Consider the following 103,294-nt stretch of genomic DNA (forward strand, 5'->3'; position numbering starts at 1 on the left):
TCATTAATACTTATAATTGTTTTCCACCTCTCCAATAATTCATTTATTCCATTACTTTTGATGTAATAATTTTTACTATTAAAGTGTATCAGAACTTTCCAAGTAATCTGAGGTGGATGTTGGATGAAGTGTCCAAGAAATACTCTTGCTGTTCAACAAAGAGGTTTATTTAACAATTAACAGTCAACAATCAACGATCAATAATTAACAATTACGCTTCTCGAATATATTTGCTTCGCTATTTCGCTAGATCCTTCGCACTTTACAAAGGATATAACCTAACAAACATGGTACCCCGCTGGGGGTAGCCACCCACACGATAATCAAACAGCTAAAAAATTTCACCAAATGTCCAAATTAGACAAATTGTGAATGTAAATTATTAAATAAAAAAAAAACCTTTTGCACTTCGCAGCTCGGAACGGAATGAATCTTTTCTTTCTTTTTTGTTGCCCCGCAATATCCCCATTATGCTATATTTTTTCTTTTTTATTATATTGTTTATTTTTAATTTTACAATTTGTCCAGTGGGACATTAGGTAAAATGTTATAACATATGATTGAATAGCATGTGGATGGTTACCCCCAGCGGGGTGCCATCTTCGCGTTTTTTAGTTTATATCCTTTATGAGATCAGCTGGGTGTTTCCTTTTTAGTCTTCTTTCTATTCTTGCGTTGATCGTTNTTCGCAGCCAGCCTGTTTGGGTGTGTTGATATTCTTTCTCTGTACCTTTCCGCGTATCTGGTGATCTCCTCCTTGACCGTTGGTATTCCCAAGTCCTTCCGTATATCCTCGTTTCTAACGTACCATGGGGCGTTTACTATTGTTCTCAGAATTTTTGATTGTAATGTCTCTATTTTGTTTATGCTATTATGCTATATGAAGCTATATTAAAACCTGTTTGGACCTATGCGATCCGACTATGGGGAACAGCGAGTAATTCCAACATAGAAATTCTCCAACGATTCCAATCAAAAACTCTAAGATCCTTAATGGATGCACCTTGGTATGTTACCAACGAAACAATACATCGCGACCTTAAGATATCCACAGTTAAAGAAGAAATATCCAAATTCAGTAACAAATGTAATATAAGAGTTAACAACGACCAAAGCCCATTAGTTACGCAATTACTTGACACGACGGATCAAATTCGCAGACTAAAAAGACAATACCTCTTAGATTTAAACATTAGATTCAACTAGAATCAAACATACTATAAACTCTTATAATCCAAGTTACAGTACCACGCCAAAACAATTTACTTATAATTCTCAATGAGAATTGATTGTAAAAAGTGTATGAAATAAAAAAAAAATATCCCCACTATCCACGCGTTTTTTACGCGTCCGCGACCGTTGCCACTGTGACATCAATCAAAATAAAAATTGTAACACGAAAATAGGAATATTCGATCTATTGAAGAAATGTTTACCAACGAAATTATGTATCCAACTACTATGCTGTAAATCCAGAAACAACATTGAAAACATTGCGACACCTCTAAATAATTATACAGAAGTACCACAGACACCACAGGCATCAAGAAGACTCAGAAGCATAAAATACCACGACGAAGAAGAAATAGACATCGAGCCAGCCAGAGTCCAATTTCAGCGCTCCGTACTGAAAGAACACTAAGATTTTGGTGGATCAAAATCAATCTAAGGAGGGGGGTATGTAACATCAACCAAATCTCAATCCACATCAGAGACCAAGCTGCACACCGAGGGCAAGATAGCCATCCAGATGTCTACACATCCTTACTGCGTATCCTCAATAGTCTTAAAGACCCACCATGGGTCTTGGCATTTTCATAGTTAAGGTCCTTCAGACCGAAAACAAGCATTTTCTATTTTCAATGTTCTTTACATTTTTGTTTACTACGGGAAGATACGAGAAAGTTAGTTTTCTCGCGTTCGATATTTTCCATTAGCAACTTTCTCTCAAGGGCGGCTAAGATCTTTCCTAGTCCACCAACCTTCTTATGATCCAATCGAAAGCAATGTCTATGGCCCTCACTTTCCTAGCCAAAATTGTCCTTAACGAATCAGCTCATCTCGTGGCCTTAGACACAACCACCCCTAGCTTTCCTCCGCCACAACATTATCACTAAAATTTACTTATTCTCTATCTTTAGAGTAATCAACATCTTTTTACCGAATTTCTACCTTTAGTCGCTTACTTAACGCATCAGTGTAACTAGGTTTTATATAAAGTTGTTGGAGTGAATTGTGATTTATGTGTGTTAATTCAGTGTGTATTCCATTGTGATTACTGAATTCATAATAAAGTTTGATGAAAGGGAAGTTAATAGCTGTGTTACGGCTCAACCTTCTTGTTTTATCATCTAACCCTCAAGTTTACGTAACAGTCGCGAAGCCGTCGGAAAATTCCGTCGTCGCATGCCGCCATAAATCTAATATAAATGGATTTGTGGATTTCTATGTACGTATGGGACATTAGTATCATCAATATCCAACGTACAGTAATCGCTATATTTATTATTTATTATTATTTAATCCGTGCCTTTCGGCTTTGGACGAACTTTCGGTTTTACATCTCTTACACTTATTTCTCTTCTTATATATCTACCTCCCCTCTTATCTACTCTATTGTATTGCACTCCCTTAAATTATTCTATCTCTAAAAGCTAAAAACTAATGACTAAAATTATTACAATTTGTGACTAAAGACTATTGCCACTTTTGGGCTTTTGCCTCCTTGCTGTGCTTCCTTCTTGTCGTTCCTCCCCCTCTTGTATTGCCCTTCTCTTCTCTATTATTGCTTTTAATTCTGTTAATCCTTCTCCAGTCTCATTCAGTGTTTTTTCCATGTCTTTTGGTCCTCCCGTTATTCCACATTCTTCTATTACATGTCTCAGGTCTTCTTTCCTTTTACATAGTCTGCATCTTTTTTCTCCCTCTTCTTTTCAGTATTCCCTTGCTTTTGTTTCGTTTCCACATCTGAATCTAGCTAAGATTTTTCTGTCCTTCCACTCCATCCTTCCTTCTAAGTACTTTGGTATCTCTTCTTTGGCTATTTTTCTGTAATGTCTGTTATATTTGGATTCCCTTATCCTTTTCCCCCTCTCTTCTGTTTCTCTCTTCCTTCTTTCTTCTATAATTTGGTCTGCTGTCATCCTTTCTTGCTCTTCTCTTGCTTCCATCTGTGTCCCTCCATTTTTCACCTCTTCTAGTTCCTTCTTTCTCTTTCTTGCTCTTTTCCCTTCTTGACCACTTCCCCAGTTTCTCCCTCTTTTCTTTATGCACTCCTTTACCAGCTCCCAGTAATCTATATATATTTATTAGTTAAACAATTTTTCCACTTAGGTTCCATTTTTGTAATTATATTTATAAAAATGTGAACATATATAAGTATGTTACAGATAAGTAAGAATACTCATACTCGAAAGTGACTGACTCTGTGCCACGGAGCGGATCATTTGAAAATAGAGCGCAAGCTCAAAAAGAAATCATGTTGCGTGAAGCCACTTATTGAAACATCGAGACTTTCGTCCGCGATTCCCTCTATGTCGGAATCCAATCGAAGAGGAGACGAGCGTGGAACAAAAGAGTGCATCGAGTGCACCGCGAACAAAGCACTTCGCTGTTCCGCCCTCACCATAAAATCTTATCAGTGAAAAGCTTCCCCTTCTGCATCTATGCGGCACGTATCGGCAATTCGAGCAAAAACCAACGCCATTCTGTTCGGCGCCCGCGATATGCAACATATCTCATCGTAAGAAACCGAGAGTAAGAGAAACTGCTTCCGGTCACCGTAAACTAAAAGATGGGCGTGATCAGAATACAACTATTTTAACCTGGAAAAATAGTCAGGGATGAAAGAAGAGAAGGAAAGATGATTGATTTTTATATAATATTGCCCATGAAGTTCCTCAATGATGGAAAGATTATCAGTAATAGAGTTTTAATATCCTTATATAAAACACACACATGATATCCTTGGATATGGTTCATCTCTCTTTCGCGTGTTCACGGAGGCATATATAGATATGCATATCTCTAGACTTGATACCGATACCTCTTTTAACCCTTTCGCTTCGGGTGCCACTTATAGGCGGCGCCGGCTAGATGACCTTGTGGTGCCGCTTATCCCGTTGACTGCCACGCCTGTTTTCAAAAAAATCTCCGTCAGGCCACGCGTGCAGCAGTACCAAGCGTTCTCTGCTCGGTGCTCCCATCGATATTTTCATAATGCGAGTCGCTCATCTGGTGGTCTTAGCTCTCGTTTCTTTTGTTTCCATTCCTTCGCATTTGTTTCTCATTTCTCCACTTTCTACAAAATCAGTTTGAATCTCGGCAGAGCAACGAACGGTATGACTTAAAATCTCTGCCCTAATTCGTTACAATGTGGAAAAGAAAAATTGAAAACTTATTTCTTAATAAGTCAGATAGCAGTGAAAAAGAAAGCTTTTACGATACTTATGATTCCAGAAGAAGCATTAGACGCGCATGCAAACTATGTTATGCAAATAAAAGACGTCGAATGGACCGAACAAAGACACGAAAGAATTTGAAGAAAACAACAACTTACTGACCAAATTGTCCCGACCAACCTCAGCTATGTATAGAATGCTTTAAAGTTCTACATGCTAAATAATTTTTTTAATAAACCATTTTCGTATTACTTTTATAACGATTCAACAGTTTTATTATTATGGAATATCTTTTCAAATACCTACGACGATCCTTCGCAAGTAGTCGAATAAGCGACACCCGAATATGGATTTCGTGGCCTGACCAGAAACTTTGCTGACACCCGAATACGGGTGTCGTGGCAGTCAACGTGTTATAGGCGGCGACCATGCGACGATCGGTACCCCATATATCAGGCATACACCAGTGCCATCTGTAGTAAATAATGTATATGTAATATATAACCTGTAATTTTGTAAGCCTTTTAATATTAAAGATGTAAATTATACTTATCATATTGGAGCAAAGGTTATTTTATTATTGTTTTATTCAGCACAGTTGTTATTTAAGACTTAGGAGAACATTCATACAGCAATCACGCCACTGTGCGCACTTGTGGCGCGCGCCTCCGTACAGGGAGAGCACTTAGGCGGACTGGACTGCCGAAGCGAAAGGGTTAAAAGTTAAACCCTAATCTTTCCTCATCCGAGTGCACACTAAATTAACTTACTCTTCTCTATCGTTGGTTGATTGAAAGTTTATGTTGTATCATCGTCAGGGAACTGAAATATAGATATGTTCGAATAAGTTCAATAGTTCTGATGAAATTTAATATTCGTGTTAAAATGCAGATTCAGCGATAATCGTTCACAACCACATTGTTTGCCGCAGAACACGTGTCGCTCAAACAAGAAGCTGAGCACACTTCGCCCTATTTAGGTCAGTCCTTACGTATCGAGCCCTTAAAAGGTGCCCCGAGTCTGCTTTGTTGCATATTTAGCACACTTGAAAGAGTCATGAGCATCGATCTTTTTCAGAAAATTGGTGCTAAGAGTATCACGAGAATTAGATATGTCGCTTGGTTAAGACCAAAAGGTATCTTTTCTACTTTGTTCTCTATGTATCTCATTCGATGAATAAAAATGTCATAGGTAAAAATATATTCTTTCATCTTTGAAAGAAAGAACGCAATAAAAGGACGAGTCTAAAATTGGACACTACTTAAACGGACGTTTAATTTAATTCTGTTCTTCAGAGTCGGCTAGATCGGCGGTCTTTTTACAAGAGCCTTTTCTGTGCACTGATACGTCGCATCCTGAATTTCTAGTCGCGACGACGGTATTGGATTTGATTGAGGTCTCAGCCTTTGATGTTCGCGAATCCTTTTCTTGATTACGAGTCGCGCGTGTGCCTGCACCATCCCCGTGTATTCTTCTCGATCGAACAATGTCCTAACGCAATAACGTCGCGATGAGAAATTGCTCGTGGCTGCATTCTCTGCCGTGTAATTTATCAAGAGGTAAGTATTAATCCCTTGTACATAGAATCGAAGAATTGTCCAAAAAATAAAGTGGAACACACGATTAAAACTATAATGACAGAAAATTGTCGAGAAATCAAGGGATACAAATGGTATTCTGGCAAGAATTCTAGGAAAACCATGTTCAAATTATGTAACGCGATCCTATTCACGATTTCTAACACGGAATTCTAGAGTGTTGGACGTTTTATTCTCGGTATGGTCGACGTTTGATGAAACGAGAGTGCGGCCAGCTCGATTCACGGAAATTTCCATCGCTCGGAAACACCTGCGGCGAATTTGGGAGACCATCGAACAGAACTAATGTTGCTGGGCAATTTGTAACGAGACCAGCTACGCGTGCACACCAATTCAGAATGTGAGACAGCGGATCCCAGCGTCAAAGCGCAGATAAATTACTTTGTTTTGGCGGTGAAGAACCACAGCCTGGGGCTCGCAGACATCAATATCAACGACTAATGAGTTATCCCTCGCAGCTTCCTATCGACGTGGAGAACCAGCCAGCTTCGAACCTGTCACTGAGTTCAAAATTACCGGAATCTGTTAAGCTACTTCGAAAAGGATCAGGGTAAATATTAGACATCGCTATATTAATCTATTAAGACCGACTCAGCGAAATTAATTTGCTCAAAGTCAACGGTACTGGGAGAACGTAAATATTCCGAATTTCATATTATTTTGACAAACTACAAAAAATACATTAGAATAGAAAAAGAAAAACATTTCCATATAATAATTTAAATATTTCAATTTTGTTAAACTGTTTAAAACTATATGGTCTACATAGAAAAGATATTAACTTTCATAACCACATTGTTAAAAACCGGAATTTAATAACGTAAATTGTATGAGAAGAAATTGCGAGTGAAATGTTATATTAATATAGCGTTAGTCTCTAGTGGGTTAACTAAATTAAACTATATAATAAATTAAATTTTTATTTCAAATTTCTTTAATTTAATATAGAAATGTAAAATTTGTGAATAAGAATTTTAAAATACCAATAAAAGGAAGCGGAAAGTTTTCAATGACTCTGATCTAAAAGTATCGAGAGTTAACTTACAAAAAGCAATTCCTCCGTGTACTTTTCGTCCAATTAATCACTCTTTTAGTCGAATAGATCTGAAATTTCATTGTTCAAAGATAACAGAAGACGCGAGTGGTTAATCTATGTGGAGTGTACATAGCAGCGTCGTTTTGTTTGCTCATACGAAGATTCTTGAACGCTGGAAATCGCCAAAAGTTCGAATTGCATCGCGGAAAATTGCGGTGAAACTCATTTCACGTTATTCAGACGGCGATGCTTGAGAGCACGGGTCGCGTCTTGAAGCGGTTTCAAGATCGAGTGCACTGAAACTTGCCGGCTCGACGAATCTAATCTCTTTCTGATCGATGTGAACATCTGCTTGCTATTTTGTAACTTGTACCAATTACATTTTCCTGCTTTGTTGAAGACTCGATAAGGATAGGAAAAATAAATAAAATGAAAGAAAAATTGAGGAAGATTTTATTTGAAGGCCACAGATGAAAAATATGATACTTCTTTAAGCTGTCGACCCATTCCACAAATGTTACTCATTTCTTCAATAATTTTATATTAAGAAAAAACTTCTTTTTGGCCACCAAATAATAAAAAGAATGAAACAAATAGTTACGATCGATCGTTGAGAGACGCGATCGCGAGGAAACGCGTCAGCAAGTGGCGTAAATTCTCGCTACGATTTTGATAATCGGCGCCGCGAATCAATCGTTCCCCTGTTTCGATTAGGATAACAGAGGTAGTTCAAATGATTGTAACACTGAATTAACAGGGTTAATATAAGCTTCTATTTTTAACAATATTTAAAATTATACTTAACACGTTACAAATGACTTAACGATGATACAACTAGTTTATTATTATAATTCCACTCGACTTTATAGTATTTCTCGACGTATTACTTTGACTAAGCAACCTTGATTTTATTTCTCCGAACCTCTCGATGCATTCGGTTTGACTCCTCGTATGACACTGATTGCCCTTCGATTTTGTCCTTTGTCTTCTCGGGTCTCGGGATCGTTCGCGCCTATGATCACGTACGCCACCTTTTCGTGTAGGTAAAATAACGGACCGAAGGCGAACCAATGTTTTTTAGAACTCGCTGCTTGACGACATCTATGCGTTTATCGCTACATTGTGTATATTTCGCCGGTCATGTAAGACGATCTGACTGCGACACTGTAGTATCAAGGGAGACGGTTAGAAACACGGCTTATAGTGAGTCTCGGGCGTAACACATATGAACAAAAATGATCGTATCATATCTTTCTTATGTGGTCTTCGCTAATCTTTATTTGGACATAAATTGAATTATCGACTGCTCGTAATCATAAATAATACAAAATGCAAGATATAAGATCACGATCGGATTTTTATAACCTTATTAATTGGATTTTTGCATTGCTAACCGGATTCCACAGAACACTTGGTCGCTCGATATCCCACAGCTGTGACCAAACATTATTACAATGCTGGATTCTTGATAACGACATTTTTCTTCGTGAACTCAGTAACGACGTCAAACCGATTTTTTTGACCCACCACCGCCACCAGAAGACATGATGTAATACATGTCCCGTTAATAACACTCGATGACTCGATCATAACACCTCGATCTTCTTAGATCATAATATCTCACTCCGCTTCTACACACTACTCTTCTTCTGGCGAACAGAAAATTTACACAAACTCTTTGAAACTATATTTTTCTCCAGATTTAAAGCGATTCGTTTCCCTGTTGGATACCCGACAACCCTCGATTTCAACGAATTGTTCTTGTGAATGTAAGATTTTTCGAATGTTAGAAACTCGCTGCTGTTCATAATTTCTAACACTGATAGTTTGGTCAATAGAACAGGAATTGTTAATATTTCGATAAAATTAGTTTTGCTTCTTGTAACTATATCACATGTTTATTTATTGATAGGATTCCAATACATAAATAGGAAACTCTTAGGAATCAAGCACATTTATTGAATGGCAAAACGAGCGAACACAGTGCAGAAACAGAAACACATCGAATGTATATTAGAAGCAAATACTATTTTCCTTAATTATTCATGACAGCCCTTGGATATGGAAAGAATTCATTCCAATAAATAGGATGTATAGCATTTTCGTGAGGAATTTCTTCTTCTAGTACCCCGAGAGATTTAAACGCTTCAGTGAGCCATAATATGATAAAATAAATCAGTTCTACGAAACTAATGATGCTGATGCCAACGTAAAGTCCATAGAGTCCTCCAACTTCACCTATAAAATAAATATTTTTTAGCAATTGCAGGTTTGCAAGTTATAAAATATTAAAGTATTACATTCGACTTAATTTCGAAATTTTCTAAACTCAAATATTTCAATCTTATAAATTCAATGTATGTATGTGCATATATAGATATATCAAAAATAGACAAAAATACAAATATTTCTAAATTTTGTGGAAATATATTTAAGTACATATCCAGATTTAGACAGACACAAGAAGAACTCCAGACTCTGAAGCTGACGCATGCGATAGCCTCAGGTATGTATATTCGACAGCTTAATGAAAACAAATGGCCCGAGTGCTATGCAGCCATCTAGACACTCTGTCTGTTACTATTCATTAGGATTAGACTGTCGAAATGCTAATAGGCTATTAAATCGGATTCAAGACAATTTATTTATTATGCATTTGTTTTACTACGCTCACTAATTATAATATATATTATAATAATATATATTAAATATATGTATGAAATATTTTAACATTTATTAAAGATATTTGACTGACGTAGTGATTCTTTCCGTCCATTACGTATTATTGACATTTCTAAATAGCGCGATAAAACGTTGGAATGCGTCGCGAGTGAACGTATTATATTTTTCAGTTTATTTTTACAATTATATGAGTGTTAGTATCAAAAAAATGTGTTCTGAAATGTGTATAAATTATGTTTATTTCGTTTATCGTTGTGGAATGTATACTGGTCAAAGAGGTAAAAAGAACAGTGTTGTCAGACTGAATGACTGGAAATGGACAAACAAGTAAGTGAAAATACTTCATACACTGTTATATTATAGCATCTAAGAACTTTCATCAAAGAAAATCACTTTAAATAAATAATTGAAATTTCATCACAGTACATTTATTTTCTTGTAATTCTTAGGTTAATCGATGAAATTGAACAAACAAAATTAAATGTTTTATTGCCATTCGTTACTAGATGAGAAGTAAAAAGGTTATTGTTTACAATGGTCGCAAATAATTTCATCTATGATGATTGTTAAAAATAAAAATAATCGATAAAGTTGCAGTAGGAATATTCTATAACCTATATCTTTTAAAATTACGATAATAAATCTTGAAACAGTGACAGCATGACATGCAATAGTTACTAGAAATATATTCATTGTATGTTTTAGTTGAAATATGGAGAAGATAAAATGTATAAATACTTACCCAAATACTCGTACCAACGGGTAGTCACGTCTTGTTTCAAAAACTCGGTTCCCGAGTTTGGAAAATACACGTGCAGAACACTATGATTCGTTACGTTCATGTCTGGACTAGGAAGTATTTAAAAAGAAGTTAGTAATAATATGTGTATTTAACAGAAATACGATAATATTTTAATATTCTCTTACAATAATTCCGTGTCAAAGTATCCAGGCTCTATGTTAGATATAGTACTTTGTACATAATATCTCATATCGTCACATTCAGGGTAACAATTTTTGCAATACATTGTTGCATTCTGATCATCGAGCGAGCTACTTAAATTATTGTCTTTATAAGGTACGATGTTAAACGCTACATCTGTTAATTAATTAATAAATAGATAATATAGATATAGATAGATAAAATTGATAAAAAATATCATATATAAATTTCTTGTTGAATTTGGTTGATTGTAAATATAAGATAGTTTCTCACCGTAATATTGCAATAAACAATGTATATTCTCCATATTGCAAGTTCTGTGGAAATCTGGAAACGATTGATAAAGCGAAAGTTTTGGTCGACATTAGAATATTACAGAAATATTTTATATTTTCTTAAATGCTAAAGGCAAGGTAGAATCAAAGTTCATTACTAATCGAGTTTCCATTATCTAATTCATACGTTAATATTTGTAATAAAAATAAATAAATTTATGTAATAGCTATCTTTATATTGTATTTCACATTGTGTTATGTTATATTGTTAAAAATTCTAATTTCTAATCTTTGAGGTTTTACCATTGCTCAACTGCAAATGAATACAAATCAAATTTAAAAAATTCATACAAAATATTAATATTTCTTATTAGTGAATATTTATTGTTAAGATATAATCTCAAATTAATAAATGATAGAATAGGGAAGTGTTTGGATACTTAAAGATTCATTTGCCTCTCTTACTTAGTTAAAGTATCATACGGTAGCTACAAGGAACGTGTAGTAAAATTACATATTGACTCAGATTTGATATTTAGAATGAACGCGTGAACATGTACATTGCTTTCTTGCAAAAACACAAATCTCCATCATCTGGGCATTACTTCAAATTCAAATTCTACAAATCACTATAATAACTCTTAAATTTTTTTTTTAAGTTTCAACTTAAAACAGACTATATTTTCTTTCTTTTTATAGAAACAGACGCGTCGTCTTAAAATAATATTACTTTAATTCCCCTAAGAATTTAAAACAAACGATGCCCTGAAAAGTGAACGAGTTCTACCGGGAAAAAAATCGAACGATAAAGTAATCTTCACCTTCGTGATATGGATAGAAAAACACTCTACATTTGCAATGGTTCCATACGTGCTCCACCTTGCAGGCGACTATGCAGTCATTATAGGTATAAGTGATGTGGTCCGAAACGTATTCGTCAGAGAAAATGCAGCCCCGTTTCTGCATCGAATATGGGCGAATATTGTCGGTACTGTACAACCCAACTGCCTTCAAACGTACGTACTTCTCTGTTAACGGGCCAAGCAGAATGTCTGAAACGCTGCCGCTGCCCGAGTCAGGGTAATCGTAAGGGTCGAATATCATCACCTGATAAATATGCATATCGGTATTATACTATTCGCTTGACAACTAAGTGAGATTTCTATGAAAAATTATGAATTGGTCGTTTTCGAGAATTCTAACATTAAAGAAGTTTCATGGATAGCTCACCTGTCTCTAATTGATCGTCATAACAAAACTGCAAACATTTATACAAATTCATATTTTTATTAATTTTTTAATCCGCAATCAATGGAATGTTACAATGCCGAGGACGAAAGAGTTGAACAAGCATTAGCTGGGGTTTCTGAAGATTTATGGCCAAATTACGGATGTCTGTATATTTATAAAAAATTTGAAGGATCAAGAAAGTATAATACACATAAATATATAATAAAAATATAAAAAAATATATAATATTCTAAGTATATTATAACACTTGATGAAGGAAACGGATCTCTAGTTAAGTTCCGGTTATGTTAATAAAAATATGAATTTGTATAAATGTTTGCAGTTTTGTTATGGCGATCAATTAGAGACAGGTGAGCTATCCATGAAACTTCTTTACTGTTAGAATTCTCGAAAACGACCAATTCATAATTTTTCATAGAAATTTCATAAATTTACGACGGTGCATTTTTGGATTTTGTCCAAAACAAAATGTCATGGGCGATTGTGATTTCTCGCAATGTATGTATACAGGAAAAAGCTTATTTATTCTTGTGCATTATATGTTTTCTCTTATATTTTTGCACTTTGATTTTTTCAGCACAAGTTTCATTCTTTGATTGTTGCTAGTTCTATTGGTTATTAGGTTATTGCATATTAAATGTCCTTTACGAATGGCTAAATTGATTTAAAAAGACTATTTTTAATTAAAACGAGAATCACTTCAAAGAATTGATTCGTTCCTTTCTACCATTGTAGACAAATTTATCGATTCTAGTTTTGTAAAACCTGGTGCTCTCAAATATTGAAAATTGCAAAATATTGAAAAATGAAACATAAAATATATTGTACTCGCTTTGAAGGTATCGTCCCAGTGCAGAAAAAATAGAAACAAGTTCTCTTATTGTTATTTTATATAAAAGGGAAATTCGAGAGTTCATAGTAGAAGATTAAAACAAATAACACTTTTGAAATACGCAGAAGGATTTTTTGCGTACATTTAAATGTCCGAAATATGGTTCGCTTGCTCTAAAAGAGAAGCAACGCGATCACACGAATAACCATCATACGCTCGTTGAGTTCCTTCGCGCAAAAGTTCCGCGTTCTGTATTTCCATCAGGTGCAATAAATCCGTTTGAATAGATTTCGTTTAAAAGAATTTGCCCCTCTCTAGTTTCTTCTTCAAATATTCCAACCAATCTATCACGTTTCCACATGACAACACAGTAAACCATTTTGCGTTTCATAATTCGTAATTGCTCGTGCTTTTCCCCACGAATAAATCTTAAATCGTTATAAATTTAAATAAACTAAATTATGCTTGAAGTAACATTTAGAGCATGAAACCAGTGTTTAGAAGTGTCATTAAATGGTACACAACGCAGGAAACGTGCATTGGACAGTGTGAATGGTCGCAATGCTGGACCAAGCTTTTTCGAACACGAAACGAAACGTTGCGTTGTGTTGTGTTGCTAATGACTTTCGCCGAGTTTTTGTCAACAGGCATTCGCACCACAATATAATCGTTGACGACCATGTTCGAACAAATAAAAAACAATTAGTAATGCGAAATGGCAAGATTTTCATGTTAGATACTTAAATAATTATTTGAAGTTAATAATATTTATAATTAACACTAAAGTGAAATTATCTTTCTGTCTCATCTACTAAACATTTGCTTGTTTTTAATAATTGCAAAAACGGGAAATGTGATAAATATGATAAATAGAAGTAGAAATATAAGAGTAACATAAAATAAAAAGACGATAAATAATTACCTTCCAACCAATAGTGGGTAGTATCGTGTAAAAATAATCGTCCAATAAGGGATCCATCGTCACAGTTAAACCGTTCTGTATACCTATGTCTCCGACATAATACAATTTAAATTCCTCCTGCTTAAAAAACCTGTTACAAATAGAATTGAAGAATGTTGAAGGATTATCAATATTATAATACTGGGAAAAAAATTGTGGAACACTTACTTAGGAGTATCACCAAAACTCTCGGCAATATAATTAAAAATGCAACAGAATCCATTTTTCGTTTTTCCGACACTGAATATATCAGAGCAATTCATTCTCTGATTGCGAAAATAACAGTTGAGTAACATAGACGAACACTGTGGTGTTAGCTGAAATTTCCTCTGCTTTATTAACTCTATAAAACTAGAATTTTTATGATCCAATAAATGAATTACGGTTTACCATAGAACATACATATATGTATGTACAATTACTGCTACTCACGCGTTCCATTATGTCGGTGATATCGTAATTATTCCCGTAAAACTTGGACATCAGCTGAATAATCTGAGCGTAATCACCAGCAGTGGCAAATGGCGAATCGTACAAATCACCGACTTTCCGTATTTCGTGAAGAATTTCATTCACGGTCAAATTACTGATTTTCGCTTCATACCTGACACTCCAACGAATGCAAATTAAAATCCTTTCAATTGATAAAATTTTGCTTAAAACGTAACATTTATTGGTGATTGAACACAAAACGCAAGCGTATCAACGAGAACGATAATCGAGCAGCATAATTCATTTTCAAGCGAATGATTCGAACTATTTGCGCCATTAGTATCCTTTGGTTACCCTTAAAACTTAGCAAACTATTCCTCCCGGAGTGTCATTGGATTCGGTGCATATTAATACTTGATTAAATTGGCGAAAGTTAATCGGACGCAAATTAGCGTTCATTAAATCGGCTGGCGCGAATCGATAACTATGTTAGAGCCGCTAGCCGGCGTGGCCCGACAATGAACACGTTCACGGTGATTATCACAGTGATTAGGTGGCGGCGGCTGACTGCCGGTGCTTCACGGTTCTTCAACGAGGTCACGCTTTTCGAGTGCAGTTATTGAAATTATCCGTGCCGGTGCAATTTTCTGCAGTGCGGCGAAACGACGTGCTATAACCCTCGACCAACTTATCCCCCCTACCAACCCCCTTTCTCCACCCTCTTTCTATTAAACCCCGTGGTTGCTACGCATTAAAAGCTACGATGCTTGCTCACACTCACTCCTCGCGAGAACACCGGTGTTTATTTAATACTCAACAGCTCCTCACATTTCAGTCGCGAGTTTCGTGGCGGATTGAAGACTTATTCTGTTAATGGTGCAAACAGACACGGCTAGAAAGACAGTAATCAGAGCTGGTGAAAAGGTTAGGTTTTCCTGTCGTGGTTTCGTCCATAAAATTTAAAGGCTGGTCCCACGCTACCCGTTCAAATCGCTTAATTAAAACGAGATCGCTGAGGGCTCCGGTTTTTAATCGAACTCAGACGTTCAGGTGGTAAAAGAACGAAATTGGACGATGATTTTCTTGTTTTCTTTTTCCCTTTTTTTTTTTAACGATGTAGTACCTCGTTTGCGCATAGCTTAGCGATTTTCTGCTTCGAATTTTCATTATATGTATCTTAACTTACCGGGGAATTTTATTTCATTAGTTGGAAAATACTCCGACTCTAACGTGGCTGTTACTGGTATATCTTTGTACGCCTGATAAATATTAACCATCTGGAGAAAGCCGCAAATTATGGAGATTATGTATACGAGAAGCCATAGGAACCTAAAAATATTCCAAATATTTAAATACTTATGTAGTCGTTCTTCTCTCGTACAATGTGTTTGGTTACACAGATTTTTACTTTTTAAATCAAATTTTCCATAAGATATAAAGTCTCGTGATAGGAAAGGTAATAGCTAACTGACGAATGAAAGGATTCTCGAGTTTTTAATGAACATGATACGCGTTTGATTGCCATTAAACACCCTTGATGCTACGAGAACTCCTATAAAAAAATAACACTTCAAACGCTCGTAAAACGATGGTTCACTGCTTTTTTCATAGAAAATGAGAATCTCGTTTATTACCGAATTCGTTTTATAAAAGTCGCGCACTATACGTAACTTTATGTTTAATTATTCGCCCTCCATGGCGTATCATTTTCCCTAGTGGAACGCTGAAATTTCCTTCGTTCATTTTTTTAGTCTCAGCTTTCCTGACTTTAATCCTTCATAAAATCTTCTATCGTCTTTTAAAATAACACATCGAACTATAAGATCTTCCTATACCCAAGATTTCATGCCTTGAATGTTGCCAAAGGAAAACATTTTTCCTTGACACAAATATTCGCGAAATTTTCTTCATGAAAATATTCAAAGTATAGTATTCTTTCCAGCATTTGATGCGTAAATATAAATTTGCATATATCCATACATCATTTTCAGATATTTTTTTGTTCGCCACTGTACAGTATATAAAAATACATCGAAATGTAATACTGATATTTACTGTGTAAAGCAAAAATCTCTCTTCTTAGCTTCCACTTCTCCACTTTATGTTAATAAAACTTATAAAATTATGAATCTTTATAAACATCTGTATTCTAATGAACGTATCTGCATTAAATTTTGCTAAGATCCTCGTGCTTCGCGATAAATTCACTACAATGGTAAAACTAACCAACCAGGTTCGATATCGTAAACTTGTAAGTAAAAAGGCATCTGCATTTTTCTTTATGACGATATTGCCCTGTTACGCGATACACTGGATACGCTATTTAGAGCAACGAAGCGATCAAGTATCCTTGGAAATTGTGCTTGGTGCATCGAAGGATATACTGAATATAGAATGAACATAATATCGTGTATTTAACAGGAAGCGTTTCGGCGAACGATCAAATTAGTCGAACAGATAATCGTTTGGTTACTCAAAACGCAACGTACTTTGCCGCGCATATGAAACGGAATAATTTCGTAATGCGATTATACGCGATTACCTGAAACACTGGGAATATCCATATTCCATGAATTTCACTTACTTCTCCAACCAGGTTACTTCGTCTTTCAAAAAATACTTCAGACCCACTAAAGTTGTGTGCTTGCAGTATAACCGCCAATATTTCGTGAATACTCTGCTGTATTTCAATACGACGATGTGTTTGCTTCGATTTGATATTGGACGTTCGTAAGGAACGTTGAACTTTCTTCTATCTTCTTCGTTCATGGTACTCGTATCGTCGTATCGTTGATCCAGAAAATTGCGAAGTATAATTCGAGCGAAAATGAACGAAAACGCGAAAAGATAATGAATCTTATTCAACGATACTCAACGTAAACTCTTGTTATCCTAGAAAAATTGTAGTTAATTATTAATCAGTTTATTACTTGTAGAGAATCGAACGTGGAATAAATGTGATACGTAGAACCAGAGTTCTCGTTGCGACGCGGATAGGATAAAACAAGCGTGAATGAAAAAATTTCGGATTTATATTGGTGAATATGATCCTTGACTAAGATGTACGTATGTTTGGGCAAAAATGGAAGAAAATAAACATAGGCGAATAAAATAAAGTTGAAACGAGTTAGATTTAGTTACGTTCGATTTGAATTGTACACAGTAGAATTTGGCGATATCGATTGAGTAAATTCATAATTAAGTCCATGGTTCAACTTTTTTACCTAGCCAAACCGGTTGTTTTTGTTTAAATATTGCAAGAAAAAGAAAAGAATGAAAAATATATTAAACAAAAGTCGGGCGAGATATATATGGCGATAAAATATTTCTGAAAAACGTGTATGTATACCGATAGATGGAGTGTGCATAACCAAAGTTTCAGCCGCAGTTATACTTCAAACGAATATATTGGGTGGTTGTGCGATGTTCCATTGGCAGAATTTCCATCGACGACTGGGCGCCACGTTGTTGCTCGATTAGAATCGTAAAACACCAGCGGCCTCGTTTCGCGTGTTGCACGTGTCGCATGGGTGACGGAACGATTCCACTTGGAAAAGATTGCATATCTTAAACCATTTAATTACTGATACGCTTCGCTTATCTCATGCACGGTCAGTCGCTCGTTGCCACTGGAAAGTTACGGATCGTGCTTCGTGACATACCTATTGTCCTAACGTTACGCTCTTCCGCACATTCTCATTAAACGTGTGTTTGGTTCCTAAATTGTATAAGATCGCTGCTGAATTTATCCACATCTGTTTTCTCTTATACATCACTTGTTGTATCATTCTTTAAACGGCAAATATCTTTCTTTTAAGATGAACGTTTAAATACCATAAATCCTTTTATCCTTTTAAGAAAAACAACTAAACATGAAAAATTTTGAAATTCTTTTAAGACGAACAATTGCGAAAGAACGTCTGTTAAGGATAGACGCAGTAGACGCTGCTACTATAATAATACCCGGCTAATTTTCCTCCATATTTTATTTTTCCTCGGAAAGATCCTTATTTTAAGTATTGGGTTGTAACATACGAAATGTGCACTTTCTTTATATCAGTCTTTAAATCTTCTTTCCGGTAGCTTTATCTTTATAGATTTATCGTTGTATACTATTTTAAAGTTGAACATTTTTTTTTATAACGTATGATTTAGTGATATATCAATTGATAAAAGCTTCATGTGTTCACCTAATAACAATGATTATTTTGATATTATATTTTCATGTTATATCGTTCCACTCGATTAGCTTCTAACAATCGTGCTAGCCAATGGAAGAAATGGTAAATCAATGCTCAACAAGCGACTGTAACAAATAACTGGAATTAGCCCTTTCGACAAGTTGTCCTTGAATTTACCCTGTAACTGGTTATTAAGGTCATAAAACTTCGGAACTTCATCAGGTGTCAGGTTCGTGACTGGAATGATCCAGCAAGGTGGATGGCAGTTTAGTCGCTAATCCAGCCTCGACTATCTCACGCTCTATCGTTTCAAGCGTGTCACAAGCCGCCTGATGTTGCGTACGTGTGCCGTTATGAAAATGCGTGGCTCGCCGGTCTACGCTCGTGAATATATTATAAAGAGGATGTACGTGTAACCGTGGGTTGCAATCTTGCAATCCTGACACAGGCTCAAAGAACGAGTTAGCTGTACGTAAAGTAGATCAAGTTTACACGACGTTAATCGAATCACTATACTCGACCGTCTTCCTCTCAGTCGCCCTAAATCTTTCCCTCGTCCCTTAGTATTGTCGATACGAGAACGTCTGTAGACAGGATGTGTCTCACCCTACCTCTGTAGAATTATTCCTCCGTGTTTCCTCGTGGAAACGTTTCGTGAATCTCTGCTGAAGTTCGCACGAGGATTCCGCCGAGGAACCATCTTGAGTTGAGAAATTTATTCGCAATTGTTTGCCGAGGTATTACCCGCCGTTTGAGTAACTCGCTTTCGTTTACTCGGTGTTTCATTTGGGTTTAGTATGGCTGTTTTATTGCGTAATTTAATTGCGCTGATATTCGATTAGGAGAGACGATTCTGTTGCGTTTTACTGCCCGGAGTCTGACTAATGGTTTACTTATACTATTTTATCGCCTATAGGGTAATAAAATTTACTTAAAAGGAAGGCTGTTTATATAATTTAGTAGCATAATAACGTGTAAATGCAGCTTAGAAATAAGAATAATAGATGAAATTTATTTTATTCATATCATAATTCATCCACATTTCAGTTATGATTATGAAGAATTGATACAAATCAAAGAATTTATTAAATTCTGCATTTTTCCTTTTTATTAGGTTGTCCGGAATGTCCTTTTTGTTTTTTTAAATAGGAGGTAAGTATAAAATATATTTCCTTCTGTGTAGCTTTCTTAAATAATGTATGGTCTTTTCTCTTCTGCCATTTTTTACCATCTCTCTGGGCGCCTCATAATGCCATTTTTCCGAAATTCTCTTGGCTTACTTTTAAAATATTCTTCGAGACCCTTTTCTACTTCGTTTACTGATTTGAATTTTCTATTGCGAAGAAAGGAACAAATAATAGTCCAATGGTGCAAGGTCTGGAGAGTATGATCTCCAGGATGCGGTAAAACATCCCAATCAAACTCTAGAAGTTTCGTTCGCACCGCTAAAGAAACGTGTAGTCTCGCGTTATCGTGGTGGAACACGACGCCACGTCTGTTCACCACTTCAGGACGTTTTGTGATAATGGCTCCCTTAAGTTTTTCGAGTTAGGTGCAATATTTTTCACTGTTGATCGTTTGCCCTTCCGGAAGTAATTCGTAGTAGAGGATACCCTTCCAGTCCCACCAAATTGAAAGCAGCACCTTCTTCGGGTGAAGTCCAGGTCTTGCTACCGTTGAAGGACACTTATCTCTACTCGACCAAGATCGCAGTGTTGTCGTAGAGAACCCAACTTTCATCCCCAGTAATCAACTGTTTTAAAAATGGCTCCCTTTGATTGTGTTGAATTACCAAATCGCATGTCGAGATTCGATTCAGGAGATTGCTCTTCGTCAGTTGATGGGGGACCCACACTTCGTAACGATTAACGTACCCAAGCTTTGTCAAATGCTCATGAATCGTTGTTCGCGGGATGTTTAAAGCATCTGTTATCTCACGAACACCAGACCTTGGGTTTTCATCGAGGTAGGCCTTGATAAGGTCAGTATCAGTGGTGGATGGACGTCCGCTGCGATCTTCATCTTTCAGATTAAAATTTCCGGCTCTAAACCTCCTAAACCAATTCCGGACTGTTTGAACAGTTATAGACCGATCACCATAAGCGTCACAAATCTCCTTTGCAGTGCTTTTAAGCGTGCTATCTTTTTTAACACGTTGACTGCCATGACACTCGTATTAGGGTGTCAGCAAAGTTTCTGGTCAGGCCACGAAATCTATATTCGAGTGTCGCTTATTCGTCTACTTGCGAAGGATCGTCGTAGGTATTTGAAAAGATATTCCATAATAATAAAACTGTTGAATCGTTATAAAAGTAATACGAAAATGGTTTATTAAAAAAATTATTTAGCATGTAGAACTTTAAAGCATTCTATACATAGCTGAGGTTGGTCGGGACAATTTGGACAATAAGTTGTTGTTTTCTTCAAATTCTTTCGTGCCTTTGTTCGGTCCATTCGACGTCTTTTATTTGCATAACATAGTTTGCATGCGCGTCTAATGCCTCTTCCGGAATCATAAGCCTCGTAAAAGCTTTCTTTTTCACTGCTATCTGACTCGCTAAGAAATAAGTTTTCAATTTTTCTTTTCGACATTGTAACGAATTAGGGCAGAGATTTTAAGTTATACCGTTCGTTGCTCTGCCGAGATTCAAACTGATTTTGTAGAAAGTGGAGAAATGAGAAACAAATGCGAAGGAATGGAAACAAAAGAAACGAGAGGTAAGACCACCGGATGAGCGATTCGCATTATGAAAATATCGACGGGAGTACCGAGCAGAGAACGCTTGGTATTGCTGCACGCGTGGCCTGACGGAGATTTTTTTGAAAACAGGCGTGGCAGTCAACGTGTTAAAGCAGTGAAACATAACGTGACGAAAATGCATCTTTTGGTATTCCATCTTTCACCACGCAAAAAACGCTCGATACATTTTCCACTAACGTCGAGAACCGTTCTCTTGCCTTACCAAAGGATAATTAATGGTCACGCGATTGATGGTAGAGTGATTTGGTGGTTTGTTTACTTAAGCAGAACGAGATAAGGCCGCGAGCGGCGAACGCAAAAAACTTTCCAGATGACCTAATGTTTACGTTTCCTTAGGTTAGCCTATGTTTACGTTTCTACGTTTATTCGTTTATTTTATTTGTTTTTCTTTGGTATCCAACTAGTGATATGTTACGTGGGAAATGATGTATTGCGGTATACCATTGATTAATAGACCTACTAATTCTATCAATACGCACATAAAGTTGAAACCTAGAATATGTAATCAAACGATGCTCATTTTATACTCAGTGGCACGAATCAAAGCAAAGCTCGTTTCAATAATTAATAATGCTTTGTTTTCTGTAACTGCGTTGCCTAGGTTTCGTGGCCTCACATTAGATCCGTGAAAGGCGATAATTCCTAGAACATGGAACTGCGTATTTCCACGATGAACCTTTGTGGTATCGTATTGCCTTTGTGAGATTCAATGTAACTGTACGTAGTTATCATCGTTGCTGCGCCTATCAAGCAATCACGACCCTTCGTGTATCCTCAGCGCTCCATCTCTTTGCTTGTTCATATTGTTTAGTTGGAAAATTCATTAGAGAACTAATTACACACGATATACGGTCGGTGAACAGGGATTGCAAAGCGGAAATAGGCAACGATTTAATTTATCCGTTCCTCATTCGCAATGAAACTGTAAGTATGCTGCAGGCTGAATGTTTGAAATCACTACGTCATTTCCTCGCTCCATTAAAACTCATAGAAATTTAAAAGAATATTAGTTTAGAATACTAAGGTCTTTTTGATAAAAAATAAAGATGATAAAGAGAACCTTTAATACAAAATTTATTTTGATAGTAGGGAATAGTAACCGATAAGAACCCCAGAATTTATTATCATTGCTAAATGGTTGATTAATTCATAATTTTATTTTATATTTTAATAACGATTTTCTAGAAAATGTACATTTTTTAATTGTGTCACTATTATAGCGGACCACAAGATTAAGAAAAGATCAGTTTAAAATTTTGTAATCTTAAAAAACTTTCGTAAAAGATATGACCGAAGTAAGGCGTATTAATATTAATATTTAGTGGATTAATTCCAAATTAATAATAAAATTGGAAAATGTTCATTCTAAATTCAATTTACATAGATACAGTTGAAAAAATGATCCTAAACTTCTTGGCCGATCTTGCGTCTTTATTTATCCGATTGTTATCGTTCAGAAACACGTTTTCAAAAAAGACATCGGAAGATCTTTAAATCATTAAATGATCAGGGAAATAATGCTAATTCGTGCAGTCGACTATGAAAAAAAAAAAAAACGGAATATAATCGACTTTTTTGCTGCCTGGAACGAAAACGTAATCGCGAGACGGATGCTCTTTGAACGAGCTACGATCTTTTTCTTCTTTTTGGATATGCCACGGACGCCGTTATAAAAATTCATCTGGCTGCCTACGAACGAATTTAATGACGATGCAGGTTTGTGTAATGGCTAAAATTGAATGCAAAACCGCGACACCAGATCGGTTCGTTAAAACCGTCGGTTCCTATGTGTACACCGGTGTAACGATAAAATCCCTGAATAAACAACTAGGAAACATCAATTTCTGCTTTGTCTCTAAATAACAGCCCGTGGCGCGCAACCACGATTAACCCTTTGCATTCGGAATTTTATTTCAATTTCGTTAGCAGCAGCTCCCAACGCTTCTAAGTGTTTTATTTGAAATTTACTTGAACTAAAAAATAAGACAATTTAAATAAATAAAGTAAGAAAGAAATTCACTTAAATACCAATTTTATTCACACTGTTGTTGTATTTTGTAACTTTTAAGCGTATGATATATCCTGAAACAATTTCCAAGATGCAATCCTGGTTTTCTTTTTCACGTTTCACAAAAAATCCTTAATAAATGCGCCTTGGTATGTCACCAACGAAACAATCCACCGCGACCTCAAGATACCCACAGTCAAAGAAGAAATATACAAGTTCAAAAGCAGATATAACACAAGAGTAAACAACCATCACAACTCATTAGTCAGCCAACTACTTGACACGACGGATCAGACCCGCAGACTAAAAAGAAAATACCCTTTAGATTGAAGCATTAGATTCAACTAGAATCAACATAATATAAATTATTATAATCCAAGTTACTGTACCAAATGAAGTTACTTAAAATTCTCCTTGTGAATTGCTTGTAAATTGACGACCAAATAAAAAAAAAAGTTTCACAAAAAGAGGTGGGGCTGAAAGAATGTCGAGTAGGACTCGACAAAGGAGCTCCTAAGATAAAAACTGATGTCGAGTCACACTCGACATAGGAGTGCAAAGGGTTATAGTTCAACAAATCTGTTACGAACTGGGACATTTCGTGGCGTTTTCCAATGTAAATGGTGTAAATCGCGGAAGGATAATCTGATATGAAACTGAGTTTATTCTCTGGGGAATTGTAATGACTGGCGTCTTTTCTGAAAACTCGCAATGGTGCATTACTGAAACAGGATAATCGAGTAACAGATGAAAACCGAGTGCTTATTCAGGAAAGTAAAACATAATTATTCGAGAAAGAGATTGGTTAGAACCATGAAAACGTTCAGATGTTTCCTTTCACGACGGTTTCTTGAAAGGAAATCTATTATGATAGTCGAGCAACAATTAAGGGATATCAATATCAATTCCCACAAAGGAGCAACCAGGCTTTTGGAACGCCGGCAATAATTCACTCGGCTGGATCGCTTATTCACGCTGAATTTCATCTTCGTCTGTGCTGGCCGATGCAAGTCGATCATCTCGAAACCTCAAGCACATTCGAATGATCGAGTTTCATAACGACGACTCGAATAAAGCTACCTGGAATAGTACAAATGACAGCATCGAACGTGTGTACAGTTTGATATTTTAACCTGCGAAATATATTGTTGTACAGGCTTTCATTGCAATCGAACACGATTAATTTTCGTTTTTTTAACGCGAACAAAGAATGGTCCTGATACGGCAAAATTGGTTACTAAATTATTAAATTATTTAATTGGTTATAAATTATTATTGTGTTATTTCTATTTTGAAATATGTTTCTGATTATTTCATTTTATATTTAATGAACAATATCTTGTCCATAATCCGATCTTGATCCCAATCCTGGTCTTAAAAATGTAATTTAATTCTTTCGATTATTATCCAATCCTCGAAAATGATTAATAGTAATGGTTGATACAAATTTAATTTATTTAATCAAAGAGGTAGCAATAAAGTTGTTTGAACAAAGTGCAGTGTATTGAATGAAACATTGTCCCGATCCCATTTATTGTCACAGACCATCCATCCACTTTTAACATTATCGACAAACAGTATTTTCACGTCATTTCGAATCATGAAATTATATCAATGGCGAATATCGTTGACGCTTGTTATAATAATAATATGCACCAATCGTAAAAACATCAATTTTATGTTTCGATCGCTTTAGTCATTTTTCACACAATTAATTGTATGATTTAAACATTAGGAATCATCGACAAACATGCATATGAGATATTCGTATTAATTTTACCGAACCATACTAGAAGCAGGGTATTGTGTTTGACCTTAATGTATGTACGTGTGTAGGTGTGTTTGTGCTACTGTAATTTGAAAACGGCTTAATCGATTCTAACTTTACAGATCTCAATCGATTCGTGTCCATCCCCGGAGTGTTGTACGTTATATATTGAAAAGATATTGAAAATATAAAATGACGGAAGATACAAGCTGGTAAAAATGTTCATGTACCTAAATCGTTGAATTCAGGAAGAGAATGCTGTGTCAGACAGCTATAGTATTTGTAGAGTTTAATCGTCATTGTGATAATTTTTAATCAGCGGCATTTTTAACCCTCTGCACTGCGACTTTTATTTCAATTTCGTTAGCAGCAGCTCCCAGTGCTTTTAAGTGTTTCATTTGAAATTTACTTTAACTAAAAAATAAGACAATTTAAATAAACAAAGGAAGAAAGAAATTCGCTTAAATACCAGTTTTATTCACACTGTTGTTGTATTTTGTAATTTTTAAATGTATGATATATCTTGAAACAATTTCCAGGATGCAATCCTGCTTTTCTTTCGCATGTTTCACAAAAAAGGGTGGGACTGAAAGAACGTCGAGTGGGACACGACAAGGCAGCTCCTGAGATAAAAACTGATGTCGAGTTACACTCAACATAGGAGTGCAAAGGGTAAAAGGTTACTTATCTAAATTCGGTAACTGTACCAGTTAACTGCTTAAAAATATCCGAATGTGTAATTATCTCATATTTCTGAGTGAGACATACATATTGTCTTCTTTTAATTTTTTTAATTTTGCACAGTCGGGTATCATTTTTTAAAAATATTAATTTTTTTATCTTATGCGTTGAATATTCTATTTGATATACTTTTTCTCACTGACTGATAGCATCACGCGTCTATTGTAATCGATGATAATTAATTTGATCGAATTTGTTTCTCTTCCTTGCCACTGCAATAAAATTAATAATGAGGAAACATTCGGAATTATATTGCACATATATTAATATTAGAAATTTTTTATGTGCGCGACTGAAACCTGTAGCGTATCTTTCATTCGTCTCTGCGCCACGTTTGATGAGATCAGCTTTAAGGTTTTAAACGAACCTCTAGCAAAGGCTCGTTAGAAAGCTTGCAAGCTTACAGCGCGCGGTATTCCCTTGTAGAGTGCTAGATTCCCCTTTGCTAAGTCCCGGGAGCAAGAAACCAGAAGAATCGCTAATTCCTCTAGGAAATACATGTCTTTATTTTAATTCTTCCCGGGGATGAAGGTGGATATATGAAGTAGCTTATAAAATATTTTCTGTTTTCGATAGTGTTGACGTTGACTGATAGAAGAACGAGTGGATGAATTTGTAATAGAAAAATATATTGAAATAAATAAAGGTAGAAGTATATTGTATAAGTTTATGCTAATCCAAATCCTCACTCTTATAGTGTTACAATACAATGGAATCGATAGGGAGAAGGTTCATATATTTATAGCAAAGAATATTACCAAAAAAGTTAGCCTTGTAGCTCTAACTAAAGGCTACAAGAAAGATAAATAGAAATCTATTTATTAGCTCTTTTGTTCCTAGACCTTGTAACCCAAAACATAGTTTATATTCAAGGGCACAATAATATGGACCTCTCCTTATTTAGAATACTTTTGTTTCACTAAATTCTATTTTCTGCGCAACAGCGGTCTCCAAGTCACAGATATACAAAAATAAAGACGTAGAGTTTTTCTTGAAGTAATTACTTCAACAGATAGTATTCCATCTTTGGTGATTTCTAGATGTGATACTAAGGAATTGTTAAATTAATGCAATGCTAAAGTACAAAGTTAATACCAAAAAAATTAAAATGAATGAAGTGCGAAAAAATATACAATGAAGGGGAGAAACAATATGTTTTTCATCAATATTTTTCATCAAAAATCATTGAAATCCTCAAAATTGTACCGTTATTAATCTATACAAATAAATTGTGGATTCTACTTCCTATTACACGCCACGTTGTTGGTTAATGAAAGATATCCACTAATAATTATTAATTTTCGTAAAAATTATTTTTTAACAATTGTCTGATTATTATAAAGTATTTATGAGACTACTGTGTTTCGTTTCAATTATTTCTGTGGCCAGTGCCTGTCTTTTATCAATAATAGAAAATAATCTCTCGCTCTATGGATTTCGCTTCGACGAAACTTTCCCAAAGTACACTGTTCTATCGTGATGGAATTGAGGCTTAGTGTAGGAATGTACATTCGGAGAAACAATGCTATCAGCCGAAAAGGAGAAGTCGAGTAGTGACGGAATCCAGTTGTCTAAGGAATGAAGAATTACTCCGATAAAATGTTCAGCGGAAGGCAGACGCTAAAAAGAATTTCAAGAGTAAAAGGAGTGGCACGGCAACATCGGAGGAGGAATTTCAGTGATGACAAAACAGGGTCAAGACACCGAAAGGGGAAGTTCTAGCAATTTACAAAGAACACTACGATTGTAGCAATCAGAAGTAACGATAACAATGAGGTCAGGAACGACACCACAAGGATTCACTCCAAGATACTACAATAATATACTGCTGTACTACATACCACAATAACTGTAATACTACAAGAACTAAAATGTAATGAAAACTAGCAAAATATTATACAAGAAAAAACAAAGTTTACAAAATTGAAGATACAATTAATTTTAACGAAGCTGATTTTGAGATTTCTATTATAAGATATCTTGTGATTTTAAGAAGCATAAATCCGAAATTTAAGAAGCAGAGGTACAAAAGTAAGGTGAAATTCAACTACATTATTCAAACGAACGTTGAAATCGTGAAACGTGCTAATATTTACGACGAGCTCAATCACGTTGATTCTTTGTCGTTCTCGCGTACGAATACAACTCGCCCCAATAAATTGACTGTATTGGCGTTTGTTCGCTCTCGGCCCATTTTCCATCGGTCGGAGTTGGTCCCTTTAAAAGCTCGAGTACGAACAGCCCGACAAAATAAGCGAACTCGACGACCACGATCAGGCTGAAACCGACGAAGATGCCGCAAATACCGCTAGCTTCACCTGTAAAACGTCGATCGAACGGTTAAATTACTTCCTCGACCACCTAGAACCGAATTAGGATACATTAAGAAGGGAAGACGGAAAAAAAGTGAAGAATATTTTCAGAAAGAGGCAGAGGTTCTGAGGTATATTTGCATCATTATCATCCCCATTATATCATGTAATAAATAAAGTATCAAGGCATATGCAAATTTATATTTTTATAAAGCAAATAAAGAAACAGAGCCTAAGAGATTTGTTTCATCTATCAATAATCCTTTAGGATTTCTATAAATGCAGAACTGTAAATAATTTAGCGACAAAATTCTCAATCCCTCGATATGTTTTGTTGAAGTGCAACTTAGTGTAACATACATGTGAATAGTGCACTCATGCCATCCAGTACAGTTATTTTTGTCACATTAGAGATTCACTGCTCCACATAGATTCACGGTAATTATTGGGGATAGAAGCAATCTTATCGTCATATTTCAATGATCTATGAAGTGTAGTATAACCCAGAAAGGAAAAGAAAATGATCAACATTCTGAACAACTTTTCCTTCTACATACGTACAACCGCCGTTTAGACTTATTTTCCAAGATATTCGCAAACAATTTAGTTAAGTTCAGTTATGATTACACTTCATCCTTGAATAGACGGCTACACATTTATGTAGACCAATGAGATAATCATTTTTAATACTGTGTTAATTTGGGCAGTCGCCAACGTTTGCGACAAATAATTTTCAATGAATCGATTGATATATGTAACGCATATGTAGTATCGTGACATAATCTGAACTTGCAAGGAGTACGAACTACAGTGCAGATAGAAAGTGCAAGTGCTGATGGGCCAGAAGGTATGGGAAATTTCCATATCACATTGGGCCCAGCGACATGTCCGTGGCCCTTCAGAAAAGTGGGTGCTTGAAAGGCGAATGTGACCATATTTGGTCGTCCACGACTTTAAAAACGTGTGTGTGGTGAGAGTACGAAAACAGTTAAAAAGGATCGCTTTGGTGGAAAAAGAGGTTGTTGTTGTCGTTGGTTGATGTAAGCTGTAAATTGTGAGTTATCGTTAGTCGTTAGGAGTTGATTAGTCGTATTGAGATATGTGTAATTTTGTATGCTACACTAGATTAGCCACGTAGTAGTGACACACATATATGAGTACGAGTGTGTTGGAGTATGTGCATCTCGTAAAACAGATGAATGCAACTGTTTCGTTGGTAGTGTGGTATAGAAGATGCTGAGACAAAGAGAGTGCTGAGACGCGTGCAAATGTGTATCGACGAAGATCTTGTAAATCACATATTAAATAAATCTGAAACTATTTTGATATCAANTTCTAAGTGTAATTTAAGTGTTCGTATACATTTATTTCGGCGTTTAAGATCCACAATTCTCAACAAATTACTCTAATTGTAATATATTAAAAAATAGTTTTAGTTAAATAATTATAGTTCTCTGTTATATCATTGTAAATAAATACGTAAAATAAAATCATTATACATATACTTACTGAAAAACCATAAGTCACGGAAAAATCGTTTACAGAGAGAAAAATGTCTAAAATAAATTGTTATATAACATATATAGCATAAAGCAGAAATTGCTTTATAACTTGAAAACTAAAGCCGAGCGACGATTGTGAGATCGCCCCTATTTCCAATAATTAATTACCAAAGCTATTTCAATTTTAAGTATTTTGTAATCTGTGATACAGCTGTAAACAAATGTAACCAATTTTCTGTGTACCACTCCAATAAAATTCATATCTTCATTGCTACAACTGAAGAAACGTAATAAGCAGGGATTTATTTCATAGCCATAATATCATTCTTTGAGTAATTCGTATGTTTTTATGTTTTACACCTTTTGCCTTTCTGTAAATGCGTTAATATCTACCGTCGAGTAATAAAATTCTCAGTCCCTTTGTGTATATACGTTTAACACTGAATTTCCATTAAACTTTTAATGCCGTTACTTTGTTACTTTGTTACACGTTACTTTGTGCAAAAGGTGTTTATATTTCCTCGTTACAGCTACGTAATATTATGTCATCGTGCATCACGGGACAAAAACGTTTCCTCTCCTATCCCGTTACGCAAAGGAAGAAAGCGAGTGAATTTTCCTAACGAAAAATGTATGTTCTTTATCCCGAGTGCATTATATTACTTGTAACCGGTACCACGAGCGTATGTACATAGCACAATGGATCAACTCGTAGCTGTTTCCCCGTTTTTATTTCCTTCTTTCGAGTCACTGGCCAACAGATTACACCCCCGTAGAAACCTCGCGTTACGAACCTTTCGTTACACAATGAAATCGTGTGTATTTTGTGATCTTCGCTTTTTCGCTTCTCGAATTTTGCCCTGGGAGTTTCCAGGGATGCTAGTGTCGCTAAACGAAGTCTCTTAACCTCGTTTTTTTTTTTTTTACCCTTGAATGTTTATTTTGCATCGAACACTTTGAGCTAAAAATTTAAATGCAAATGGAAAAGGGGAGATCTCCTGGAAATTTGATGAATTTGAAATGACCGATGCTCGAGCTTGGACAATACTCGAAACGATAAAAGATAAACGAAATAGAAATGTATATTATTAATCGTAAGAAAATATTAGCTCATTTTACTTAGAGAATTTATAGAGAAAGATTATATTGAAGATAAATTATAAAGGTAGAATCGGAAAAAGGTGCGAATAAGTCGAAAATATAGAATACAATTTTTCATATGAAGCTTTGTTTTCAAGAAAATTAATTTTAAATATTCCCCTGGTAAGGAATTCTTTTGAATTATAAGGGATTTGTGAACTAATAATCCACGCTTATGTTTGTGTTTATTATGGCGGAGAATTAAAAACACCGAGTGATACGAAATATTCATGCACGATGAACCTTATTATTTTAGAAATTGTTAAATTTCTCGTTCTACTCTAAATACACAATAACTATAATAAATAATAAATACAAATTCATTATGATAAATCATTCTGAAATTAAGTTTCTATTATTGTATACAATTTATTATATCATTATGTATATTGGCGTAAAATTTATGCATTCATTGTCTGTTCTCCACAACAATATGACAAACATAAGTATAAGTAGAACTATTAATTCACAGCGAGACGCGCTAACTCTCGTCAATAAAATATTTAATCTCCATTTTTTAAAATAAAGCTTCATCAAATTAAAGTAAGGACAAATTTTATTCTACGTTTTCAAGTTATTTCTTCATCTAGAATCAATCTTTTCCTGCTTGCTTTAAAAATACTTTAATTTTAATATAGAATTCACTTACCCATAACTTCGTACCAACGATAAATCACGTCTTGCTTCAATTTGATTGTACCAAAGTTGTTAAAATATATCGTCAACAGTGATTGATTCTTGATTTCCACGTCAGTTCTTCGAATTTAAAATCATACCGTTTATTACAAGATGATAGAACCCTTAAATAGATATTTACTTACAAAACTTCGGCAACGTGTTGATTAGACTCCAAACCAGACATAGCCATCCTCGCATTATATTTCACATGGCTGCATTCAGGATAACAATTATAGCAGTACAACGTCTCCGTTTTATCCATATTTTCATCGTTATTATATAGATTTTCATGTGGCACCACGGAAAACCATGTAGCTGTAATTTAAATACCAATCAATTTGTAGACTTAGTTTTATCCTTATAATATAATCAAATACATATCATCGTTGGAATACACAGGGAATGATGAATTTCGTAGCGTTACAATTAATCATGGAAAGTTCATTAATTAATCAATTTCGTGTAGAGACCATGGCACAATGATAACTCGGCCGGACAATTCAACGTTGTTACATGATTGACGTAACGAGAATTTCGACGGTGCTTACATTTATGCTGCGACAAGCATGGCACATCTTCCAAATTGCAGACCCTTCTAGATTCTGGAAATAAAGGAAACAAATATTAAAGGGAACTTTTTAATATTTTGAGAACACCAATAATTACCTACGTAAGATAGCTTTAATTAACTATAAATGAGAAAATTTCTAATCCTCACAAAGGCACTTGGGAGGAAATATTAGAATGAAAGGCGCTGAATATGCTTTTTTTTTTATTTATTATTAATTTACGATCAATTCTCGCATTGAGAATTTTCAGTAATTTTCTCTGGCGTGGCCCAGTGACATGGTTAATTATTTATAATAAGTTAATACTTATTATAGATAAGTATTATAAATAAGTAATTATTACTTAATATAAATATCTAATTAAATTTTATGCTTAGGTTTAACGGGTAGTATTTTTTTAGTCTGCGGATCTGGTCCGACATGTTAAGTAATTTAGTTATTAGGGGGTTCCCCCTATGTTTGTTGACTCTTTTGCTATATCTGTTGCTATATTTAGTTATTTCTTCTTCGACTGTGGGTATATTGAGGTCGCGATGTATTACTTCGTTGGTGACATACCAGGTTGCATTTATTAGGGATCTTAGCGTTTTCCATTGGAAGCGTTGAAGTATTTCAATGTTGGAACTGAATATGCTGAATCGGAAAATACAGCTATTCGTAGTGTGGAATTATTGAAGAAATACGATTAAAAGACATTTGCAAAAGAAAATTGTAAAAGACGAAGAATGATGAAAACTACACGCAACCCTGTTTGACGAAACTACTTTGAACAAAAGCATTTGCGAGTCGTGAATAATAATATAATATTAAAATATTATGGATAATAATATTAAAAAACGTTAATAAAAATATGAAAAATAAGTAAAATAAGAAGAATATTAATCATACTATTAAAAATACTAGAATGATTCGATCTGAATTATTCAAGAAACGCCGTGAATATCGTAGCGCGGAACCTAATGAAATGGTTTAAAACAAAGATAAGCTTAAAGTTCTCTCGCAGTGTGATATTAGAACTACCTGAACTTTGGGAATGCACATTCTGGTTGGTGAAATTGTAACAACTTTGAACCATCTCGGGAAGACCTCGTTAACGAGTCGGAAAACAAATGGTGCGAGACTTTAATTGAAATTAAATTGAAGCAGCGAAGCATTTAGAATACTTTCTAGCTTGCTCCATTCGTTCCAAGAGTATTATTATTTTAATAAGCGACATGGCAACATTAAGCGTTTTAAAGAACGAGAGGAACGATATGAAACTATTGTCGGATTTACGACAGAATTGTAGCAATCTTCTTTCGTTTCGTTTAATACCCCATTTCGTACGATCCGCTTTAATGCTTTAAGTCGTTGGGAAGCTCACCGGTAAAAAAGGTACCTCGGCAGATGGGCCGAGTCTCGTAGCTTCTAATCTCAGGAGAAAGAGCAGGGTGCTGTTAATGTCTTGCAAAGGCCTCAGCCAGTCTACGTCGTCGCGGTTCATTTCGACGCAGAGCGAAAGTGAAAATAGGAAATGGTGGAGGACCCTTTCAACGTTTCTCACGCTTCGCGGTGTCGACCTTGTCGCGCCTGTCTCTGCTTTTAAAACATTACGCGTTGAAATAACGGGGCTGCTGGGAAAGCACGATCCTGCGTTTGCCTTGCTTGTTTTCTCGGTTAAGGGATTAGAATTCTGGAACGCGCCAGTTTCATGGAATCTTGTGGGAAGAATTAGTAATAAGCATGTAACCACTCCTAATTTAAATAAATTAGAGAAACCCTAGTTTCATTAAATTAATATCCATAGTTCTATTTTGTGTATACATATATATATATATACATGTCGGATTATCGTTAGAATTGAGGGCGCGTAACAATTCTTCATTTGAATTAGCCATCGTTTTGTACAACAGAGATTATATTTACAGGTATACATGTAGCAATGTTATTTTATTAGTTTTTTTTTTATTATTTGTTTAAATTTTACAATTTGTCCAGTAGGACATTTGGTAAAATATTATAGCTTAAATATACATAGCATGTGGATGGTCATCCCCAGCGGGGTACCATCTTCGTGTTTGTTAAGTTATATCTTTTGTGAGATCAGCTGGGTGTTTCCTTCTCAGTCTTCTTTCTATGCTTGATGTGTTGATCGTTTCCGCAGCCAGCCGGTTCGGGTGTGTTGTTATTCTTTCTCTGTATCTTTCCGCGCATCTGGTAATCTCCTCCTTGACCGTTGGTATTCCTAGGTCCTTCCGAATATCCTCGTTTCTAACGTACCATGGGGCGTTTACTGTTGTTCTAAGAATTTTTGCTTGTAATGTCTCTATTTTGTTTATATGGCTCATTGCTGCTGTCCCCCATAGTGATATTCCGTATGTCCAGATTGGTTTTATGATCGTTTTGTATATGTTTAATTTATTTTCTATGCTTAGTTTGGATTTTCGACTTGTTAGCCAATGCGTGTGTCTCCTTGTTGTCTGTATTTTGTCTATTATTGATTTAATATGCTGTTTCCATGTGAGTTGTGTGTCTATGTGGAGTCCTAGGTATTTGACTTGTCTTGTTTGCGTTATGTGCATGCCGTTCAGTAGGACGTTTGGTGTCATCTGTTTTCGCAATGTGAATGTAATATGGTTGCATTTGTTGGGGTTTGCTTTCATTTGTTTAATTTGCAGCCACTTTTCTATTTTTGTGATGTGTTCTTGTAGTAATGTGACTGCTGCTTTTATTAGTTTGTTTGAGCATTTACCATGCTCATTTTTCCCTTAACATACCTTGGTAACGCTCACAACACTCCTTGACAACATTAACATATCTTGACAACGCTAAAAAACAATTACCCCTCACGCCACATTCTTCCCTGATGTCACAAACATCAAACCCTGATATCCCACAACTTTGGTCATTCTGACAAACACATCTGCCCTCAGATGTGCCCATCATTACTAATTTCACTTATGCTCCTGATTTCTTGGTATTCTGCATCGACTAACAACCTCAATGGATGACGATTATCCTTCGCTGTCTTCAAAATCGTCATCTTCTTCACTATCCTCGTCAAACTCTAATGGTTTAACCCATGGCTTCATATGATCAGCTGCGGAGCTTGTTTTCTGCGGTCCTTCTCATTCACCCACTTTGATGACTTCGTAACGGTCTTTGCCCTTTACCGATGTTACTTCGTATGGACCCAAAAACTTTGGTAGTAACTTTGTACCTGTTCCGAACTGAGACGTTTTATTGCTACTAAATCACCAATTTTATATTTCGTGGCAGTTTTACGACGTTTATTGCATGTTCTTTTGTTTTCTTCTTGGATTTTCGCAATATTTCCCTTGGCCACTAATCTCATCTTCTTCAAAAATATTCACCAGTTCTTCGTCTATCAGTTGCTTTAATTCTTGATCTCCTTTAAGTCTTATTTATTCCCCGATTAGTAATTCAAATGGTGTCTTCTTAACACTTCGGTTATGACTTGCATTTATAATTTGTTGCACTCTACCCACGTATTTCCACCATTCTGCTGGATTGCTTAAAGAAAGTTTCGTTAGAACAGGTATAATTGTTTCGTTCATTCTTTCCACCTGACCATTTCCACGCGGTATACCCGTAGTTGATATTTTCGTTATCTTCACCCGTAAAAGCTCCTAAGGTGTCTTGAACATCTTGAAAACTTAATGTTGTACGCCTACGTATTTTTCTACGGCATTTGTCACAATTCTAATGTACATTTTGCGCGCTCCTTCTGCGTTCTCTTTCATCGTCTTCCGTTTCACTTTCGTAGTCACTTTCTTCTTCCGACGACGCATCTTCTTCTTCCATGGCCACCTGTAGACGCTCACGTAATTCAGCTTTTCTTCCTCTCGTCTCTAGCCCCATACTAGCAAGACGTTCTCTTAATTCCTTTGTCCTAAGCCTCTCGAGATCTTCGCCTACATCTCGATCACACCTAGTTTTTGGTATAGTCCCCGAACCTCCGTGGATCCTTCACCTTTGAGATTTGGTTGTCTAGCATTACACGCTCGATTTAGCTTGGCCACCAACACTGACCTTGCACCAGATATCGGTAGATTTAACTGAGCAAGCTTGTTTCTTAATTCTTCCAGCGTTAGATTTTCCTCACTTGAAAATTGTTCCTCTTCACAATTTGCCATCTTAGTCTTTTCAATAATGTCTTTGAATACACACGATATTATTCTCAACGGCTAACGATCTCTTATCACACCGCTTCCCGAAATTTAGATTAGCACGGTCTAAAATCGTCGGCACGAGCCCCCAATTTGTAGGAATGTTATTTTATTAGTTTGTAGGAAACAGTATGATAAACACAATATCGTTTGCACTCACACAAAATCGAATATAATACCCCGTTTCACTGATGTCACACTATCCCACATAAATATGACTTTTTACGAAGTTTGACGAATAACCGTGGTATTTGGACACGCGAGATGCTATTGACAATGTTCTTGGGGTTTTTTACATTTTTTCGAAAAAAGTTTAACTGAATGTAAATTGATGAATGTAATTTTTATATAACTTTTTCAATGGCTAACTTGGTCCATTATCCCAGATTAATATAGGTATAAAAATTATCGATTCTAGAATTAATCAATTTTTTTAATGAAACAATTTCAGTTCCTTTATTTATAGTCTGTTTTAAGCTAATTTATATATTAAAAAATTGCCTAGATAAGATAGGGAATGTCGGTAAAATTTTTATTTGCAACAATTTTTATAGCACTTTTTCTAAATTTAAGCTCATGGCAGATAATCGTGCGAATATTCTGATTATTCGTGACAACGAATAACGAGGTATTGATATATTTATTATCAATCTTCTTAATAGTAAATATATGTCGGGTTATCGTTAGAATTGAGGGCGCGTAACAATTCTGCATTTGAATTAGCCATCGTTTTGTACAACAGAGATTATATTTACAGGTATAAATATGACTTTTTACAAAGTTTCACGAATAACCGTGGTGTTTAGACACGCGGGATGCTATTGACAATGTTCTTGGGTTCAATAACGAATCCACGGTCAACAGGATAACTCTTTACTAAACGTAGAATACTTTGAAGCACAAAATACGTTTGCTGGGACGCTCGGTATATACTGCTCGATATGTAACTTTCCAAGGCGATCGCACGAATCATAGACCGATGAAAATTTTCCTCTCTTTACGATCGCGTTCGTTTGTTATATACTGGTTGGAAACATCGAGAAAGTTGCAATCGCCGTTGCTAGGCAGTTTCTGCCTGGAGTTTGATTATTAATACAACGTGTGTCCCATTATATCGACACCTCCGAGGCAAAATCACAGGTGGCCAGGCCCGTTCTCGAGGCCGTATGCCGCCACAACCACATTTCTAGGGAGAACTATACGACCACTGCACACCTCCATCAGGCAAAACGTCCATCCCGTGACCGTGGCTACGCTCGGCGACCAGTTGTGTCATCTCGAGCCCAATCCCACTATCACAAATCTCGAACAAATGCAATCGGATGGAATGACAACAATTGCTTAATTACGGCTATGATAGAACCTAGGCCAAAGTATCAGAGGATTTTCCCAAAATTCCAAAGGAAAGGCTCCGGTGTCCTTTCATCTTCGACATATATATTCAAATGAAATTCTTTTTTTTTAATGAAATTTTAGTTTTATTTCTTAAAAATATGATATACTATGAAAATATTTTTGTAATCACACCTGTAAATAAAATAGTGTGCCAATATCTTTTATAGCCACTGCATTACCAACCGGAAATTAAAGAGCAAGGAATCTGCATGAATGAATAGTAGAGATCAATGATAATAAAAGATAAAAATCTAAAAGTGAGCTAGTTTAGCTATGTAGAATGGAAATATGTAGGACAATGGCCTGATAACATTATGATATTTAACTGTGTCGCAATTCAACATGGGTATTTTAATGTTTGTTTCAGTAGAAAACAATACACGAAGGTTTCCTTACTTGAACAATACTCTAATTCAAGCTTTGTATTTCAAAGAAATTTTCTGAAAAAATTGTCATTGTTAATTACATCGAGCTCTTATAGAAAACCAACGAAATTCTTATTTGTTATTTGAAAAAAAAAACGCTTTATTTTGGAATGAGACTTTCTTTCTTTTTAACCCAAATTGCCTTATAGGTTCGACCCTTTTTTATCTACAATATCACGTCTATTTACTAATTTCAGTGTATAGAGAGATAACGAATCTTACCTCGATTAGGTAAAAAGAAAGGTATACACCTGCAGATTTTCCACATATCTTGCGTTTTGCAATCAACGATGCAGTCGCTGTAAGTGTAAAACATTCGAAGGGAGGTCATTTCATCCTCGAATACACAATCGCGTTTCTCCAGAGCATACGACATAATACTTCTTATGCTGTAGAACATGATTGCCTCTAGCTCGACGCTCCGGTGCACCCTGGGCGAGACCAGAAAGTCGATCACGCCTCCACTTGTCATGTCCGGATAATCGTATGGATTAAAGATCGTCACCTGATAGCGTAAAATCTGCCCATTAGACTTTCAAAATAAAATAAAAATACCGCTATCTGTCCGTCACTCGTCGTAGAAAATTTCAACATTTATGAATAACTACAAAATAATCGCGTCAAACTGACCAGCGACGAGTGAAATATTCACACGGTATATTTACGTCGTAGGCGAATCGTTTCTAGCAAGAGAAAAAGGAAACTGTAATTTGCATAATGCACCTCGGCTGTTGCGCGAGATAATCCTCACAAGCTACCACGATCCACATTTCTGGCGGCGCGATCACGACCGAGACTTGTTTCTGCCTAATTTCTGGTTGAATTTTCGCCAAATTATTTCGGAACTGACGAAACCCGTCTTCGATCCGTCGAAAATTGTCGACTAGCACGTGATATTAATTCAGAATTCCGTGGAAGATCGTTGTACGATCTGACGCAAAAGACCGATCGACAAGCAATTGATCATTATGATCACCGTCAACCTAGTTTGATAATATTTGACTTTAATAATCCATTAAATGTCGCGCACGAATACATCGGCGATGATATTATTCGAAGCTTTTAGCTGAATGTTAAACAGCTTGTTTCGAAGAATATCTGAGCGAGACGAGCAGCACAAGGAAGGAACGCCACGTCCATAGAATTAAAAATTCCGTAAGCGTTCCGTGCAGGCGCTAGCTTCAACTCGGCTGATGAAAAATTACCTTCCAGCCGGCGCTCGGGAAAATAGGGTAGAAGTAATCGTCCAGAAACGGTTCCAGCAATACCGACAGCCCGCCGTTCTCGGTCAAATTTTGCACCTTCATCGATTTCACTCGGTGACTGACCTCGCGGTTCCTGCGAACACGATCGATGAAAATTCACAAAGACACAACGAAAAAATGGCGACTCGCGTGCACGAAACATAGTTCTTACTAGCGAAGTAATTTCCATGCAGCGAGAAAGGAATGGGAGGGAAATTGCACCAAGGTTAACGCTAGAACTACCACACCAGTCAAGTTGACTGGTTTTACAGTTTTATTTTAAAATTCCTACTTTATGTTATGATGACATGTTAATGACCTTCGGGTGAATATAATGAATTCTATTTTGCCTTTTATGTATTCAAACTGAAAATAATTTTGTATTAAGGCTACTTATACCGGGACACTTGGTTGACTTGATTGATTGGTTGATTTTGACAGAAAATGACTGCTACTTGTCAAAGTGTAAAAGGGTTTATCGAACCCCAATTGACCAGTTTCCTCGTTTTCTACAACTTGCCACACGTTTTTAAAATTTTTATTGATATCAGTTATCAGGAAAATTCCAGATCGATCGTTGGGTCGCTAGATGTTGACATTAGAAATACCACAGCAGTCAGAATGACTGGTTCTAGAATTTTATAAATGTGTCAAGCCTCGTTTAGAGATCATGGTCCCAGATGAATTAATAATACCAAAACTGTGCAACATAACATGGAATTCTTTCCGTAAGAAAGTAATAAATCAATAAATATAAAAATACTATTACGTATTTTTTAAAGACCAGTGTCATTTTGACTGATTTTGGTAGAAATAGCTTCGTGTTAACTATCGGTAGTTGTAGTGTTAAAACGCGTACGAGACACGAAACGAACAGAAATTTACACGCGGTCGAGAGTACTGAAAAATAAATTTCTCGCACGCGGTTTGCGACGCTGCGCTGTGCGAATAAATGATTCATTGACAGGTCGCAAAGGGAATTTAGGTGGTCTAGAAACTCACAAATGCGTGTCGTCCCCTTTAGTCGCGTAATTGAAGGTACAACAGAAGCCGTCCTGCGTCTTGCGGAACGCGAACAGCTCTGAACAGTTCCGTTCCTCGTCATGAAACCGACACTTCGACAGCATGGAGGAACATTGTGGCGTCAACTGAAACGTTTGTCACGTAGACATTGGTTAATGGCAGACAGAAATTTCATCAAAGATGAAAGCACTGTTAGAGAATATTACGGAAAGTATTAGGTTGTCCGAAAAGTGTCTTTCTTTTATAGACACGTCTTTTACAACGATGCGTCTTTATACAAACATGAAACCTAAACCTAATCTAACGTTGTGATCTTTGTTTTGATAGAACAAAATGGATCTTACGTAATTCGATAAAATAATACGAAAATATTGTGCATCCATTATTTCCTTATAAAACGAAAGAAACTTTTCGGACGACCTAATACAGTAGTTTACAACAGCTGAAGGAATAGATGACACGAAATATTTGAATTGATATGATATTAGATTATTCGATAGGATTTGTTTATAGTTTCTATCACATATTTTATGAATGCAGAACGATAAACAACAAAAATACCGATCTTAACAAAATTACGTTCGGTCTAGAAAAGGCACTCGAGATGAAAAAGCTGGCGAATAGCAAACATTCTGATTTTAGCTCACTCGTTTCATTATGTCGGTGATGCTGTAATAGCCATTGTAAAACACAGTGAGAAGTTGGTCGATTCGATAGAACCGGTTTTGCGGTTTGAACTCCGAGTCGTAAAGATCGCCCAGTTGCGAAATCATGTTGAGAATCTCGTCGACGGGTAAATCGGAGATATTCGCCGTGAAGCTGAATGTTAATTAAATGGAACTTTGAACAAAATTACAAGGAATACCGGTTTTGATAAAAAGTTTATGCAAAACTCTTGTAAAATATGCAGCACGCGGAAAGAAGATGTAGATGCAATTTTTTAAATTGATCAGGCAAATTTTCATGAATACGGTTGGTCAATTGCGCGAGATGAATGAGTAAACGATGTAATATAATAAAACGTATTCGTTAGAAGGCTGTCGGCGATCGATGTTCTCCGAAACGTTTCGGTCAAAAATTAAATTAAAAATTCTATCTCATGAAAATTAACGGCTCGACGTTCCATACGCGGACAACCGGCCAAAGTATCCATGGAAATTAGTCGCAAATTTACATCAGATAGAATTACACGTATCGGCTTAAATATTTATCCTCGTCGTTATAAATCATGATTAAGTGAAAGAACGTTAGTTGCGATTTCAGTATTAATTAGTCGTTCATCTCTCTCGTGCTTTAGAGAAGGAGAAATACGACGCTATACGTTGCATATTAATGGGAATTTTTTTCAATGTAAATTTAAAGTAATTCTCGCTAACTGAATATTAATGGCCAGTTTTTGCAAATTCGAAGCTAATTAGGGACACGTTTTTGCGTTCCCTTTTAATGAACGCTTCCTTCCATCAACGCGAGCAACTTTCTAAATACACCGGCGCGGCACGATATTATCGCGATGATCCGAAAACTACGGAATAATGTTACGTGCTCGAAAAAAATACATCACCGGTATCCTTTGTTTAAATTATGGTTGTAGAAGTATTGGAACGAAGCATAAGTTTAGATTGTAGAGTGGAAAATTTGAAATCTAATTCAGAGAGAAGCGAATCGCGACGTCCATATTTTGCACTGTCAATTATGAAAATAATTAATCCGACAGATTAATATATAAACTGATGAATAAAAATATTGATACCGACCAAATTATCCTTGTAAAATCCTGCATAAATCTTTGTCTAAATTGTTCAGCAAAACATTGTATTATTTTCGAAACTGAAATTTCAATATAGCGTATAATTCAATATCGTTAGGCAGCTGAGAAATAAAAGTAAATAATAAAAAGTAGATATTAGATAAGATTGCAATGAATGCGAAATCGATACGAGAATCAAATCTAGGAACCAATACAGACTTGGGAAATTAATTTAGGAGCGGTAGAAAAACCAATGTGGAATTTTTATAGCAGTTACTCAGAATAAAGATTTTATATGACACATTTAATAACCGAAATCGAACATTGGAAAGAGGAGGGAGAAAAAAGGTGCAGATTATGTGGAAGGGAAGAAGAGAACCTGAGACATGTAATAGAAAAATGTGAAATAACAGGAGGAGCAAAGGACACGGAAAAAATATTGAATGAGACTGGGGAAGGACTAATGGACTTAAGAGCAATAATAGAGAAAAGAAGGGCAAAGGCAATACAAGACGGGGTGGAAGGACAGGAAGGTAGCACAGCAAGGAGGCAAAAAGACCAAAGTGGCAATAGTGTGTAGGCATAACTTGCAATAGTTTATAGGCATAAGTTGCAATAGAGTGTAATCATTAGTTTTAGATTAGAGGTAAGAGTATTTGAAGTGCAATAATGTGTTGTAAAAATCGAAAGTTTGTCCAAAGCCGAGAGGCACGGACTAAAATAAATAATAATAAATAATAATAACCGAAATCAATAGCCTAATTGTTTTTAATCCTTGAAACTTACAATTGGATAAAGAGTGAGATTTTTTTCAAATTTGTACAGAATTTTACAAGGATATCTAGTCTATTTATAAGGATTCCCTATTTATTAAAATCTACATATAAATTTACATATGAAAAAGGGATATTAATATGCTGTAGATAATGTACTGTTGAAAATAATAAATACATCGCATCATATTTCTCCGACAGTGCTTATAGGTCATGCTTAAACAAGCACTTGACAAATATCCATTCTCGATATTTCATGATAAATAATAAATATGCAGAACTGGGCATATTACAAACTGCTCTGTACGTAGAATATGCTACATATTGTACGTACATCCCTGTACTTTTATATATGTAGTTCTATTGTATAAGCATCTGGTGCTACTTTAAACTTTATATCCTACAGAAATATTTTCTCTGTTTTCGTTTTACAACAAAGTTACAAATTCGAAAGTTGAAACTTGATTTTAGCTATTATAGAGTGAAACTCCTAACGTTTGCTCATAAGTTTCCTCATAACGCTGATGCTGAAACTCGTCGGTGAATTTTCCTCGTTTCGAACGAATACGTAACAGCGGCTTTGTACGAAATAGAATTTTCGGGAATGCAGGAAAATAGCGGTGGAATTCGTTTATGAACGAAAGGCAATTCTAAACGCGAAGCCGCAGCTTCGGCCGCAATTGAAATTATTCGCGCAGCGCCATTCGGTGCTACGGGGTGTCCAATGAACCTAACCGCCCTGCGCTCGATTGCATTCTACTTCCTCCGCGGCTGCGTTTCGACCCTTCGTCAATGCCACTTGTGTTTATTTAATGTTAGACGGTGCTCACATTTCGTTTGCCAACTCCATCGCCGATCGACGACTTATTCGATTGATGCTGCAGATCGCTATGCCTTAAAAAAAAAAAATTTTCATGAAATCGTTTTCAAAGAACCGACAATTTCGTTGAAAGTTCCTTGCTTTATGATTTTTTTAATTACTATTACTCAAGTAAGCGAGTGTTTATTATAATCCATGCTTATTATACATACATATATATGTATACACAAAATAAGACAAATTATAAATAAGGACCAAGTAATGAAAAAGAATATATAAAAATTTGACTAAATCAAACAACAATTTGCATGATTCCAAGAGAAGAAATTAGTTTAACAAAAACAGAATTCACTAACAGAATAAATAGAACCACAGAATAAACTGACTAATAAAATCGTTCTCAAAGAATCGACAATTTCGTTGAAGGTTCCTTGCTTTATGATTTTTTTAATTACTATTACTTAAGTAAGCGAGTGTTTATTATAATCCATGCTTATTATACATACATATATATGTATACACAAAATAAGACAAATTATAAATAAGGACCAAGTAATGAAAAAGAATATATAAAAATTTGACTAAATCAAATAACAATTTGCATGATTTCAAGAAAAGAAATTAGTTTAACAAAAACAGAATTCACTGATAGAATAAATAGAACCACAGAATAAACTGACTAATAAAATATTGACACGAAAATGGACTTTAGTAGAGTTAAATAAAGAGAAAATGCTCTTGCAGTAAGAGTAAAGGTTCCAAACAATTTCTGCCAGATAGTAACTTTGGAAAGCTTTCAGGCATTTTAGCTGGACGTTCATTTTACTTCTGAAGAAACTGCAGCAATTTTCGAAGTAGTTGGAATAAACGATCTTTCGATATTGAAGCATCCAGCTTGTCTCGTAAAAACATTACTCGGTCCCATTTTTAGACAATGGCACAGCTAGATGTACAAAGGAATGTTTAATTTACCTGGAAAATTTAATTTGTATGTGGGGAAATATTCCGTTTCGACGCTAGTGAATAGCGGATTCTCCATAAATTCGAGATACCCGTAATAAATCGTGCAAACCATAGCGGGCACCGTGACTGCGTATACCAGGAACCATAGCGTTCTGAAAATATCGTTCCGGAAAACTCGATCGGATGAATTTTTCCGCGTGCAACCGCGCGAATTTCAGTTAACAAGTTTTCTCTCCACCCCGTCGTAAATTCTAAATATTTACATCGTGGAATAGGCTTTCGTCCAACGTTACGATACGGCAGTACACAGGCTGTTTCAAAAAATGTAGCATGCGTACTCATTACGTGAAACAGATACGTTTGCATAAATATGGCTCTAAAAATTTGCCAGTCCTGAATTATTAGAACGGTGTCACCGGCGATAGCAGTAGTTTAGTTTAAATTTAAATCAGGTTAACATGAAGTTTATTTTAAGATTGAACGAATTAATCGAATAAGAGAATAAAGTAGTGCAATAAAGTGTTCCAAATGACAGTCTAAGACAAGAGATAGTTAATAAGTATTTAACAATAAGTAAAATTGAATATACCCAAACTGTCATGAAACAACTAACACTTTGACTGCCACGTCGAGACCACACGTTTCGCTTAGAATGGCACGGGAGTATTTTTATTATTCAAAGCATATAATTGCAAAATAATAATAAATTGATGATGCGAGACAACATTCTTCTCCAATGACCGTTTATCTTATTGGTGGTCACGGGTGACCACCGTGATAACAGTTGATGGCGACATATTATAACGAGGCTTCGTTTATTTTAACAAACCATTCGCATTTGTTATTTCATCGTAAGCAAAACGTGCAGAATATATTGTTGAAACGTGTACAAGATGTTAGTAAACAGTATTTACACATTCTATATATAATAGTAAAGGTGGAGAGACAAGCATGACATTTTTATCATTTCGACGAAACATTCGGCTGAAATAGTAGAGGTCCGCAAAAAATATGTTTGTGATAAACCAATGGCAGTGGTAGATCACAACAGAGGAAACTGTGCAGTAGATTTATCGGATCAAATGATAGCATATTCTACACTACATAGAAGAACCCTCAAGTGGTATATAAAATTAGCTCTAGAGTTATTGTTAAATACATCAATTTCAAACGCGATGATACTCTATAAACAAGCAACAATCACAAAAATCAAGGTATCAGATTTTAGAATGGCACTCGCGATGCACCTTACACAGTGCCATTTACCAGAGCCGTCAAATATACCTATTCGACAAAGATCGCGACACGAGATGCAGAAGAAAGAAGGGCAAGCGCACCTGGGGCGAAAAGTTTGCAGAGAGTGCTATAAAAAAAATGTTAAACAGTCAGGGTCAAAAATTGCTAAGAATCGGACCAAAAAGGTGACCACCTATCGTCCAGATTGTATCGATGAGCCACATTTATGTTTAAAGTGTTTCAACACAGTGCACTGTTAGATGCAACATTTGTTCTCTTTTTTTTTATTGATGTTCTAATAAAAATGTTTAATCGTTCAATGGGACACTTTTTATTTCAAAGTATCTTCTATTTATCGGTTATATTCAAAATGCCGTGACTGTCAATTTTCATTCAATTTTTACAATTGTAAGAAGTTCACCAATGACCACCGTGGCCGGTCATATATTACCAACGTAGCAGTCAAAGTGCTAAACGATTTAACAATACTAAACGAGTATTATTAACTATACTGTGACCGCAACCTTTGGAAACAGCTGTATACAGTATCTGTATAAGCGTCGAAATTGTTTCATCGTCAACACGGTTTATTTGAAATTCGTTGCGTTTCGCTTGGAAATCCATCGGTGCGTGCACCTGCGTCTAAATTACCTGTCGAACCACGTTGCTTCCGAATCCACGAAGTACCTGAATCCAGCCAACTTCGTGTACTTGCAGTACAGCTTAGAGTATTTCAACAGCGTTCGCGTGAAACGAGATCTGGACCGAGTCGTACGCGTCTCTAACAGCCAATCGAGTGGAACCTTCAATTCCTTCTTACATTTAGACTTATCCTCGTACCAAACTTTCATTTTGCTCTCGTCGTTACAGTTAATTCTGGAAAAACTGCCTGATCACGGATAACACTGTGCTCGTCGTATTTTTAATATTGCGTCGATCATCGTGGATTTATAAACGAAAACACGGCCAAGTGAAATTACGGATTCCAATGAACGAAATAATTCGAAACGCGCCAGTTGCTCTCCGTACTAATAATAACGTTTAACGAAAAATGAAATTTAACGAAATCCCATGAAAAGAGAGGCGAATAACCGTATACGAAAGGATCTGAAATAAAACGTATAAAGAGGTGTGGAATATGGAAATCCAAATTTTGTAATCAAGAGAAAAATGTTGAAACTCGAAATCACGTTACGTTCGATACAATTATACGTCTAGCCATTCGCTTTCGGTATTTGCATGGCGACTGTAGTTCGCAAACGTAAATTACTCGTCCCATCCTTCTCCTCTGTTTTCTGTCACGCGTATCGTTCTTCCGATACAAGTATGCAAGCAAAGCCGCGTATCTCTGGCATCGTTTCACCACCGATCGTCATCGCTTGTTTCACGCACATCCACGATAGAATCATCCGTATGCTCGTGGAATTTGTTACAACTTTTGGACTTGCCTTTGTAATGAAATTTTTAAATGCAGATATATAGCAGGCAATTGAAATAAATGTTACGTTGTCGTAAATAAAAGTACAGATTTATTATGAAAATAAGGAAGAACGTGGACGCTATTCTTGAATTTATATCGGTAGAAAAGCTATCTATAAATTTAATTATCTCCACGTTCCATCGTTTAAATACTTTCACCATTTTTTTTTTTTTTTTTTTTTTGTAATAAAAAATATTTAATCTCGCGTTTCTAGTTACACGATCAGCCATCGATCGTTTGATTAAAGAGGACGACGCGAAACTGATCGATGAGCGATAGTTGAATAAAAAGGGGAAGAAGGGGGAGAAACGAAGTTTCGTCCAAGTTTCCCGAGCGCTCGCGAGTCACTGATTTCGCAAACGTCTCTTCTATTAACGTCCTTAACTTTCACGAGAAAGTTGGAGCTGGTTGGAAATCGAAGAGACAGATTTTCGACTATCCGTGTCTTATCAAATGATCCGTAACCGAGGGTGTAACAGCCATCATCAATTTACCGCAGCGATCATCATCGTGACAACCGAATCGCGATACTGCCCAAATTAAATAGAACTCGAACGATGATTGATCGGTTAAGTTGTTTGCGGGTGAAATATTAATCAAAATTTCGATCCCATAAAGGATTTTTTGAATCGATAGTTGTAAATGGTTTGAATGGCTTAAGGGTTATTGGAAAGGTGACGTTTATATTTATCCAGAACTATTAATCTTATGAATATTATTGTTAGGACGGTAACATATTTGAAAAATTGTTAATTATGGGATATTTGCAAAAATTAAATCTAAAAATGAATATCATAATTAATAATAAAATTATACTATTTAGATAACAACAATGACATAATTTAAAGTAAACCTGTTTGAATAATTTAAACAATAGTACAATAATAAATAATAAAATAATATAGTAATTTAAACAATGGTAGTTTAATGTGTAGAAATAATATTATAATAAATTTATGTTTAAAATCGCACATAAATTCAGGATTGAAATATAGAAAAAAACGAATAACGAAGAATAGCGAAGTCATAATTTCGAAATCGTTGCGCCCTCTTTGCAACGGAAACGGAGTAACGGAGTGTCGCGATTGGAAATTGAATATTAATGACCACTTTATGGATTCCGATCGAGTGAAGCTAAAGCCGAATTAAATATTAATGAGGCCCTTTCACACGAAGAATTAATTATAACACTCGCGTGAAATCTGAACGAATTATACGTATTATGAATTTCAAATATTCGGCCTCAAAGAATTTGCTAGGTCCGCTTTTATCTATGTGAACTATGAAAAGTCAATCGATCGAACATATGCATTCATTCGAAATAACTTTACTTTCCTATCAAGTTCAATCGTTATGTATATAATTTCACATAACAAATCTTGATATGATATATTGAAAATCTTGAACATGAACGATAAAAGACAACGATATTGATTAGTCGAACACGGACTAAGTGAGAATAATTCTATTTACTCAATATTACTACTTATAATTGTCATTATTTATTATTATTTATTTTAGTCCGTGCCTTTCGGCTTTGGACGAACTTTCGGTTTTACATCTCTTGCACATATTTTGCTCCTTAGATGTCTACCTCCCCTCTTATCTACTCTATTGTATTGCACTCCCTTAAATTATTCTATCTCTGAAAGCTAAAAACTAATGACTAAAACTATTGCAACTTGTGACTAAAGACTATTGCCACTTTTGGGCTTTTGCCTCCTTGCTGTGCTACCTTCTTGTCGTTCCTCCCCCTCTTGCATTGCCCTTCTCTTCTCTATTATTACTTTTAATTCTGTTAGTCCTTCTCCAGTCTCATTCAGTGTTTTTCCATGTCCTTTGGTCCTCCCGTTATTTTACATTCTTCTATTACATGTCTCAGGTCTTCTTTCCTTTTACATAGTCTGCATCTTTTTTCTCCCTCCTCTTTCCAGTATTCCCTCGCTTTGGTCTCGTTTCCACATCTGAATCTGGCTAGAATTTTCCTGTCCTTCCACTTCATCCTCTACTTATAATTTTAACAACTATATATCGTATAATCCAAAATAGAAGATTCATAAAATAAAAAAAGAAAAAGAGAACAGTGGTGCTAATCTGCACTGTATGTAGTCTGCGACGAAAGATTAATAAGGAAGATATGCTGCGGACAAATACCAAAAATCTTGCATCAGCCACACCGGAAGTTGCTGTGCAACGTTTCATTAAATCACGATACAACGCGATGTATCGTTACACGAGCCTCACATTTTCTCGAACATTATGTCATTCTTTTCGCACTGTCTACCCTCTCTGTGATTTGCGACCGGCTTGATTTGCGGTTTCTCCTAAATTTAACCACCCTTCCTCTCATATTAATTTCTCTCATCTACCAAAATCATATTTCTCCGCATGCAAGACTATCGTGATAATTTCCGTTGCTACGGAACGGTCAAATGTTTCTAATGAAAGCTAATTACGTTCTCGAGTATTGAATTTGGAATTTAGTTTCTTCAGATGCAACATTTGAATAAATCTGTTAGAGTTTATCTAATTTATAAAGTTTGTGAATTTATGAGTTTAGAGGTTTTACAGTCTGGTCATCTACGTTCAGATAATATTTAATTTACCTCCTATAAATAATTGTTTATCTCAGATAGTAAATAATTTTAATTAAATAATATATAATTAATATAATAATGATTTAATACATTTTAAATATTATATATTTTCGTGCATCTGTATAACTGCGATATCTTTGTAATTTTCATCTCTGCCATGTCTCTATAATATATTACTCTGTTATAAATCTAATAGTTAGAGTTTATGCCAATGATCGAGCCTTGTGAAAATTTTTACGAAATTGAATAAAATTGTTGTCTAGCTTCATAATACACTCCTCGTAAAAAAGATAACCCAGGTGTGCTATCTAATTTAATTCCTCAATGACGCGTGTAAAGTTTTTCGTCTGTGACGTATAATATCAAAACATTATGAGCTCAGGGTATGCGGCTTGCTGGAAATAAGTCACAATATCGTAGATGTTTGTATACAACAAAGAAAAACTCTTCCATACTAAGGTCGAAATGATAACACACTCTGTTAATATGTTTAGAAATTGCTCAGTAGTTCATGATCTATCAACGAGTAAAGATTACAGTACGATATTATATAAATTTGTAAGTATGGGGCGCGGAAAAAAGATTAAACGAGTGTGAAAAAAGAAAACTCTTGAACTAAAACAGCAACGGTTATCAGTAGGAAAAATATCGAAAGTAATAAGAAGTCGTAGAGTAATACACAATTTCTTAAAAAATGTTGAAGATTATGGCAAAAAGAAAAGTACTGGTCGGTCGTCATCGTTATCCGATCGTGATAAGCGAGCAATTAACGAAGCAAATAATGGAAAAATCTAGTGTTAGTGTCAGTGTTTGAAATGTTCGTCGAGTTCTACTATCCTGCAAAGATATCAAGAGGCTAAGATTGTAAAAGAAACCTTCGTTAACAACGAAGCACAAAGTAGAACGTTTACGCTTTCAAAAGAAAGAATGCATTGGAAAAAGAAATGGAGAAGGGTACTATTTTCAGATGAAAAATATTCAACTTGGATGGTCCTGATGGGTTCCAATATTATTTTCATGACACAAGCAAAGAGACAATGTCGGCAATTCGACGACAAATGGGAGGAGGCAGTGTGATGGTTTGGGCCGGCATCGGTTATTTCGGCAAGACAAATATCAAGTTCATCGATGGGAGAATGAATAGCGTCCGATACATGAATTTAATCAAAGAACAAATAAATAATCATGCAGAACGCATTTCTGAACCTGATTAAATCTTTCAACAAGATAATGCACTTGTATACACATCAAGATTGGTCCAATCAGACTTTAATGAAAATAATATATCTATTTTGCCGTGGCCTGCACGTTCCTCGGACCTTAATATTATTGAAAATTGCTGGGCAGAACTTGTTCACGGCGTATACGCGAATGAAAAGCAGTATCAACACGTACAAAAATTAAAAAATGCAATTTTACGCGAATGGGATACATTAAGTCAAAATTATATCCAGAAACTATATAAATCGATACCAAATCGTACAATAGAAGTAATAGAAAATAAAGGGGGATGTACCCGTTATTAAATAAGTATGTACGTTTGATAAGTAATTATTGTTAGTTACAATTTGTGTTGATTATTTTCTTCTTATTGTACATGTGTTATCATTTCGTTCTTAAAATAAAACAATTTTTTTTGTTACACACCAAACCTCATAATATTTTTAATTATTTTCAACGAACCGCATATCCTGAGCTCATAATGTTTTGATATTATACGTTACAGACGAAAATCTTTACACGCGTCATTGAGAAATTAAGGACAGCACACCTGGGTTATCTTTTTGACGAGGAGTATAGGATGCTTTTGTTCCTATGATCTTAAAAACTCATAGAGCCGAAACACAGTTTCAAATAGACATACAGAAAATTCAAACAGTAGAGTATGAGAATTAGTATAAAAAAATACATAGAATAAAAAAATATGAAACAGGAAGTTAATACATAGTTAGAATACAAGTTAACGTATGTATCATACAAAAATCTCGTACAACAGAAACACGTGTTTCAATAAATGGCAATAATCTATTGATTTATACAAGTTCCAAATCCATTTACACTTTGATTCTTCTTCACTTCAATAATATTTTGTCAAACTAGAATCACTCAAGTCAGAAATTTAAAGTATAGAATATTTACGCTATAACAAGTAATTAGCATAATGGTGCAAACTAGAATCATTCAAGTCAGAAATTTAAAGTATAGAGTACTTACACTATAATAAGTAATTAGCATAATGGTGCAATATTCAGCGGCGATACAATAATCAACGGCCCTAATAACAAGATAATTTTAGATATCTTTGTCTTATTTATCATCTCGGCTACATATAAATTTCAATTATCTCAAGTTAGCCCTCTGATCCTCAACGAGACACACACGAAACGCAACGTACTTGTATGGCTTGAAATATTTTATTAATGTTCAGAAGCCGCAGATTTGGGCTTCAGCTAGGGATTTGCGTGTAACCCGTTGCATACGAAACTTCGATTTCTCGATGCCATAGCGTACCGTTTCGTAGTTCGCGAGAGATTTCATTTGTTTTCTGTGATCCTGGAACGATTGGAATTTACGATACGTCGAAGTGGATCAGTGGCAATGTGCAACGGATCCCTCTTTTCACGAGATAACTCTTAAAATCGTAGTTGTTTAAATCGGAGACAAATTGGAGAAAAACCACGGAAAACTGCAAACACGATACAGAATGAGATATGCAAATGTTATCTAAATACAAAATTTGAGTAAACCGAGTTGTATTATATCCACATAGCACAGTTATGTATTCGACGGTTGCATGACTGGCTCTCACCTTTGGGATTTCTGTGCCGGTTTCAGCCGGTTTCGTTTACATTAGGGATCATAAAAAGGTGCGAAGCGATGCTCTGTTTCTACTTGCGATGTGCCAACGATGGAGAATATAGTGAAAACTGGGTTATACGGTCGACATTCGATTCATTTATCGGCGAATACTGTTTGGTTTGAATGATTTATGTCGTTTGACCTATGACGGGGCTGTACTACTGTCGCACCCATAACTTCATCGTTTGTCTTGCATGTTTCAATTTTAGATAACATTTTCGTATTAGATTGAAAGATGTGATTTATTTATTATTTATTTATTATTTATTATTATTTAATCCGTGCCTTTCGGCTTTGGACGAACTTTCGGTTTTACATCCTTTGCACATATTTCGCTTCTTATATATCTACCTCCCCTCTTATCTACTCTATTGTATTGCACTCCCTTAAATTGTTCTATCTCTAAAAGCTAAAAACTAATGACTAAAACTATTGCAACTTGTGACTAAAGACTATTGCCACTTTTGGGCTTTTGCCTCCTTACTGTGCTACCTTCTTGTCGTTTCTCCCCCTCTTGCATTGCCCTTCTCTTCTTTATTATTACTTTTAATTCTGTTGATCCTTCTCCAGTCTCATTCAGTGTTTCTTCCATGTCCTTTGGTCCTCCCGTTATTTCACATTCTTCTATTACATGTCTCAGGTCTTCTTTCCTTTTACATAGTCTGCATCCTTTTTCTCCCTTTTCTTTCCAGTATTCCCTCGCTTTGATCTCGTTTCCACATTTGAATCTAACTAAAATTTTTCTGTCCTTCCCTTCATCCTCCCTTCTAAGTACTTTGGTAGCTCATCTTTGGCTATTTTTCTGTAACGTCTGTTATATTTGGATTCCCTTATCCTTTTCCCCCTCTCTTCTGTTCCTCTCTTCCTTCTTTCTTCTATAATTTGGTCTGCTGTCATCCTTCCTTGCTCTTCTCTTGCTTCCATCTGTGCCCCTCCATTTTTCACCTCCTCTAGTCCCTTCTTCCTCTTTCTTGCTCTTTTCCCTTCTTGGCCATTTCCCCAGTTTCTCTCTCTTTCCTTTATGCACTCCTTTACCAGTTCCTTTTTCGATTCTAAGGTTCTCTCTTCATACCTTGCCGCTCTTTTTAATGCTTTTTCCTTGGCTTGAAAGATATGATATTTATATTTATTTATTATTTTATATTTTATATTGTACTTTTAGTATATTCTTATGGTATATATTCGAGGCTTACTATAGACCGCGTTCCTAACCGTCTCCTTTGGTGCTACAATGTCGTAGACAGCTCGACCTTTGAGATATACACAATGTAGCTATAAGCGCATAGTTGTCGTCAAGCAGCGAGTTCTAAAAAACATTGATTCGCCTTCGGTCCGTTATTTTACCTACACAAAAAAGGTGGCATACATGATCATAGGTGCGAACGATCGCGAGACCCGAGCGTGGTGGGGGTCGTCTTCAAGAGAAGACAAAGAACAAAATCGAAGGGCAATCAGTGTCATACGAGGAGTCAAACCGAATGCATCGAGAGGTTCAGAGAAATAAAATCAAGGTCGCTTAGTCAAACGAATACGTCGAGAAATATTATAAAGTCGAGTCGAATTATAATAATAAACTAGTTGTATCATCGTAAAATCATTTGTAACGTGTTAAGTATAATTTTAAATATTATTAAAAACAGAAGCTTATATTAACCCTGTTAATTCAATGTTATAATCATTTGAATCATAAAATCGAGTGGAATTATAATAATAAACTAGTTGTATCATCGTTAAATCATTTGTAACGTGTTAAGTATAATTTTAAATATTGTTGAAAATAGAAGCTTATATTAACCCTGTTAATTGAGTGTTACAATCATTTGAACTACCTCTGTTATCCTAATCGAAACAGGGGAACTGGTACGCGGCGTCGACAATCAGAATCCTAACGAGAATTTACGCCTCTCGCTGACGCGTTTTTCTCGCGAACGGTCGTAACAATATTTATATTATTTTATATTAGAACAATAAATACTATCTGCTTTAGGTGATATAATATTAACCGCCTTTGCTACTATTTCACCATCGGAATAACTTTATCCTTCATCTTGTTGGGTGCTTCGATTTCAAAGATATTGTATTTTTATTTACGATAAGAAATATTGCCTACTCCAGATGATATTCTACTTTCGTAATCTCGTTGCGGTATCTGATTTATGACAGAATTATAATACGTATTCACGGTCTCTAGAATCTTTCATTTCACGTCCCTTATCTTGTAATAACATCTTTTTATTGAATTCAAAGTAAACATACTCTTAACAGTACTTTTTATTACATTTAATGCTACTTTATCTCCAATTTCCATTTTGAAATATTTTCGAAGGACTTCAAAGACGTTTCCTTCGAAACACAAAAATCGATAAAAAATGATTCCTAATCCTCGATATCGTGTAAATTTTAATAGAATTTTCATAAAGTTACTCGAGTTCCTACTATTAATATCAAATTGTATAGCTTTCACGTTATCGATTCAGCGAAAAATTATCATTCTAAAGCACACAATATTCTATTACAACGGCAATGCCGTTGATCGTATAACGATCACTTAAGTGTATATTCGCGAATTAATCTCGAGTATAATCCGCGTTCACCAACATACCGCGGACAATTCAATTTAAATAGCTCGGGGATCGGGCGCCGTGCTGTAAATTGCACACAACACGCTGGAATGGAAATTACGTTGACGAGATTTCTCTTCCACCGGAAGGATGACGCCCCTTTTACATACGGCGAATTTCCAGGTGAATCGCCAGCGAAACCGTGAACGTTATTTTCCCGTAACATAATCAAGGAGGCGCGTCGTCTTCTGAAAAAGGAGCTTGTTTCTCCAGTCTCGTTAAGATCGTTTAAAAAGGTAGACAGATGTGGGAGAATTTCAATCTTCACAGACTTTCGCTCATCTTTAAGGAAATAGAATCACTTTTAATTTTTCTTTTTTTCTTTTCAAAAAACCTGATAAAATCTAGACAAGAAGCTTTTATCGCATAAAAGTCACGCGATTAAGGTTTTATACAGGGACTTTTATTGTCCTGCTTTTTTCATTCTTCTCTTTTCACCTTTTTTTTCTTTTTTTTTTAATTCTCATAGTATTTAGAAAAACTACTTGAATTCGGTACGCATTAGATTCGTTATTTCCACGATGGCATGTAATTAAATAAAACGAGTCACTGTTTCTTTTCCGCGAGAGGAAAGGAGAATCTGGGTTAAAAATTAATCACGCTCCAAGTTCCCTGGAAATTCCCACGGCTGAATATGGAACAGTAGCGTTTTATAAATATGATAATTAGCGACATGTGCAGTGGAATTAGCGAAACAGAAGGTAGCGATCCGAATTATTCGTGTCTCTATACAACGCGTCTGATGACTTAGCCCCACATATATCTCGATAAAATAATACTAAACGTTGAATGCTGGACATTTCACGTAAACTTGAGGGTTAGATGATAAAAAAAAGAAGGTCGAGTCGTAACACAACTTTATTCACTAACACAGCACAGGTTTACAATAATCGTGACTGACGTTGACTATTCTAACGGTGAAGAATATCTGAACTTTTTACTGATGATACTGTGTCTGAGGAAAGTTAGGGGTGGGTGTGCCTAAGGACACGGGACCATCGGATTTGTTGATGACAATTTTGGCTAGGAAAGTGAGGGCAGTAGACATTGTTTCTGATTGGATAAAAGAAGCTTGGTAGACTAGGAAGAGTCTTAGCCGCCCTCGATAGATAGTTGCTAGTGTGAAGTATCATTCCTGAGAAAAACTAACTTTCCCGTGTCTCCCCGTAGTAAACAATAAGCTTTAGAAACGAGACAGTAAAGGAGTGTCGGTATGGTCCGAAGAACTTTAGTTAGAAAATGCCCGAGATTTATGATAGGTCCTTAAGACTATCGAGGGTATGCAGTAAGGATGTGCGGACACCTGGTTGCCATCTTACCCGCGGTGTGTGGTCTGGTCTAGGTAGAGTGTCTCCTGACGTAACAGTGGGTCATTGAAGTAATTGAGGGTACGCACATATCTGCCCTCTAATGTGGATTGGCGTCACAGACACGCAGATTAAATTCATCTGTCTCGCTTTTATGTTTGCTGTATCGCAAATTAATTATCTATAATTGTTTAACAAGCGTTGAGATGTAATTTCATTGAGTATATTTACGCCGTCGTAGAAAAGGCACCAAAGACAAATTAGAAACGAAATTCGATCTTCCCACGTATGAATATATATCGCCCTCGTGACAATTATTTTAAACAGCGTGCCACAATCGATTTCGTGGGACCGTTTTGGTACCGTCGTTATCCGCGTATTACGAATCACGGCATTAATCAACCGTACAAATAGTTTTGTCACCGCTATTAATTTATAATGCCCTAGTAATATCCCCCCTATAAATTCGTACCGGACTCATGCACGCTGCTCGCGCATTTCCATGGATTACCTAAATGACGCATCGAAACGGCTCGGTAACTGATATTGTCAGTCGAGAAGCCTTGCCCGCTAATTGAACAACGGCCAGGCATTAATTCGAACATAACAAAGACTATTGGAAATCAAAAACTGCAAAATTTAAAGAAATTATTTATATTCAATCGCTGAAGTCTACTTATATACATTTATCGATTTCGCGTATCTGACTTATTCAGAGAAATTGAAAACATATTTTGTCGCACAATCGAAAATATATTTTGGAACAGCAATTAACCCTTAGAGTGCTATGGATGCATGTATGCGTCTGACGATAGTCGGTGTGGACTAAGGACGCATATATGCGTCTGGCGAAAGCCATCGCTGTAGACTAAGGACGCATATATGCGTTTGTCAATTTTTCCGAGCACCTACGCAGAAGTAATACTATTACGTTTGTGTGAGATAAATATAAATGCATTTCAATGTTAATGCCGCGTCCGAAGAAACTGTCTTTTCTTTTTTTTTTTTATTTAATACTTTGCATTCACAATTTGTCCAATTTGGACATTTGGTAGAATAATCGTGCCGGCACAACACAATTATCAAGAAGAAAATGTGTTGTTTGTGCGAAAAATAAGAGAAGGAACGACAGAAAATGCGATGTCGGATTACGTATCGATGATTGTTTTGAAATTTTTCATGCACAATTGAATTATTAACTTGTGTTATATTTACTAAATTTAGTTTTCTAGTTTATTGTTTTCTAGTTTACCCAAATTCTAGTTTATTGTAAATTTCAATGTTTATAATAAATAATTAATACTAAAAAATAACGCTCTTGAATCATTTAATCTCGCGCAAAAGAATTACTATAACTTATTACGATTTGCGCTTTGAATAGTCAATCGACAGAGTTCAGTATAGCGAAAAAGTATGCAGTCCACAGCGATCGTCAGCGCTGGCAGCATGCCGTCCGTACGGATGGCATAGGCTCCGAGTATTCAGCACTCTAAGGGTCAAAAAACTATAAACGTTTAATTTTATCGTACCATCATTGAACTTTAGTTTTATCTGTAGTAAAAAAAAAAAATAGTATATGATACATACAAAAATAAAGATAAATAACGATATGTCATATCTTGATATTGTTGATATTGTTGATAAAAATTATTCGTTGTAGCACCTTTTGTTGTATTATATCTCAGTATGGTGCTGGAGCGAATCTAATATCGTTATTTATAATATTTCAAGTGTATAGAGTCTGTGTGTTAAGAATAAAATTACAAAACGAGAAAATCGCATCCCATGTTTTCACATCAAAGAGACGGTTAATTCCTCTGTGACTAAAAATGAAGATTACGGGCGATCTTCCGGCAGAATGTTGTGAAAAAACAAACGGGAAGAAAGCGAAGAATTCCATTTTACGCTGCGACTTTGGGCATAAAAGATTAAGTGGAGACTTAATTACGGTTCGTATAGCGAAATGCTTGAAGGAGAACGCATATATGTAGCCGGGTGGACGCGAAGATAAAGGAAAGGAAATGAAGGGAAACGCGGCAGCGTTTTCATGCGCGGGAAAAAGGGGTCGGCCCTTTTGTTTCGTCCTTAATTGCGTGACTAGTCGCGTTACGTGTTTTTGCGTCTTATCTCAACCTTTTGACCAGCTGCATTTCCCGCTGCTATCCTTTGTCTGCCGTGCTCTCGTGTTTAAAAAATCGTCTGCCCGCGATTTTAGGACCATAAATTTGCCCGTGATATACTTTGTCATGCTGTTTCACGAAACGCTTAAGAAACTTGCTGACGTTTATATTATTTGTACTTAGAACGAAACGTTTTCTTTACTTATTGAAACTCGTTAATTTTTCGAATATTGTTCTTCTATTCGGTTTGCCTCTTTCGAATGACATAGCTGTATGTTTCACCTGCAGAGGACTTGTGTAGGATGTTTGATCGTGAGATTTATTGAACGAGATTGCTCGTAATATTTCAAGTAATAAATTCGCTGAGACGCTCGTACAGTGTATAAGTCGTAAAATAGGCTCGCTAATGACTCGTTAATTAGGTCGATAATTCGTTGACAACTGATCGACAGCTGACTGTAACTCTTCCTTGCGACCGCGTCCGCTTATTTATACTGGTCGGGGAAGAGTCGGAAAATTCAAATGCGGTGACGTTTTGCTCGGAGATTATTTATTCTTACATTACGTGTATCCTAACGATCTTGATACTCCGAGGTAAAACAACAACATGATTTGGACTGTCCTCTAACTCATGTGCCGTTACAGACCTTCGTAACCTCAGACCGTCAGTTAAATACAATGTACGAGTTACAACAGTTAGTTACCGCTTAGCACTTGTAAACAGTGGACATTAGTTTAAGGGGGTGTCCTGAATTAGAATACTCTAAAACAGCGTCTTTTTGTGATTTTTTTTAGAAGGGAAAGCAAGAAATGAAGTTATTGAATTTTGAGCTATGGTTTTATATATATTTAACGAATACAAAAAAATTCGTTTAAAGTAAAAAAGAAAATTGTAACAAACTTCTAAGCCGATTTCATGGGCTGTAGTGTTCAGTAGGCGTGAAAGATCCACCTCGTAATTCTTGACCGAAACAAAAATCCAAAAAAGGATTAAATTATTATATATTTTCCTTCTCGATGAACTAAGTGCTTAAGTTGGAACGTCGACCAATGAGCCAGTAGAATTTGTTAAGTTTAGCCTTGAGTTGCTTCGATTTGTGTATGATGTGTTGTTTCCATGTCAATCTCCTGTCTAATGGTACCCCGCTGAGGGTAACCATCCACATGCTATTCAATCACATGTTACAACATTTTACCAAATGTCCCACTGGACAAATTGTAAAATTAAAAATAAACAGTAAAAAAAAAATCTCCTGTCTAGAATCATGCCCAGATATCTAACCGAATCCCCGTTAGGAATTGTAACACGGCAAAATAATATAAAAAAAAATCGTTGTGCGTCTATTATTTCCTCATAAAACGAAAGAAACTTTTCGAACAACCTAATAGAACGTATAAATGCATAGGAAACACAATTTGCGTAGATGAGAAAACACAAGGAGATGCAAGGACACAGAACAAATACGAGAAGACAGTTGGAAAGAACTTTTTTACTCTTATTACAAATTATTTCATCATTGAACAAAACATATTTCTGATTCTTCTTGATGAAAATTATTTGAATTTCCTTCACCAACGATAAAACCATGAAATTCGAATTATTAAACGATCATCATTTATTCGGAAGTCTGAAGCGATCAAATTATGCGTGACACTCGGTAATCCTCGAGCTTTCACGCCCACTATTTTCTGCGGATGGAAACGGAGTGACGAAAAGACGAGAATTAAGAGGAAAGTCGCTGCTTTTTCTTACACGAACGCAGTCGAGTCGCAAGCGGCTGTAAAAGAAGATAGGAAGGAAGGCTGGGGCTTTGTTAAGCGCAAATTGAATGGGTAGCCGCATCCTGCTTTTTCTACCACATCGTTTTGTAAAGGCAAGCAAGGTTGCTCCTTTTTAAGCGACGACGATCTCGCTTATAAAGATCGTTTCGATAACATACGTTCGCTGCGATTTATGCTTAAAGAAGAGATTGGGACGAATATACGGAGCTGATGTTGAAACCTGGAATTTTTTTCAAAGATAATCGTCTGAGATATTCGCTTGTACTTATTCCTAGCGTCAGTAATTTCTGCCACAACTTGTAAGATTTATCTTTATTCATTTTTATCACAATGATAGAAGACAAATGAAGAACAATTTGGCAAGTAGGCTCGCTGAGAAGCTACAATGATTATAAAAGGTGTTGGCACAGGAAGTATTTTTATTTTGCAAGAAGGTAAATACGTAAATGTTGTAATAAATACAATGGCGTGCCTATACTATTTGCAGTCATTGTATTGTAGGTTTATTAGCGTGACGCCTGCTACGGTGATAGATTACTATTGCAACAAACAGCTAGAAAACCAGCTGAGAAAAGCGATATTGGATAAAATGTATAGACCAATGTTCGTGATTCGAAGAAATATCGTGACGCTTGCAATTTATCTACAATGCGATCTTCTTAATTATTTAACCTATCAGATGCGCAAAATTAAAGAAAAATATACAACAGAATTTGAGAAAGAAATGGAAGAGAATTTATGATCGAAACGATTCTCCATGTTCTAATAGATATATTAATGTCTATCACTGGGACTAATAACCGGATGAACAGAGAAAAATCGCGTTGCACGCGCGGAATTAATAAATCATTATTATATCTAAACATTTGCGCATGTTCAGTTGATACGTATAAACAACATGCGGCGCTGTTTGCTGATTTCAATGCACGCAGACGCGTTAATTCGCTCAATAAATGAAAAGCAAATATTTAACGATATGGGTTGAAACTCTGCTATGGAAAGAAAAATTCTACTGAAACAGGCAGTTCGAATGAAAAAACAATGATCGCGGAGTAACCGAACGAATGTAAACTAAAAAATAAAAAAAAAAGAAACAAAAAAGAATCGTTTATAGATTATAAAAACAAAGTCAGTGAAGAATTGTAAACGATTCACAGGAGAGCGAAACCTGAACGAATTAACTTGAAAAAGTGGTAAGCTCCGGGAGATCGCAATGCAATTTTACATTTTGCAGTCCTTTTTAATTAATTCGCCATAGCTAGCATCACGTTGTTGCGTGAGTTAAGAACCAACCTCTAACGTATTCACGATTAAGCTTTGCGCGGTTCTTCCATGAACAACTAAAATATTCACAAAGAGTAAAAGGATCGGTTGTTATCTATCAAGTGTACTACGTAATAGCAGCAATTTAAAGCCTTTACGTGAGCTTGTGTGCTGGAGCACGGTCGCGTAGTCCGATGTACGGCTAGGAAAAGGGTCAAAAGAAATTATTTGTAACGCAAGAGATTCTCACGTGGCAGACGAGATGCGCCCGCGTTGCTTCGTAGCGTGGTACACGATGAGAAAAGGGACACACTTTGTTAAATTGCACGCAACGTATCTCGTTTCGTCTGGACGCTTTCTTTGTTCCTCGTCTGACAAAAGAAGTATCCTAGCGCAACCATCTTCCCCTGCCATCTGATAATTTTCAATGAAGAATCCAAGTTCCATAACGAGAAAAAGGAAGAAAATCGTCGATGAGCGCGGAAGGATCGTCCTGTTTTCGAAAACAGGATCCACTTAGCGTGATTGCGTGTATAAACGCGATATGATCGCAAAGAGACGAGCAGAATAGGGGAACAGAAGCGTGGAATCGTAAAACATAAATTACAAGGACCGTTAGCCATTGCTGTACCTCTCGTCCTGTCTTCCATTGTTCGTCAACTTCTCTTTGGTAGTTAAGCCATCGAACTGCTCATTTTTAATGCATTAAAGTACGCCACTACGAATAGGTCGACCAGGAAGACACGAATTTTACAAAAATTCATCAGCGATAGAAAGGGGACGAATGAGAAAGAAAAGAAGGAATCGATTCGTGTCGAATAAAGCTGGACCGATGCCGAAGGATGATCATAATAAAACCGTGGGACCGTGTACATTCCGCGGAATAAGAACCGTGAATATTCTCAACGTAAGAAAGGAAGGTGTTAGCAAATGCATGGAAAGATAAATCGACCCTCGTTCATATTTTACTTCTCGTCCCTGGCTGCTATGCTCGGTACTAGGCGACGATTTAAAAAATTGCAAAGTCAAAGATGTTAAACTGGGACGCGGTAAGGAAACATGGTAAATTAATTAAAATATCAACTGACGCTCAAAGAGACAACTTGGATAGGTAACAAGTTTTCGTCTCATTTAGATCGGTTTTCAAATTTTGTATATATATTTAATGCATCATGAAACAAAGAAAAAATCGGAGGTTGCATAAAAGGCTTAGGTATAATAGATATAGTACGATCGCAAGAGTAAAATCGATTCGAATGTCGGCTTGAGAAGAATGATCCTGCATCGACGATGTTATCGCAAATTCAATTACGGACGAGAGATATAACGAGGAGTATAATTATTACGGGTATCGTGTCTTACAATCTTGCCTAGTGGTTACGCGAATCGCAATTAACCTCGCGCGTTATTTCGAACAATGTGAGCCTCGCTGTGTAACTTAATCCCATTGCAAGAGTTCGGAATCCATGGGGAGTGTTTACGAGTACGCGGTTGGAACAACTCCCTGCCATTTGAAATTCTTATGATACCACGGAAATGAATCTCGCTGATGCATCAGAAACTATTGCACTCGAGTTACGCTTCACAGTATTTACTTTTTTTACGTTGTACTCATAGCATTTGTAGAAATTTTATTGCTCGATTTTAAGAATGTCGAATAGATGAAATTATAACAACATTTTTATATACTGATATAAAATTCTAAATAAATATATTAAAATGATTCTTTAATATAATTTATTGTAATAGTATAATTTGTATAATTTGACGAAAGTACTCAATGTTGAATTTGCATTCTCGGTATCACACAATAATTAATTTCAACTATAATCAAAATACATCTATAAAAATATCTATATTTATCGAAAATTCGTGCTTCGTATCTTGCTTCGTTGCAAACTAAACCGGAGTTAGATTTTGTTATATTTTTTATTAGATTTTGTTATATTTTTTATTAGATTTTGTACTCATAGCATTTGTAGAAATTTTATTGCTCGATTTTAAGAATGTCGAATAGATGAAATTGTAACAACATTTTTATATACTGATATAAAATTCTAAATAAATATATTAAAATGATTCTTTAATATAATTTATTGCAATTTAGTATAATTTGGCGATGTAGAAAATATCAATGTTGAACTTGCATTCTCGGTATCACTCAATAATTAATTTCAACTATAATCAAAATACATCTATAAAAATATCTATATTTATCGAAAATTCTTGCTTCGTTGCAAACTAAACCGGAGTTAGATTTTGTTATATTTTTTATTAGATTTTGTACTCATAGCATTTGTAGAAATTTTATTGCTCGATTTTAAGAACGTCGAGTAGATGAAATTGTAACAACATTTTTATATACTGATATAAAATTCTAAATAAATATATTAAAATGATTCTATAATATAATTTATTGTAATAGTATAATTTGGCGATGTAGAAAATATGACGAAAGTACTCAATGTTTAACTTGCATTCTCAGTATCGCTCAATAATTAATTTCAACTATAATCAAAATACATCTATAAAGATATCTATATTTATTAAAGAGAAAGATATAGTAAATTCTTGCTTCGTATCTTGTTTCGTTGCAAACTAAACCGGAGTTAGATTTTGTTATATTTTTTATTAGATTTTGTACTCATAGCATTTGTAGAAATTTTATTGCACGATTTCAAGAATGTCGAGTAGATGAAATTGTAACAACATTTTTATATTCTGATATAAAATTCTAAATAAATATATTAAAATGATTCTTTAATATAATTTATTACAATTTAGTATAATTTGGCGATGTAGAAAATATGACGAAAGTACTCAATGTTGAGTTTGCATTTTCAATATCGCTCAATAATTAATTTGGACTATAATCAAAATACATCTATAAAAATATCTATATTTATCGAAAATTCTTGCTTCGTATCTTGCTTCGTTGCAAACTAAACGGGAGTTAGATTTTGTTATATCAAAGAGTGGAGAAATATATTAAACTGACTAAAATGAAGCGTGGCAGTGTCGCGGTATTATATCACATATTTACATAAAATACTGGAAACGTTTAACTTAGCATGCCGCGTCTGCCTGTGACGGTAAAATTATTATGATCCTGGGAACGTTCAATCGACTGCGTTCATTCAAGCATACAGTCAGTTAGAATTTTACCGAAACGTCATACGATCTGAAGAAAAATTATTGAATTCTCTTTCATACTAAAATGATGGAATGTCTCTGACAAATACACAGGTACATATATTGTACCTTTTTATGCTCCATTTAAACGAGCCAATTTTAACAATATACATACTACATACATATTATGGTATTATACGTATAGGTATCTGTAATGTAAAGTTAAAAATTCATTTTACTAATAGAAAATTTGCCTTAAACAAATTCAGATTAATACTGAATAATTTTACTATTTTCATACTAGGAAATGAGCAAAAAATATAAATATCGAGCTAATTCTTAAAATATAAGAAAGAAAATATATGTAAAAATGATTACACAAAGACTGAACCGTAATAGAAAGCCGGTGACTAGCAATTTTTATTTGTTTAGAAAATTCACGAATTCTCTGAAATCCTACCTCAACAATTCAGAATTAATATAGTATTATAAAGGAAATAATCCAGAAAAACAATATACAATTTAAATTTCTTCAAAAATCACATCTAAAAGAAATCCATATTTCTCTTACGAATCATTCCATTTAAAAAGATAAATCTGATTCCACATTTCTTGTACATAACACAATACCATTAGAGATGATATCGCGAAGAATGAATGGAGGGCTGGAATCTCGATCGCTGCCAATCGTCGAACGATCTCCGTGCAAATGGAGGAAAATCATATTGGATCGGGCAACGATCGGCTATTCCTAATCGCCGGCTATTCCACCGCGACACCGAGCACGTGTATCTGATGCACCGAAATAGCGATTTGTGGACATCAGTCAAACAGTGCCACATGTTACCAGCGGACGTCATAAACGCGCGTCATATCGTTGTCGCCGGCTGCGTTTCGTGTTTCCCAAGTGCTTCTCGCTGGAACACTGCAATTCCAGCCATCGATTGTGCGAAATATCGCGAGAAGTTGCGAAATCTCATGCGATCTCGATAGACGAATCTGATTCGGCGACGATTTGGAATTAAAAAACGACTGGCAATCACTTTCCAACAATTCTGAATAGCAGAAAAGAAAAAAAGAGGGAAATAAAGGAGCAAAGGGAATCAGGTGGAAAATGAAGGCGACGCGTTTGCGAGCATTTTACTCAGTCTCGTCATCGAGCGGAAAAAGAGGCGAACTTACTGGGAAATTGAATGCAATCAAATGCAACGTTCGTACGGTCGGGCGTTCATGAGATCCCTGCGAGTTTTTGGAGATCGGTTCGTTCGTGGCAATCGTCTAGAAACTATGGCGATTCATAGGGCGAGCTTTTTTACCTCGTCTGGATTTTTCACGCGTAATGAACACCGCTGATCTATAAAGAATGGAAAAGAATGGGATCGATAACACTTTCTCCTGCGATGAAAATCTACCGAAGAATAAAAGTTTGGTGTTTCTTCTACATGTTGTAAAACTAGAACTCAATCTCTTCGAAGTAACGAGTTTTAGATTGTTAGTTTCTGAAATTAATGAAAACGTGCAGGTGCTCTCAACGAACTTTTTGAAATTTCATTAAAACTGTAATGAGATAAGATTATTAGATGGATAATGGATTGATATCAATTTGAAAATGTATATAGAAATTAGGAGATATTTATTGCCAGTAATTAACTGTCAAAATTTACTATTTAACAAATCCACCGCAAATAAGATACAAATGATTTTCAATCGTCAAAAGGCAATTTCATGAGAAGTCGCATGGGGAAAGACTGCCTTAACGCAAGAAAACGCTAATGCAATTGACAGCAAAGTTACACCAACGTTTCGTTCATTTCACGTGTAACAACGCATCCAGACGTAAATCTTCATCCTGGGAATTCTTTGGTGATGCAATTTATTTCACGAAACCTGTATACCGACATAAATATTTTCTCCTTTCATTCCGCAGTCTCTAATATTATAGGAGGATAATTTCATCCAGATTTGTTACATAAATTATTTTAATAAGTGTATTCAATAAATTACTAGTTCATTCATGCGCATACTATTTGTTTAATAAACGAATGCAATCACTGAAAATAGTAATTTGCATATAAGTATTACAAATATTAAATTAATTATGTTATGGATACTTTTACTCTCAATTTATAATCTACAGTCAATAACTTTGCTAAAATTGTACGTACATAAAGAATCCTTTTACTCTTTATAAGAAGATCAAGTTTATTTAAATAAAATATATTTAACATCATGCAATAACACATTTATTTTCTAATATACATTTTCGGTAACTTAGCATAGAATACGTTGGGTATAAATTAATTATAAATTACGTTGGATATAAAGTAAAATTCTTTTAGCATTTTATTTTAATAAAAATGACGTTTCTATAAGATTTCTATGAGTGACTATTGTACACTGACTAGTCAGTGTGAATATTTAATAATTTTAAAATATATACAATGTGACAATATCAGTTAAATTCTGGAATAGTTTTATTCGATATATAATCGATCAATAATATTCTGTAGAAAAGCTAAATCGTTAATCTTACGTGTTGATTGAAATAATGTAATATCTAATATCATAATTTTAAACGATAAATATGCGAACTTTAATGAATCAATAACACGCTTTTCATAAACAGTAAACATGAAAGGTACATTTTCAGATGCATTACGCATATCAACTATCTAAGAAATATTTATCTCGTAAGATCGACAAAAGATTCGATGCATTCCAAGGCTCGTGTGTATCGAGATCCGAGCAATTCCAGCTCTATCTGACAGCATATCGACGCTCCTTTCAACCGACAACTCTGATCTGTGATTCGATGCCGTTGATAAATCTTTGCACCACAAGAGGCTGGAGGATTTCTCCGCAGAAATATTTGAGTAGTTCGATAACGGGCAGGATTTACGCGCGACCCGTCAACGTCGATCCTTCCCAGGCTGTTCAGATCGAGCAACACACGCTACTGAGAATTCTGGGATCATCCTGTCGATATGCACACGATACGCCTTCATAGCTACATAGCGCGTTCTTCCAAACTCTTCCATCATCTCGCTTCCATCAGCTTGTAAGTGAAACTACCGTGAATAAGAATACACATCCCATTTATTCGATCATACTTCGCGAGTTTGTTAATAATGTCTGAAATACTTCGAATTCTTTGAAAAAGCCTTGATTTTTTGAAGAATTTTTTTGAAGAAAAATTGATTGAATTGAAAGAAACAAAATCTACAAAATTTAACGAGAAAAAAAAATTGAGAAATGAAACTTTTATTCGCCCTTTCGTTCGAAATTCCATCCGATTTCGCGATCATTGTATGCTGTAACACTGCGATATATTCTATATCCGAGTACGGTATATTCAGAGGGATCGACGAACTCGATCAGAAAGCGATGCATTATTCAGACCGCATTAATAAAACAATTTTTCGTTCCTGATTCCATACAAAGACAGTGTAATCTTGATAGAATAAGTTATCGCGTGTATTGTGGAGTCGCAGTGTCACATCAACTCGAATCTTGTTAAACGTTCATTCGCGGATACTGTCATTGGAACCAAGGTAAACGTCGAGAAGCGTACATTCTGCGAGAATCGACCGGATGTTATAACGTACGTGCGTGGAATACTCGGGACTAGACATCCAAGCGGCTTTACGCTACGCGATATTGGAATGAAAGCGGAATGACTTACGGGCAAAAGAGCTACTTTATCCACGCCATGTATCATTCGATGGGGTGGAGATATATCGAGTCGTTATTTTGGCAGTACACATTATGAAAATTGTATAAATTAATGGACGTTCTGTGCACGACAATTTATCGAGAATTTTGGGAATAAAAGTCGATAGAATTTTATTTTATTATACAGTCAACCCTCCTATAACACGCTTAATTCGTCCCGCGTTGGATCGAAACCGTGTTAAGCGAAATCAAAACAGCGTTATGGAAACATTCGTGTTATATGGAGGTTGTCCAACTTTATTAAGTCGTGTTATATGGAAGCTGTGTTATAAAAATATCGTGTTATAGGAAGACTGTATATGTTTCAATTCTTGCATCGTATTATATCGAAACCGTGTATTCGGAATACCATATTATAAGAGACCTCAGTGTATAAAATTTTATTTTGTTGATTTTTAATATTGTCAATTTGGAAATTTTTCAATCTTTTGTCTTGTGTCATTCAATGCAATAAAAATATATATAGAATCGTTATGTGAACGATAATTTGTCCACAATTTGCAAATAAAAGACTACTTTTTATTATTTATTTTTTAATATTGCAAGTTTCATGCTTTATACGCTTTAATATTTCTAATATGTTAACGAAGATTTTCCATTTATTCGATAGGATGAAAATATATTAAATCATTATTGTGATAAAAATTACATTATAGATTGATACACGCAATAAAAATGTTCTAATTCTTCGTCACATATGTATCGCAAGCTGCAAAATAATGAAATCGTTCTTTCGACAGTTCGTATTATAAAACTTATGTACTTAAATGTACGTTATGTAAACGATAATTTGTCGAGAATTTTTAAATAGAATGCTTCATTTTTTTTACTAGTTTTTAATATTACAAGTTTTAATATGTTTGCAAAGTAATGGGGATTTTCCAATTCATCGATAGAAACAATTCTCTCCTTACGTAATATTGGAAAAGTATCCTTTATATGCAAATTGTCTGGGTAAAAGGAAGACAAATACTTTACGTAACTTCGTCACAAACATCGTAAAGGAGTCTATGTACCTCCTCTCTCTCTGGATAATTCTTTTATAAAGAAAGTGTGTATTTCCAAGGATATCGAACAGTTTAATGCGCGCACCATGTGATTGTTAAAAATTAATGACATTAATTTTTAATCATCAAAGCAGTATTAAGATGTCAACTGTAAAGATAGCACGAACGGCGGTGATATTAAAGTAGATTTTCGTCATTAGGCTGTGGATGTTTATATAAATCCATATTTTTATAAATACAACTAACGGAATGGAGTGTAAGCGATGATTTGGATCGCATGCTACATAAGTCATTCAATAAGTGAGTTATTCTTGTCTCTAGAGAACATAATCACTAAAGAGAGTATAAATGAATAAAGAAAGTATTGGTGTTTCGACCACTCGCGGGGAGACGCGATCGTAAGAACACACGTCAACGGGAGTCGTAAATTCCCGTTACGATTAAATAATCGACGCCACGAAATGATCGATCCCCTGATTTCTGTTACGATAATAGGGGTGGTTTAACTGAAATTACACTGAATTAACAGATATAGAATAGTGTTTATTACAACAACGTTATATAAGNAAACTGAAAATACTTCTAGAATTACAGAATTCTCTAGGCATGCAATTAGACTGGCAAACATGTGTGAAGACAATGAAGCTGAAAGTTGACGTCTTATGGTGGGTCCGTGGGTCTATTGAGAATCGGGAAGACTGTAGGTTGGCTGTCGGCTGCCAGGTAGCGAGGGCTGGCGTGCAGATGTCCCGCGCGACGTAACAATTGGTAATATAAAATTATATATAATTAATACTTCTCGACATAATTCCCCTGCATCAGCAAAAATTTGTCATAAGCAGAAACTAATTTATGAATTGCATGTTGAAAGTACTCAAGTTTTCATTTTCCAATACCATTTTAATATTGATCGTATAACAGCGTGCATTTCAAATCTGGACGCATTTATTACATGACGCTCCATCTTTAACATACCATAACATGCGATTGACTGCGATCAAGTTGGTACTTACTATGCATCAATGTTATTAACTGACCTATGTATCAATGTAGATCAATGTACAATCAAATATATATTTACCCATCCGTAGGTAAATTCAGTTAATTCGTCCCGTGTTAAGTGAAACCAAAACAGCGTGATGGAAACATTTGTACTATATATATGTCGGATTCGCATTATGATTAGGGTTGGGGTTAAGGGCGTGAAACGAATCTTCGTTGTGGTTAGACTTTGTCGTTATGCAATAGAGAAGATATTGACTAATGCAAACATGATTGTTACAGATATCGACAAATAACCGTGGTAATTAGATACTCGAGACGCTAGTGAAAATGATTCTAGGTTCGATAACGAATCCACGGCCAATAGGATAACTCGTTAGTAAACGTAAAATACTTTAACACACAAACACGTTTGCTGGGACGCTCTGTATATACTGCTCGATGTGTAACTCTCCAAGGCGATCGCACGAATAATAGACCGATGGAAATTTTCCTTCCTTGACGATTGCGTTCGTTTGTTATATACTGGTCCGAATCTTCGAGAAGGTTCCAATCGCCGTTGCTAGGCAATCTCTGCTTGAAGTTTGATTATTAATACAACGTGTGTCCCATTATATTGACACCTCCAAGGCAAAATGTCCATCCCGTGACCGCGGCTACGTTCGGCGACCAGTTGTGTCACCTCGAACCCAAACCCACTATCACAAATCTCAAACAAATACAATCGGATTGAATGACAATTGTTTAATTACGGCTATAGTAGAATCTAGATTACAATCTATATTACGGGATTTTCCCACAGTTCCAAAGGGGAGGCTCCAGTGTCCTTCCATTCTCGACATATATATATATGACCAAGTTTATTAAGTCGTGCTGTATGGAAACCGTGTTATAAGAATGTTATGATATGGTATAGGAGAGTTATCGAAATTTTTGCACCGTGTTATATCGGAACCGTGTTTACAAAGTACCGTGCAATATGTGGATTGAGTATATTACGAGCAAGTATTATATTTTGGATATCTTACGAAATTTTGTATTCTGTGCATTTCTGCATTTTAAATTAGCCATAAATGCATAAACGTCTGTTACCCATTCATCACCGTACAATATGTCTCGTCAAGGAATTCTACCATTAACTTTTTCCGTAAGCATTCAAAAATCGCTTTTGCATATAAAAATCGTGCAGCGTCGTATGGAAGATTTTCGCCACGAAATGGAAAATAACAAGGAAGAGAAAAGAAAACGGCGAGGAATAGAGGGGGAGAAAAAAGAAAGGACAACAAAAGAAGCATCGCGATTGGCCAGAGGCGTCGAATCAAATAGTTCGAAAATTTCATTCCTCTGCGGCCGTGCAAACAACGATGAAGCACGCGAGCGCTTCCTTTTGCTAGCGAAACGCAATATGCCTAGCAGAGTGGTGCGAACAACTCGCTCGGAGCATGTTCGACAACAGAGATCCAATTTCGGGCGGCGACGTTAAGCGGCATACGCCGATTTCAAAGCCTATCGATCGTCGAAGGCTGTGGCGACGACGATTCAATTTTCTCCCCGGCGACACTTCACGACACGACCCGATAAAGCGGCAAGGTTAATCGCTGTAATACGGATTGCACGCGTTAACCTGGCACGCGCGTGTTAAACGAACCTTCGCTCGCGATACGCACACCTGCAGCACGCTTGTATTAAATTTTCACAAGCTTAACCGAGTAACGACTCTGCAAATGTTCTTCGTTAACGACCGAGTATATTTGTGTCGATTGTTTATTTTTTTTATTTACTAGTATTTTACAATCAATTCTCGCATTGAGAATTTTAAGTAATTTTCTCTAATTATTTATAATAAGTTAATACAACAGATGAATGTAACTGTTCCGTTGGCAGTCTGGTATGGAAGATGCTGAGACAAAGGAATTGCTGAGACGCGTGCAAATATATATCGACGAAGATCGTGGAAATCGTTTATTAAATGAAGTTATAACTATTTGAATTTGAATTCTAGGTGTAACCTTAGTGTTCCTTTAATTTTATTTCGGCAATTAACCTATTTGCATCATGGCTCTACTTAAGAGGACTTCAAGATCCGTATGTGCAGTAAATGACATCCGAATTCTTCATGGAGTTTATCGAAAATTTACTGTTCAAAACGATTGGTAGACGCATCCTACATTCTTTATAACAGAGGAAAAGAGAAAAAATTGTTTATTTAAATAAAATAAGAAATAAGAAATTAAATCATATTATTTCTCGTGGAATTCTTTAAAATGGTCAATACAATAAACTGATATAGGCGAGATGCTGCCAAACGGGTCAAACGTAAACTCTCACACCTGAAGAATACTTTTTTTTTTTATTTACTAGTATTTTACAATCAATTCTCGCATTGAGAATTTTAAGTAATTTTCTCTGGCGTGCCGCAGTGACATGGCTAATTATTTATAATAAGTTAATACTTATTATAGATAAGTCTAATTTATAAATAAGTATTACAAATAAGTAAATATTACTTAATATAAATATCTAGTTAAATCTTGTGCTTAGGTCTAACGGATAGTGTTTTTTTAGACTGCGGATCTAGTCCGACGTATTAAGTAATTTAGTAGTTAGGGGGTTTCGATGTTTGTTGACTCTTTTGCTATATCTTATTGCTATATTTAGCTATTTCTTCTTTAACTGTGGGTATCTTGAGGTCGTGATGTATTGCTTCGTTGGTGACATACCAGGGTGCATTTATTAGGGATCTTAGCGTTTTCGATTGGAAGCGTTGTAGTATTTCAATGTTGGAATCACTTGCTGTTCCCCATAGTTGGATTCTATTGCGGATTCTATTGGATTTTATTGCGGTCTTATAGAGCGTAATTTTGTTCTGCGTGCTTAGGTTGGAGCGTCGGCCAGTGAGCCAATAAAATTTGTTAAGTTTATCCTTGAGTTGCTTCGATATGTCTGTGAAGTGTTGTTTCCATGTTAATCTCCTGTCCAGAGTCATGCCCAGGTATCTGACTGTGTCCTTGTTAGGAATTGTTATATTGTTAATGGTGACCTGAGGGCAGGATTGTTTTCGCAGCATGAAGGTTACATGTGTCGATTGTTGTTGAGAGATTTTTCCGAAATTCTTCTTTTTATTTATTTTTAGGGGATCCATGGTTAATTGTGGCAATAGTTTTAAACGATCGTCGTTTGGCAGATTTTTTAGAAATTCTACAGTTTATGTATTTCTAGAGAATGAATAGAGATAAATACAGAATTGTTTAAATAATGGCTAAGTAATGATTGTTACTAAGAGACCTTTTCGAAAATTATTCATCCTTTAATGTCGATTGATAAATGGAGAATGTGAACAGATTAATAGATCAATATTGAGGAAATATATGTATTATGATAATAAATCATATTTAAATTTGAATGTTTAAATGCAAAAATAAAATTATCTCTTGCTACTATCATTGAATAAAACTGTTGGGTATTAACAATTGAAGGAAATAATGATTCATAAGAAGCAGTATACTTTCCATTATACAAGAATTAGATAATACAATTTTATTAATCAAATTATAATTGTGGCTAAAATTTGAACACTGAATGTCGAATTTCGAATTCTAAATTATTAATCTTAAATTTTTACTGTATAAACGTTAGAATACATAGAACCATAAATAGTTTCTCGTTTAGAACGTCAATTAAAATAGGCGAATAATACAATCAAACGATTTCATTGGAAAGGTAGCTAGCAATTGTAGCATTCCGGTCACGTGACGAATGAATTGCCTTGATATTCGCGTTCGTCTCGTAAACGACTTGATTTTAATTCGATTTCTCGAACAGCACGGCGACCGACATACACGATTTTAAATAATTTAAATATATAGGATATTTTATCATCTCCAAATATTTTTTTATTATTGGCACAACTTTTTCGATATTTCTTGATTAATCAACAAACACCGTTCAGGCTTGCAATTGTTATTAGACGATATTTAATTATCAAAATTGATGGTTGAAAAGGTTGAATACGTTTGAAAACCGTTCATCAAATATTTGTACGTCAATATATTCACGTGAAACATATTGACGTAGCAATGAAATCTGCTCCAGCCCGAGAATATTAACAAATAGAGCTCCGTGTTTCCCTCTGAAACCGTAGCTCCACGAATAAATACAACGAAATGTCCTGTTACATATTCATTAGCAAATTGACAAATACAATAGATACACGCTAATCGCGTTTTATATTTCTCTTTGAAATCTTCCGAAATTATTACCAAAATTTCTTACCTCGAACGCTTTTAGCCATTTTACACACAACGAGTTTAACATTTTACAAGAACATAGTCACATAATGCTATTGGAGAAGATTTTTTTCTTTTTTTTTTTTTTTTTTATTATATCGTTTATTTTTAATTTTACAATTTGTCCAGTGGGACATTAGGTAAAATGTTATAACATATGATTGAATAGCATGTGGATGGTTACCCCCAGCGGGGTGCCATCTTCGCGTGTTGGAGAAGATGGTCGAAAAAAGGTAAACCAGATTGTAGGAGTGTTTCAAGTTCAAACAACTCAAAGACAGCTCAAACGAAGCTCAACTTGGATATTTCAGGCATTGTTAGCGTGGCCCTTCTCCCTACGTGAGCCTCCTAGTAGCCGTTGCTAACGTCATAACGCGATGACGAAAATCGGTCAAAGAACAATTGGCACGTACCTCAATTGACTTTAACCCTTAGAGTGCTATGGATGCATATATGCGTCTGGCGAAAGTCATTGGTGTGGACTAAGGACGCATATATGCGTCTAGCGAAAGCCATCGCTGTGGACTAAGGACGCATATATGCGTTTGTCAATTTTTCCGAACACCTACGCAGAAGTAATACTATTACGTTTGTGCGAGATAAATATAAATGCATTTCAATGTTAATACCGCGTCCGAAGAACCTGTCTTTTTTTTTTATTTAATACTTTGCATTCACAATTTGTCCAATTTGGACATTTGGTAGAATAATCATGCCGGCACAACACAATTATCAAGAAGAAAATGTGTTGTTTGTGCGAAAAATAAGAGAAGGAACGACAGAAAATGCGATGTCGGATTACGTATCGATGATTGTTTTGAAATTTTTCATGCACAACTGAATTATTAACTTGTGTTATATTTGCTAAATTTAGTTTTCTAGTTTATTGTTTTCTAGTTTACTACCCAAATTCTAGTTTATTGTAAATTTCAATGTTTATAATAAATAATTAATACTAAAAAATAACGCTCTTGAATCATTTAATCTCGTGCAAAAGAATTACTATAACTTATTACGATTTACGCTTTAAATAGTCAATCAACAGATTTCAGTATAGCGAAAAAGTATTCAGTCCACAGCGATCGTCAGCGCTGGCAGCGTGCCGTCCGTACGGATGGCATAGGCTCGGAGTATTCAGCACTCTAAGGGTTAATACTTTGTCTGCCACGCCGAAATCACATGTTTCACATGCTTAGGACGCCACGGGAGTATTTTTATTATTCAAAGCATATAATGGAAAGATAATAATAAGTTGATGATGTAAGACAACATCCTTCCCCAATGGACCGTCGTTTATGTTATTGATGATCTCGGGTGACCACCCTGACGCTGTCACGACCGGCTCATTTCAAAACCGGAGATAAAGATGTGGCAGCACTCGGCAACAATGTATATCGCTGAAGCGAAGTACCAAATGAACCATCAATATCCCAACAGTCCTTCCGCCGAATGTTCGAGGAGAAGGCGTGCATGGCAACAGTCGCGGACGCCTAACAAACTCGAGGATAATGGGGATATTGAGGGGTGACGAAAGAAAAATAATCGAATCCGATCGGAAGTCGAGTTGTAAGAGTCAGTCTTGAAAAGTCACGCCTAGAGTTTGGAAGTAAATTGTAAACCAAGTGTCAGAAAAAAATAAAGTTTCTTTTTTTTTATTTTTCATCTTAAATTTCTTTTTTTATTTTTTTGTTATTTTACGTGGCAGTTTTCGCAGTTGTAAATAATCATCGTAGTCTACCTCTGGCTGGATGGACAACAAATCTACGAATAAGTAACTATGATTGTTATTAGCATAAAAAGAGGACATTTTAATTAATTTTAAACGCCTGTCTTTCAGTTCCGTTCCATTACCAATATATGTACCCTTTAGATACAGACACTTCAAATTATTTTCCTAGGAAATCAATGGAGTGTCGATGTATTAATTTTTAACAATCACGTTATTTGTTAGTAATTCTACATTACAGTTACGAAACTGCTGCTAAATAATTTTCTTTATTACATATTATGTTACTGCTAATGGGCGATTTTCTATAGATTTGGAAAATTTAAAACGAATCGCGAATATCATCCGACAGTACGACGAAGATTGAAACAGATTAACACTTTGACTGCCACGCCGAAATCACGTGTTTCGCTCAGGACGCCAGTATTTTTATTATTCAAAGTATATAATGGCAAAATAATAATAAATTGACGATGTAAGACAACATTCTTCCTCAATGGACCGTTTACCTTATTGGTGGTCACGGGTGACTACCGTGACGCCTTGGTAACAGTTGATAGCGACATATTATAATAAGGCTCCATTTATTTCAACAAACCATTCGCATTTGTTATTTCATCGTAAGCAAAACGCGCAGAATATATTGTTGAAACGTGTACAAGATATTAGTAAACAGTATTTGCTCATTCTATATGTCGAGTTATCATTAGGTTTAGGGGCGTGTAACGAATCTTCATTTGGGCTAGCCATCGTTGTTGTACAATAGAGTTTATATTTACTGGCATAAATATGATTTTTACAAAATTTGACAAATAACCGTGGCGATTAGACACTCGAGATGTTAATGACAATGATCTTAGATTCAATAACGAATCCACGGACAACGGGGTAACTCTTTGTTAAACGTAGAATATATTTTGAAGCACAAAATAACGTTCGTTGGGACGCTCGGTATATACTGCTCGTAAAGATGATGTTAAAACTCTCCAAGGAGATCGCACGAATAAAAGACTGATGAAAACTTCCCTCTCCTTACGATCGCGTTCGTTTTGTTGTGTACGGGTCGGGGATACCAACAAAATTCCAACCGTCTTTGCTAGGCAGTTTGTTTCTGCCCGGAGCTTGATTATTAATACAACGTGCGTCCCATAATATTGACACTTCTGAGGCAAAACCACACGTGGCTTGACTTGTCCTCCAGCTCTTGTGCCGCTACAACTATATTCTTTTAAGGAGAACTATACAACTACTCCATACCCCTGTTAGGTAAAAACGTCCATCCCGTGACCGTAGCTACGTTCAGCGACTAGTTGTGTCACATCGAGCCCAAGCCCACTGTCACAAATCTCGGGCAAACATAATCGGATCGAATTATAAACAATAACTTCTAAGTTTTATTATTTAAATACAGCTATAATAAATAGTCTAGACTAAAGTATTGGGGATCTTCCCAAAAATTCCAAAGGAAAGGCCCCGATGTCCTTTCATCTCCGACATATATATGTCGGAGATGAGGGAACACCGGAGCCTCCTTTTGGAACCTTGGGAAAAACCTATAATTAAAACAATTAGCATTCGACCCGATTGTACCGGTTCGAGATTCGTGACAATGAGCTTGGGCTCGGGGCGACAACCAATCTCCAACGTGGCCGCGGTCAAGGGACGAACGTTTGCCTACAAAGACCCTGTTCCCCGGGTAAGATGGCCACCAGGTGCCGATGCATCTTCGCTAGCCTGATGACCCGTTATAAATCCTAAGATTTAGTTAATTAAAGTCCGTCGAACAAACAAACAGCCTTTGTCTCAACTATGGGAAATTAGGGGAAACCTACCTCCTCACGAACGACTTTTCCCCAAGGCCGGTTAGCATTCCTTTTTACCACCGATATGGGAAATTGACCAATTAACAGCAACATCAATTTCCCTCACCTTCGGAACGAAGGCATCGTTCCACGAATTCGACGATCTCGTGCCCTTAGACACATAGTGCCCGCCATAGTTTTCCTCGGTGGCATCAGCGCGACGGAGGATTCATTCTTTCGTGCGATCTCATCGACGAGAAGGAATAACGTATTTGCGATCAGTGGATCTTTCACCAAGAGTCGGACTTAGAGCTTGTGAGAACATACACCTGTTATCCCGTTGACCGCGGATTCGTTATCGGACCCTAGACCATTGTCACCAGTGTCGAACTGCCGCGAGTGCTTAATAACTCTGTGAAAAAAGCCCTACTCGTGCGAATAAACGTCACTTCGATTGTACAAGAAGGATGCATAGTTCCAGTGAAGAATCATTGAGCGCCCAATACCTCTCCTCCGATGACGACTCGGCACCTCATCACGACGGTTCCCCGACATATATAATAGTAAGGTATGTTCACACCTCTAACTTCAATTATAAGATTATAAAGCAGCATTTATGGTTATTTTCTAAGGTGTGTTTATAATAATATTCGTAGTGCACCGTTAGATGCAAGATTTGTTCTCATTTTTTTTTATTGATGTTCCAATCAAAATGTTTAATCGTTCAATGGAGCACTTTTTATTTCAAAATATCTTCTATTTATCGGTTATATTCAAAATCCCCTAATTGTCAATTTTCATACAATTTTTACAATTGTAAGAAGTTCGAGCGCTCCGGTTACCAATGAACACCGTGGCGTCACAGGAGAAACCGTGGGTGGTTATATATGACTAACGTGGCAGTCAAAGTATCAAGGGCTTCGATAAAGGATTGTCTCAACCGAGGGAACATCTTACCAGGCTAACTTCAAGACGCGTGACTTTTGATTTGGATCTTCTGTGCCTTGTATATCTCTCGACGAACGATCAATCTTCTGGAAAATTGAGATTATCGCGGGTCGACCTGCTTCTTTGTAGACTTTGAACCCCTCTCCTTTTGCTGTAAGAGGCCGTGGAAGAACTCAGTGAGCTTTGATTACTGTAGGAGAAACATTGAAAAAAAGATGGGAAAAAATCTGCAGTCTGAAGTTTCTTCAGTGCAGTAGGTGCAAAAAAATGCAAAATTAGTTTTCATCTTAAAAATTAAACTTTATCCAATATTACACTTCTCTATAGTTTCTTATTTTATACGTGTAGGGTAAAAAATTTACATTAATCGTTTTCATTAATTCTTTTTCATAATTTCTATTATGATAACGAAGAAAGAGAAATTTTTCTGAAAACCTATTTTTTGGCAGTAAAACTCTTCTTCCATCCTATCAGATACTAATATGATTGTTTTTCACCAACAACTAGTCAAAATACAAAATGTTCATTTATAATTGCATCCTCGTTATATGATTGAATTTGAAATAAATCTAAAGGAACGTAGACAATATTAATATCATAAATTACAGTAGAATCTTTCTTATCGAGAAAGGAGGACGATTTCTGAAATGAATACCACATTTCGACGAGATATATCTTACATCTTCATCGTTCAATTCCGGGATATAAGCGTTGATCGAACGAGGGAACTTTTATTTGCTCAATCATATTACGTAGCCCTGAATGCCAGAGGAAGCCCCACGAGTCGAATAAGGTCAATTCTTTGTAATCGTTTTCCACGCAATGACAGCTTGATCTTTCAACTCTCGAAAAAACTTACGGACCCAATCATTTTCTGCGATAGATATAGAATTCCCTCAATGATACAATTGACCAGAAATCGTGGACGGAAAGCTTATCACTTTCTCATTTATAAAAAGACAAAATTCCTCGTCGATGTCAAAGGATAACAGATAACGAAATGATTAATTGCTTGAAGATCAGGGTTTTACTTAAACGACTTTAGTTGCAATTACAATATTGAAATAGTAGTTTCTCGCAGCGGGATATTACGTAAATCTCTGCTTCGAATTAACTAAAAGAACACGTTTGAAGATATTTACTCGAGAAGTGAAATCATTTTTCGTGGATAAAATAATTTCTCTTCAAGCTGAAACTCACTTCGCTATTTTCCGCACGTTCCCGCATCAACTTCTCTATCGACTCGCGAATACCACCTTTACTGTCCAGAGAGTATTTTTCGAACTCGAGGAATCCTCGAACGTGTCCAAAAAGTATCGAGGATTAATGTTTAAGGGAAAAACGGACAATCCTGTTTCATCAAAAATTTAAACTCGATGTTTTTAAATATTTCCATTGGGAAAAGTGCTTGGAAAATCGAAAGCTTCGAACGTGGATTAAAGCGAAGTGGGTTTACTTCGAGTTAAGGATATTAATCTACATATGGTTATCATACTTCCAAAAATATTTAGATTTATTTTGCGATTTCTTAGTTCTGTTCACGCAGCATACTATCCTTTTAAAATGATAAAAAATGTTAACAAATTTTAGAGAATTAAGTTAATAATCAAACATTTAATTAATATATTTCATTTATAGCATATATATTTGAAAAAATGTCTTGAAGAAAAAATCGTTGATATTTGCGGAAAATGTTCAACATGAAATTTAAGTGAACAATTGCGCGTATAAATAACGATTCTTTCATATTTCCTGAAATTGAAGAAATTTTCTAAAAAATACGATACAGTCAAATATGAAGAAACGTAGCGAGGTTAATATATTTAATTGCAAACTTGTTGATCTTATTTTGTAAAATTTCATCAAAAAATGCGAACGTTAATTAACTAACTCTCTGTTTAAATTAACGTAAGCTCTGCGAAATGAAGCTTATACAAACATCTCACTGGAATCAAGATTCCATCCAGGGAGTTAACATAACTTCCATCGCGCCCATACGCGATTTGAACATTCCACCGCAAGTTAATCGACGTTCTACACGAAATTCATCAGCTTTGTCGCGCGTACATACCAGAGCAAACGTTCAATTCTGGACCAATAGCCATTACGTCACGGGATAATCAAAATCTCAGCACGTACAGCACGTATTATATTCCTGATCGTAAGTTTGTCAAGGATTCTACCTTGAATTAATCAAACTTTATGTGAAAGTGCTTCGCAGGGTGAAGTTTGTCGAGGACTGTAAGAGATTCGTATGATATGAAATTTCTCGACCGATCGTTTGATAATAATTTTGCTTCTTTGGCCAATCCTCCTAATTACCAACGACGCGAGCTCTAAACGAGCCAAGAAGTTCTTAGTGCTTGGGTCAAAGAGAATCACGAAGAATGCCAAGTCTAAACTGGAATATTCTTAAGTCACTTTAGGAAAATCTTCGTTGATAATTAACACAATAATACAGATGATAATACTAATTTATAATCAACTTTATTTCCAAAAACGCTTGCCGTTCTTCAATTCCCTAAAATTGCTTTCACAGAAGCTAACTGATTCCATTCGAAATGTTGCAAATATTTTTCTAACACTTTTCAAATACATGACATGGATAGTATTGGGTAGTACGAAATGTTCGTAATGTTTTTGACATTCGATACCTATATTCTGCTGTGTAGATTGATTGTTTGGTTATATTGAAACAGGATTTATTTTATCTGTCAAATAACAAAATGCTGCATCGCAGCAAACACTACTCCTACTGTTAGTTGAATGTTAAATATAGATGTCAAAATTAAAGAAGAAAATTCAGAATTGATTCGAAGAATAAATAAATAAATATCTTTCAGTAAACGTGTTATTAGTAAAGAAAAAGTATTGTTTGAAGCGATTAAAATAATATTATGATAGTATTGTTACAAGACGATAAAATTAAAACAAAATTCTCATGGTGTTAAGTTATATCTACAACAATGAGAAATATTTATATCGAAACACATTCTCTTTAAATTCTTTTTAACAGACAAACTTTTTAAACAACTCGATAATCTTTCCGCCCTAAAAATACCAGACTTTTTATTTCCTGATATTCCTTTTAAATACATACGTTAAAAAAGATTTCTGTTGAATTATTTTAAACTTATTTGAAAGAAAGCACACAGAAACATTTACGTATATCTCCTTAAAATCCAAAAACACACGAATATTTGCTTCGAAACGAATGACCTTTGTTGATTCATTTTAGAAACCATTGGTTGAAACTTAACTGGTCTTTCTAGCGCTAACGAACCACGTTTCCTTCAATCACCCTCCTGTCACCCTCACACCCTACCGATCACCTGTCACGTCGAGTCAACTTGATAAGTGCGTATCGTGGTCAAATCGAAAGCTACAAGTCAAACACTGCTCTCGTGTAGAACACGAACGTGTTCCCATACAGTACGTTGTAATTCGCGCGTCACTTATCGGTTCTGTACTCTGTACTACTTCCCTCACACGTGGGAATCACGGTCGGGCACACGTTTTATGCAGCCGCGACTCCACACAGGAAAGGATAACATTGCAACGCGAAACCACGGACGCTTCCGGCGATCGGCTGCCACATAACGGCGTCATTGATCAACAGAACGTTTCATTTGGCCCGATAGAGGGACGAGAAATTCCTGTTGGAAGTCACACTCGTTCGCGTTTATTATGCACCGTCCCGTGAATCGACTCATTCAGGTGCAAATCGAACCGAATTGCGGTCGAGTGTCGGCCGGAAAGCGTTCGCGCATACTGTTCACGTGATTACCTATTAATCGGCCGATGAAAAACTTTGTCACCTCTTCCTGACGCTCTATTTCAATGGTTTTGAAGTACCGTGTAGAGGATTGTGTAGATGTATAGGTCGGTTGGTTTGTTCGAATAACGAGATAACTCGCTGTTGAAAACCGTCAAGTGTATTTTAAAATAATTAAACCCTTAGAGTGCTGAATACTCGGAGCCTATGCCATCCGTACGGACGGCATGCTACCAGCGCTGACGATCGCTGTGGTCTGAATACTTTTTCGCTATACTGAACTCTGTTGAGTGACTATTCAAAGCGCAAATCGTAATAAGTTATAGTAATTCTTTTGCACGAGATTAAATGATTCAAGAGCGTTATTTTTTAGTATTAATTATTTATTATAAACATTGAAATTTACAATAAACTAGAATTTGGATAGTGAACTAGAAAACAATAAACTAGAAAACTAAATTTAGTAAATATAACACAAGTTAATAATTCAGTTGTGCATGAAAAATTTCAAAACAATCATCGATACATAATCCGACATCGCATTTTCTGTCGTTCCTTCTCTTATTTTTCACACAAACAACACATTTTCTTCTTGATAATTGTGTTGTGCCGGCACGATTATTCTACCAAATGTCCAAATTGGACAAATTGTGAATGCAAAGTATTAAATAAAAAAAAAAAAAAGAAAAGACAGTTTCTTCGGACGCGGTATTAACATTAAAATGCATTTATATTTATCTCGCACAAACGTAATAGTATTACTTCTGCGTAGGTGCTCGGAAAAATTGACAAACGCATATATGCGTCCTTAGTCCACACCGATGACTTTCGCCAGACGCATATATGCATCCATAGTACTTAGAGGGTTAATAAATAAATACAGATGATGTCTGTGGCGACACTCGACAATACAAAATACCGCCACTCGACACTAACCATCAACGGACGACGGCAGCGCAGTGGTTAGCGCCTTGGGTTACGAACGTTCGGAAGCCGGAATCGAATCCTGGCGACCGAAGGTCCGGTTTTTCTTCCACGATTTTTAAATAGGAAGAAAATACAGCAGCACCCCAACAACGAACATCTACAGCTACTATTATCACGGACACTCAGTCCACCTCATGTCGTTAAGATGCTCGCACTAACAAATTCGCTAAGACAGTGTATAATCGCTAAAATACTCGCTGATAACTCGTTGGTGATTCTGATATTACTTACTGATAAACAGAAGTGATATCTGATAAACAGAAATCCTTACGATCGCGTCCGTTTATTTACATTGGTCGGGGAGAGCCGGAAAATTCAAATTTGTCTTCGTTTGACAGTTGCACGTAGCAGGGACATTGTTTTGCCCGGAGTTTATTTATTAATACATTGTGTGTATCCTAACGATATTGATACTCCGAGCGAAACAACAACATGATTTGAATTATCTTCTAACTCGTGTTCCGCTACAACCAGAACTGAAGGTTTGCAGAATTTTAACACGTTGGGTGTCACACGAATTTTGTGTGTTTATCCATAATGTCGAAGGACAGTAAGTTGTTCCAAAACAGTACACTTTTGTATGATGGATACTCCTAAAAGCTAAACTAAACTAACTGCAGGTTTTTGTTTCTACTCGAATATAAGATTAGTATTGAACTTTTCAAAAAATAAATAACTAAATTATATTTACGTTTGTTTATTGTCAGAACATTATGTAAAAGATCATAAATTTTAATGTATATATCTTAAAAAATGATATTTGTGATATTGCAAATTGTAAGAAGCATTTATGGCACCATCACTTCCTCCACTTCTTAGTTCAGGGAATTGATCTGTACAATTTCTGCACGATTCGTATAAGCTTCTGAAGAGAATAAAATTATTTAATCTTTTTATAGTAACGTTCATTACTTCATATCATTACTACGATATTTAAAATGTTACAAGTTTTACAAATGTGATTGTCCTTTTAATTCAAATGCTTTAATTAATTCCAATATTGCTGACCATTTATGACCATCGTTGACAAATCTACTTCCAGTCACCGGTAGTTCTACAGTAATTAACGTGTTACAGGAGAAAGGGTGCTGTAAAATTTTCCACTAAAAATGGTAAAAAGGTGAATCTTGTGACTGAAAAGAAAAATTGCATTCTATCGTTTAGTGTCGGAAAAAAGAAGGAAATTTCGTACGAAGAAGACAGGGAAATCTGAAAGTCTGATGGCACGGTGGGAAAGGTGAAGAGAAGTTGCTAAATTGCGAATCATTGTAGCGAGGTTTTGCATTACTTTTCCAAAGTACCTCACCTTAAAAAGAAGGATTATGTTGCCGCAACCGGGCGTTGAGGAAATGCATGTAAAAATAAGACGAAGCTCCTGAAAACCTTAAACCACAACGACACTGTAGAAAAGAGGAAGCAAAAGTCTCTACGTTTTCAAACTACGGGCCACGAGCTTTGCCAATTTGCATTCTTCACGGCTGTCAAGATCTCGGTCGTTTTGTTCTCCATTTCCTTCGCGTCTCTTATTTCTGAACGAGTGAAATTTAATACAACGATTAAAATCTGAGGAAGATACGTTTACAACAGCAGATGACAAAAATAAAATTCAATTTTCGAATGTTGAAAAACAAATTTGTGTAATTGATATCTTCTCGTTGTCAGAGGAAACAATATACTCACCGCAGTATGAACATTACAACGCGTCAAGGCCACATTCTGAACATTCCGTACGCGTTTACATGGTGCTATGAAATTGTATCAGATAAAAACGTAACTCTTCTAATGTACCAGTAGGAACAATATGACATTTCTCATATTTAAGCAAATTCATATTCTTAGTCGAGAATTAGAAAAATGGCACTGAAGCGATTATTTGTTTGATCTACTAAATATTGTAAGAAGCATTGTACTATACATTGACCATTCTACGTATCTTCACATATTGCGTTATGTATTCTGTGGATTTTTATATTTTTAAATCTTCTATAAATGAAAACCACTCGTTAGAGTCAAAGATATAAGTCTCTTCTATAAGTTGCTTATGAGTTAAAATTTTCTAGGAACCAAAGATATAAATATTAAGACAAACGACATTTTAATATCTTCAATTTCTATGTAATATGTTTTCAGATTAATTTTTATACGAATATATCTAACACATGGTTTCATGATCCAATATTGCATACACCAAATACACCGCCTCTGTTACTGGGTGAGTTCATTTGTGACAAATATGCAAAAACTTGCATAATTTTTAAGGAGTTCTCAGCTATGAACGTGCATGTATCATCTTTAAGGAAATGCAACGAAAACTTGGTCTAAATAAATTGTAATTAAGCGGCCTTTTAAGCGGCGAAGTTGAACCGACTCGCCCGCGGCAAGTGGATCTTTTTTCTTCCTCCTAGTGTTACGTAACGCAAAATATGCGAAAAAGTTATGAAAATAGGCGAGGATTGTCGACCAAAGTCTCTCGCCCTCGGAACGTTGGCAGCGGTATAACGAGAAAGAAAGATTCTTCGCTTTCAACCGAAGGATTCCTTAATGTGCACATTACTAAGTAATTAATTACTTAGCTTGGCCGCTAATTAAGAACTTTTGTTCTTTACCTACACTTCTCTGTCTCCAGCTCTTTGATGAAGTCGATGCGTCAGAAGCATCTCTGTGTATTCACTGCTCTTTTTTCCTCTTGCCTGTTAATTATGGAATTATTAAGTTCCTCGAGAAGCTTATCAAAGTCGACATTCTGCAAACTATGCGTCTTTTCGTAACTTTTAAGAAGGAAGCGTAAGAAAGACTGAATTGTAAATAATATGGATTAATACCAACCAGTTATTAACTTTGAGGTAAACGTTTTTGTTCGACGTTCTTCAGAGGGTTTGAAGTTTTTGAATCTGAATACATTAATGAAGAAAGTGCAGCACTGTGAAAATTCAAAAAAATTGAAACTGAATTTTCGTTTTGCCAAACTTGTCTAGTAAGTGGCAACTTTTAGAATAGAATCTTAAAATCTGATTTATGTTCTCGGTTTTTTACTCTGTCTTATTATGGTATTACCACGTTCCTTGAGAAATTTACCATAGTCGATATCCTGTAAATTTGCATCTCTTGGAAACTATTAGGAAAACAGCATTAAAAGGTGAGAACTGCGTGTAATATTGAATTAAATGCCAATCATCCATTTTCGTTAACTCTGAAACAAACACTTGTTGTTCAATTCTCCAAGGATTTGAAATTTCGAAAGCCTAACACTAAGTGGAAACTTAAAGAATAGAATCTTCAAATCTGACTACCAAAGTCCAAACTTTTACACTCGACGTCAGTAACTCCGTTAAGTCCGTAGAAACTGCGTTGAAGTTTCAACTTGGAGCAAGTTTACCACGGAAGGAAAGAAGGGAAAAATCGAGACTTAAAAAACAAAATAAAGGAAGAACAGCGAGAGGAAAGGTCCCCGAAGAAACGTGCAGCCCACGTGGAGCTACTCGAAACTCAATTTTCCTTATGCGCTTTGTAGCTTTCTTTGGTGAATAAGGTAACCCTTGGTAGAGAGTATCACGTACAGCACGAATTCTTTGTGCTCGTATGAACGAGTAGAATGGGTATCAAAGGCTGAACGTAGAATCGGTAGTATACTTCTGGAAAGAGTATTTGAGGTAATTCCTCCGTCTCAACGGTTTACCATGAAATTAACAGTTTAAACTCTGTTCGCTACTACCATGTTCGTGAAACCGATCATGGAGCGAATAAAGAAAAAGTTATTTGCTAATACAAAATATAAATGAAAATTCTTGAAACCTGTGAAGTTAACCATCTAATCGTCTATCTGTCGTCAAATCTTTTTACAAACATTTTTAGAGCAATAATCTCTACCCAGTCACAAGTCCTGTTGCAAGTAAGTGTAAGTCTAATTTTTTCAAGTTTCAGAGATTCGCATAATATTTTTCTCTGTATTATGTTTATTATATTATTTCCTCTTCATAGATTCTACAATTTTATAAAAGCTAACAAAATTGAAGTATTTATGACATTACGATAAAGTATAGTTATATATTACATAGTTATATTTTTTATTATTTATTTAAATTTTACAATTTGTCCAGTAGGACATTTGGTAAAATATTGTAGCTTAAATATACATAGCATGTGGATGGTTACCCCCAGCGGGGTACCATCTTCCTGTTTGTTAGGTTATATCCCTTCTGAGATCTGCTGGGTGTTTCCTTCTCAGTCTTCTTTCTATGCTTGATGTTTTTTTTTATTGTTTAATTGCGATTTTACAATTTGTCCAGTGGGACATTAGGTAAAATGTTATATCTTATAAATACATAGCATGTGGATGGTCACCCCCAGCGGGGTACCATCTTCGTGTTTGTTAGGTTATATCCCTTCTGAGATCTGCTGGGTGTTTCCTTCTCAGTCTTCTTTCTATGCTTGATGTTTTTTTTTATTGTTTAATTGCGATTTTACAATTTATCCAGTGGGACATTAGGTAAAATGTTATATCTTATAAATACATAGCATGTGGATGGTCACCCCCAGCGGGGTACCATCTTCGTGTTTGTTAGGTTATATCTTTTGTGAGATCAGCTGGGTGTTTCCTTTTTAGTCTTCTTTCTATGCTTGTGTTGATCGTTTCCGTAGCCAGCCGGTTTGGGTGTGTTGTTATTCTTTCTCTGTACCTTTCCGCGCATCTGGTAATCTCCTCCTTGACCATTGGTATTTCCAGGTCCTTCCGAATATCCTCATTTCTAACGTACCATGGGGCGTTTACTATTGTTCTAAGAATTTTTGCTTGTAATGTCCCTATTTTGTTTATATGGCTCATTGCTGCTGTCCCCCATAGTGGTATTCCGTATGTCCAGATTGGTTTTATAATTGTTTCGTATATTTTTAATTTATTTTCTATGCTTAGTTTGGATTTTCGATTTGTTAGCCAATGCATTTGTCTTCTTGTTGCCTGTATTTTGTCTATTATTGATTTAATATGCTGTTTCCATGTGAGTTGTGTGTCTATGTGGAGTCCTAGGTATTTGACTTGTCTTGTTTGTGTTATGTGCGTGCCGTTTAGTAGGATGTTCGGTGTCATCATATTACATAGTTGGCAATAAATTAAGCAGAAAACATTGAGCATTTAAATATCAATTAAGTGTCCAATGCTTTATCCATCTAAACGTAACGTAAGATAACTGAAAAATGGTAAAATAATGTAGTACGATGGGAATGTAAATAATCCTGAAAAATAGTGAATATTGTCGATTACAATACTTTAAAGTTTAGAGTCATAAAACGACGATAAGAACAAAAAATGAACCTCCTGATTCCCATGATAATAAACATTATTTCAAAAATGCCATTAAAAAAATAATGAATTCCTATCCCAGGAAAAGACACGAATAAAAGTGCGAGAAGGGAATATAGTTACTTGGGATGCTCTTCCACGTTTGTTGCAAGACTTCGCGCCGTGACAGCTTTTCCTTCGTGCCTCTACCGACATTCCTTTGGCTCGTCCCAGTGGAAGGCCTCGTCATCCCTCTTTATTCTACTGTTTCCCTTGTTTCCAATCGCCACCTCAGCAACGGCCATCCCCCTCGGGCCATCCCGCGGGAAGACAGCGGTACCTAGTTCCCACTGGGAGAATCATCGGAAACAAAGAAGGCGCCGATGATGTGTCTGGCGGACCATTCGGCCGGATAATCTGGCTACCGTTCCAGAAATGGGATCGATAAAGAAGAGAGAACGAGAATTCGGTGGCGGCTTTCGTTTTCAACAGGGGAATTGGAAATATTGAAGTTCTGATATTCTCATTCGCTTTTTTCCGATTTTCGTAATTTCATCCCAATTCGTAGATTATGTTTATTGAATTTGTATTAGATGTGCACGAAGTAGGGTCAGTCATAAGGGTAACCAGACTGCCTTGCACGGCGGCACCGACGATGAGGCGCGATGTGACGTGGCCGCACACCGCGCCACGAGGGGATGTCTCATTGTGCGCGGAAGGGGCTCGGTATGTCGCTCGTGGCGGTCCTCGGGCCTCCCTCGATCGCATCAGGGACGGTCATCGTGGAGGTTTTAGCCGGTTGGAGTCCGACACTACCACGCCGCTTTCCCCAGAAGCGGCCTGGCGTCCGTGCGGATTTCCTCCACGTAAAAAAAAAAAAAAAAGGAAAGGGTCAGTCGTAAGGGTAACGCATTTACGAGGGTCAACGAGTGACTCTGTACCTATCGGCCCATATGTTTATGCTTTGTCAAACACAACTTGGAAAGGATACGTGATACGCCACATGGAAACCCCCATGTGAAATGCAAGGACGTAAGATAACGGACAAGGAATGATGGAGGATGTTTGTTAGGTGGCAACGAGGCCACTTCTCTTCGTAGGAGGGTCATTCCTTCCCGTAACACGAACGAGCAGTATTGTATCGAGTCGGAGGTCAGCTGAACATCGTAGAAATGACGACAGTGAAGCGTAATTCAAATTGCATAATTGAGAAATATAAACTATTGCAAAACGTATGTTTGTTACCGAGTATTAACTGATTGAAAGATAGAACGTTAAATGAAGTTACTTTAACTGTTATTCGTTATTTGAAGCTTCGAATAATAGTGGCTAGCTTGATACCACAAACTATATACATATTGTAGGATCTTTATTACAATTAGTTTATTTACAATAAATGGATTAAACAGATGTTGATTAAATAGTAAACGATGGCTGTTTAACGTGAACTAATCACAATAACGTATTATAATTAATATAACTAAATAATTAATTTGCAACTCTCTCTCGAGAACGCTAGTGTCACGTAGGAGACACAAGAAATCACGAAAATGATAGATCGGCGGTGATCTCCTCGCGCCGCAGCTCGAACGTTTCACAAATAAGGTGAAGAAATTGAACTTTGTATATGATAATAGAATTTATTATACAAATCCAACAGAATGACGGTTCAAAGTGTTACAACAGACTGGTCCAAAATGTTACAACAGATTGGTCTCGAGCGCTTGTTTGGGAGAGTTTTTATACTGAGGTTTTAGTCCCTCTGGAGGGATTGTCGTCTGATGTATCTCAGAGGCGCCTATTCCGTTACTAGTTGGTTATTGTTTCGATGGCTGTAGCATGCAGGATGTCTAGCGTATCCCATTACTGCTTCTGAGTGTGTGGCCTTCTTGAGCATGTGACGCTAGCAACACTACCTCGACAACGCAATTCGCACTCTCTGACTTCTCAACTCACAATGCTGTTAATTCGTTTATGTCCCTTAGCAACCCCTTGTCTTTTGTCTTAATCCCACCACGCACATGTTCCGCAACCGCTTGTTTATAATTCGCACGACAACCTCCAGGCCCCTCGTCCACGATGTTACAATATTTATATTTCCTGATACAATAGGTGAAACGTTACAACTTAATAGAATGGTCAAGAGTTTGAATATAAACGGTTGTTGCGTTTCATTGAGCGATGTATGTGTGACGCTAATCCACATTAGAGGGCAGATATGTGCGTACCCTCAATTACTTCAATGACCCACTGTTACGTCAGGGGACACTCTACCTAGACTAGGCCACACACCGCGGGCAAGATGGCAACCAGGTGTCCGCACATCCTTACTGTATACCCTCGATAGTCTTAAGGACCTATCATAAATCTCCGGCATTTTCTAACTAAAGTTCTTCGGACCATATCGACATCCCTTTACTGACTCGTTTCTAAAGCTTATTGTTTACTACGGGAAGACACGGGAAAGTTAGTTTTTCTCACGAATGATACTTCACACTAGCAACTATCTATCGAGGGCGGCTAAGACCCTTCCTAGTTCACCAAGCTTCTTTTATCCAATCAGAAGCAATGTCTACTGCCCTCACTTTCCTAGCCAAAATTGTCATCAACAAATCCGATGGTCCCGTGTCCTTAGACACACCCATCCCTAACTTTCCTCAGACACAGTATCATCAGTAGAAAGTTCAGTTATTCTTCACCGTTAGAATAGTCAACATCAGTCACGATCATTGTAAACCTGTGCTGTGTTAGTGAGTAAAGTTGTGTTACGACTCAACCTTTTCTTTTTTTATCATCTAACCCTCAAGTTTACGTGACATATGCTTACAAACATACAAACACACAAATACGTAACTACATATGAATGTAGTATCGCGGACAAAAGGCCTAGGAGTTAGCGGGTAAACCACATACAATGTCGCGAGAGTGTCACACGCTCAAGAAGGCCATCCGCTCAGAAACAGTAATCAGAGATAAGACATAGACTCCGAGCTTCGGACTACTTTCGACACATCACCACCTTATCATCATAATCTACATCAAGGCTGTGACACACCTTAGTCCACATCAAGATAGGACATCGACCACCGAACTTCGGACTCGCTTGGACACATCACCATCCTATCGTCATAGCCTATACAGAAGCTATGACACACTTTAGTCTACATCAACCCTCGACCTTCGGATACTTCTCCACATCATAACCTACACCAAACCCCTCAACATCCTCAAACCAAAATGTATATAAGCCGAGACTTCAGACAGCTGGGGCAGTTCTTGCGCAGCCCTTTCTCCGGTTCAGTGTCAGTCTATTGTAAGTGGTGAATTTGTAATAAAAGAGCTTAGTAGTTGGGTTACGACTCAGTGTTCTCTTCTTTTATCATTCAACCCTGAATTCTACGTGACAAGAGCCGAGGCGGCGTCGGGCCCATCAAAGTGTCGTCGGTCCGTCAATCGAACAGTTTCAAAAAAAAGGCCTGTGTGACCTTGGCCACGAGCGGTTGCGGAACACGTGCGTGGTGGGTATAAGAAAAGACAAAAGGGATGCGGAAGCAGTCAGTGTTAGTTGAGAAGTCGGAGGGAGTCAATCGAGAAGTCAAAGAGTGCGAGTTGCGACAGTGTTGCTAGTGTTGTCGAGAGAGTGTGGTCCGCGTGAGAGAGAACGTTGGATCCGTTGTGACGAGAGTTGCAAATGAACCGTTAAGTTTGTCTAGATTATAGGGCGTTATTGTTCATAGTTCATGTTAAACAACCATCGTTCTTCTGTCTAATCAACATCTGTACAATCCATTCATTGTAAATAAATCATCATTAAATCACAAATATCAGGATATAATAATAACATATCCCGGGATATTACATGAATTACATTTTGTGACAAGAAAGATCGTCTATAAAACAGGAATTTGTAAAACGTTATATATTTAATTGAGTACTATTGTTTATAGCGTTTCATTAACCCTTAGAGTGCTGAATACTCGGGGCCTATGCGGTCCGTACGGACGGCGCGCGGCCAGCGCTGACGATCGCTGTGGACTGAATACTTTTTCGCTATACTGAACTCTGTTGATTGACTATTCAAAGCGCTAATCGTAATAAGTTATAGTAATTCTTTTGCACGAGATTAAATGATTCAAGAGCGTTATTTTTTAGTATTAATTATTTATTATAAACATTGAAATTTACAATAAACTAGAATTTTAGTAGTAAATTAGAAAACAATAAACTAGAAAATTAAATTTAGTAAATATAACACAAGTTAATAATTCAGTTGTGCGATTACTGGTCGTATTTTTGCTAAAGGATCGTCATTTACTGTATTATTATCGTTAAAGTGCAATGTTTGTAATAATACCATGTATCGATCTCGTGCTATTATTTTGCGGAAAATATTGCTTTTCAACAGTTCGTCCGTGGACCAATATTCTCTCAAAGACGGTTTCAATTCTACCAAATGTCCAAATTGGATAAATTGTAAATGCAAAGTATTAAATAAAAAAAAAAATAGTTTCTTCGAACGCGGCATTAACATTGAAATGCATTTATATTTATCTCACACAAACGTAATAGTATTACTTCTGCGTAGGTGTTCGGAAAAATTGACAAACGCATATATGCGTCCTTAGTGCACCGATGGCTTTCGCCAGACGCATATATGCGTCCATAGCACTCTAAGGGTTAAGAGAGTAACAGTAAATCTTGTGATTGAATTGATGAGGAATAGACAGTAGTAATGGACAGTACTTGGTCAGACACCTGCAAGATGCGTATTAATGGCCTTGTTGACGCCAGCATGCGCTCTGGTCCAAAGTAGTATATACCGTATTTAGTCAGACGCGGGATGTCAGAATAGTTCCCCGGTCGATTAATCAGACCTACGGTAACAATTAGGTATTGTATTATTAGATAGAGTTTCAGATGAGATGCCAAAATACTTGGAGGGGAGGATGAGGTGGAAGGACAGGAAAGTTATAGTCAGATTCAGGTGTGGAAACGAGACCAAAGCGAAGGAATACTAGAAAGAGGAGAGAGAAAAAAGGTGCAGATTATGTGAAAGGGAAGAAGAGGACCTGAGACATGTAATAAAAGAATGTGAAATAACAGGAGGATCAAAGGACATGGAAAAAACACTGAATGAGACTGGAGAAGGACTAATGGATTTAAGAGCAATAATAGAGAAAAGAAGGGCAAAGACAATATAAGACGGGGTGGAATGACAGGAAGGTAGCACAGCAAGGAGGCAAAAAAAAACCAAAGTGGCAATAATGTGTAGTCATAAGTTGCAATAGTTTGTAGTCATTAGTTTTAGATGCTAGAGGTAAGAATATGCTAAGTGCAATACAAGAAATGTAAGGATTGCAAATCGAAAGTTCGTCCAAAGCCGAGAGGCACGGACTAGAATAAATAATAATAAATATTAGATAAAGTTTCATTCTAAGGTATACACGCACAACAGCTCTATATCATGTCCATAATAATAAATAACGGAAGACTAGAGCTCTATATAAATTTCTAAGAAATTCATCTTCACTACCACCGACTAACAGGTACCACAAGAAAGAAAACATATTATCTTCCTACTCTTCACGTGCACAGGTCAAACGCGTTAAAAATTTATTAACCAAGTTCAACTTGCAGCATAGTCATTGTCGAGAGAGCCGCTAGAAAGATAAATCGGTCCTCAGTGGCTTGCCGATGGATGAGTTCGACGCTTTTATAAATAATGTTACACAACATCTGTAGACGCTCCAAGTATCTTATAGATTCTTAGAAAGTTCGTCGAATGTCAGCCGATCTGTTGAAAAACTTTGAAACTGCGTCGATAAACATCGAATCGAGGAAAAAATAGTTCTTTTGAGACGAACGAAGTAACAGGAAATTCTCCGGAGAATTTTCACAGTAGAATCGTATTTTTATTGACACTCCGGAGCGTCAACCGATCGTCATTCCATGAGAACACGTTTGTGATTACGGAGAAGCCTCCTCGGAGAAGAAAACTTTTTATTCCACAAAACATAGCATATATTTTATCGAAAATTGATCTTTTATCGCGAGATAAGATATTGTTAATCCTTCGATCCTTGCAGAAATGTTGAGGTTGACCGATAGAAGAACGAGTGGATGAATTTGTAATGGAAAAATATATTGAAATAAGTATAGGTATAAGTACAGGTATAGTGTATCCTCAGTCTTTAAGTGTTACAATACAATAGGAAAATAATAGGGAGCACGTTCATATATTTATAGCAAAGGACATTATCAAAAAGTTAACCTTGGTGTGTAGCTCTAGCTGAAGATTACAAGAAATAGCAATAGAAATCTACCTGTAGCTCTTTTGTTTCTAGAACTTGTAACCCAAAACAAAATTTATATTCAAGGACATAGTAATATGGACCTCTCCTTATTAGGAATTTTTTCATTAAATTCTATTCTCTTCGTAACAGCGGTCTCCAGGCCACGAATATACAAAAAGAAAGGTGTAGAGTTTTTCCTGAAGTAATTACTTGAACAAAAAGGATCGCGGGAAGACGTAAAAAAAGTTTTCAAGAATTCTACAGTAACCTAATCAAAGTATGTGTCACTTTTTTCCATAAAGAAGGAAACTTTCTCTCACAATCATACACATTTCGAAAAACATCATACATCGTAATACGAAGCGAATTCATCTGCGCGTGTTCAGTCGATTTCCACCATCCACTGATCTCCAGTGTAACCGATTTTTTAATAACTCTCAGCCGGCCCATTTGCCCTCTGTACGCTTAACGAAGGGATCTATCTTAAACGCTGGAAAGAACGAAGGAAAAAGATGAAACGGAAAAGGCCGGGAAAAGAGCCCGGAACCCGCAACGTCGTTCTGCAAGATAGAGGCTCTCGAAGGTTTTATTGGCTCTGCTCGTCAAGCACCTGTCAGTCGCTCAAACATGGTCGTAATTACGAGCAGATCTCATCGAGGACTGCCCTTCTGAAACAGATCTTGTCCCCTTTCTCTTTTCCTTTTACCATTTTCTCGTCCGTCTATTCGGCTGAAAGACTCGAAACTTCAAACTACTCACGTCGACCTCTATTTCCATCGTGTGTGTGAGACAAGTGCTTCTAAATTTTTCCAATATTTCATTACGTTTCACTTTGAAATTTACCGTTCATTACCCGCTTGCCTCTTGCACGCTTGCACCGTACGATAAAGTACGATATTATCGGATATACTTTCTTTCTTCTTTTTCCATCGACAAACCGACCGCTTTAAGTTTCAAGTGTCGTATATCTAATCGTATCGCTTATTACGTCCTGTTGCGCCACAAGGACAATCACTTTTATTCTCTTCTTTCAAGTGGTTTTCATAAATTTATTTAGAACGTGAAAAATGTGCAAAAGGGTTTATCTCAATCTTTGTCTCTTTGAAGAAATAATAAATCAATTATTTTCCGAAATCGCACTGTTTAATATATTGCAATCAGCAATTATATCGAATATTTATATAAGGCAGAAAAATATGCAAAGCATCTCTTTTTCTATCGTCATTCCTTTGCAGAAATGATAAATCAATTATTTCTAGAAACTCCAATGTAATAAATTACAATGAGAAAGTATATTAAAGCTTCGAATTCATCTCCCTCCGATTTAAAGACATACAACAAATAACTCTTCCCATAAATTTATGTATGAACGTTTAATTTACAATTTTCATGACGTTTCAGGAATATTTAGCCGAATCAGGGCAAAATCACGTTTGGATGCTGCGCTACATTTTTCAAGCGAAGCGTGAGCCTATGAGCGCTAAAAGCCCACCCCATAAACGAGGGTATCTCTTCGCAGCACCATAAATTCGGCTATTATCGAAAATCCCTTTGGCGTGTTCACGTGGCTTCTGGTCGAGGCGCATATGCGTGGGACGAGGCGGAAGTATCGCGGACCGTATGCGTCCCCAAAAAGAAACGCTTTATACCGTTTGACGTTTATAACTGTAATCGCGTTAAACGGAAACGACAGCTTTGTGCGTTTCCAGGCACCGAAATAGATACATCGCGAACGATTCGCCTGCTTTTTCTACCATTACTTTCAACCAGACATGGTTATAACGTATCGAACGTCTATTATATGTGGGACAATGTAACATCAAGGAAGGACGTGGCGTGAGGGGTAATTGTTTATTAGCGTTGTCAAGATATGTTAACATTGTCAAGGAGTGTTGTGAGCGTTACCAAGGTATGTTAAGGGCAAAAATGGGCATGGTAAATGCTGTCAGAGTTGAATTTATCGTGGTCGTGTGAAGATCGTTGTGTTGTTGTGTCGTAGAAGTAGTGAGAAACGAATACGCAAAACGGGGTATTATGTTCGATTTTGTGTGAGTGCAAACGATATTGTGTTTATCGTACTGTTACTTACAAACTAATAAAATAACATAATAGTAATATAATAATTAATATAATAAATAGTGTTGCTAGTGTAACGTCAACAAATGTCTACAGCCGACTCAGGAAATCTGAACCGCTTTGCACGCGACACCAACTCCCAAACCAAAGGAATAAGAATTCGGCACATAGGCATGATATAAGCAAGTGTCTAGAAGAGCTGGGTCTTGGTCGAGGCTTCAGTATTTTCGTAACAGTCTAGCTGTGATCTTGTACTCGTATTATAGAATAAAGGTATCTCGAACTCTGGTTCAACAACATCTTTTTATTATTATTTTCCTGTCATTTTTATATGACACTAGCGTTGTCGAGAGAGTGTGGTCCGCGTGAGAGAGAGATTCGTTGTGACGACAGTTGCAAATTAAATATTGCATATAAATAAAATAGAAACAGAGCGAGCAAAAATCTTAAGGACAATAGATAACACTCCATGGTACGTCAGAAATGAAGACTTGCGAAAAGATTTAAAAATTCCAACAGTCAAGCAGAAAATCGCCAGATATGCAAAAAAGTATAAAGAAAGACTTGTAACACACCCAAATCAGCTGGTTGCTGAAACGAATAAAACCATAATAGAAAGAAGACTGAAGAAGAAGCATCCTGCAGACCTCAGAATAGAAATATAATAGAACCTGGAAGATGGAGTCCCGCTAGGGTAACCATCCACATGCTATATTTTATCAAATATTTACAGCTATAATATTTTACCAAATGTCCTACTGGACAAATTGTAAAATTTAAATAAATAAAAAAAAATTAACTATTGAGTTGTCTAGATTATAGTACGTTATTGTGATTAGTTCACGTTAAACAGCCATCGTTCTTCTGTTTAATCAACATCTATACAATTCATTCATTGTAAATAAATAAAATCACATAATATATTTCCGATGCTACATTAATATGTAGCGGCATATGTAGAGGACAATTCAAATCATGTTGTTTTGCCTCGGAGTAGCAATATCGTTAGGATGCGCACAATGTATTAATAAATAAACTCCGAGCAAAACAATGTCGTCGTTACGTGCAACCATCAAACGTAGACGAATTCGAATTTTGCCGTTCTCCCCCGACCAGTATAAATAAACGGACGCGATCGTAAGGAGTTCAGTATCTACCAAGTGTCTGTCAGTTATCAACGAGTTATCAGCGATCTTATTTACGACTTATACACTGTCTTAGCGAATCTGTTAGTACGAGCGATTATTGTCTGTATTAATTTATTTATCATTTTAAAATATATTTGATGGTTTTTAACAACGAGCAATCTCGTCTTACAAATCTCATGATCAACCACATAATCCTCCACAAATATTACAAGAACTATAATTTCGAATATAACTTTCTCCAATCAGTCAGTTATTTTCGTTAAAAATTAATAAAATATAGTTCTCGTTGTGTTTATAGAAACATAATTTTCTATTTGTTTTTCATTATTTTAAATATATAAGAAAATTAGAATTTAAGATATTTTAGAAATTAAGATATTACAAGCTCGTAAATTATCGTATTATGAGTACTATCAAATAATTCATGTCTTTCCCGTCTTTAAAGATCTTATGATATTGTTTATAGGAAAATTAGTTCAGTAGAAAACTACAAACATATGATATTGTTTATAGAAAAATTAGTTCAGTAGAAAACTACAAACATATGATATTGTTTATAGAAAAATTAGTTCAGTAGAAAACTACAAACTATGTTTAGTATATGATTCCTACGATTAATAACAAAGAGTGAAATGATGGTTTGTGTGGACCAACTTCACTAATTGTAAAAAATTATCACGGAGTACCACTTAATACCAGAAACTAAGAAGAACAAAGACACGATGGGAATCAGAAAATTGCACAGTGGAAAGTCGCACAAATGACTTTAAAAGTTAATAAAACCTGCATCCGGAAATAAATTTTAAAAAGCAGGAAAAGTATATCCACGGGTCATGAAATTAAATTTTATTATCTCAAAATACTGGAGTTGAAAGCTCTTGAATGTGCCAATGCACAATATACAAAATTACATGTACAAAATTTACATATACTGTGTTAAAGATTGGTGAAAACAATTTGCAACACATTTTCAGCAAAACATTTCGCACTGTTGTTCGTTTCGTAAACAGATTAACAGAACACGTAGCGCGTGAACGCGAAAATTTCGATGAGATTCGCCTGGATGAATGACGATTCAACGTTGCTGTAATATCCGGTCGAACTTTGCTGAAACGCTTAATAATTTCGAGATAGAACATCGCGATGTGTCGCGTGATGTCATCCGTGTCGAAAAGTTTCGGCCCCGGTAATGCATACGAGAAACAAGAAACCGCGGAAAACTTTTCGCTCGACGATTGCCCCGGAGAATAATTTTTATTCCGCGTCCACGGTCTGTTCGGTCTCCAGCCACATAAATTATCAACAGTTACGTACGTATAATCTGTTTACCAGGCTGGCTTGCCTTATACCGTAACGACAGGCATTTTTAAAGCGTCTCCAGCCGGTTCTTTGTCTCCTGTCCTACGTTTCGAACAGTTACTACTAGTATCTCCGGTACAGTAACGGACGACGCGAATCTCCGATAGAAGTAGCCTCGATGATCGCCAGTTAAATCGAGGACGTTGCCGTTAATTACTTCTACAGTTTGCAAAATATTGTGTTAAAAGTATCAGAGTAGTGAAAATGATCGATTAAATAATATTTCAATTTCCGACAAGAAATTTCTGGAAATTTGAATGATTTTTTGTCAAATATAAAAGATTATTTTTCTTCTTAAATTATGTTCTCTTCATACACATTTTGACTTCTTACAGATACGAATTATACTACTTTAGAAATTGGCAGTTCTAAATTTAATATATTTAATTGCATTTTTTATAACAAGTAATGAAAAATGTCTAATTGTAGATTAAAATTCAGTGTGAAAAATAGATAAGTATTAGTGGAAGTATTCACTGTAGCAGATAGTTTGTTAAGTATTGAATTATCAACAGCTAATCACCCAATATATTGATTTAATTTCATCAGTCTATTTCGATGAGGAAAATACGTTCGCAAAGGCGTTCTAGAGGAGATGGATATCGGGTAAATTAATTTTCTTCTACGGAGAAAGTTAATGGTTTGATAAAGTGTTCCTCGAGGGGGGCTAATTACAACCGGTGCAAAAACGGATACGAGGTATCCAATGAACAATGAACAACGTGCCCAGAGAAGCTATTTATTAAATAGGAAAATGAGCGCTAAAGTTATTTCGTCGAGATCTAGGCGATATGGACAGATTTATCGTTCGTAATTACGTAATATATTCGTAAACAGTGAACCGACTTCCTAATATGCGATTTTTCCTTTTTTCTTCGCTAGAATGTACCTTGAAGATGTCTGTTAATTTAATTTTCCAACTGGATTCTCGCGTTCCTTGAAATATTTTCACGTGAAGGAGAAACGTTAAACGGTGTATCACGAGTCTTCATCTTTCTTGTAGGCGATGAGAGGGATACGATTTAACCTCTTTTCGTGCCGAGATTTGACAAAGTATCGCAGATGTTTGGTCCCGCGAGGACAGTAACTATCGTTAGAAGCAGACGCTTCCACTATCCCCTCAGTTAGCTGCAAAATTAATCGATGATAGTTCCACGTAACGATACACGGTAATCGACTGCCATCAAATATTTAGTAAACCAAGCCTTTTGCGCCGTGAGAGTAAATTTCTAAACAGTAGACCGGTATCATGGGACTTCTGAGCTATCGCGCGTTTATGGAAGAGTAAATCTCAGCAAATATTTGGTAAATTACCGCTCATTATTAATAGCGTAATATATTTAACAGATTGACTCTGGTAGTAAAAGATTTAAGCATGAAATTTGAAGATTAACGAGGAATAAAATTATACAGACACAGAAGGGATACTTTGAAATATTTAAGGGGTGTCCTTAATTAGAATGTTCTAAAACAGCGTCTTTTTGTGATTTTTTTTAGAAGGGAAAGAAAGAGATGAAGTTATTGAATTCTGATATTGTTTTTTTGAAATTTTTTTAAAGTAAAAAAGAAAATTATAACACTTTTCCAAGCCTATTTCATGGGCTGTAGTTTTCAATCGGCGTGAAAGATCCACCTCGTAATTCTTGACCGAAACAAGAAACCAAAAAAGGATTAAATTATTGTATATTTTTCTTCTCGATGAACTAAAACAGTTCGTCAAAAAGTTTATCTAAGTAATTGTTATAGCATCTTAAAGTTTATTTTTTCTTTTTATAAAACACATTTTTTCTTTAAACCCGCCAAAATTTTTAATTTCATACTATTTTCTGCCTTTTTCTTAGTTCATCAAGAAGAAAAATATATAATAATTTGATCCTTTTTTGATTTTTCGTTTCGGTCAAGAATTACGAGGTGGATCTTTCACGCCGATTGAAAACTGCGGCCCATGAAATAGCCTTGGAAATCTGTTATAATTGTTTTTTTCTTTAAAAAAAATTCTTTTGCATTCGTTAAATATATATAAAGCCATACTTCAAAATTTCTTTCTTTCCCTTCTAAAAAAAAAAATACAAAAAGACGCTGTTTTAGAACATTCTAATTCAGGACACCCCCTTAAGAGAGAACTGTGACCAAATAGAAAGAATTACGATTGTTAGAATTACGAATTATGATTGTTAGAAGGAAAGAAAAATGAAAATGTGATCTGAAAACGATTGAGGAAGCGAAGGAATAAATATGAAAAAAAACATATACTTGCAAAAACTGTAAATTACTTGTAGTCCTTAAGGCAAAAATGAATAAAGATCTAATAAAAACCATACTTTTCAAAGTCAACGTTAATTAAGTACAGCAATATATGAATCTAATAACTGCACAAATAAAATATATAGAACCTTTCATTTTAACACATTTTACTTGTTCTAATATTAAGACCAGGCTTTCAACGAAAAGACGTCTTTAGCAGCGAAGCAACTTCCTTACTTTCTAGCGAACCACCCATACTTAGACGCAGACAGAGCTTACGTTGATTCCAAGGCGTTCTCATTTCACGTGATTTTTGACGCTGATTCCCCCGGAGAGCTCTTACACAAGCCGATGACAAGGCTCACTGGTCTTAGCACCGGTTTCATCCCCTCACGAACGATTATCGATCACTATCGAGAGGCAACCGGGAGTATAGATTAGTTTGAAACTCGAATCAATTATACGCACGACGAGGAGGAGGCGGCTCGGTCGGCCAGACGAGCTCGGTACACCAAATCTAATTAGTAATGCCGATTTAGCAAACCCTAATTGCGCGCCAACATATCACCCGCAATTTATGCGACACCCGTGTTATGAATCACTGGGGT

The 103,294-nt window shown here is 36.0% G+C and overlaps 3 protein-coding genes and 1 pseudogene across 3 annotated transcripts; all 4 read right to left on the reverse strand.

The window, feature by feature from the left end:
• Positions 1-2,677: 2,677 nt before the first annotated feature.
• On the reverse strand, positions 2,678-3,407 carry LOC122568160 (annotated as a pseudogene).
• A 5,619-nt stretch (positions 3,408-9,026) lies between these two features.
• Positions 9,027-15,071, reverse strand: LOC122570673 (sodium channel protein Nach-like). Its single transcript, XM_043733740.1, has 8 exons — positions 14,411-15,071; positions 14,147-14,295; positions 13,940-14,069; positions 11,756-12,041; positions 10,933-10,986; positions 10,644-10,815; positions 10,459-10,565; positions 9,027-9,272 (listed from the first exon to the last, which is right to left on the reverse strand). The coding sequence occupies exons 1-8, from the start codon at positions 14,459-14,461 to the stop codon at positions 9,070-9,072; spliced, it is 1,152 nt and encodes a 383-aa protein (XP_043589675.1). The 5' UTR covers positions 14,462-15,071; the 3' UTR covers positions 9,027-9,069.
• A 95-nt stretch (positions 15,072-15,166) lies between these two features.
• Positions 15,167-17,915, reverse strand: LOC122568742. The gene is made up of 3 exons (XM_043728887.1): positions 17,760-17,915; positions 16,995-17,302; positions 15,167-15,739 (listed from the first exon to the last, which is right to left on the reverse strand). The coding sequence occupies exons 2-3, from the start codon at positions 17,177-17,179 to the stop codon at positions 15,577-15,579; spliced, it is 348 nt and encodes a 115-aa protein (XP_043584822.1). The 5' UTR covers positions 17,180-17,302; positions 17,760-17,915; the 3' UTR covers positions 15,167-15,576.
• Positions 17,916-20,284: 2,369 nt separating this feature from the next.
• On the reverse strand, positions 20,285-44,741 carry LOC122568169 (sodium channel protein Nach-like). The gene is made up of 11 exons (XM_043727582.1): positions 44,639-44,741; positions 43,677-43,740; positions 40,974-41,145; positions 40,306-40,451; positions 39,265-39,397; positions 38,282-38,564; positions 32,050-32,103; positions 31,645-31,816; positions 31,473-31,579; positions 28,013-28,187; positions 20,285-20,645 (listed from the first exon to the last, which is right to left on the reverse strand). The coding sequence occupies exons 1-11, from the start codon at positions 44,739-44,741 to the stop codon at positions 20,285-20,287; spliced, it is 1,770 nt and encodes a 589-aa protein (XP_043583517.1).
• Positions 44,742-103,294: the final 58,553 nt, after the last annotated feature.

This window comes from Bombus pyrosoma, linkage group LG1 (assembly GCF_014825855.1).
Source record: "Bombus pyrosoma isolate SC7728 linkage group LG1, ASM1482585v1, whole genome shotgun sequence".
Taxonomy (NCBI): Eukaryota; Metazoa; Arthropoda; class Insecta; order Hymenoptera; family Apidae; genus Bombus; species Bombus pyrosoma.

Excerpts from the sequence above, each read along its gene's own strand:
- LOC122570673 (XM_043733740.1), bottom strand. The coding sequence starts at position 14,461 with ATGTCCAAGTTTTACGGGAATAATTACGATATCACCGACATAATGGAA. Across the intron at positions 14,296-14,410 it reads TCACCGACATAATGGAACGC|CTAACACCACAGTGTTCGTC; the intron begins GTGAGTAGCAGT and ends AGGAAATTTCAG. Across the intron at positions 10,566-10,643 it reads TACTTTGACACGGAATTATT|TCCAGACATGAACGTAACGA; the intron begins GTAAGAGAATAT and ends AATACTTCCTAG.
- LOC122568742 (XM_043728887.1), bottom strand. The coding sequence starts at position 17,179 with ATGAACGAAGAAGATAGAAGAAAGTTCAACGTTCCTTACGAACGTCCA. Across the intron at positions 15,740-16,994 it reads GAAGTAACCTGGTTGGAGAA|GTTCCTATGGCTTCTCGTAT; the intron begins GTAAGTGAAATT and ends GAATATTTTTAG.
- LOC122568169 (XM_043727582.1), bottom strand. The coding sequence starts at position 44,741 with ATGGTTTGCACGATTTATTACGGGTATCTCGAATTTATGGAGAATCCG. Across the intron at positions 39,398-40,305 it reads AAAGGGGACGACACGCATTT|GAACCGCGAGGTCAGTCACC; the intron begins GTGAGTTTCTAG and ends TCGTGTTCGCAG. Across the intron at positions 38,565-39,264 it reads TCCCGAGCGCCGGCTGGAAG|GTGACGATCTTTAATCCATA; the intron begins GTAATTTTTCAT and ends TTACGCTATCAG.